The sequence below is a fragment of the Paramisgurnus dabryanus genome, chromosome 8 (genome assembly GCF_030506205.2).
Source record: "Paramisgurnus dabryanus chromosome 8, PD_genome_1.1, whole genome shotgun sequence".
In the NCBI taxonomy this organism is placed as follows: domain Eukaryota; kingdom Metazoa; phylum Chordata; class Actinopteri; order Cypriniformes; family Cobitidae; genus Paramisgurnus; species Paramisgurnus dabryanus.
The window spans coordinates 5,717,625-5,834,009 of record NC_133344.1 but is presented as its reverse complement, the minus strand read 5'-3'; the positions used below and the strand labels follow the sequence as shown (position 1 = coordinate 5,834,009).

Here is a 116,385-nt window from a genome sequence, read left to right as displayed (position 1 = left end):
AAACGGTCAAATTCTTTGATATTAACACACTTTGGGGTGGTTTCCCGAACAGGGATTACTTTAAGACAGGACTAGGGCTTAGTTTAATTAGAAAATATAACTAGTTTGATCAAAGCCACCTTGTGTACATTTTGAGGCCAAGCAATGGCCACTGATGTATTTTAAGACATGTCAGTGCAAGTTGTTTTCAGTTTGGGCAGCTCTTATATTTATTTAACTAGTCTAATTCCTGTCCGGGAAACCGCACATCGATGTATTTAATTGGTCTACTTTAATGTCAACTAATTTTAATCTTATTTTACAATGGCTTGTCTACAAAAAGTCCAAGGTTAAAAGCTAACGTTAGCTAGCTATATTATTTAGCTATAAATATTATCGGGGAAAAAAGGCTAAAAACATACATTATCTGCTCAAATTTTGTTACAATCTATCTTTACAAATATTAAATGTACTAGTATATCGATGGGCTAAGGTAGTTTGATTAAAAAACAATTCGAATGAGTATGATTCGATTAATAAAACTGAGGATACTCACGTTTCTTGTCACGCTGTCTCGAAAAACGAGGTTTTGTCGATTTTATGAAATTGAATATGTAAACCCTGCTGAAAAAAACAGCATACCAGCAAGACCAGCATATGTTGTGTTTTGGTGCTGGTTTGCTAGTGAACACCAGCTAAATCAGCATCAAACCAGCACCAGCATTAGCACCAGCTTAACCAGCAACAAACCAGCATTAGCACCAGCATCCCATGCTGGTCACACCAGCATATGTTGTGTTTTGGTGCTGTAATGCTGTGACCACCAGCTAAACCAGCATATACCAGCATAATTCCCATGCTGGTCCATGCTGGTTTGATGCTGTTTTTTTTCAGCAGGGAACTTTATTAAATACAATTTATTTAATGTGTTTTGGTAATTTTTTGTGTTAAAATTACTTAAAAAAATACTGGAATAAAAACTACTTATTGATTTTGTGAAGGATTTATCTATTCTTATTGTGTACCTGCGATTGAAGCGAATACTGAATAAATCCAACGTAATACAAATGAGCTGTTGAACCATTTTAGGTTGATATACAGGTCGTGAGCGCTGATCAGATGGATTTAGGAAATATTACTGTTATTGTGCCACCACAATTCAAAGTTTTGAAAGCATTTCAGTCAAGAATGTATGTTTTTACATTCCTGAAGTATTTGGAGATGGAAGCTCCAGATAATCAGCAGGCGCTCAGGTGCCTCACCTCATCCAGTCTTGCTGAAAATCACTGCTGGCTGTGACGTCAATGTAGTGTTTAAACTGTGGATAAAATTGATTTCGGGTATTTTGACTGGAAAAAAGTCTGACTTCTGCCCAATCGCTATCTCCTAACAAAGTTACAGAATGTGGACCTGTGGCATTTTAGAAAATGGCTCTCACCATGTCATTTCTTTCCCAAAATTCTGATGATAAATCGAAACTACACCCTTAGAGCTTTCAAATGATATATAGTTTGTCAGGATTGGATAAGAATTCACATGGAAAACACTGAAGTAAACGTAGGCGCCCCGCTGGCGAAACAGTGACATTTAGCAGGATAAAAATGTTTTGAGGCGCACTCTCTTCATAAATGAATCAATTACTCTCCCTACATAATTTATTTTATAAAACACTGTTAAAATGTCTATTCTAGAGGCTTAGACCTTTCCAACAATATATAGTTTGTAGTGATAGATTAACATTTACCTGAACAATATTGACGTAAAGTTAGGTGTCCCGTATACGGGACGGTGACGCTTAACAGATTAAAGGACAAGTTCGGTATTTTAGACTTAAAGCCCTGTTTTCATATTGTTTATGGTGAAATAGAATGGTTTTGACTGAAATTTCGACATTTGCGGCTGCCCTGAGAATTTTCGCGTGATTGTGTTTCATCTCACAACTTTCGTTTACAAAGACGTGAAACTCACAGAGTGGTCAGGGGTGTTCACTGATATGCTCACACAAAAATCGCTGCAAAAGATGCTTTCCAACAGCTGTTTTAGCATTCGTTGTTAACTTGTGGACCTATTTTTCCAAACGGCTCGCATCCGTACATTCTTCCGCTTAGAGCTTGAATAATAGACACTCCAGCCCAGGTGGTGGCGCTAATCCGCCTTTGCCAATTGCAAGAATAGAAACAAAGTTCCCGGCGCGGAGTAATACCGTACCTCACAGGACATGTAATACAAGAGTTGGTAAAACATCTAATACAATATGGAGTTGGTAAAAACTACGATAAAACCTGTTGGAATGCATCTTTTGCAGTGATTTTTGTGTGAGCATACCAGTGAACACCCCTGACCACTCGGTGAGTTTCACGTCTTTGTAAACGAAAGTTTAATGCATTTTAGGAAGGATTGTTCCAGTGCACCATTTAACCCATTGTAGAGGTCTGAGCTGAAACACAAACACGCGAAAATTCTCAGGGCAGTTGCAAATGTCAAAATTTCAGTCAAAACCATTCTATTTCACCATAAACAATCTGAAAACAGGGCTTTAAGTCTAAAATACCGAACTTGTCCTTTAAACATTTTATTACAACATTATGAAAATGTGTTGGAAACCTTTTTATCGAAGACCAGAAGACTTGGATTTCCTCGAGCTGAGCCACGAGTCCCATTACAGTGTGTGCAGAATATTTTGATCACTTTTTTTGGAACACCTTTTACCAAACCACAGTATTTTTAATAACCAACATTAACTTTGTATATCTTTTCCTTTCATCCTATTTTATGCCCTGATGCCCGAATCAGGATTTCTTGTATAATGGTTGTAATATATGATGCGTGATAACAATAAATCACAGAGACTTAGATCAAACTGACACTAGCGTTTACTTCAAGTTCTTACTCGGTTAGTTACAGCTCAGGTGCGACTCAACTACAGCACCTCCAACAGGTAAGGAGTATTTACACACATTACTATACATCACATCTCCCCCTTTAAATGCATAACTTACCAAGCAGGATAACAAACATATTACTATGGTTTAACTGTAGATATCACAAATTGCACTTTGCTGACTTTCCACACAAAAGTACTCTCAAAATAAGACTATAACTTAAATCTGTATTGAAGGTATAATCAAACAAACAATAAAGACACTCTTTATACATCTATCCACAATGTGTTATGGCGAAAAGAATTTAGGTGGTTTTATCAGTCTGCCACATTGTGATCTCTTAAATTGTCCTTCATTAAGTCCAGTTGGTGTTAGAGGACTTTTCCTAGGTGACCGTACAGGTGATTGCAATGGAATTTCACTTTCTGCAGATTCACTGTCTACTGTAGGAAAGTCATCCAGATCTAGAGAGAGTGGAGTCATTTCTCCAGTTTTTAGCAAACACCGTCTGTTTCTCCTGAAGATGTTTCCATCAGGCGTTTGAATCACATATGATCTAGGTTTTTCATGACTCCTCAGCACAACTGCTGGTTGCCAGGTATTTTTACTTTTACTCTCACATTCTCTCCATCTGCTAGAAATGGTAACTGTTTTGCTCCACTATCAAAATAATGTTTTGCTTTAGGTGCCTGCTTTTGATGCTCTTATGCACATTGCCATGAAGTTGTGGTTTCAACAGGTGTGCTGATGTAGGCAGTTTTGTTTTCAATCTTCGACCCATAAGCAATTGTGCCGGAGACAATTTCACACCATCTAAAGGTGTATTTCTGTATTCTAATAAAGCAATATAAGGATCTCTCTGACTTTCCTGTGCTTTTTTTAACAGGTTCTTTACTGTCTGAATTGTTCGCTCACTTTGTCCATTCGACTGCGGAAATCCAGGACTAGATGTGGAATGTACAAACTCCCAATTTTCTGCAAACGCTCTAAATTCTCCACTTGAGAATTGAGGACCATTGTCCGACACCACTTCATCTGGAATTCCATGTCTCGCAAAGACGGATTTGAGAGCAGTCACAACATACTTGCTTGTTGATTGTGTGAGTTTAACAATCTCTGGAAATTTTGAAAAGTAATCCACACACAGTAAATATTCACCTTGGTTAAAGTGAAACAAATCTACTCCCACTTTCGCCCATGCTCTGTCTGGAATGTCATGGCAGATGAGTGGCTCTTTGGCGTTACTACGTCTAAAAGTATTACAGATAGGACACTTCAACACTAAATCTTCAATTTGGCTTGCCATGCTTGGCCAGAACATGACATCTCTTGCCCTTTCCTTCCATTTAACCACACCTAGAAGAGATTTATGAACTCTTGCCAGCATATCAGCTCTCAAACTTTGTGGGACTACAAGTCGCCAGTTCTTAAAGAGTAAGCCATCGGAACAGGTAAGTTCTTCTCTGAACGTATAGTATTTTTTTATTTTTGCTGAAACTTTTCTTATGTCAGCAGGCCATCCTGACTGAACTAATTCCATAACAATCTTTAACTCTTCATCTGCTGCTGTTGCAGTTTTGAAAGTATGCAGCTTCTCTTTTGAGATTGGCAAAAATACTGCTAAAGAAAGTACTTGCAACTCATCTTCTAGGAGTGACTCAGTTTGTTCTTTCAAATATGCTCGGCTCATTGTGTCTGCTATATATAACTCTTTACCAGGCTTAAAGCTGACACGCAAATCATAAAGCTGCAATCTCATCAGCATTCGCTGAAGTCTAGGAGGAGTTTTGTGGAGAGTCTTTTTAAACACTGTTTCCAAGGGTTTATGATCAGTCTCCACTCGAACTGCCTTACCATAGATGTACTGATGAAATTTTTCACAGCCGTACACAATTGCCAAGAGCTCTTTCTCTATTTGTGCATATCGTTTTTGACACTCAGTAAGTGACCTTGAACCGTATGCCACTGGATGTCCTTCTTGCAGTAACACTGCTCCCAGGCCTAATTTCAACCTATCAAAGCTCTTCTGTTGCTCTGATTCCCAATGCCAATTTACATCATTTTCAAGAAGTTTCCTTAGAGGAGCACTGATGTCTGATAGATGTGGATCAAACTTAGCCAGATACTGTAGCAGGCCTAAGAACCTCATCAGTGCAGCCTTGTCCACTGGCTCTGGCATGTTCTGTATTGCTCGGACTTTCTCTGGATCTGGCTTTAACCCATCTGCAGTCAGAATATGTCCAACATAGCTGACTTCAGTCATCCTGATCTTGCATTTATCTTTGTTCAGCTTTAAATTAATGCTTCTTATTCTGTCTAGCAGTTGTCTTAGTCTCCTGTCATGCTGTTCCACGTCCTCACCCCACACCAGAATGTCATCCACTATGTTCACAACTCCTTCCAAGTCTTCTAGTCTTTGTGCAATGCATTTTTGGAACACTTCTGGAGCTGATACGATGCCAAATGGAAGTCTTAAAAAACGATATCTCCCAAAAGGAGTATTAAAAGTACATACAGTAGTTTGGAGCTCTCTTTATCCAGTTGAACTTGCCAAAATCCATGATTAGCATCAAGCACTGAAAATACTTTGGCATTTGGCATTTCAGATACTATTTCTTCAATTGTGCGTAATGGGTAGTGTTCTCTCTTTATAGCTTTATTAAGATCTTGTGGATCAATGCAAATCCTCAGCTTCTTAGGCTTAACCACAGTCACCATACTGTTTACCCAATCAGTGGGCTCGGTTTGCTTAACGATAACTCCAAGATCCTCCATCCTTTTGAGTTCCACTTTTACCCTTTCCTTTAGTGCTACAGGTATTTTCCGTGGTGCATGTATAACTGGAGCAACATCTGGATTCAGCTGTTTATGGTGCAGTCCTGATACACATCCTAATCCAGAAAACACATCTTTGTATTCACTCAGTATGTCACTGTGATCCGTATTCTCTACTTTATAAACTCTTTTAATCAGTCCTAATTTTGAGCATGCTTCTCTGCCTAGGACAGCTGGTGAGTTTTCATTTACTATTTGGAATTCTAGCCCAAACTCATTCTCTTTGTACCCACATTTAAGCATGGCCTTACCCTTTGGCTCCATCGTGTGGCCAGAATAAGTAACTAACATGCAGTTTGACTTCATCAACGGCGTGTCCTTATTAGTGATTTTTTCAAAGTCTTTATACGACAACACGTTACACTCAGCTCCTGTGTCTAGCTTAGAGGTAAGTACAGAGTTATTTATTTTGAATTCTTGAGTCCATTTCTCATTTCCAGCTGTATAGACAGTATTCATTTGTACCTTCTGTTTCATAGCGGTTTGTTCTTGTTGTCTAACCTCAATTGTACCCATAAACATTTCTCCTTGTCCTATGTCGTGAACATTCTTCTCAAACTTTCTAGACTTGCCTTTGTGTTTTGGCGTTTTGCTCATGCGGCTAAAATGGTTCTTCCGTGAGCACTCAATACATATTTTACCATATGCTGGGCACTTCCTTGGCTCATGTGTATATCCACATCTTGTGCATTCGTCTTCATCTTTTCCTTTCTGCTTAACTTTAGCTTGTCTGACAGTTGATTTTGTTCTCGTAATTTTATTCACACCTACTTCTGCTTCTTCTTGCAACACTTTCATGTGGCTTTGTGTTACTTCGTTAGGACGACAGATATTCACAGCCTTTTCTAGGTCCAAATCAGTTTCCCTGAGAAGCCTAGCTCTCACAGTGTCATTATTAACGCCACAGACAATTCGATCTTTAATCAGCTCCTCAGTTAATTGTCCAAACGCACAGTCCTTTGCTTTATTTTTCAAATCTGTCACGTATGCATCAATTGTCTCGTTCAAACCCTGTGATCTCGTGAAAAACATATGCCTTAGATATGTAGCATTCTTCCTCGGCTCACAGTACTCTTTAAACGTGTCTTTGAGCACTTTTAAATCATCCTCAGCATCATCATCAAATTCCATGGTATTAAATACCTTTATGGCGTCATCACCAGCCACGTGAAGGATGGTAGCATGATTAGCATGAAGCTAGCATGATTAGCATGAAGCTAGCATGATGCTAGCATGATTAGCATAAAGCTAGCATGATTAGCATGAAGCTAGCATGATGTTAGCATGATTAGCATGAAGCTAGCATGATGCTAGCATGATTAGCATGAAGCTAGCATGATGCTAGCATGATTAGCATGAAGCTAACATGATTAGCATGAAGCTAGCATGATGCTAGCATGATTAGCATGAAGCTAGCATGATGCTAGCATGATTAGCATGAAGCTAGCATGATGCTAGCATGATTAGCATGAAGCTAGCATGAAGCTAGAATGATTAGCATGAAGCTAACATGATTAGCATGAAGCTAGCATGATGCTAGCATGATTAGCATGAAGCTAGCATGAAGCTAGAATGATTAGCATGAAGCTAACATGATTAACATGAAGCTAGCATGATTAGCATGATGCTAACATGAAGCTAGCATGATTAACATGAAGCTAACATGATTAGCATGAAGCTAGCATGATGCTAACATGAATTAGCATGAAGCTAGCATGATGCTAACATGAATTAGCATGAAGCTAGCATGAATTAGCATAAAGCTACCATTTTGCTAACATGAATTAGCATGAAGCTAACATGAATTAGCATGAAGTTAGCATGATGCTAAAATGAAGAAGCATGAAGCTAGCATTATGTTAACATGAATTAGCATGAAGCTAGCACAATGCTAAAATGAAGAAGCATGAAGCTAGCATTATGTTAACATGCTAGCATCATGCTAGCTTCATGCTAATCATGCTAGCATCATGCTAGCTTCATGCTAGCATCATGCTAGCTTCATGCTGATCATGTTAACATCATGCTAGCTTCATGCTGATCATGCTAACATCATGCTAGCTTCATGCTAATCATGCTAACATCATGCTAGCTTCATGCTAATCATGCTAGCATCATGCTAGCTTCATGCTAATCATGCTAGCATCATGCTAGCTTCATGCTAATCATGCTAACATCATGCTAGCTTCATGCTAATCATGCTAACATCATGCTAGCTTCATGCTAATCATGCTAGCATCATGCTAGCTTCATGCTAATCATGCTAGCATCATGCTAGCTTCATGCTAATCATGTTAACATCATGCTAGCTTCATGCTGATCATGCTAACATCATGCTAGCTTCATGCTAATCATGCTAACATCATGCTAGCTTCATGCTAATCATGCTAGCATCATGCTAGCTTCATGCTAATCATGCTAGCATCATGCTAGCTTCATGCTAATCATGTTAGCATCATGCTAGCTTCATGCTGATCATGCTAGCATCATGCTAGCTTCATGCTAATCATGCTAGCATCATGCTAGCTTCATGCTAGCATCATGCTAATCATGGTAGCATCATGCTAGCTTCATGCTAATCATGCTAACATCATGCTAGCTTCATGCTAATCATGCTAGCATCATGCTAGCTTCATGCTAATCATGCTAACATCATGCTAGCTTCATGCTAACTTCATGCTAATCATGCTAACATCATGCTAGCTTCATGCTAATCATGCTAGCATCATGCTAGCTTCATGCTAATCATGCTAGCATCATGCTAGCTTCATGCTAATCATGCTAACATCATGCTAGCTTCATGCTAATCATGCTAGCATTATGCTAGCTTCATGCTAACATCATGCTAGCTTCATGCTAATCATGCTAGCATCATGCTAGCTTCATGCTAATCATGCTAACATCATGCTAATCATGCTAGCATCATGCTAGCTTCATGCTAATCATGCTAACATCATGCTAGCTTCATGCTAATCATGTTAGCATCATGCTAGCTTCATGCTAATCATGCTAGCATCATGCTAGCTTCATGCTAGCATCATGCTAATCATGCTAGCATCATGCTAGCTTCATGCTAATCATGCTAACATCATGCTAGCTTCATGCTAATCATGCTAGCATCATGCTAGCTTCATGCTAGCTTCATGCTAATCATGCTAGCATCATGTTAGCTTCATGTTAATCATGCTAACATCAGGCTAACTTCATGCTAATCATGCTACCTTCATACTTAAACATTCTAACAGCCAGATAGCCTACTAAACTAAACTTCTGTCAAACCGTTTTAAACGTTCAAGCTACGCTTTTTCAAGCCAACATAAAGTTTGTCTTCAAACTTTAATATCTAGTTATTATTATATTCCGCTTTCTTCTGAGACTAAATTTTCGACACTAACTCGTCCTAGAGCTTTCAAGCTACATGCACCAAATTTTCCACGGACCTTCAGACTGGTCTGACTTAGTGTGCTATATCTTTTCTAACTGATGGGACCTTCCGAATTCCTAAACGGGGGGCTCGAACACCCCAAAATTTCCATTGACTTAACATTGAGACAAACTTTGATGGGTCATAGCTGCGAGTGAGAAACTTGTAGAAACTTGTGGCTTACCACATTTAAGGAGGCTGACAGACTGTGTAAGAACATAATTAGCATGAAGCTAGCATGATGTTAGCATGATTAGCATGAAGCTAGCATGATGTTAGCATGATTAGCATGAAGCTAGCATGATGCTAGCATGATTAGCATGAAGCTAGCATGATGCTAGCATGATTAGCATTAAGCTAGCATGATGCTAGCATGATTAGCATGAAGCTAGCATGGTGCTAGCATGATTAGCATGAAGCTACTATGATGCTAGCATGATTCGCATGAAGCTAACATGATGTTAGCATGATAAGCATGAAGCTAGCATGATGCTAACATGATTAGCACGAAGCTAGCATGATTAGCATGAAGCTAGCATGATTAGCATGAAGCTAGCATGAAGTTAGCATGATTAGCATGAAGCTAGCATGATGCTAGCATGATTAGCATGAAGCTAGCATAATGTTAGCATGATTAGCTAACATTAATATGATTAGCACGAAGCTAGCATGATTAGCATGAAGCTAGCATGATTAGCATGAAGCTAGCATGATTAGCATGAAGCTAGCATGAAGTTAGCAGGATTAGCATGAAGCTAGCATGATTAGCATGAAGCTAGCATGATGCTAGCATGATTAGCATGAAGCTAGCATGATGCTAGCATGATTAGCACGAAGCTAGCATGATACTAGCATGATTAACACGAAGCTAGCATGATTCTAGCACGATTAGCATGAAGCTAGCATGATGTTAGCATGAAGCTAGCATGAAGCTAGCATGAGGCTAGCATAATTAGCATGAAGTAAGCATAGGTTAGCATGATTAACATGAAGCTAACATGATTTAACGTGAAGTTAACATGATTATCCTGATGCTAGCATGATTAGCATGATGCTAGCATGATTAGCATGAAGCTAGCACTATTTAGTGTGCAGCTAACAAGATTTAACATGAAGTTAGCATGATTTAGCATGAAGTTAGCAAGATTTATCATGAAATTAGCATAAAGCTAGCATGAAACTAGCATGAAGCTAGTATGACATAGCATGGAGCTAGCATGACGCTAACATGACCCAAATACCCAACCCCCATGTCTCTATGATGTTCAGATCCAGAGATATAAGGCTTTGTTTATTATGTTGCTAGGGTGTTCATATTTGGTTGCTAGGGGCGTGGCTTAATACCTCAATAAGGATGCCCTCAAAAAATGCCCTAAAAGTTGTGATTGGGCTAGCCAAATGTCAAATAATAAACAACCAATGGGCTGCTGATTAGGTGTCTTCTGGGCCGGTCTGTCCGAAAAAAAAAAACATCTTACGCTAACTTTTTTGGAAAAATGCAGTTCATTGCCACCGCGCCTCTAAAGCGCCATTAATGAATTACGTTAAAAAAAAAACAAAAAAAAACAATGAAAGAAAGCAACGAGCTGCATTGTGCGATGTAAGAGTGTTATGGGCTGGTCAGACAAAATAAAAAATAAAAATCATATTATATTCACCGGCCCCCAAGGACGTCGGCCCACCATGCCCGGTATGCCAGATTACCAGTCCAGCCATGGTACCAACGTAGCACGGCAAAAAGAAATGACTGACGCTCATATAAGTCAATCTGTGGTCTTCATTAAATGCTTGAACTTAATGGTGAAATTTGATTGGTTATGTGATGTTGGAGAGAACACTGAACCTGGGACAGCAAGCAGCACACAATCTAAATTAAGTCGCACCACATGAAAATGGGCAGTCACACAAATGCTCCCAAATATATTTTAAGGTCACAAAGATAACTTTTTGGATCAAAATTTTTTTGAGCCTTGTCAATGTGCACAGATCCAGGAACAGTCGTAACCCAGTGGCGAACCGTGGGTACTTCAGCTGGGCCTTTTAAAATATGCAATGAAGTGCAAATGCCTCTCCATCCATAATACTAGGCTATTCGTATTTCGTTAAATCATACAGTGAACGTGTAAAAATTCTGAGCACGCAAAGTTAAATTACAGAATGGGCATTGTCTGCCTTTAAATGCAGTTTTAAAGTTTAAAATTACTTTAATCTAACTGATAAACACAAATACAGACTCTGCTGCTCTGTAATGACAGGGGCTCTGTAAATTTGCATTTAACAAGCTTAAATTATGTTCTTTAAAGGTGCTCTCCATAAGTTGAGAAATTTCTAACCGTTACTGACACCAGTGGCCGTTATAGAAACTGCAGCCAGTCTCATGCTCGTTCTCGGTGGGCACACTCGTACGACTACGACCACAACAACCAGAGTTGCCGTAGCAACCACAGACAGCTCATTGAGATTCACCAGCATGTTTACAAATGTAAGAAAAGTTACAGTACTGTAAGGTTATTGTTTGACAGACCATATTTTAGCAAAATGTTGCAGTGCTACTTTATATTTTCAACAGAAGTCTACTTCTAAACGTTTTGTAACACGACACTGTAAAACACACTCCTGACACTCACAATCTTAATGCACTCGTGCTCTGAATAAAGATAATTCATATAAGAAAGTAACTTTTGAAACGGTCCTGTGCTACATGCTATCGTTAGCATTACACCACAAAATAAATGCTATCGTTAGCATTACACCACAAAAACAATAACATAATATATTACAGATGCCCTGTAACCAATCCGATGTTTACTCTTGTCTTTTCCCCGAAGTTGGTCATGCACTATTTTGGCCGCACTAGATAAGGATTTTTTTTAAACTTACAAGGAGTTTCCGTGAGTGTCTGGATTGTGCTGGAAGTTGGTCGCTTCTTTCAGTCTACAGAGTCCATTTGAAACATGCTAGCGATTGCCGCTGTTTACTAATGACTGCCGTGCGTCTATATGGAACGTCCAGGTAGACGAGCACGCGCATGACGTCACATTTTGAATTTCGCGCCAATTCGGACCCGACTTCTCCACACAGAAAAGAGCCTACAGGCTGATAGAGACAACCGTGGAGGACACTCAAGGTGTCATTCTTTCTATTACATTATGGTTGCCTCATAAATATACAAATGAAAACTCTATCGTAAAGATTTTTTTAAGTAATAACTTAAATCCAGCCCCTTTATTTTACTTTTTATTTTTTGGAAATATATATTTAGCTGTAGGATACCTTGTTAGTCTTTTTCATAAGGGGAAATATAGCACCTTGCGTTCTCAGTGCACCTCCTTGTGGTTTATAACTGTTGTTATAAGATATCCAGGGCTCGCAAAATCTCTAGCCCGAGCCTCGAGGGCTACCAAAATGTATCTCCGCCCTGCCCATCGGGTATAGCGGGGAAAAAAATATTTGAATGTTTTCGCATTCTCTCAGATTTAGTTAGGAAATTATATTGTATGTAATTCGGCGTCGTCTGTCAGTCATTACTATCCTCACGTAACAAGTGAAACTGTCAGGAAGTAAAAGTATAATTAAACCCATTATTTTTCTCGTGTTCGCGATTCTCCCGGCTGTGCTCTTCACGAGTACGCGCTTAAGTTATTTCGTTTTTACTTCAGCCCTATCAAGCTAACCACAACGTCAATCACGTTTTCCGCCATTTACCTCAACCACTCTCACCGCAGAGATTCGGGGCATTAGACTGTATTAATATTAACGGTCTATGATCTTCGTCTTTGGTGTTCAACGGCTGCTCGCATCCAGTTTGTTGCATGCTTAGGACTTCATGAAGGCTTACAATGTTTTGTTTTTTACCCGCCCCCTTGAAATCAAAACGTGATTGGTTGATTTGCCCGTCACTCTCCACACCAAAACACATTGCTTGGCCTTCCCTGGGATTCATGAAGTCCTAACCAATGAAAGAGCCAGATAACCGGGCCTTAATAAATTCTGATTGGATTAGATGTTTTCATGACATGAACCTGACAGTAAGCTTAACGTTAGAACATAGATGAGAGAAAATATATTATATGTATTGTATTAAATTGAATTAAATAAAAATTTTAAAATGTAAAAACATATTTTTATTGAATACTATATTATTTATTTGTATTATTATTATAAAAAATCTTTTTATAAATTTTTTAGGCCTTCTCTGAAGGCGTAGAAGGCCCTGAAGGTTCCCCACTGTCGTAACCCAATGCCTTTCATAGGTTCAATGAAGTAAGGGCTGAAAAAAGGGCTAGAGGACCAGTTCGATCACGTCCTTTACCAGCAGGACAGCGATCTCTGCACATAAGACGTGAGCATTTGCACAGATGCCTGGCTCAGGACTTTCTTTAGATGCACAAGGTGCAGGATATAAGAAGGGGAACAATTAGGAGAAAAGAGGGAACAGGTGCGATTGTAATGAATGGGAAAACGAGAGGGAGTGGTGAGAACACGTAGACACTGAGCATGCGGCGAGCTGTCAAAACAAAGCCACGTACACAACAGAACAGAACGAAGAGCACAAAAGACAACAGAAGTCAGAGCGATCAGACCGGAGACATAACAGATACTTTGTTTGCACAGTCCTACCATAATTTTGTCACTCCTAGACGTACGTCTGGCATCAGGGGAGAAACGTTTACCTCGATGAAGGAAAGTCATTGTCTCACCAGGCTATGTTTATTTGGCTATCCAGTGCTGAGCTTCGGTGAGCTACGCGGCGCACCTATAATGCGGGGGGAGAGAAAACTGTCCTTCTGTGGCCCCAAGCAACCCCTCCACATCTGTGAAAACTACACCTTGCTCAACTTGCTCTTCATCCTCTTCCTCCTCTTCAGGCTCAGGGGGAGCATACATTTTAAAAGCTTTAACAAAATTTGACCCGTTGTCTGTAACGGTGGCGGTGATCTTATGTGAAAGGCCAAACGCTGAGTGAATCTGTTCCATTTCAAAGCCTATAACATCATATGAATGCCTGCCCTTTATTCTTTTGCATGTGATGGAAGCTTTCTTACATTCAAGTTGCGTGGATTGATCCAGTGCACAGTAATTCCCGGAAAGCTTCGGTTATGGCTACTCCATATTTCCGCAGTGATTTAATTTCTTTAATTTAATCTCCATTTTTAGATAACATTTGTCCAGTTAAAGTTTATGATCTGAACATGGGCGCCTGTCTCCTGTTATTGGTATTTTGCTAAGTATCTTTCTGAACGCGGGAGACTCGACCGAATTGATGGGCAACATTTCAAGGATAATGAACGAAGCGACAAGTTTGTTCAACTCTTGTTTAGTTACCTCCTGGTGGTGAACAGGAAGTTTTAGCTGCTTATTTGGGGTTGAACTCAACATATCATCATTTCCCCAACAGGGATCTTAAGCTACAAGCTTCATGTTAGCATGTTTTCCTTTCAAATGCTTGGTGAGGTTGGCATTCGAGTTAAGGGCAGTGGACAAAAGTTTCTCACCAAGACACAGTGTACACCTTACACTTACATTCCTCCCCTTAGTTTCAACGAGTTTGAAGTAGTGGAAATACCTCTATCGCACAAAAGTTAGCGTCGGCTGCTTCTCGCTTGCCACGATTTCTTTGCAGACTGCCACCAGCCTCTGTCACATGTGTGGACCTTGTGAATATTGCGCAAGCGCGCAGATGGCAGTGTCGCTGTTAAATCTAACCAAAAGTAACGTTGTGCCGAATTGCAAAATGAACCAAATTTAACATGTTATAAACACAACACTGGAGAAGGGTGTCCATGCCAAAATTCTCAGGTAGTTGGTTTAGCTCTGTTCTGGTCTCCAGCAGTCTTCTCAGCATATCAAAAGTGCTGTATCCAGGACCAGAGTTTTTGCCACATCTTTTAATTAAAGTCTTCAATAGCTGCTGATGATTTCCTTGCACTGTGTACTAGTTTTCCTGCTTTTGTTATGACTGATTGAACACTTGTGTGCTTCATGGCATCTTTAAGTGTGAGCTGAAGTGTGTGGGCTAGGCATGGCATTCTCTGGAATTTGTTCTCCCCATCTTCTGACAGCTTAAGTTCTTAGCTCTCAAGTTCCCCATGCATCTAATGTCTGATCAATGAAGCGAGTAATGGACTCCACTGTGTGAGGGTGCTCAAAGTGGTGCAGGTTAAGCAGGGCATGGTGAACCTGGCCTCCGGGGTTGACACATCCATAAAAGATGATGTTAATCCTCTCTTGCTCCAACCATCTACACATAGGGTCAACTTTCTCGCATCCTTAACTCTTTTAATTTCTGCTTTGCCGCATTCATCTTAGCCCAAAGGCTGTTGTCTCCAATGGTTTTGAACTTTGGTTCGAGTACAATGGCAAACTTTTTGAAGGCAATCGACTTACACAGTCGTGTATACAGCCCAGTATCAATAAACCGATTAACCAATGCTGTTATGATTGCTATTTTTAGTTATTTATGCCAGATTTATGTGAAGCATAAATGGATTTTTGTAACATGTAATGTTTATTTTTTTTAGATTTAGGCTCTGTTTGTGTTTTTTGTATGGTTGCAATATAACTTAGTGTTATTGGAATCTAGATCACTGACTTTGGCTTGTATTAATTATGTCAGATAGTATATACTGTAAGAAATGTGACACTTACAAGGTGTGTACTTAAATGGCTTTTTAAATTTTTTATTTACAAATTATTAAACTGAATTTATATTATTTATTAAGTGCAAAAAGTCTGTCACTTTTATTAGGCAATACACAATGTAGGTCCAGAATATAGCTGTGATGAAAATGGTCAGTGAGAGTCCATTGTGCCTGCAGAGCCTGCCACAGTGTGAGGAGAGCAGAACTAATGGGTCAGAAAGCTTGCTGGTTCTCACAGGACAGCATCAAGCTACTGTCATGCTAACACATTGACCCCAGGGAAGTCAACGAAAATCGAGCAGGAACAAAACATTTAACAGTTGATCGCTGTCAAAAAAGTTTAGCAATGACGTCCCTAGGATATCAGCATCAATGACAGTGTTCTTAATATGACAAAGTGTTTCAATTAATGCCATTAATGTTTATTTTTAATCAGTGTATACAACTAGTCAACTAAATGAATATAATATGGCAAAGATGAATGTACATTTATACATTGACTCAATAGATTTATAGCATTTTGAAAAAAACCTTGGATTTATTGCATTTTGCGGAAAAAATAATCAGTTTTTATAATAAATCTTTGAAAATCAAATTATAGATTTGAATTATGTATGTTTGTATGTTATTATAACCTAAAGATGCTATGTGAAAGTTTGTAAAAGAAAATAGTGGTTTTCATTTTTGCACTTTCTTGGTATAGAAAACACGTTTTTACCGAAATTGGTCAAAATGTATTTATTGTGTTCTAAAACCAAACTCTTCATACTTAGTTAATTACTACATCACATTGTTGTCCAATTAGATTTTCATCCTTGAGTTTCTTAGAATAACTATTTCGCAATCATATGTTTTTTTGTATTTTCCTCTGGTTTTAACAAAATTATGTAGCATTTTGGTGCAAATATGCAAAATAGTAAAGCAAAACTTGAAGCTAAAATAGCAAATATCTCCAAGGCTAGAGTAAATTTTCCAGGTGTACTGACATAAGCTAGAAAAAATTCAACCCATACAGCACAGAATATGAACATACTAAATGTGATGAATTTAGCTTCATTGAAGTTATCAGGGAGCTTCCGAGCCAGAAAAGCTAAAATAAAACACACGCCTGAAAGCAAGCCTATATAAGCAAGAACAGCCCAGAAACCAACAGCTGAACCTAAACTACATTCTAGAATGATCTTATCGTTGTAATAACGCATGTTCTTATATGGGAAAGGAGGTGATATTGTTAACCAAAGCACACAAATTAGGACCTGTATTAATGTAAGGATAACAACACTTAGTCTTTGTTGAGGAGGCCCAAACCATTTCATAACAATACTTCCTGGAAGTGTGGCCTTGAATGCCATTAACACCACTATTGTTTTCCCCAGAACACAGGAGATACACAGGACAAAAGTGATCCCAAACGCCGTGTGACGTAACATACAGGACCACTCAGTGGGGCGACCAATGAAAGTAAGGGAACAGAGAAAACACAGAGTCAGTGAGAAGAGCAACAGGAAGCTCAGCTCTGAATTGTTGGCTCTTACAATAGGTGTTTGTTTATGAAGATAAAACACAAAAGATACAATTGATGTAACTAATGCTCCAATGAGAGAACAAACAGAAAGCACAATCCCCATGATTTCTGTATAGGAAAGGAATTCAATAACTTTTAAAACACATTTGTCGTTACTTTCATTCGACCAATACTCCAAATCACAAGAAAAGCAGTCACTAGAATCTGTGAAGAAATTAAACAAATATGAATACAAAGCACATTTCAAGGTCTCTGGCCATTGTACAGTATTATAGCATGAGCTACTGTAGTACCTGTGCTGTTACTGATCTCTCCTGGTGGACATTGTATGCAGTCATAACAGCAGATAGGTTTTCCTTTCTGTACAGCCTTCCTAGTGCCTGGAGGACAACTTGCACTGCACACAGACACCGGCAGCTGTAAAAAAAGAAGTCCCATGTTAGGCCCAAATAATGATTTCAATTGTGTTAGCATTGTAATGATAAGTGGCGGCTGGTGACTGCTCTTCCGAGGGGCGCAGATTCAAAATATGTGTGTGTTGTGTCATGTGCATCACGTGTTTTGTCAAAATAAGTGCCTGCTGCACACGCGTCAAAACCGTTTATGATAAAAGAGACGTTCACATTCACAAAATACACGCAAGATACTGCCTTAACAGTAAACTCTGATTACGCATTAGATTATGTGAGTATCTGGCAAACGCGAGCATCTTTTTTTATCATAAACCCTTTAGCAATGTCACTGATTTGCCAGGTCCTTCCACTAACACCCCTCAGTATCACCGATCACCTGAATTCTAATTTGCTACACCTGTCACCGTTCATCAAGACTCCACTATATATACCAACCACAAAGACACCGTCTGGTCTCGTCGAGCGCTAACTACTGTTACGTTTCCGATATATACCTGACTCCCATACTTTCTGTATTTTTCAGAGTTCCCTGGTCTTCATCATCGTCTTCATCTGGATTATTCTCCCTCAGTGTGTCTGTTTGTCTGTGGCTCACCCTTGGATTCCCTCACGATCACCATTTACCATTCATTCAATTGTCAATAAACTCTGTTCAGTTTTATTTACATCTGTCTCCGCTGTCTTCTGTCCACTGACAGACCGGACCAATAACTTAACATGTCTCAACAGGATGCTTTCCAGAATCTTGTGGACATATTATGATCGGAATTGCTACAGACACCTCAGACCACTGCAACTCATCAGGCTACCATACCCACAGTTCCCATGGCCAATCCAAATCCATTCTCTGGTGAGGCGCATGAGTGCAAAGGTTTCATTTTACAATGTGAACTAATCTTTGAGATGCAACCCAATCGCTTTCCCACAGACAGCAGTAAAATAACCTTTATATTATCTGTACTCACCGGCAAAGCGCTTCGTTGGGCAGCTTCCATTCGAGAACAGAATGGTTCAGTCCTTCAATCCTATCGTGCTTTCATCAACGGTTTTCAAGAAGTGTTTGGTTTTCCAGAAGGCGATAACTCAGTCTGTGATGAACTTTACGACATTAAGCAGGGTAAAGAGTCAGCTGCTGAATTCTTACTACGGTTTCGTACCCTAGCAGCCACTAGTGGCTGGGATGAACGAGCCCCTACAACTTACCGTAATGGTCTCAACACAGATCTTCATCTACAATTAGCAGCTTTTGATGATAACATCCGACTCGAACGCGTTATCCAAAGAGCGATTCACACAGAAAACCGTATGCTTGCATGTAACACTCCTCAACTTGCACTCTATCGCCCACCAGACCGTCCTCTCCAGGACCAGAACCCATGCAGTTGGAATCCACTCGCATCCCACTGTCAGAGTGACAATGACGCATCAATCAAGGGTTATGTTTATACTGTGCAGCAGGGGGCATCTCATTGCAGAGTGCCCCATCCGTCCACCCCGGGCTTTGGTGAGTATGGTTCAGCCAGAAAAATATATTTACACTCCTCTAACAACTAAAGTCAAGTTATCCTATCATAAATTCTCCATTATAGTGTCTGCCCTCATCGATTCCAGGTCGGCAGGGAACTTAATCTCCTCCCAGCTCTGCCGGCAGTATAACATCAAGAAAGAATCCATTGAACAGAAATTGAAGGTACAATCAGTCACTGGAAAACCCCTCAATCGCTCATCATTGAAACATCGATCCAGGGAAATCACTCTGACAGTGGGCATCCCACACCAGGAGAAGATCAAATTTCTGGTCCTGGAGAATTCCACCGCGGACGTGATTCTTGGACGACCGTGGCTTATTGAACATCATCCCGAGCTCTCTTGGGACACGGGAGAATTCAAACGTTGGAGTAATCACTGTTTCCCACATTGTTTTCCTGAGATACCTAAACCTCATCATCTTGAAAAACTCAAGGTATGCAGCACAACTATTGAAAGCCCTCAAGATAATGTATGCATGTCTATTCCTCCAGAATACTCAGAGTACGAGGATGTCTTCTGTTCCAAGAGAGCTTCGAGGCTACCACCTCACCGGCCATGGGTCTGTGCGATTGATCTCCTCCCGGGTGAACCAGTACCAAAAGGCAAAATCTATTCCCTCTCTATACCAGAATGGGAAACCATCTGACCTTCATCCGTGTGCTTATTATTCCTACAAGTTCAGCCCGGCAGAGAAAAACTATGACATCGGAGATCGTGAGTTACTGGCCATCAAATTGGCTCTTGAAGAATGGCAACATTGGCTCAAAGGCTCCCGTCATCCATTCACGGTGTTAACTGACCACAAGAATCTTCAATATTTCCACAAGGCAAAAAGGCTGAATCCAAGACAAGCCAGGTGGGCTCTCTTCTTTTCCCGTTTTCACTTTGTCATCTCCTATCGTCCAGGCACAAAGAACTGCAAAGCCGATGCGTTGTCCAGAATGTTCGCCTCAGATGAAGATCTTTCTCCTCCTGAAAACATCTTGCCAGAAAACATATTTGTGTTTCCCATTGATTGGAGTCAAGAGGACATCGTCCCTGATACCAATAACGCTCCGCCTGGCTGCCCCGCAGGTTTGAAGTATGTACTCTTGCAACATCGTACACCACTCATCACCAAAGCTACTTCCCCTGTTGGTACTGGTCATCCGGTTGCTCAACAAACCCTCTCGCTGCTTAAACATCGCTTCTGGTGGTCCAACATGGCATAAGACATCAGAGGGTTCGTGAGGGGATGTAAGGATTGCGTGATGGCAAAAAACGCTAAACATCTGCCCCATGGAAAACTTCGTCCTCTTCCTGTTCCTCATCGCCCTTGGTCACACCTTGGAGTGGATTTTTCATCAAATCTTCCCCCATCGCAAGGTAATTCCTGCATTTTTTAGTGGTGGATCACTTTTCGAAAATGTTACGATTAATACCCCTTAAAGGTTTGCCGACAGATATGGAATCTGCAGAACTCTTGTTCCAACATTTTTTCAGATACTTCGGTCTCCCAGAAGACATTGTTTCAGATAGAGATCCCCAGTTCATCTCAACAGTGTGGAAAGCATTCTTTAAACTCCTTGATGTGACCGTAAGTCTCTCATCTGGATATAATCCTCAAACCAATGGACAGATGGAATGGAAAATCCTGGAAGTTAGTTTCTTCCTCCGAACCTTCTGCCATAACCACCAGAACTCTTGGAGCCAGTTTGTACCCTGGGCCGAGTACACACAGAACTTGTTACAACAACAAGCTACTGGTCTCACTCCATTCCAGTGTTTCCCTGGTCAGAAGAACCCTGCAAAGTACCATCTGTGCAGCACTGGTTCCAAAAGAGCGATAGGGTCTGGGACTCAGCACATCACCATCTACAATCAGCCCTCCATCGTCATCAACAGCAAGCAGATGCCAGACGAGCCCCTACGCCAAACTTCCAGGTGGGAAATAAAGTCTGGTTATCTACACAGAACATTTGTCTCCAGTTACCTTGCAAGAAGCTGAGTCCCAAGTACATTGGGCCTTTTACTATCATTAAGGAGGTCAATCCAGTAGCCTTTCAACTCCGACTCTCAGCACACTACCGGATCCATCCAGTCTTTCATTTGTCTCAGTTAAAACCCTTCCACTTACCTGTCACCTCTTCTGTTTCCTCCACAGGACCTGGTGAAGAAGCCCCCCTCTTGATGAGGATGGAACCATCTACACCATCAGGGAACTATTGGACTCCAGAGGTCAAGGTGGGCGGCTTGAATATCTCGTGGATTTGGAAGGGTTTGGGCCAGAAGAACGATCTTGGGTTCCCTGTGATGACATCCTTGACCCAGAGCTCCTACAAGAATTTCATCAGGCCAATCCTGACAAACCATCCCCCAGACCCAGAGGCCGCCCTCCCTGCGGGGGAGGGGGGGTGTAGGTTGTTCTGTCATTGATTTGCCAGGTCCTTCCACTCACACCCCTCAGTATCACCGATCACCTGAATTCTAATTTGCTACACCTGTCACAGTTCATCAAGACTCCACTATATATACCAGCCACAAACAAACAGACACCGTCCGGTCTCGTCGAACGCTACCTACTGTTACGTTTCCGATATATACCTGACTCACATACTTTCTGTATCTTTCAGAGTTCCCTGGTCTTCATCATCGTCTTCATCTGGATTATTCTTCCTCAGTGTGTCTGTGTGTCTGTGGCTCATCCCTGGATTCCCTCACGATCACTATCATCATTTACCATTCATTCAATTGTCAATAAACTCTGTTCAGTTTTATTTACATCTATCTCCGTTGTCTTCTGTCCACTGACAAGCAGGCACTTATTTTGACAAGACACGTGATGCACATAGGTTAACTTGACGCGCCGAACACATATTTTAAAATGATGAACCACACACATGACGGGCTACATACATGTTGTGATGAACCTAGCATCATGCGCCCTTGAAAAAAGAAGTCACCCGCCACCACTGGTAATGAATCCCAGGGAAAATGCATACCAACTAAAACATGTGTAGCCTAAGGGGCGATACACATTTCACGTCTTTTGCTTGCTTAAGTCCGTTTTTTCAAATGTAGACGTGCAGTCTGCACACTTACAATGGAAGCAGGGTTCCCACGGGTCCTTGAAATATTTGAAAGTTTGTGAATCTGGGGGAAAAATGTAAGGCCCTACATACAAAGATACAGGTCATTGAAAGTGCTTTAATCTATTTTATGCAAGATTATTCAAATTATTAATATATTATTCCATATCATTCCCTGTGTAGTGTAAGATAATATCATAAAAAATTCTAGACTTTTTAAGCACACGTGCTAAACTGTTCACTTTAAATGCTTATATCTTGTGTATGCGAATGTTGATTCATACCAAAATGCTTTTTTGCATAGTTGTGTTTGACACATGAAAACGTCTCGGGTTAAGTATGTAACTGTTACTCCCTGAGAAGGGAACGAGACGCTGCGTCTCCCTTGCCATAATTCCTGTGTCCCTGTAATGCCGTCTTTGGCAAAATTTCAGATAGCAATATACTTCCTGGCTCCCGCGTCACCCTGTCTTTGTCGTTAAGCCTCACCATTGGTTGAATTTGATATACACATTCAGACGCACTTACCCCTGGAGACGTCCCCAAAGTGTCACCGCAGTGACGCAGTGCAAGTTCCCTCGAAAATGGTACTGTAACAATGTATATTTAAAAGTTAACACCATGTAACCTTGCGCTCAGTTGAAATGTTTCCCCACATTTAGTCCTTGAATTTGAGGGTATTGGACCTGAAAAATCCTTGAAAGGTCCTTGAATTCGAAGTTAACCAAGGTGTGGGAACCCTGTGGTAGCGAAGTGGTCGCGACATACAAGTGGTGCGACATGCTCGTTTTTACCAGGCCTTTCCACACCACATCGAGTTAAAAACATCTCAACTTTTCAGAATGCCGCAAGCGCACAGCAGATCATGTGACATAAACCAACCGAAGGTCGTGTTTTTCTGTGCGGTTTTATAGGCGAAATGTGAACCGCCCCTATGCACTTTACTTAACTTTGGACAAAGCATCTTTCAAATACAAAAAATATTAATTTTGTTATTATCGATTGCATTATTTATTTGCATTATTTCCACTATTGGAACAGGCATTTCATAATTTCTTATTGACGTACCTGCCTGCTGTTCTCAGCCCATACCATAAGTTCCTGATTAACTTTAAGACGTTGCTCTGGAGGCAGTGAGTGGTCATACGAACCAACCACTTTATACTGCATACCTCCATCTTCAGTTGGCTGCCAGTTAAGAAGATCATATTTCGCCACAGGATCACCATCCGAAAAAAATATTTTCTCACCTGTTTTGGCAGTGAAACTGACATCTCTCATATACTCCAGCACCTGATAATAAACACAAACATAATTGGTTTCAGTTCGATTTTTATTTTTTAATTCTCTGTCTTCTTAATCACCTTTCTTGGTGTGGGCACTTCTACTTTGCTGCTGTTGGTGGAGGATTTGACATCGTTTATCAAACTATGCAGTGCATGTGCAATAGCATAAGTTGCCGTGTACACTTTATTTGCCATGCGCATCTCTGATGCATCGGTATATTCATTGTGCACTTCTGTTAAGCGTTCTGAGCCAGTACAGCTACTTGTGCTACCTCCTGTGTTTCTGAAAGAGCACTGAAAGGTTGCTTCCCAAAAATCTTTCAAAAGTTCATTTTTTGGTTCTTGATTAGGGTGCACAGTCAAAAGAAACTCTTGCAGGCCTTCGAGCTTCATGTTCTGTAAGGCAAAGCCCATGACTCCCGTGAGGAAACTGTTTTCCTTTGTATCCTGAATAGTTTGAGAATTGATCCAGGATTCAGTACCGATCCACTGGATCCCAGTTATGTTATGTTGCACAATCAATTTTTTGTACGGGAGAAAATCTCCGATTGATATAAAAAGCACCACCACCTTGGCTGTTCCTTTTTTAACCACTTCCAGTGTTTTTAGTAGCTGCTCTTGTGTATCAGTTCTCAATACGGTCTCTGAGTATTCAACACAAATCCCCAATTCGTGTGCTGTCTTTAAAAATACTCCCATTCCATAGGTACCATAATCATTGCGACTGTTGACCGTTCCAACCCAAGTCCAGCCAAAGTGCTTGACAAGGTGAGCCATCGCAATGCTTTGATAATTATCACTGGCTATCGTTCTGAAGAAGGATGAAAACCTTTTTCTGTCACTCAAGCAGGCACATGAGGCAAAATGACTGATCTACAAAAAACAGAAAAAAACAAAGTATTAAGAAAATTATTGCTTTTTTCTCATAATTGACCCTAAACCCTGACACCATTCCAAGTTCAACAGCATTGTTATATTTACACCAATTTTTTTCATAGAGTTTCATTATTTTTAAAGTGCATCTTGTAGTGGTTCATTATGCATTGATTTATCATGACAACATGTGGCAAATAAATTAGAGAGTTCTTACCACAGGGAAACTGAAAGGGCTTAGTAAAGAGGCGATGGCAATGGTGGGAGAGGAGCTTGACTCTCCAACAATGGCTTGAACAAATGGTGGTCTAGAACAGGACTCATCTTGCAAAGTCTCTTTAAAGCCATTTAACAAAGCCAGGCATGACAGAATAGCCTGATTTATTGACCCACATGAATCATATATTTTATAGCCCAATGTGACACCAGGCAACAGCTGTGTGCTGTTATTTATCTCTTCTATGGCAAAAATCAGCGTCTGAGCTAATTTAAACTCACGAAAGTTAAAGCTGTGACAATAAACATCAGTCAAGTGTTACAGTACATTCTGCAAATAATCATTAAATAAGTATAATAATAGTACCTCTTTAAAAGAGATAGTTTACCCAAAAATGAAAAATCTGTCATCATTTACTGACCCTCAAGTTGTTTCTAACCTCTATAAATTTCTTTGTTTTTCTTTGATCTATCAATAATTTATCCCACCTTTTATAAATATAGTTATTTAAATTTTAGAATTACCTGTTTATTTATACAGTTCTAAAACATAAAACATTTACACTTTACAATAAGGTTCAAAAGAGAACATCAGTTAACTTTATTAGTTAACGTGAACTAATAATGAACTGCCCTTATACAGAATTAATCTTTGTTAATGTTAATTTCAAAAATTATTAATACTTTATGAAAATCTTGTTAACAATAGTCAATGCACTGTGAGCAAACAATTAAAAGCGTTATTTCTGTTAACTAACATTAACAAAGATTTTAAAAAAAATACTGTAACAAATGTATTGTGCATGGTTTGTTTATATTAGTTTATACATTAACTAATGTTAGCTAATGAACCTTATTGTAAAATGTTACCCATAAAACAGAAAGAAAAAACAAATAGATTTTAAACAATCTTAAAACGAATGTGTTAAAACAACACATGTTGTATCTAGTTAAGGACAACACATTTAATGACACATAACTTTGTGTTATTATTGGAACAACAGACTTTTTGTTGTTTTAACACTTCTTGTCTTGTCCCTTTCATAACACATATGTTTTAAATAGGATAACACAAAAATTTTTGAACAATGTTTTAAAAATTAACACATCCTTTCTTAGAGTGAACCAAAGGAATAACAGCTAAACAAAGACCAACTACAGTATAATACAAATGGAATGATAATACTGTAGGTCAGATCAAACAAGTGTGTTTTTAAAGGAGAAATAAAAGTGGCAGGTTGTTCCATAACCGAGGGCCTACCCCGTTCTTTTCCCACTGCAAAGAAGCATCATACAGTCCAAAAGTAACAATTTCACAGTGTTGTTTGCTTCTGGGTTGCACAAATCACAAATTAAGATATTATTAACAGTATTATTTTTTCCTACTATAGAAGTCAATGGTGCTCCAGGTCTGCTTGGTTACAAACATTTTGCAGAACAAAGAAATTCATGCAGGTATTGAACAACTTGATGATAAGTAAATAATGACAGAATTTTCCTTTTTGAGTGAACCATGCCAGTAGTAGTATTTCTAATACTACAGTATTCATAATGCATGGTGTCAAAAAGTTAATCTCACACAGACCTGAAACATGTAACTGGTTCTGGTTTGGAAGTGAAAGGATGAATCTTTGCCACAACATTTCTATGAATTGAGAAAATCCCCCCAATGTTGATTTCTCTTTCTGCAGAAAGTAGTGGGGGGAATGGCTGGCTAAGCATTTTGCAGACTTCTGCTGTGGTTGGGATGCAAGCACCATATAGCAGCAGTAGCAGGAGTGACACTGTCTTCTTTGCCATGCCCATGTGAAGGTAGGCAGGAGCCTTTGTGGCAGAACAGGAAATGATTTGCCTTTTATCGTGTTTTGAAAATCCACTTGGGATCAGCATTATTACACGAGTTTGCTTTTTGCACTCATGGTGCAGTATGCAAGAAACAGCAGGTCATTGAGCAATTATAGTATTTTTTATTGTTTTAAAGAAAATATTGAACTACCTAAAGACCAATTGAAGTTGAACAACAAAATAATGATTTTCCTGCACAATCTTCCTGCAGCAATCCTGCTATTCATTTTTTCATTGAGTTTAGTTACAATTATAATCAAGGTTGGTTGTGTGTTATTGTACCTCATTGCTGTACCATCTCTCATGTCTTATTTTCTTTTGTGAAGTAGTTTATCAACAAATCATTTTTCTGAGTCAGATCTTTTTAATGATTCTCCAGCCTTGAGTGCAGTAATGACCCCCTGTGCAACATTATGAAAAATACCATTGTAGTGTTCAAATCTGAAGGAAACTTTCATCACTTTCAAGTTATCTTCTTCATTTTTGTCACATGACCTGTGGTGCCCTTGTGGCATTCTGAAAAGTTGAGATGTTTTAACTCGATGCAGTGAGGATGCGCCTGAAAATAATTTACGCATCGCGTAAAATTTACGCACGAGCTAATATCGTGCAATCTACATTTGAAGTAATGAACTTGAGCGCTCAAAAGACGTGATATGTGACCGCCCCCTTAGGTGTCACCCAGCCAGCAGCTCTACAAATATCTGTTAACGAGAAACCACAAGCTAATGCTCAGGATAATGCCACAGTTCTCGTAGAATGGGCTCTCAAATTAAGAGGGGGCTTTCGCAGGGAGCGTGAGTTTTGAGAACTAATTACTGGTGGTCCAATATAGTGAATCAGTAAAATATGCTCCTTGTCCTCCCTGACTTTGCACAGTGTCTGTGCGACGAGGCTCACTGGGGGAAATGCGTATTTGTGCAGACCCTGTGGCTGTGTGCCAGGGCATCCACACCGAGTGTTCCTTCGGTGAATGAATAAAACAGGCGACAATGGGTTGTCTCTAGAGAAGCAAACAGATCTACCTGCGCTCTGCGGAAACGTTTCCAAATCAGCTGAACCGACTGGGGATGGAGTCACCACTCGCTGGGGTGTGCTGCTCATGAGAGTGCGTATGCCGCTGTGTTAAGCGACCCTGGGATGTAAAGAGATCTCATATTCTTCCGATTCCAGATAAGGAGATGCCTGGGGATGTGCATCAGGTGATGAGAGTGCAGACCGCATTGCCGATTGATATACGCAAGGACGAGCACAAGATATACAATCCACAACTCGAGGCAATTTATATGCCAGTGCAGCTAGGGTGATGTTTAAACCCCCGAAGCTGTAAGCCCAACTTACATGGTCCCCATTCTGTGGGAGAGGTCTCTGTGCATATTATTGCATGCCTGGAGCCCTGTCAGCAGAACACCTGCCTTGAAAAATGATGGGTCTGACCACGGAGTTATGGCGTGCCAGTGTGATCATAACCCGGTGAAAACCGCTGTGTCATGCTCTCCTTGGGACTCAATCTTGAAGCCAACACTGAAGTGCTCTCATATGGAGCAGCCTGAGTGGTGCCATGGCCGCAACTGCAGCCATATGCCCCAGAACCCTCTGGATTGTTTCAGTGTGACCCTGCTCTATTGACTGTACATGCGCTTCTGTTAGACATGCTGTTAAATCAACCAAGTCCAATTCTATACTGAGAAAAGAGAAAAGTTTGCTCTTTTCCCAGTTGACCTGAAGACCTAAACGAGTGATCGATCTCTGTGCTCGCAAAGCATCTGACAAGACTGCATTATTATGAGTCAATCATTGAGCTACGCCAGAATGCGCACACCCCGCTCTCTCTCAGGGGTTTTTAAGCACCCCACCACTAACTTGGAAAGACATGGAGAGAGAGATAAAGCTCCAGTGTAAGACTTTGTACTGAGATGCCCACCCCTCGAACGCAAAGTGGAGAAACGGTCTGTACCAGGGGAGATTCAAGACATGAAAGTATGGCTGCAAACCATTTTTAATGGCTTCTTGTGAAGTGCTCAGTTTAGCGAATGCAGGTCCATGGTTGGCCCCAACCCGCTGCTTTTCTTGGGTATGTAAGTAGGAAGTAAGGGCAGTAAAACCCTGACCTCATCTCGGCTGGAGGGATGGCTTGATCGTGTTCTTTGTCAGTAGAACAGCAATCTCTGCACAAAGTATGTGCGAATCGGTGGTTTTGCCCGCGAATTGAATCGTGTAGCCAAGAAAGATTGTACGTAAGTGCCAATGTGATGGGCTGGGGAGCTCTTTTCAAGCCCCCAGATATCGAACGAAAGGGAATAATGAGACAATTGGAGCACCCGCAGCGAGCCGAGCAGAGGTGGTCACCGATGTGCTCTCTCTGGACACACAGACAGAAGTGTTGTGTAATGTAACACTCGCCGGGCTCTGCAGATGGGTGGCTGAGCTGGAGAGACTCCATTGTGAAGTTCCCGGCCACTTCAACACACCTGTTGGCGATAGAGAAGGGGGAGGATGTAGGGTTGTGAGCCCGACCATAGCTCCTGTGTTCCTCTGAAGACCTGGAGGTTTAATTCTCTCATTTTGTGGTTTAAAGAGCACCAATTATGCTAATAAATTAGCACGTTAGCACGTTATTGTAATATCCCATAGTACATACATGTTATTAAAACTTGAACTAATGCACTGTGAGTCTTATAAATTGCTTACATACCTCACCGATTTCTGCCTGTCTGGAAAACGCTCGGATTTAGTTCCTGTCTCCGCCTCCCAAAATGTCTAGTGTATTCGGGTTGGTCAGATGACTACTCAACTGTTATTTGTCAACTGGGTTCGGCGTGTGTTTGAAAGGTTACGCCCCTGACTACGCATGGGTTTTCCGGTTCTGACTGAGAGTCACAGGCAACGTAAACAAGCGCTATATTTCTCTATAAACGATGGTGTCTGTACTGCCTTACCACTTCGAGCTCGATCCAGAGAGTTCAGACGGCCGTTACGATATAAACGATCTCCGTCAATGAACGCGATTGGATTTAACTTTTTTAGGTGTCCTTAGCTCTGCCAGAATGCTAAACGAAGACGAAAATGTGTTGCAAAGACATCCAAAAGGTAATTATAACGTACTACATTACTTTGCAAACTATATGGAAACACCAAATTTATCACATAGAAAGTATTTTTTGAAATGATTATAAAACTATTTCACTTGTTAACATTATTTTACTATAGTAAACTTTATTATAAAAGACTGCTTACATACTATATTACTGTGCAAACTATATGGAAACACCAAATGTAGCACATAGAAAGTATTTGTTGAAATGATTATAAAACTATTTCATTTGTTAACATTATTTTACTATAGTAAACTTTATTATAAAAGACTGCTTACATACTATATCACTGTGCAAACTATATGGAAACACCAAATGTAGCACAAAGAAAGTATTAATTGAAATGAATGTTCTACATTATTTCACTATGGTAAACTTTATTATGAAAGACTGCTTACTTATAAGTGCTATGTTTTTACTTATTAGGTTTTAAGGAGAATGCAACAGGTTCCAGGGCCTCTTACCTGCGTGATTCATCATCCAGGTTTTGCACAAATTGTCTAAATCCCTACACACAGAACATTTATTGTACCGACTATAAGCCTTTGAGGTGCAGGACTAGAGTAAGTTTTATTACATTTTTAAACCAATAACACTTAAGTATCATTATAGTAACAAAGTACCCAAAAGAACAAAAGATGTAACTTTAAAGAAAATATAATAGTCAGTCAAAAGTGTTTTTTATTTATTACAAATATATATTTAAATGTTAAACAATATACAAATAAACATACTTTAGTAACCATATTGTGCTCTTGTTTCAAAAATTGTTCAATTCATTTCTTACAGCTATCTATTCAGATAAATGGCATATCAAAGCTTTGTCAGCTGGTGCTATTTAAGACGACACTATAAGGTTATCATCCTGTCGTGTGTTGTTCTCCAGATATGCTTGGAGCTTCCTGATCAGATCGGTCACAATTTTGGCTTTCGACGACCCATGCACTGATGATGGCATGCAATCACGTCCTCCTTTGAAGGTCTCTCAAACTGTGATGCCAGGTCCATTGGAATTGGGGTTTCCTTCAGCTTATCTTCAAATACCTCATCAAACACAAGCCTGATCACATCATCCACATAACTGTAGAAATATTGCAGTCAATAAATCTTTTGTTTTGATCATTTATTTCCCTGCTTCATACATTAAGTTTTTAATTATGAATGTATTTGAAATAAAAGATTACTGCTTACGGTATGTCACTCGTGTGTTTTGGGAACATAGCCTTGTACTTTCCCTCTCCTGCTTTTGTTACGGCTTGGTGACATTGTAATGGATGGCTGCAAGGTACAACCTGTAAAAATATAAACAAGCAATTAATTTATTGTAAGAGTAAATACTACTTTATTTAACACAGTTACTAAAATACTTAAATACCTGCACAGCATTCCAATAAATGAGAAAATCAATTTTTTTTTGCTGCAAATCTGAAATCTCAGGCTACGGACAGCAGAGGCATCCACTGATGATGGTGATGGAAACATTGTGAAACGATGCTACTGCCTGGGTTCCTATTAATATGCAGAGAAAAAAAACTTTGTCATCATCAGTTATACATCTAAGACTGGTAGTGGTTTCACTAGCTAAATACATCATATGTGTTACACACCTTTGCTCCTCATATGCCAGTCTGACTCCTTGTACTGTGTGTTATGATGTTGCATGTTTGCATACAGTGTAGAAGGATGTGTCCAGCTGCGAATCTAAGATATAGACAAATAAAACAAACATGTATTCAGTCAAAAAGACATATTATAACAATAGAGTACAACGACTATAAATCGTTAGACTATTCATTAAAACGTAAATGTATTACATATTACATGGCCCAACATTAGCAACACACATTACGTGTTTACTTCGTTTCAAAATCTAAGAAAGCTTCAAGTAAATACAACAGTAAAATACATATAACTTTAAACAAATCATCTGTACTTAGAGTTTCTTGAGTTTGATCATGAGAACAAATTTTATCGGTAACAGTTTAGCTGGTATTTGTATTTGTATTTAGCTTAGCAAGTTTGTAAACATGTCTAAACCAACATCGATAAAAAACGATAGTCTGCATAATTCAACATACACGTGTGTAAATATGGTACGTTGTTTATGAAATAACGTTACAGTATTACAACACAAAGCAATTAGCTTGCAAGCTTAGCTCTACACGCACATTATGTTAATCTCCGGTTACCAGTTACGTAACGTACAGTAAAAGGCTAATAATAAACATGAATACTTACAGCCTGTGATCCAGAAGTGCACAGTAATCCAACTTTTAGGAGGAGACGTCGCGCAAATCCAGCTTCGGTTCATGAGAAGCAGTTATTGTGAAAACTCCGTGAACAACTTCTGACTGGATTTTTCCGGAACCATATTAAACATGATGTCCTCTGTGGAAGTCCATAAAGTGCTATTTTGCCCTCGCATCTAAAGAGACAGCGTCTACTCGAGAGATTTAATCGCTTAAACGATGAAACAAGAGTTTGCAAACAGAGTCAAAGCAGGGACTCCAAACCTCCGCCGTTTTAGCTCTCTTCTGACTCGGCGCTCCCAACCCCCGTCTTTGAGGGCGTAACCAAGCAAAGCAGAGAGGGCTGAACTATGATAATGTTGGTCTTATCTACGTCACTAATCCCAGGAAGTAAACTGTTGCCTACAATCCGAGTGTTTTTTGTAGTCCTCGAAAGTTAGAGATGATAACTCACGTCATCGTTTTCTTTGAGGTATGTACTTTTTGAATATCGTTAGCATGTACTAATACAAACTTACACACAAAAGGATGTTTAAAAACGTGTATCTCATAATAGGTGCTCTTTAAACGTAATTAACGAAAACCAAGGATTTCCAACCCTGCCCTCCATCTCCAGGTCGCCCATCTCAGGGCCGCTTGATCTTGCGTTTTCCACCTCGGGTAGCAGGCTGAGCAGGCGGAGCGGACTGCTGCCAACAGATCTGTGTGATTGCCTCAGTCTGTTTTTTGACGGTCAAGAACTGCTGGGTAAAGGTCTCGTGGAACAGGCCGACGTGGGACACCGGAGCTTCTAGGAGTTGTATCTTGCCTGCTCCCGCATGTCAGCTAGGCACAGCCAGAGATGGCATTCCCGGACCACCAGGGTGGACATCGCAAATCCAACGGCTTGTGCGATGACCTTTGGCCTGGTGAACTTGTAGCAATGCCATTGCGTGCACGGCAGAGGCCACCTCCCCACAAGCACGGTAGCTACACTCCATCAGACTGGAGGAATACTGACATGCTCATGAGGGAAGGGTCGGCCGGTCCCTCCAAGTGGAAGGCACCGGACACTTCACTGTCAGAAAACTGCCGCAGCCCCACTGTCAAGAGAAGTGAGGGGTGACAGCTGATCCAGCCATTTCCGTGAGGAAAACAGGGTTTTTCCACTACTGTGTCAACTTGTCATGCAGCTTATGAAAGAATGGTACAGGTGGTTTGGACTGCACTGTTCTGGCACTCCCGAAGTACCAGTTGTTGAGGCGGAATATTTGGGTGGTGGAGGTTGTGTCCATTCCAAGCTGAGTGCTGCCGCCGCCCAAGCGAGCATGGCTGCCTATTTTGGGGTCGAGCTTGGGCTCCACAACCCTACCCAAAGGAGGAAGCGGATCCGAGTCGGCATCCAAAAATGACGCCCCTACTCCGCTGTTATGACAGATACCAAATCCTTGAGAAAACCAACAGATTCAGAAGCCATTATACACAACACAAGGCATACACTGAGATCATTCAAAGTGCTTTACCTAGAAATGAGAAAACAATATATAAGAGAAAAAAAAGATCACGCACCACCATCTCCATCGGAACCACAGTGTCACGATTTCGGTCTGATTGACCGCTCCGTCTTTTTCCTTCTCTGTGTTTGTTTTGTGTTTTGACAGTTTCACACGTGCGCGTCTGTCTCCCTTCTGCTCCGGTTTCCTGATTATCCTCTTCTGCCCTGCCGCTGTCCAGCAACTCCACTTCCTGGTTGTGACTGCTGCACTGTGAGGTTTCGTGACCACTGCCCCGCTGTTTTTGTTGGCCTTCATTGCCGATTGCTGTCCAGAGTGCTGGTTATGCCCGCTGTCCATCAGCACTGTGACGGATTGTGATCGCTGCCCAGCTATCTGTCGGCCTTAATTGCCGATTGGTCATCTCATCTCTCCCTGACACTGGTCTGTGGATTTCTACGTGCAGCAAGGCGGCATTGATCTCCAGTGTTTGCTATTGACTTTATCTCTCCCTGACTGGCACGGCGGTTGTTGATCTCCATTGTTATCTAATGTTTTGTGCTCCCTGGCTCAGCCCAGTGGTTTTCTCTGTCCTTTATTTAAGCCTTTATTAAAGTTTGTTTCATCTGCATCTGGATCCTCGCCTCAGTGTATTTCTATATACAAATCCTGACAAACAGGCTGTGGACCAGGGTGCTGAAAGCTGATGGTTGAGCCAGCAGACTAATTCAGCACTGTTATACAACAGTTGAGGCAACGCACATACTCAACTCAAAATGAGTAAATGAAAGAGGTGAATTTCAGTCGACTCTCTGCTGTGGTACTGTCCATCCAACCAGCTTCAGACACCCAAAGATTCTAGAGCAGATAGAGAGCTTCTTGTGAGCAGATGATCTGCTGGCTTTTGAAGCAAATAAAGCTGATTTGGTATTGCACCTGCCTCTTGTTAAATACTTGTGCGGAGGGGTGGTGCTGGTGGATGCAAGTACCTGTATGCCAATTTCATTGTTGTTTTATTAGTTTCTCGAAGTAGATTGGTCCCGTGAAGCGACAGAAAGGGAACCATAATTTTGTTCAAGTTCAAGTTCCTTTATTTTATACCCTTAGGTAAATTAGGTTTCAGTGGCAAGTTCACAGTTCCTCACACAAAAAAAAAAAAAAAAAAACAAAAAAAAAAAAAAATCAATAAAACAACACTAAAAGGACATCATAAGAACAGTAACATAAAATAACAATGTAAAATACATCAATAGATAGCAATTAAAAAATAAATAAATAAAACAATAAACCCTTTTTACGCCTTTAATTTATTCATGTGGTTAATCACAGCAGGGACAAAGCTGTTCTTAAATCGTTTTGTTGTGCAATGTGGTACTCTATACCGTCGATTTGATGGGAGTAATTGAAATTCATTATACAGGGGGTGATGCCTATCTCCTGTAACTGAAACACCCATTCGCTGTACCTGCCTGGTATACAGTAAAGCAGGGGTAAGTAAAGGCTCCCCAATCAACTTACTAGCCCATTTCACAATTTGGTTCATCGAGTTGCGATTTTTCACTGATAGATTTCCATACCAGGACACCAACGTAAACGACAATACTGACTCAATGTAGGCACGATAAAACAAAATCAACAATGTTTTATCAATATGGAATTTACACAATTTCCTCAAAAAGAACATTCGTTGATGCCCTTTTTTACACACAGCTTCACAGTTTCCTTCAAAACTTAACTTGGAATCAATAATTGTCCCCAGGTATTTATATGATTGCACACACTCCACAGCTTGACCCTTAATGGTTGTGACTTCATGCGTATTAACATTCCTTCTAAAATCAATAACCATATCCTTAGTCTTTAACACATTCAAATGAAGCTGAGACTCCTCACACCACTCTACGAAGTCTGTAATAACTGGTCCATGACCCGTCTCACCATTCTTAAGCAGACTGACAATAACCGTGTCATCTGCATATTTTAAAATAACACGATTCTCCCAATTGCTTTGACACATATTTGTATAAAGAATAAACAGTAAGGGGGAGAGTACACAACCTTGTGGTGAACCGGTAGAGGATGTAACTTGTACAGAGAGACTATTTTTTATCCTTACTCTTTGTGTCCTGTTAGTTAAGAAATCTAAAATCCACCCCCCTAAGTTATTACTTAATTTAAATTGTTCTGCCAGCCTATTGACTAAAACATGTGGTTGTATTGTATTAAAGGCAGAAGAGAAATCAACAAATAACACTCTTGCATGAGTCCCTTTCCCCTCCAAATGTTTCATAAGTAAATGTATTAAAGTGACTGTTGCATCCTCCACACCTCTTTTAGATCTGTAAGCAAACTGCATTGGATCTAATAAGCACTCTGATGTCCTTAATATTTCACATTTTACAAATCTTTCCAGTATTTTCATTAAAACCGATGTGAGAGCCACTGGTCTAAAATCATTTAAAATCTTGGGACAGCTCACTTTTGGTACAGGAACAATCATTGCATCCTTCCACACACTAGGAACATGCTGTACCCTCAAAGACATATTAAAAATATGATGAAAAACAGGACTCAATTCTTTGGCACAGAACTTAAGAACCCGCCCACATATATTATCAGGCCCACAACTCTTGTTTACCTTAACAGAGAGAAAGGCCCTTTCCACATCTCTTTGATTGATGCAAAAATGTTGGCTGTCTTCAAGATTGTGCCGTAGGTCCTGTATTTCCCCACTAAAAGCAAATGTATCAAAACGATTATAAAAACCATTTAGGGCATTTGCAAGTTCTAAATCAGAATTATACCCACCCAAGGTAATCAGATTATCATGATTTGAACTATTCTGCCCAATTATACTTTTCATACTAGACCAGGCCGAACCCAACTTATTAGCAGCCATTTGACTCTCAAGTCTCACCTTATAATTCTTCCTTGCCTGTAAAATTTCTATCTTTAACTCCCTTGTGGCTGCTTGTTTACTTAAATCAGTGGAATCACTTTGCTGGTACACTCGTCTCTTATTTTCTATTTTTGATCTAACAGATTTGTCCACCCATGGTTTGTTATTTGGGTAGATTTTAACCCTCTTACAGGGAATTATCATGTCTCTGCAAAACGCAACATAAGAACAGGTCACATCAGTCAGTTCATCCAAATCATCACCACAGTTTTCTCTAAATACATTCCAGTCTGTGCATTCATAACACTCTTGTAAGCAGAGTATGGATTCTTCAGTCCAGACTTTTACGTCCTTCACTTGTACTTTCTCTCTTCTTAAAATAGTCTTATATATGGGCAATAGAAACACACAACTGTGATCAGCCGAGCCCAATGGAGGTAGTAAAAGCGATTTATAGGCATCCTTCACTGACCCATAACACATGTCTAGTGTTTTATTCCGTCTGGTAGGACAGGTGACGTACTGTTGATAATGTGAAAGCACTTTCTTCAGCGACACATGATTAAAATCGCCCAATATAAAACTCGGTGCTTCTGGTGAAATGGACTGCAGTTTTTGCTCCACTTTAGTCGGGATTTACTAAAGACGTGCAGTGGATAATAAATGCTGGAAAGGTGTTGCCTAGTTTTTTTGTGACTGACCTTATTGCATATGCATTTCTACACTGTAAAATTTTTTGTTGCCTTAATTTTTATCAACTTAGATTTCAAAGATTTCAACTTACTATTATTTATCTTGACTAGAGATTTTATTATTATAACTTATTAATATTGTTAAAATATGTAAACTTTATTTTAACAGCTTATCTCTTGTCAAGATAAGGAATAGTTAGTTGAAATGACATGTAAATTTAAGCTGATTAAACAAAAAATTAAGGCAGCAAAGATTTTTTTTTAAATATGAAAAGTGTTTTATTCATTATAGTGACCACCCCTAAAAGTAGAAATAATTTGCTGTGATGAATACATCTCTACATGTAGATGTGCTGACCAATTTTACCAGAAACGACTGAGCCATATTAAGTTAAATACGAAAACAGTGTCATCATCATAGCCTGTCACCCCTGAAGGGGTATAGGCCGCCAACAACAGTTCTCCAGAGTTCTCTTTCCTGGGCCATCCTCTCTATCTGTTTCCAGGTGTAGCCCATCTTTCTGATGTCAGCCTCAAGGTCATGCTGCCAAGTGTTTCTTGGGTGGCCTCTTCTCCGTTTTCCCTGTGGGATTCACCTCAGTGCCTGCCTGGTGACATGGGTTGGGGGTTTACGCAAAGTATGCCCTATCCAGCCCCATCTCCTCTACCTGATTTGATCTTCAGCAGGAAGTTGGCAGGTTTTGTCCCAAAGGTTGACATTGCTGATGGTGTTAGGCCAGCGGATCTGAAGAATCCTTCTGAGACAGCTGTTGATGAAAGACTGGACATTCCTGATGGGAGTTTTGGTCGTCCTCCAGGTCTCTGCTCCATACATTATAACTGACATCATGTTAGGTTGAAAAGTCTTACCTTGGTGGTCAAGGACAGCTATCTAGAGGTCCAGATTTTCTTTAGCTGTACAAAGGTGGCTCTTGCTTTGCCAATTCTTGCCTTGACATCCGCTTCTGTACCACCCTGTTGGTCAATGATGGTACCCAGGTAAGTGAAGGTCTAAACTTCTTCCAGGGGGTGTCTGTTAAGAGTGACTGGTTCTGTACTGCTGAAGTTTATCTTCAGGATCTTGGTCTTGTCCTTATGAATGTTAAGGCCTATTTGTGATGATGTGGCTGCCACAAAATTAACGGCGAAAGCAAGCATCCTTGTCGGACTCCTGTCCTCACCTGGAAACTGTTTGTGAGCTGCCCTCCATGGATAACCCTGCAGGACATGCAATCATAGGAGTTCTAGATAATCATAGGAGTTCTTCCAGTTGCTGAGGTCACCTTTTTTGGGGAGCTTGATCAGGTAACCCTCCTTCCAGTCTGCTGGTGCATCTTCTTCCTCCCAGATGTTTTCAAAGAGAGGGGACAGCATCTCCACTGACACATCCAGGTTCACTTTTAGTGCCTCTGCTGGGATGTCATCTGGTCCAGCCGCCCTTCCATTCTTCGTCAGGATGATGGCCTTCCTGATCTTGTCTCTGGTCGGCTTTACACAGTTGATCGGAAAATCCATGTTGGCTGGATTGATATCTGGGGGATTCGGGGGTGCTGACCTGTTTAGGAGTCCTTCAAAGTGTTCGACCCATCTGTTCATCTGTTGGTCTAAGCTGTTGATGGTGTCGCCCTTCTTATCCATGATGGGTCTTTCTGACTTGCTGAACTTCCCAGAGAGTTGCTTGGTGATGTCATACAGCTTTTTCATATTCCCACTGTACGCTGCCTCTTCTGCTTTATCCACTAGTCTGTCCATGTAGACTTTCTTGTCCTTCCTAATACTTCTCTTCACTATTCTGTGAGCTTCTGCATAGTTTTCTTGAGCCTTGGCCTTTGCGGTTCTAGTTCTACTGTTGTTGACTGTTGCCTTCTTTTTCTTCTTGTCTTTTGGTCAAGGACTTTGCTGTGATCTAGGGCTGTCAAAATTGCTCAAAAATGACGTTCGAATATTCTCCCTAAAAAACCCACGAATATTCGAACTATTCGAATATCTGGTTGCCCATTTTTTCAACGACGTTAACGACGTTTAACGATGCATTACGTCAATAACAGGACAAATTAATATAAAGAGACATAACTACTTCTATAGGTAGTCTATTTAAGTTTAAACATAATTGACAACGTATATTACATACACAAAACAAGTAAATCAAGAGACATCAAAATGATATGGTACCTCGGTTACATTGCTTGACAAAACTCCCTGATGCCTGCTCCATCCACGACACTGATCGGTCTCATGTCCTTACAAATGAACGAAATTAATTTCTCTGTTATGACCTCTTGTTGTGTTGCAGACAAATAGCTTGTGGCGGGCGATGCAAAGTAAGTGTTAAGACGTGACTGTTTAGCTGGAGTTCCACAATTGTGGTCTCGTACACACTGCAAACTTTCAGGAGTGACAACCGCATTTAAATGTGAAAATATGATGATTGACACGGAGATAACCATAGCAACGGTCTGCCGTCTCACATGCTTATCACTCACAGCTTTGATGAAAATAATTTAACAGCATTATGTTTTGCAATAAACCTCTGTCTTGTCGTTGTGTATTGTACGCATTTGTGAGGCTACACGCGCTCTTGCAGTGTTGCCAGGTCCTCGTCTTTTTTGTACTCACATACCATTTTAGCGCTTAACCGTTTATGGCTTTTGGCTCATGAAGCGATCAAGTTTTTGGTGTTGTTAAAATGTGAAGGTGCCTGTCCCAATATTTTGATCTTTGAGGTAAAGCGTTTGGATTTATTTTGGTTTATTATTGGATGTTTCTTGTTCGCTGTTTTTTTAGTGCAAGATCTGGCAACACTAGTCAGCAAACGCTTGTGCCTCTGTCATTCTTTGTAACGCGCATACAGAAGACTTTTCCCCCTTGTAATAATTTATTTCTTCAGAAGAGAGACCTGTCATGTCCATGATGCACATTTAAACACTTTATTAACTAGTTGTTCATTTCGGTTATGTAGGCTACACACTATGCAAAGTTTCTGTAAACGCGGTTGTTACTGCAGTTTGCGGGAGTTAATGCGGTTGTAGAATGCGATTGTCAGTCCCGTAAGTTACTGAAGTGTGTGTGTACAGAACAGGATTAAGCATTAAAAGTTGAAATGACAAACAAATTAATATGCAGTGTGTACAAGATGCCATGCTCATTTGGGTGCACATTTTCGAGATGTGACAACATCTTGCTAGTGGTCGAATGGTATGCTAACAACTTTATCTCGCGGCTCAACAATTTAACCTCCTACCGACTAAAATCCAAAGTACTTCCAGACATAGCTTTTTAGATTTTTGGGGGTTAAAATCGCTTTCTCTGCTGCGGTCGACTTTCTGCCATCTTCCATGCAAGACGCGTCAACTTTTAACAGTGACAGACAGTGTGACTACTAGTGACCTGTCCTTGAACCAGGCGCATTAGTGCGCCCACTTACAAAGCAGACAGCCACGCCTCTACTACCACGGGCTTTAAAAAAAAAATCAAAATTCGTTTTTTTTTAACTATTCGAATATATATTCGAATTTAGAATATTTGTTGACAGCCCTACTGTGATCCACTCTTTCTATTGATGTTTTCTTGTCCCCAGTACTTCTTAACATTTTGATCTTAGTGTCTCTTTCACTGTCAGCCATCTGTTGAGCAAAAGGTCTTCTTCCTTTTCCAGAAGCTCCTGAAGTACTTTAAACTTGTTCTTTAGCACCAGGCCAAACTGTTCACTTATCTTGGGGTCTTTCAGAAAGCTGACATTGTACTTTACTCTTTTATCTGACTTGTCTGACTGGTTTCTCTTCAGCTTCAGTTTCAGTTTAGCCACCATCAGGTGGTGGTCAGGCGCCACACCCGCACCTCTTCTCACTCTTACGTCATGTAGGGATCTGCTAAATTTCTTGCTAATGCAGACATGGTCAATCTGGTTCTCTGTCACACTGTCTGGCGATACCCATGTATTCTTGTGGATTCGCTTATGGGGGAAGATGCTGCCTCCGATGACCAGGTTATTTAATGCACACAGGTCTGCAAATCTTTCACCATTCTCATTCATGACTCCCAGGGCTTGGTTGCCCATGACCTGTTCGTATCCAGTGTTGGTGGGCCCAATCTTGGCATTGAAATCACCCATGAGGATGGTGATGTCTTTGTCTTGGTAGGTCTTGAGGATCTTCTGCAGTCTGCTGTAGAACTGATCTTTATCCTCATCCTCACTGTTAATTGTAGGAGCATAGAACTGCAAGACGTTTACCATGATCCTCATTTTCTTGGTACGGAATGATGCTGTAATGATCCTGGGGCCCTGTGCCTCCCGTCCGATCAGAGCTCTGTGCCTGTTTGGACAGCAGGAAGCCTACTCCCTGTGTGTGTGGTGCATCCCTCTCTTCATGCCCAGAGTACAGCAGCAGGTCTCCTGTCTTTAGTTGTTTCTGTCCAGCTTGGGTCCACCGTGTCTCGCTGATGCCTATTATGGTCAGGTTGCTGTTCCTCATCTCGGCTGCTACCTGGGCTGTCTTTTCTGACTCATACATGGTTCTGACATTCCATGTGCCGATGTTCGTTTTCCTGAATGACAGAAGGGTATTCAGCCTTGTGGATTCCTTTTGGCTTTCACCACATAGCTTCATGTGTCTTCGTGAAGAAGATCCTTTTTCTCCCATGCTAAAATTTTCTAGTATTTTTGTTGTTGTTGACGTTTCTTTAGCAATTTGTCTTTTACAGGGTGGGGCGCTAGCCCCACGCCCAACCTTCCTCCTTTATCCTGACTTAGGACAGGCAGATTGGTCCCTAAGGACCTCCCTGGTGGAGTTACGAAAACGGTGTAGGCAGTCTTTTATTCGCTTCGTCCCAGATGTTTCACTGAAAATGGCTTAGAAATAAATATAGAAACAAATGAGACAATTGTTAAAATGATTTAGCTGTTCAATAAATGTAGATTGTATATGCAATAAAATGGGTAAATTTTATGAGAATTTCATGTTGAAATAATCAAAAATATTGTCTTCTGAATCTCTAAAGTAGACTTCACGAGTTCACACTTACAAATAATTCAGAACAGGGTTATTAATATGCGTATTTGGCGTGCTATCAGAGGAGAGGGCTCCGAGCTCGTTAATGGCCTGAGCACGGAGCGCTTCCTGGCAGGGAGAGGGTTCCGGGCTCGGCCTTAGGCCCAAACCCAGAACAATCCCCCAAAAGATCACTGCTGCGACAGTTGGAAATTGTGCAAAGCAGGGCTCCTGCGGGAGCAGGGAAAGTGACACTAGTGTGGCAGTGGAGATTGTGAAAAGGCAGGGCTCCTGCAGGAGCAGAGGGAATAGTACTGCTGTGGCGGTTGAGAAAACAGGGCTCCTACCGGAGCAGAGATTATGAAAAGCGGGGCTCCTGTGGGAGCAGGGAAAGTGACACTGCTGTGGCAGTGGAGATTGGGGAAAGGCAGGGCTCCTGTGGGAGCAGAGAATCATCACTGCTGCAGCAGTGGATAGAGTCTTATCATTGTGTTGTTTCGGAGCAGGCTGGTGGGATCAGCTGATGAGGGTTCGCTGGGCTTCTTTGATGTGGGAGCGGTTTGATCGAATGTAGGTCTTGAAAGCCTACGATGACCAGCTTCCAAGTGCTTGGATCTGTTGTTGGTATAGGCCTTTTTGGGTGGCTGTGGTTGCCGCCCCTGTGCAGAAGGACTGGCTGGAAAAGAGGTCTGCTGGGATGCCAGATTGAAGTAAGATAAAAACCAAAAACATGTAACCGGGCGTTTGGAGTCATCTGTGAAGAGTGGGTCTGATGTAGATCTAGCCTGGGAGTTTTTGAAATGCAAATAGGCTAGGAGAGTCTGGTATGGTTGAATTGGTGATGGGAGATTGAATATGTAAATGAAATGACCTTTTCTCATTTGATCTGCTTTGCTTTGTTTGATGAAATAGGAGAACTCCGGTGAGGGCTACCTTTGGTGGCATGGCGGTAAGGAAGTTACAGTGATGGAGAGTTTTGGGCATCTGAGGAATCCGAAAAAGGCCAGAATGAACATTGCTTCGAGTGTGTGGGCGGTGTGGTAACCTCGACGGAGTGGTGGAGATGCATATGGTGAGTATTTCTAAGGTTATTGGCTGTCTTGCATCAGGTGGGGTGGGTTTTTTGAATTCCTTAACGAGCATGAATGTCTGGGTTCTAGCTTTCACTGGGGAGGGTGAGCCGAAAAATAAGTTTGTAGAAAAATTTGGATTCCACTTAGGTATCCTTTAATGGAGCCGGCTTGAAGGTTCTTGTGGTGAATGAAGTAGGATATGATGAGATGATGGTGAGTATGGAAAAATCAGGAAAAACAGGTTGACAAGAAGAGTAGAAAGTCTTGAAGCTCTTTCAAGCGGTTAGGTAGGTTTTTAGGGTTCTGAGGGATACGGCCTGGAGAATGGTATCAAGAGAGGCATTGAGGAGGGATTTCAAGTGAAGATGCACCGATTCCAATTTCCTTGGCCAATTCAAAATTTCGGTTTTCCTGTAATTGTGACATGCCGATACAGATTTTGGCCGATTCTGGTTTTATTTCTAAGAACTATAATTGACGGAAATAGGCTACAAACAAAATCTGCTTTCTTTAATAAAAACATTATTTATCAATAAATAAATTATTTAACATTCATGCTGAATTAAATTACATGATCTTTAATTTGAAGAGATCTTAAATAAAGTGCTTTCAAATTTAGTCAGCTCAGTAACATTATTTATAAGCCGCATTAAATGTCCAAATATCAGTTAGATGGCTGTGGTTACAAGCATAGTTCCTAGTTAGTATAACTTGTAGACTTGGGGGGAACATGCTTTTAAACAAAATAAGAAAACAACATGCACTCCCTTCTATATCCGTAATCTAAATATATGGAAAGTCTATTTCATGTCTTTTAGGTTGTAAACCGAATTGAAGCGCTGTTTTTAGTAAAACTGCGCGGAGCTAGGAGCTTTAAGACCCTGGGGAATCCCTGAAATGAATGACGTAGAAGGAAACTTGCGAATGAATGATGAATCTTGAATTTAAACAAAAGAGGACTGAAAAACATGAAAATAAAGCAGTATTTAGATGCAATGTATGTTATTTACGGCAATAAGATTAAATTAAATAGATCTGAACGGATTAAATTTGTTTTGACATTATCGACTTTTATTGTTGAACCAACATAGTTCAAGCGACGGATGTGCAACAAAGTTACTATGTTTTCGGGAAACAGTCATGACACGCCAGCTGGCCTCTTCAACTATGCACGGTATAATGGTGGTTCATCAGCGAGTTATGCCGTTGCTCTGGAAAAGCACCCCTGAGCCGGGTCCAGCACACAGGCCGGCGGAACAACATCAACGTGTTACCTGCGGATGCGGGGCAGAAATCAATGTAGGCTCTGGTCACGTTCCTTATGTAAAATGGATCACGTTTTCCAGTATGGAATTAAAATAATGTAGCTGTTGGATAATGGGAGCTACTTCCACTGCCAGTGTGCATGTGGCTTTGATGCTATTTCTTGCGCAACTGGCAACATGTACTAATGTACAAATGAATTTGTGGTGTGTATGTGTGTATCTCATACCAGTTTGATTTATAATTTTACGAAGAACACGGGGAAAAAGGTTGGGGCATCTGGGCATGCACTGCTAGCGGAGGCAGCCTCGTGCCCAATGGTGGAGCTGCAGGCCACAGACAGGGGAAAGGGTTAGAAGTCAGAAGGAAAGACTTGTGGAGGCAGGGCTATAACGCTGCTGGCGGAAACATGCTTGGGCTGGATGGGAGACCTGGAACGCTGGGATATGTTGCATCGTGCGGTGCATGACAGGCTGCTTTGCGGCGATCTTCGGAGTGAAAAGATAATTGAGGCTTGGCGGTGGAATCTGGATCACAACCTGAACAGACTGAAGCCCTGCTGGTTTGGCCTGACGAAACTGCTCTTGCGAGGATCGAAGACCTTTTGGTGAGTAGAGATGTAGCTTTATGATCTTTCCTTGTTTTGTTTGTGGCTTTGTGGCGGGGTGTGTATTTTTGAGATGGAAGAGTTGGTTGGAGAGAGATGTGAAGATTGTGGAACTTCTTAAAGAAGATGTCGGCGTTGGTTGATGTTTGTCTTAAGTTTAAGCATTGTCCAATTCATGCTGAAACTATCGAGGAATAAGGGTGAGTTGATTTCCAGTCTATATAGGTTTCTGTTGATGCCGATCAGGTGGTCACCTGATTGCTGACTGTCGACAGCTGGTCGTAGTTACGAGGTGATTAGGTTGATTTTTTGAACGTGTTCCTCCCAAACTTTATTAATAAAACATCATATTGTGAGGATGTATTGGGCCTTTATCTCAGCAGAATTATCTGAGACTCAGGTTTATGTATTTTTTTGAATATGCCGTATAGCATATTACACTGCAAGACTGTCAATTTCCCATATTCTAAATTCTAAATATATATTAATAAATCTTTCATTTTATTGTCCCCTCTGTGCATTTCATAATTAAGATGAAACCTATGCGTGATTCCATAAACTAAAAGCAATTTAATAAATACACCTGATTTAACAACTGTAATCAGTTGCATCATGTGTTTATTCATTGCTTTTGTTTTTCCACCTCTTTACATATTTATAACAGTAATATGGTGTAGTTTTCAGCTGTACTAATTAAAAGATGATTTGTGTTGTTCATGTTTGTACAGACACGTGTGAAATTTGCCTGAGGGCAGATACAAGCCACTAGAGCCTTAGCATCAGCCTGTTTTTCAGATGACAACAAAGTTGTTTGTGTTTCTTTGTGTTTTTGCTTTTTCACCTCTGCTCACAAAGCATTCTCAAGAAACAAAAAAAGAGTGGAAAAATTGAAACCAGGAAAGTCTGCTCTTTATTTCTGGCCTTTAGCAGAGCCATGATGTGATGAAAAAGTGCAACTGTAGTTGAGTATACAATAAAACATATTCCAATGATTTTCTCAAATCTTTCAGTCATACTTTAGTCTTAATTTCATGTAATTGTCTATTTTGCTGAATCAGTTCCTGACCATTCATCATATCTATCTGAATCTAGTGTTTGAACAGTTACCAATAATGTAAAATGTTCCGCATTATTTCCATAAATTAAAAGATCATGATCTTAGGGAAGCTTTTTCAAGATCATGGCATTTAACAATATCACAGTGGCTGAGAAAACTAAAAAGTAGATCTAAGGTCTCTATGTTTGAAAGTACTGTCAGCATTAATCTGTGGAGCATCTACAAAAGCAAAAAAAGACGATGGATCTGCTCAATCTTATCTTACATTATGTATAAAAGCTTTTAACAATACCATTGTTTTTAATTCTTGATATATACATAGTAAAACATTTTATTTGATATTTTTTCTTTTTGAATTAACAATATAAACAATTAAAAAGTAACAAGAGACATATTTATTTATTTGTGATTTATGTGTAAATTTGCAAAATACTAATCCAAAACTTGATGCTAAAAAAATAAATATCTCCACAGCTTCAGTAAATTTTACATAAGCTGGGATAAATGTGATCCATACAGCACAGAATATGAGCATACTGAATGTGAAGAATTTAGCTCCATTGAAGTTATCAGGCAGCATCCTAGCCAAAAAAGCCAAAATAAAGCACAAGATAGACAGAAGACCTATATAGATGGTTTCATTGGACAAATGTGCAGTGACGCGATACGTGTCTAGTCCGAACTTTACTTCCGGTTTCAGTTTTTTGAATGGTCTGACTAGTTGCTAAACTGAACTCTTGAACAAATACCTCTTCAAAAATAACAAATGTTTTGGTTTCCCAGGTAATCTATGTGTTGTTTATTTTGCTTGTTATATAAATAAACTACGTTTAAAGTACTTTATTGTTATTTATTCTTAGCGGAGTTTACCGGAAGTTACGTGTGGACCACGAAAGCCGATTGTTTATGTTGTTACTGCTGAAACCGTCTATAATCCAGCACAGCCCAAAAACCCAAAGTAGAACCCAGACTGCATTCAAGAATGATCTTCTCCTTTATATTATATAAAAGGAGGAGATATTGTTATCCAAAGCAGACAGATAAGAACTTGTATAAGTGTAAAGGCAAAAACACTGAGTCTCTGTTGTGCAGGCCCAAACCATTTCGTTTACATTTACATTTAGTCATTTAGCAGATGCTTTTGTCCAAAGCGACTTACAAATGAGGTAAACAATAAAAGCAATTATAGCAACACAAGAACAGCAAATACATAAGTGCACTAGAAATAGTCTCATCAAGTCCAACACAGTATACATAGCCAAGAGTTGGTTAGTACATTTTTGGTTAGTAGTTTTTTTTAGGAATGTACAGATAAAGGAAAAATAGAGAAAGATAGTAAGTCCTATATCAGGAAGTGAGATAATGGCGGAAGAGATGGGTATTTAGCCGATTGTAAAAGACAGCTACAGAGTCAACCGTTCGTGTTGTGACCGGCAGATCAATTCACAGTTTTGGAATAGCTCCTGAGAAGGTACGCGCTAATGTTTTTTTCCTTTTTGAGATGGCACCACAAGCAGTCACTCTGTGACAGAATCCAGGAATCGAGAGGGTATGTAAGGCTGTATAAGCAAGCAAATGTAAGGGGGTGCTGACCCAGTGGTGGTTTTAAAGGCCAGGGGCAGAGCCTCAAATTTGATGCAAGCTCCTATAGGAAGCCAGTGTAACTTGACAAAGAGAGGAGTGACGTGCGGCCTCTTTGGCTCATTAAAGACCACTCTTGCTGCTGTGTTCTGAATCATCTGTAGAGGTGTGGTTGTGCAAGCTGGAAGTCAAACCAGTAGCGCATTGCAGTAGTCCAGCCTGGACAGGACAAGAGCTTGGACTAGGACCTGTGCAGCGTGCTCATTTAGGAAAGCTATAATTTTCCTAATATTGTAGAGGATGAATCTACAAGAGCGAGCAGTGCTGGCAACATGCTCCGTGAAGCTAAGCTGATCATCAATGCCACCCCCAGATTTTTGGCCGTCCTGGAAGGCGTGATGGTCGGGGAACCAAGCTGAATGGAAAGGTAGAGCTGAATCTTTGGTTGAGATGATATGACAAGCAGTTTTGTCTTCGCAAGGTTAAGCTTGAGATGTTAATTCTTCATCCAGAGTGAGATGTCCCTCAGGCATGCTGAGATGTGGGCAGAAACCGTTGGATCATCAGGGTGGAAGTGGAGTTGGGTGTCATCTGTATAGCAGTGGTAGGACAAGCCATGTTTTCTAATGCCAGATCCCAGGGATGTCATGTATATTGAAAAGAGCAGCGGTCCAAGCACAGAGCCTTGAAGCACCCTGGTATCGAGACGTTGGGGTTCAGAAACGTCACCTCTCCAGGATACCCGAAATGACCTACCTGAGAGGTACGACTTGAATTGCTGAAGCGATGTGTCAGAAACACCCATAGCCATGAAGGTCGATAGGAGGATGTGGTGATTGACCATGTCAAAAGTGGCAGATAGATCCAGTAAGATCAGCACAAAAGATTTGGAGGCTGCAGTGTCAGTGGAGTGACCGCTTTTGAAACCAGACTGATTGCTATACAGGAGGTTATTTTGTGTGAAGAAAGAGGAGGGCTGGTCAAACACCATACGTTCCAAGAGTCTTGGCAATGAAGGAAAGAAGAGAAACGGGTCTGTAGTTCTCTAGCATAGCAGGATTGAGTGTGGGTTTCTTCAGCAGCGGGGTTATCCGGGCCTCTTTAAATGCTGCGGGTAAGGTACCAGTGGAAAGAGATGAATTGATAATGTGGGTAAGAGCAGGGATAACCAACGAAGAGATCACCTGAAGGAGATGGGTGGGTATGGGATCTAGCGGGCAGGTAGTCGGATGGTTAGAAGCAAAGACCTTGGAAAAAAAATTCATAACATTATTTCCTGGAAGTGTGGCCTTGAATGCCATTAACACCACTATTGTTTTCCCCAGAACAGGAGATACAGAGGACAAAAGTGATCCCAAACGCTGTGTGACGCAACATACAGGACCACTCAGTGGGGCTACCAATGAAAGTAAGTGAACAGAGAAAACACAAAGTCAATGAGAAGAGCATCAGGAAGCTGTTTTTCTATGGGAGTGTCCATCTTACTGTTAAACAGGATGGCCACCAGTACAGTTATTTCTACTCTAAACATATAGAAAAAGACTAACACTACTATACCTATATCTTCTGTGATTGACAAAAACTCTACAGCCTTTAACACACATTCATTCTCAGTATTAGACCAGTATTCCAGTGGACACTGCAGGTTATTACAATCTGGAAAGGAAGTTCACTATAGTTAGAGATAAAGGATAACGTGTTTCGTTTATAAACTCTTTTGAAAAGAAGCTACAGACAGTAGGAGAAGAACACCAAAAGAGCAACTAGCCAGTTTTCTTTGGATTTTTGGGATGGGCTGAAGTTTACCTGTCTTATTACTGATTTCTCCATCTGCACATGTAATGCAGTCATAACAGCAGACAGGTCATCTTTTCGGAGCAGCCTTCCTAGTGCCCGGCCGGTATCAACAGTGGAACAGCAAATTGTGGCGACGGGACGTGACATATGTAACTGAGACGTTCCCTTTCAGTCGGTCACTACGATGTCACATCATGACCGATGAACTGGGAATACTTACCAAAGCACCACTGAAGCTGATCCTTCAAGTGCCTGCGTAACCCTCCAACTCTCCTTTTTTAGGGAGATGGAAATGGGGTTAGAGCAGAGGCCTGGAACCACTTGTTCCTTAACCCACGATAGTGAACTAGGCAAACTGGGAAGCAAACTTCTCAAGCGGAATCAAGATAACTGCGGAATGAGTACCCTCTAGTGAGAGGCTGACAGCCTGTGCTTCCCAACATCGGCCACCAAGCGGTGGAGGAGTACAAAAAATGATATGGGTTTTGCACTAATGGCCTTCCATAGTCCTTCCATTGTGCAGCACCAAATTGAAGGCTGCAAGACGACACACGAGCCGTTCCTGGGTGTTCTCACCGATTTGAGGAGAGAACCAGAGAGAATACTGGCTCGATACGAACACTGTAAAATCTATTAAACGTTTTAGGTGTGTCGCCAAGCCAGCAGCTCTTCAAATGTCTGTTAGCAAGGAACAACGAGCCAATGCCCAAGATGATGCCACGCTTCTGGTAGAATGGGCTCTCAACCCAAAGGGGCAAGGAATGCTGTTATTCGTAAGCAATGAGGATTGTATCTACAATCCAATGGAACATCCTCTGCTTGGTGACAGCTATCCCAGTCTTCTCAGCATATAAAAAGTGCTTTTCCAACGTGTGCTAAAATCCCGGAACAGAGTTTTGCTACATCTTTTGATCAGTTCTTCAATAGCCGCTTACGATTTCCTCGCACCGTGCACTAGTTTTCTTGCGTTTGTTATGACTGATTGAAGTGTGAGCTAAAGTGTGTGGGCTAGGCATGCCATTCTCTGGAACTTGTTCTCCCCATCTTCTGGCAGGTTAAGTTCTTAGTTTTCAAGTCCCCCATGCATCTAATGTCTGTTCAATGTAGCGAGCAATTCACTCCAATGTGTGAGAGTGCTTCAAGTGGTGCAGGTTAAGCAGGGCATTGTGAACCTGGCCTCCGACTGATGGTAAAAAAGCTGACACACCCATAAAAGATTATGTTAATCCTCTCTTGCTCCAACTATCTATACATAGGTTCAGATTCCTCGCATCCATAATGATCTCTTTTAATTTCTGCTAAGATCTCCTGGAAAGAGCTATTGGAGATGGAGGCATTCAGGGCAAGCTTTACTGTCAAGGGCTGCCTACGATGTCCTGCCTTCTCCCACAAACCTCCAGTGTTGGAAAGTCTACGGACAAGTGTGTAAGCCCTTCCTCCCCCATCATCCCAGTGGCAGCCAACACCATATGTTCGGGAAGGGGAGGGTCAAGCCACCCTCACCACCATAAGATCAGACTCCGGTCAACTAGGCAGAGCACAGGACTGGAAGCTGTTGGCAGACTTGAACAAGAGACTCTGTTTCACAGCTGAAATTGCAGCCACCATCCTGCGACCAGACGTTATCCTGTGGTCAGCCTCGCTCAAGCTTGTCTACACCATCGAGCTCACCGTGCCCTGGGAGAGTGCATTGGAGGAGGCCTATGAACGGAACAAGCTGAGGTACGCTGAACTTGCAACCGATGCGCAACAACAAGGTTGGTATGTGAAGGTACGCCCAGTGGAAGTAGGTTGCAGAGGTTTCGTAGCCACCTCAACATCCAGGCTACTCCGGGAGATGGGAGTGCGAGGAAAGGCCCACCGGCAGGCAGTCAAAGACCTTTCCGTGGCTGCAGAAAAGGGAAGCCAATGGCTGTGGGTGAAGAGAAAAGACTCCACCTGGGTCTTCAAGTGAGTTAATTGCACCTAGGGAGTGAACCTGGGATGCTGGGATTCCTCTGAAGAACCCTCTGGAGGTGTCGTGGGCCTATCAGCAAAACACCCAGGAAGGAGGGCGCCATCACTCAGTTGACCATCCCACGGAGTCGCAACGATGCCTCAGGTAAGTATTAAGGGATATCAACATCAAGGCCTATACAATAGACCAGTGTTGTTGGGTAATTGCGTTAGTTTGCCACTGTTTGCCACTGAACTGGCATTAACAACGAAAGTGTGGCCTCTGGCCTTAGTCAACCGGGTTGGCACGTATGGTTCGGTTGCAGTGAGATTTAGGCACTTTCTTGTGGTCTTGTGTGTTGCGGCAAATAGTATGCCATACAGAACTATTTGCCACTGAACCTGCATTAACGACAACAGTGGGGCTTCTGGCCTTAGTCAAACGGTTTGGCGTGTATGGTCAGGTTGTGGTGAGATTGTGGCATTAGAGACTGAGGTTAGGTCATGTCAAGGGTTTATGCACTGAGTTACGAGAAAGGAGCAACCTCAGGAGATGGAAGGCTGAGTAGTGTGGCAGAGGGTCACTCAATTAACCATCCCACAGTCTCATCGGTGCCTCAAGTATGCATTAAGGGATATCAACATCAAGTCCTATACAACAAATCTTTGCCGTATTTATCTAAGCCCCAATAAGGTCCCTCTTGGAGCTCCAGGTGTTTGGTTCAAGTACATTGGCAAACTTTTTGAAGGAAATCGACTCACACAGTCATGTAGACAGCCCAGTATCAATAAACCAATTAACCAACGCTGTTATGATTGCTATTTTTAGTTAATTTTTCCAGATTTATGTAAAGCATAAATGGGTTTTTGTAACATCTTTATTTTATTTTTTTTAGATCTAGGCTCTGTTTGTTTTTTGTATGGTTGCAATATAACTTAGTGTTATTGAAATCTATTATGTAGATAGTATATACGTAAGAAACTTAACAATAACAAGGTGTGTACTTAAATTTAAATAATAATCCAAATGAATGGCTTTTTTAATTTTTTATTTACAAATTATTACATTGAATTTACATTATTTATTAAGTGCGAAAAGTCTGTCACTTTTATGAGGCAGTACACAATGTAGGTTCAGAATATGTAGGTTCAGCTGTGATGAAAATGGTCAGTGAGAGTCCATTGTCCCTAGTGCTGACTCGGCCTGCACTGCAGAGCCTGCCCACAGTGTGATGAGAGCAGAACTTATGGGTCAGAGAGCCTTAAAAGATAGCCATCATTAATTAGATGATATGACCTGTTAATTAATTTAGCAGTGTAGAGACAGTGTATACCATGTGATTTTAATGTTTTTCCAGGGAGTAATGTTGAACCTCTTCCAGTTATTTTGTCACTCTAACAAGCCAAAAGCATATATAAAGAGTTTGGTTCCAAAACGCAATAAACACCTTTTTTTTTAATGCAATAAATCCGCTCAACAAATCACAGCGCACCATTTCACAGTTTTCCTCATCTACTTTTCACTTTCAACAAACAAAAACATAATAATACTTTGATGGATTTATAAACCTGTGGTGGTTTTCTGTTGTGGGGAATAAATGTAAGTCATTAAAATCATATAGCGAGAGACACTTGAGAGTCTGAAAAATGCCAGCTGTTGCTTGTTCTCACCAGTGTTCGAATTATGTCAAAGCTTATGGGTGGTCCCCTAGCTAAGCCCCACCCCCCGGCCAAGCTCCACCCCCCTCATTATAGGGTCGCTGTGATTTCACAACGTAAGATGTGATCGTCCTTGATCAACAATCATCTGATCCTGGTTTTAATCAAAGAAACCCCAAATTATCCTTAACTCAAACTCTAAAAAAGTTTACCCCTCAAATTAGTGTGAAACACTGGCAAGGGCAGAACTTTTAAACAGAATAGGGGTGAAATAGGGTGGACTCATTCTTAAATTACATAATTTTACTATATAGTAGTGGTTAAATGGATGATTACATTGCGTTTTTTGAGTCATAGATTGAATAATTTTCGGATCAGCAAAACTGGAAATTATGAACATATAAAAATAGAAAAGAACAAAGTTACAAATAAAGCAAGATCTAATAACAGTAGTATTTAGGTACATAAATATAATCAAATGAATAATAACACTGTCTTCTTCACTGTATAAATTACATATAATTAATCTTTTTAAAGATACATAATTTTAAAGATAGTTATCATGCCACCAGGTTGAAGGTTGCTGTCCCCAGCACTCACAGCAGCCCCATTCGCGTAATTTGCGGGTGGTATACGTCCCCACCGCTTTATGACCAAGTTGATTGTGCCCCAACTTCCAACCACGAAGTAATTCTTGCGTTCATAATCATAATTAGGGTCCATATTCATTTAAAACGCATGGACAACGCATGACGCGCCGCCGCCTTCTGCTTTTCAAAGCGGTCGCCTGTGAACACAAGTTTTGTTTTAGAAGCGTCTGAGTGCACTTGCTGCACCGTTAGATTTAAAATAAACTTGAGCGCAACTTGATATCTTGATAAAAGGTAAAGGTAAAAAAAAGATAAAAATCTACCGGTAAGTTATATATGTAACAATGATTAATCTATTAATAGTTATTCTTCATCTAGTTCATGCAAACGGGAAAAAATATAGGGGAAAACATTTGTTTCTTTTCAGCAGTTGATAACTTGATAGAAGGTAAATGTCGTATTTTTTATATCTACCGGTAAGTTATATATGTAACAATGATTAATCTATTAATAGTTATTCTTCATCTATTTCATGCAAAACGCTAGGGGAAAAAATATAGGGGAAAACATTTGATCCTTTTCAGCAGTTTTTGAATAAGTTTAATTGAATAATATTAAAATACCTTATGGTAGGGCTGCATGATTATGGCAAAATCATAACTGTTTTTAGACTATTTGCATTGAATTGGAAACGATATTTTTGGAAAATATATTTATTGCAAGGCTGCAAAGAATAGTGCACTGAGGATTTAATTATATTATTTTAATATAGTCAGTGGTGAACTAAAGTGGGCCGGTCTAAGACATGAAACTCCAGGGCTGAAAATGAGTCCCACTTCGGCCCTGCATGTTACATTTTTCCAAGGTTTAAAAAAACACATGCAAAAAATACTTTCTACAAAAAATTATTTATTTCTGAAAGATGCGTAGTTGAGCGATAGGCTAAGTATTAAAGAGACTATCATTTATTATCATTTAAGCATGATTTCTTCTGCTTTCCTAATAAAATATTTTGTGTGACTGGGTTGACCAGCCGTCAGTCTGAGTGGATAGCTTTGCCACTGTTATGAAATAATTGTTTGAGAAGATAAAAAAAAAACCTTAAACCTAAAGATTGCTAAAGATTCTTACCGCAACTGAGGTAAAAAATACTCCACACGCAGATAGAGACATTAACTCGTCTGTCAATTCCTCCCGAAAACAGCATGAGGCGCACTTGCGAGTTTCTTTATGTCGGACAGAAGTCATTTGAATTATTTTATTGCGAAATTGGTACAAATAATGGACAGTATCGCTTTGTGACACGCAAAATAAAGCAATAAACCCCGAGAAGCAGTGGGTTACCAGTGCATTTTATAACAGCTAAGGGGCGTTGTTAGGCACGACGCGAAGCGGAGTGCCTAAAACCCCCTTAGCTGTTATAAAATGCACTGGTAACCCAACGCTTCAAGGGGTTTATTGCGTTTATAAAACGGTTACTTCATATGCATAACGTTAGCGGGATTTTATAAAATTAAACACAAATAAGTTGTAATTATATTAGTACAAATATTACTCTTCCGCCAAACAAAGTAGTTCCTCAGAATCAAGTGTGACTGAAACAGAGCGCAGTTCCCAACCAACAGAGATGCAGCAAAGACACAATAAAAATATGATTTAAGACTGTGGTGTTTATTTTATAAATCACCATTCATCTAATTTATACATTAACATTTATATTGTGCAACTGTTGAAGTGATCAAATATGCTTGGAAGCATGCTGAACTCTTTCCCCGTCAGCGTTTTATTTAAGTTGCCACCCAGTTTTAGTTTAATGCCTTGCAGAAAAATTATCTTCTTTAAATAAACATAAAATATCAAATGAACAGACCATCCGCTTTCAAACAAAAACAAACAAAAAAAAAAACGTTTCATTCATCCTACCTTCATTTGTTCTCTTATCACCTCTCAAATTTTTAGCTAAAAGCGGAGATAATTCCATATTTGTGAAGAATTTATGTAAGAGATCAGATTGAGCCATCAAAACTTACACGCTGTGTTTTCAGTGTTGAGTGAATGCGTCAGTGTTTAAGTTGGGTAAGATCGCCACCCAGTGGATAATAGCGGACGTATGAACTTGAGTTATAAACTCTTCAGACAACGTTTTCTCTTTATCGACGAGATGACTCAACAATATTTATTGACATTCATCTAGATATCGCCATTAATTGTGCAATTGTAGACAAATAAAAAATATGATTAAAGACTGTGGTGTTTATTTTCATAAATCAGTACGCAGCAACAGTGGCGCAGTGATACTTATGTAATGTGGTCTGAACCGTGAGGTTACCAGTGTATTTTATCACGGCTTAGAACGCGTTTCAACCAATCAGAATGAAGAACCAGAACTGCCCGTTTTATAATAAATCTTTGAAAATCAAATTATTTTTTTTCAGTTCAGCAGATTTATTTCAAGCATACAATGCAAAATGTACAATATGTACAACACAACAACAATTAAAAACAAAAACCAAAAAACTACTGATAAACCAACAATCAAGATTCATTGCATGCTTGAAAAGGAGTGGGCTGAAGTTTAACACTTATTAATTCCCACCCCTCCTTCAAACTCCTAATACATTACATTTCCTTACACAACTTATAAATTACATTTCTTACACAACACAAACCCATAATCTTCATGCATTTATACAATATGTTAGCAACAGGCATTCTGGCTTAACCAACTCATATTCCTATTGCATATTTTTATAACATTCAAAAATCATTTCTTTAAATCTTTTCCTAAATTGTTTTATATTTAGACATTTCTTAAGCTTCTCATTTAGGTTATTCCACAGTTTTACCCCTTGTATGAAAATCAAATTATGGATTTGATTTTTCAATGTTATTATAACCTAAAGATGGTATGTTGTGAAAGTTTGTAACAGAAAATAGTGGTTTTCATCTCGTAACTTTCTTGGTATAGAAAACATGTTTTTACCGAAATTAGTCAAAATTGATTTTTTGGGGTTTTGGAACCAAACTCTTCCTATATTTGTGCTTGCCTGCTTTTCATTCCATGCCAATGTTTTTTTAGTTTCGTTGTCAATTGTTGTTTACTTTACTACATCACATTGTTGTCCAATTAAATTTTTATCCTTGAGTTCCTTAGAATTACTATTTCCCAATCATATGTTTTTTTGTATTTTCCTCTGGTTTCAACAAAATTATGTAGCATTTTGGGGCAAATATGCAAAATAGTAAAGCAAAACTTGAAGCTAAAATAGCAAATATCTCCAAGGCTAGAGTAAATTTACCTGGTGTACTGATGTAAGCTAGAAAAAATTCAACCCATACAGCACAGAATATGAACATACTAAATGTGATGAATTTAGCTTCATTGAAGTTATCAGGGAGCTTACGAGCCAGAAAAGCTAAAATAAAACACACGACTGAAAGCAAGCCTATATAAGCAAGAACAGCCCAGAAACCAACAGCTGAACCTAAACTACATTCTAGAATGATCTTATCTTTGTAATAACGCATGTTCTTATATGGGAAAGGAGGTGATGTTGTTAACCAAAGCACACAAATTAGGACCTGTATTAATGTAAGGATAACAACACTTAGTCTTTGTTGAGGAGGCCCAAACCATTTCATAACATTATTTCCTGGAAGTGTGGCCTTGAATGCCATTAACACCACTATTGTTTTCCCCAGAACACAGGAGATACAGAGGACAAAAGTGATCCCAAACGCCGTGTGACGCAACATACAGGACCACTCAGTGGGGCGACCAATGAAAGTAAGTGAACAGAGAAAACACAGAGTCAATGAGAAGAGCAACAGGAAGCTCAGCTCTGAATTGTTGGCTCTTACAATAGGTGTTTGTTTATGAAGATAAAACACCAAAGATACAATTGATGTAACTAATGCTCCAATGAGAGAACAAAGAGATAGCACAATCCCCATGATTTCTGTATAGGAAAGGAATTCAATAACTTTTAAAACACATTCGTCGTTGCTTTCATTTGACCAATACTCCGAATCACAAGGAAAGCAGTCGCTAGAATCTGTGAAGGAATTAAACAAATATGAATACAAAGCACATTTCATGGTCTCTGGCCATTGTACAGTATTATAGCATGAGCTACTGTAGCACCTGTGCTGTTACTGATCTCTCCTGGTGGACATTGTATGCAGTCATAACAGCAGATAGGTTTTCCTTTCTGTACAGCCTTCCTAGTGCCTGGAGGACAGCTCATACTGCACAAAGACACTGGAAGCTTTAAAAAGAGAGTGTACCATGTCAGTTGGTGACTGCTCTTCCAAGGGGCGCAGCTTTAAAATATGAGTTCGGAGTGTCGTGTGGTGCTCGTGTTTTCAAAATATGTGACCCGTCATGGAAACCAGTGACACAAGTTGGCAGCACAACTTTCGAGATAATGAGAAAGAACTTTTAATTTTTTCCAAAATTTGTGATTTTTGTTTTTTGCAGAATTTGTTAGTTGAGATCACCAAGAATCCTCTGCATGTTTGACATAGCAGTTTTTATATATTTAAAAGCATACATTTTGGGGTTGAAATCGGCTTGTTTTACCAGAGATTCTAGTGTGCAGCAGGGGGCGTCATTGGCTGTGTGTATTAACATACTGGATAAGCGGCTTTTGTTTGTTTTGTTATTACCCTCGCCCCCCAGGGAACAGCGTGGCTACTTAATTGAATTCCTTATCTAATTGGCTACATGTTTTGGCTATCAATATTTTCCATAAAGTCATTGGCTGATGGAGGAATGAGGAGCGATTGGTTACATCCCTAAAGGACATCACGTTTTTTGATGGCGTTGTTTGGATTATCTATTATACTCCCTTCCTACTTTTAAATATAAACTTTGAAGGTGGGTTCATGTGTTTACCGGAACCTAAAGTGTAATCTCATATACATTTACATTTACATTTAGTCATTTAGCAGACGCTTTTGTCCAAAGCGACTTACAAGTGAGGTAAACAATAGAAGCAATTATGGCAACAAAAGAACAGCAATACATAAGTGCACTGGAAATAGTCTCATCAAGTCCAACACAATATACATAGCCAAGGTTATGTTAGTATTTTTTTTTTTTTTTTTTTTTTTAGATAAAGAGGAAGGTAAATAGAGAAAGAGATAAAGAGAAGGTAACTAAATAAAGATAGTAAATCTGTAATTAGGAAGTTAGGTAATGATGGAAGAGATGGGTTTTTAGCCGAGTCTTAAAGACAGCTACAGTGTCAGCTGATCGTGTCACGACCGGCAGATCATTCCACAGTTGTGGGACAGTTCCTGAGAAGGTACGCGTTAGTGTTTTCTTCCCTTTTTGAGATGGTACCACAAGTCTTCGCTCGGTGGCAGAGCGCAGTGATCGAGAGGGTACATAAGGCTTTATAAGCAAGCGAAGGTAAGGGGGTGCTGACCCAGTGATGGTTTTAAAGGCCAGGAGCAGAGCCTTAAATTTGATGCGGGCTGCTATAGGAAGCCAATGTAACTTGACAAAGAGAGGAGTGACGTGCGCCCTCTTTGGCTCATTGAAGACCACTCTTGCCGCTGCGTTCTGAATCATCTGTAGGGGTTTGGTCGTGCAGGCTGGAAGTCCTGCCAGTAGCGCATTGCAGTAGTCCAGCCTGGACAGGACAAGAGCTTGGACCAGGACCTGCGTAGCATGCTCATCTAGGAAAGGTCTAATTTTCCTAATATTGTAGAGGATGAATCTACAAGAGCGAGCGGTGCTGGTAACATGCTCCGTGAAGCTAAGCCGATCATCACTGACCACTCCCAGGTTTTTGGCCGTCTTGGAAGGCGTGATGGTCGAGGAACCTAGCTGAATGGAAAAGTTGTGCTGAGTCTTTGGTTCAGATGATATGACAAGCAGTTCTGTCTTCGCAAGGTTAAGCTGGAGATGGTGATCCTTCATCCAGAGTGAGATGTCCCTCAGGCATGCCGAGATGCGGGCAGAAACCGTAGGATCATCAGTAGGGGTGCAACGGGTCACAAAACTCACGGTTCGGATCATATTACGGATTTTGAGGCACGGATCGGATCATTTTTCGGATCAGCAAAAAAAAAGTATGGGAAAATTCTAATAACAAATCAAGAAATTACAAACATTTATAAAAAGAACAAGGTTGCACATTAAGTAAGGTCTAAAATCATTAGTTACAGAAATCAAATGAATAATAACACTGCATTTATTGTATTAATTAAATGTAATTATTATTTTTTTAAAGCTTCAGAAGTGATTTTCTCTTTGTCTTGGGTTGTTTGATTAACATTAATGACACAGACTTAAGTAGGTCAATTGAGCTTACTGTCTCTTTAAGACCAAATGTGCACAGACTGCATCTCTCTGTTTGTGCACTACCGAGTCCCCTTAAACGAGCGCACAGACACAGACAAAGGGTGAATTACAGACGGCGCAGCATTACAGTCGTCCCACATAAAAACGTTACGTTGTTTTTCATTGCTCTATTAGCCAAATGTATTTTAATACACTACAGTATGAGAGAGAGTAGCGCAACTCTCTGAAATTTAAACATCAAGAGTTCTGATCTTTGAAGGATGATTACGTCTTACTGTGCATTCAGACCGCCACCGGCGAGAGCGTCAAAGTGTCCGGAAGTCATTCATTTTCAATGAGAGCCGGCAGCGAGCTCCGGCGAGCAGCGGCGCGGCGCGTCATGTACAGCGTGAGCGTCGAGGAGAGTTTAAATCAGATCAACTTTATGGTAATGAGATATGACGCGGTTCGGCGGCGAACCAATCGGAAGGCGGAAATGTTCACCGGCAACCAATCGGAAGGCGGAAACCTCCGCATGAGAGGAGTTCAGAGAATCCATTCGAGCGTCAGAGCGTCCACTACAACTTTTCTAAGCGTCGTTGTATGGGCAGCCAGAGCTTTTACTCGAGCTGGACCGGACGCATTCAACCGCACGCGTGCGTTTGTGCGCAAAGTAAACTGATCACTTTAGCGCCGTTTTGCAGTTAAACTGTTTAAAATCACTTGAATGTTAACATTTGCAAACCTTTATAACACTTACAAATTATAAACTTTCCCTATTTAAATTTGCGTATTAATCCGCGAATCACATGCGAGCTGAACCGTGGGTCGATCCGTTGCACCACTAATCATCAGGGTGGAACGACAAGTGGAGTTGAGTGTCGTCTGCATAGCAGTGGTAGGAAAAGCCATGTTTCCGAATGACAGAGCCCAGGGATGTCATGTATATCGAAAAGAGCAGCGGTCCAAGCACAGAGCCTTGAGGGACCCCGGTATCAAGACGTTGGGGTTCGGAGACGTCACCTCTCCAGGATACCCGAAATGACCTATCAGAGAGGTACGACTTGAACCATAGAAGCGCTGTGTCAGTGACACCCATAGACATGAGAGTCGACAGGAGGATGCGGTGATTGACCGTGTCAAAAGCTGCAGATAGATCCAGTAAGATCAGCACAGATGATTTGGAGGCTGCCCTTGCCTGCCTTAGGGCCTCAATGACTGAGAGCAGCGCAGTCTCAGTGGAGTGACCATTTTTGAATCCAGACTGATTGCTATCCAGGAGGTTATTTTGTGTGAAGAAAGTGGAGAGCTGGTTGAACACAATGCGTTCAAGAGTCTTGGAAATGAAGGGAAGAAGAGAAACGGGTCTGTAGTTCTCTAGCATAGCAGGATTGAGAGTGGGTTTCTTCAGCAACGGGGTTATCCGGGCCTCTTTAAATGCTACAGGGAAGGTGCCAGTGGAAAGGGATGAATTGATAATGTGAGTGAGAGCAGGGATAACAGACGGAGAGATGGCCTGGAGGAGATGGGTGGGTATGGGATCTAGCAGGCAGGTAGTCGGATGATTAGAAGCCAAGACCTTGGAAACATCTGCTTCGGATAGGAGAGAGAAGGAGGGAAGGGAGCATGTCTCAGGGATTTGAGAATGCGCAAGAAGCGGCGGCTCGGAGAACTGACTGCTAATAGTTTTCGTTTTCTTCACAAAGAAGCAAAATCATCAGCAGTTAGGTCGGATGAAGGTGGAGGGGCAGGGGGACAAAGAAGGGTAGAGAAGGTCTTGAAGAGAGTGTGAGAGTCAGGTGAGTTGTTAATCTTTGAATGGTAGTATAAGGTCTTTGCAGAGGAGACATCATTGGAGAAGGAGGCAAGAAGAGACTGATAGAGGCAGAGATCAGAAGGATCATTCGATCTGCGCCACTTCCTCTCTGTAGCCCTGAGTGTGGAGCGATGCTCACGGAGAACCTCAGTTAGCCAAGGAGCAGGAAGTGTGACCCGGGCCGGTCCAGATGTCAGAGGGCATAATGTGTCTAAGCAGGATGTAAGAGTGGAACAAAGTGTGTCAGTGGCATTGTCAGTATCTAACAGAGAGAGTTGGCTGGGAGCGGGCAGCGTGGAAACAATCGCAGAGGATAAGTGGGAGGGAGAGAGCGTGCGCAGGTTGCGCCTGAACGTGACCAATGGGGGATCGTATGTAGCGACAGGGGGAGTCAGGTCGAGGTCGAGAGTAATTAGGAAGTGATCAGATGTGTGAAGTGGGGTGACCTGGGTGTGGTAGGTGGAACAACAGCGTGTGTAGATAAGATCTAAAAGATTGCCAGACCTGTGTGTTGGTGAAGTAGGGACTTGCTTGAGGTCAAACGACGCAGTCAGGGTGTTGAAGTCAGCTGCCTGTGGTTTCTCCAGGTGGATATTGAAGTCACCAAGTACTACTAAAGGAGTACCATCCTCAGGGAATGAAGACAGAAGTATGCTAACTCCTCCAAGAAGTGTCCAAGTTGACCTGGGGGGCGATAGATAACTAAAAAATGCATTTTAGTAGGGTGGATGATAGTAACAATATACGATTCGAAAGAGTTGCTGTCACATGAGGGGGTTTGCTGTTGGAATTTCCAGTCCTTTGGGATGAGCAGACCAGTTCCTCCACCCCTTCCTGTTGTGCGAGGACTGTGTGAGAAAGTGTAGTTGTTGGAGAGGGAAGCCGGAGTGGCCGTGTCCTCTGGTTTAATCCATGTCTCAGTAAGTGCTAAAACAGAAAGGCCAGAATGTTAGGCAATGGCAGTTATGAAATCTGCTTTGTTGACAGCAGATTGGCAGTTCCATAAGCCAATGGGAAGAGAGAGTGAGGCAATAATGGAAGGTGGGAGAGTGCGGAGGTTATTAATATTTCTCCCACGGCGACGTGATACAACAGATTTACGAGTTGTAATGACAGTAGAGATATGAAAGCACATAGTAAAATTATAAGAATAGGAAATGTACAAGAGAGGAAAAGGAGTGCTATATAGATAAATAGAAAAAGTTAGTACAAAAAGTGTAATACTTAAGTGCCCAGTCGGTGTCCCTGCTCGGTGGAGTCGCGCAGGTAGAGTCGATGGTCTTTACACTCTTCGGTCTTCACACGACGAGGGCTGCACGCGACCGCTGCCGCGGTGGACTGACTGCTTTTATAAGTGCTTCAAATGTGGGCTGAAACTAAGCAGGCCACGCCCGAAAACAATCAACAACAAGTTAATGGCCGAAACTACTACTGTTTTTACTGTAATACACTAAAGCACGCGAGGACACGTGAGACAAAGGTAAACAAGACAGCGTTTCTTAGCAACGACACTGCGCTAAAACTTCACAAGTCTAAAATCAAATACACTTACACGTTTCTGTGGACTCCTGTTGATAACTGCTTCACCTGAAGACTGAACTGTTTACTGCTGTTTAAATACTCTCCTGGCGTTGGCCACGCCCAAAAACAATCAACAACAAGTTAATGGCTGAAACTACTACTGTTTTTACTGTAATACACTAAAGCACGCGAGGACACGCGAGAACAAACGCGGATTGCAGCACGTGAGACAAAGGTAAACAAGACAGCGTTTCTTAGCAACGACACTGCGCTAAAACTCCACAAGTCTCAAATTTACACTTTTAAAACACTTACACGTTTCTGTGGACTCCTGTTGATAACTGCTTCACCTATACATATACAGTGTTACGACGTAAATAGTCCTCAGATTGTATATTATATTGTATTACCAGACGTTCATGCGAAATCCGATGTAAACAATAAACTATATATCTATATTTCATGGATTATACACATTTGTGGACAAAAATGGTCATTGGATGATTCACACATCTGAAACAGACTGGATTCAACATGTGATCAACACAAAGGTAAAAAGGCCTGTTTTTTTGCATGTTGTCATCTGGACTTCTGTCACAAAATACTACATATGATGCTAGAGCATCTGTATCTCAAAATGGCTTTCAGGGGGTATGGCTTAGCTAAATCAGATGTAAATGAGCCCTACAGTCACTTCCAGCAGGAGAAAGGTGAAACTTAAGCGGATAATTTATATAATTTGAGTTCCTACATTTAAATGGCCACCACTTCTCCAAATCTTATCAGCTTCCATGTGTTACACATCGTTGGAAGGTTTAGAGACTACACTTTCAGAATCTATAAATAACTCAAAATGCCCCAGATCCGATTTGTGTCCCTCCTTTCCGTGATCGGTCACATATGTGTTTGTTGCGTCATGTGAACCATGTGCATCACGTGTTTTGTTAAAATAATTTCCTGCAGCATACGCGTCAAAACTGTTTATGATAAACGCGGGCGTCGCGCCGAACAAATTTTTTTCCAGGCGCATTCGCACCGCATTGAGTTAAAACCATCTCAACTTTTCATAATCCCGCAAGCGCACCGCAGGTCATGTGACAAGAACCAACCGACGGTCGTGTTTTCCGCGTTGTTTTATACGCGAAATTTAAACCACCCCTAATGCACTTTACATAACCCTTGAGACGCGTCTGCAGCAGACACTTATTTTGACAAAACATGTGATGCACATAGGTTAACTTGACGTGCCGAACACATATTTTTGTTATTATCAATGGCATTAATTTTCCAATGAGCTTTAATATATTTTATCATATTGCCTTAATGATTATTACATTTATTGTCATTTCCACTATTGTAACAGGCATTTCATAATTTATTTTTGACGTACCTGCCTGCTGTTCTCAGGCCATACCATAAGTTCCTGATTAACTTTAAGACGTTGCTCTGGAGGCAGTGAGTGGTCATACGAACCAACCACTTTATACTGCATACCTCCATCTTCAGTTGGCTGCCAGTTGAGCAGATCATATTTCGCCACAGGATCACCATTTGAAAAAAATATTTTCTCACCTGTTTTGGCAGTGAAACTGACATCTCTCATATACTCCAGCACCTGAGAATAAACGCAAACATAATTGGTTTCAATTTGACTTTTATCTTTTAATTCTCTGTCTTCTTAATTACCTTTCTTGGTGTGGGCACTTCTACTTTGCTGCTGTTGGTGGAGGATTTAAGATAATTTATCAAACTATGCAGTGCATAGGCAATAGCATAAGTTGCCGTGTACACTTTATTTGCCATGCGCATCTCTGATGCATCAGTATATTCATTGTGCACTTCTGTTAAGCGTTCTGAGCCAGTACAGCTACTTGTGCTACCTCCGGTGTTTCTGAAAGAGCACTGAAAGGTTTCTTCCCAGAAATCTTTTAAAAGTTCATTTTTTGGTTCTTGATTAGGGTGCACAGTCAAAAGAAACTCTTGCAGGCCGTCAAGCTTCATGTTCTGTAAGGCAAAGCCCATGGCTCCCATGAAGAAACTGTTTTCCTTTGTATCGTGAAAAGTTTCAGAATTGATCCAGGATTTAGTACCGATCCACTGGATCCCGGTAATGTTCTGTTGCACGATCAATTTTTTGTATGGGAGGAAATCTACGTATGATATAAAAAGCACCACCACCTTGGCTGTTCCTTTTTTAACCACTTCCAGTGTTTTTAGTAGCTGCCTTTGTGTATCGGTTTTTAATATCGTCTCTGAGTATTCAACACAAATCCCCAATTGTTGGGCTGTCTTTAAAAATTCCTCCATTCCATAGATTCCATAATCATTGCGACTGTTGACTGTTCCAACCCAAGTCCAGCCAAAGTGCTTGAGAAGCTGAGCCATCGCAATGCTTTGAAAATTATCACTGGCCATCATTTTGAATAAGGATGAAAACCTTTTTTTGTCACTCAAGCATTCACATGAGGCAAAATGACTGATCTATAAAACAAAAAGAAAAAGCAAAGTATTAAGAAAAGTATTGCTTTTTCTTATAATTGACCCTAAACCCCGACACCACTCCCAGTTCAACAGTATTGTTATATTTACACCAATTGTTTTCATAAAGTTTCATTATTTTTAAAGTGCATCTTGTAGTGGTTCATTATGCATTGATTTATGATGACAACATGTGGCAAATCAATAAGAGAGTTCTTACCACAGGGAAACTGAAAGGGCTTAGTAAAGAGGCGATGGCAACGGTGGGAGAGGAGCTTGTATCTCCAACAATGGCTTGAACAAATGGTGGTCTAGAACAGGACTCATCTTGCAAAGTCTCTTTAAAGCCATTTAACAAAGCCAGGCATGACAGGATAGCCTGATTGATTGATGCACATGAATTATATATTTTATAGCCCAATGTGACACCAGGCAACAGCTGTGTGTTGTTGTTTATCTCTTCTATGGTAAAAATCAGCGTCTGAGCTAATTTAAAATCACGAAAGTTAAAGCTGTGACAATAAACATCAGTCAAGTGTTACAGTACATTCTGCAAATAATCATTAAATAAGTATAATAATAGTACCTCTAGTAAAGGGATAGTTTACCCAAATTGAAAATTCTGTCATCATTTACTGACCCTCAAGTTATTTCTAACCTCTATACATTTCTTTGTTTTGCTTTGTTCTACCAATAATTTATTCATCTTTTATGATTATAGTTATTCATATTTTTTTACCCATAATTTTACTGATTTCACCTTCTGTACATGATATTCAGTCATAACAACATATACTGTAGGTTTTTCTTTCTGCACAGCTTTTACGTGCTAGGAGGACATCTCTCACTGTACACAGACAAAGGCAATTGCAACAAATATTGCAGCTTGCTAATTTTAGAATGACCTGTGTATTTATACAGTTCACATAAACTAATAATGAACTGCACTTATACAGCATTTATTCATCTTTGTTTATGTTAATTTCAACAATTACTAATACTTTATTTAAATATTATTAACAATAGTCAGTGCACTGTGAAAAAACAATTTCACAGTGCTTTATTTCTATTAACTAACATTAACAAAGATTAAAAAAATACTGTAACAAATGTATTGCGTATGGTTTATGTTAGTTAATACATGAACTAATGTTAACTATTGAACCTTATTGTAAAGTGTTACCGATACATTTTAAACAATCTTAAAACAAGTGTGTTAAAACAACACATACTGTATCTAGTTAAGGACAACACATTTAAAGACACATAACTTGATACTTGATTAATCTCTCTGTTATTATTGGAACAACACACTTTTTGTTGTTTTAACACATCTTGTGTTCTACCTTTTATAACACATATGTGTTAAATAGGATAACACAAAATTTTGAAACAATGTTCTAAAAATTAACACATCCTTTCTTAGAGTGAACCAAGTGAATAACAGCTAAACAAAGACCAACTACAAATATAATGATAATACTGTAGGTCAGATCAAACAAGTGTGTTTTTAAAAGAGACTTAAAAATGGATAAAGAAGGTGCTGCTTTGCTCTCAAGTGGCATGTTGTTTCATAACCGAGGCCCTACCCGGTTCTTTTCCCACTGAAAAGAAGCATCATAAAGTCCAAAAGTAACAATTTCATAGTGTGGTCTGCTTCTGGGTTGCATAAATCACAAATTAAGATATTATTAACAGTATTCTTTTTTTCATGCTCCAGGTCTGCTTGGTTACAAACATTTTGCAGAACCAAGAAATTAATGCAGGTATGGAACAACTTGATGATAAGTAAATAATGACAGAATTTTCCTTTTTGAATGAACCGTCCCAGTAGTAGTATTTCTAATACTACAGTATTCATAATGCATGGTGTCATACAGACCTGAAACATGTAACTGGTTCTGGTTTGGAAGTGAAAGGATGAATCTTTGCCACGACATTTCTATGAAATTGAAAAATCCCCCCAATGTTGATTTCTCTTTCTGCAGAAAGTAGTGGGGGTAATGGCTGGCTAAGGATTTTGCAGACTTCTGCTGTGGTTGGGATGCAAGCACCATATAGCAGCAGTAGCAGGAGTGACGCTGTCTTCTTTGCCATGCCCATGTGAATGTAGAGCAGGAGCCTTTGTGGCAGAACAGGAAATGATTTGCCTTTTATTTTGTTTTGAAAATCCATTTGGGATCAGCATCATTATACGAGTTTGCTTTTTGCACTCATGCTGCAGTATGCAAGAAACACCAGCATAGAGCAATTTTAGTATTTTTTATTGTTTTATAGAAATATTGAACCACCTAAAGACCAATTGAAGCTGAACTACAAAATAATGATTTTCCTGCACAATCTTCCTGCAATCCTGCTGTTCATTTTTTGGGAACCTGAGTTAAGTACAAATTGCTCATTGCTGTACCATCTCATATATCTTTTTGTCTTTTGTGAAGTAGTTTGTCAACAAGTCATTTTTCTGAGTAAGATCTTTTTAATGATTTTCCAGCCTTGAGTGCAGTAATGACCCCCTGAACAACATTATGAAAAATATAATTGTAGTTTTCAGATATGAAGGCAACTTTCATCATTTTGTTATATGTTTATCAAGCTGTTTGTTAATAAAAGAGCATCACAATTATAATCTGCATAACTCAATACAGGTGAGCTAAGGTAAAAATCTATCCTTAACTCTTTCACCGCCAGCGTTTTTTTTTTTTTCAAAAGTTGCCAGCCAGCGCCATCGTTTTTCATGATTTTCACCAAAGTTTAATGCCTTCCAGAAAATGTTTTTCTTTAAATATATAAACATACAATATACCAAATGAAAGAACAGACCCTCTGCTTTCAAACAAAATAACCGTTTCATCCTACCTTCAGTGGTTCTTTTGTAATCAGATTTTGAATATGGGTATGTTTTTGCAAAACACCCCATTTTGAGCAAAAAGCAGAGATAATTCCATTTTTGTGACGGACTTTTCATAGAGATCCCATTCAGAGCGATCTTTAAAACAGACACGGACATGCAGCCGCTTGCCATAGGGCAATACTTCCGGGTTTAAAAAGTTGTGCGCCACCTGGTGGATAATAGCGGTATTGCGGAAAGACGGAAAATCTCGTCATTGGCGGGGAAGCGTTTTCTCTTAATTGACGAGATATCTCGTCAATGGCGGTGAAAGAGTTAACTGTATTATCACTATAGTATCTATACATTGCCTTTTGTATCAAATTTCAAACCTACAATCTGTTTTTGTCTGTTTTCAATAATACAATATAACATTTAGAAATTAAAATGCTACAGGTCAACAGCTACATGGAATTTTCCAGGCAAACTGACAAAAGCTGGAAAAAAGCAATACGGCACAGAGTATGAGCATACTGAATGTGATGAATTTACTTCATTAATGTAGACTGCATGATATAAGCTCTCATAATGGAAGCGATGCGGTTGTGATGCGTAAATTTTTTCCAGGCGCATCCACACTGCATCGTGTTAAAACATCTCAACTTTTCAGAATGTCGTAAGGGCACCGCAGATGATGTGACAAGAACAAACAAGGAGAAAGTGGGGCGTCTAATCCACAATAATACCCAGACATTCCCAGAAACCTACGCAACTCTCTATGATTTGTAGGTACTGGAAAAGCACAGATAGCCATAATCTTCGCATCAATTGGACGAACCTGACCATTTCCCACAATCTTACCTAAATAAGTGACAGTAGCTTTTCCAAATTCGCATTTTGCCAGATTTAAAGTTAAAGAGGCCTCGGTCAAACGAAGAAAAAAATCCCTTATCTGGACTAAGTGGTCTGCCCAGGACGAGCTAAACAAGACCACATCGTTCAAATAAGCTAATCCAGACAACACCTTGTTAACCAGGGCGTTGGAATGTGGCTGGAGAATTTCGAACGCCGAACGGCATAACACAGTATTGAAGGAAGTCGTCAGGTGTTACAAATGTCGAAGGTTCCCTTGCCCTATTAGTCAATGGGACCTGCCAGTACCCCTTCAAAAGATCAAATTTGCTCACAAACTTCGCAGAACCCACTCGATCCACACAATCATCTATGCGGGGTAACGGATAACAATCAGGCTCAGTGATGGAATTCAACTTACGATAGTCGGTCAAAACCTGTAAAATCCATCAGGCTTATTTACAAGAAGACAAGGGGAACTCCAAGCACTAAAACTGGACTCAGGCAGGTTGTTCTTCAATAAGCAAGCAACCTCCTTTTTTAAAAACTCATGCTTCATGGGATTTACCCTATATGCATGCTGCTAAATTGGTGAAGTAAGACTATTTAGATGTGCAGATTAATTCAGGACTTTGTGTAGACATATTTTATAATGAGTATTATGAGGTGGTCCGCGAAAATTCTTGATTACAAATAGTGGTCCACACACCCAAAAAGTTTGAAAACCCCTGGTCTAGGCCATCAAGAGGATCATGAGGAGTGATTTTGAGAACATTTGGACAACCTTGTCTTATTTTGGAGCTACGTTCTCCAGATTCGGATATGTCGATCGGGGGCCCCCCAGAGGTCATCTGACACCGCGCGGGGTCACGAGGAGCGCGTCGGCAAACCCATTACGGAAAATAACATTGGTTTAATGGAAAAGTGTCGCGACCCCTGCGTGGTCCCCGAACGTCGCGCGGCCCCGATACACCCGTCGTAACATCCCACAGGGGGCCCGGCTGGGGACTCCGAAGGACGCGGCAGAGAGCCTATCGCGAGCCGAGTTACGAACCCTAAAACTGCGATTTTCGGATATGTCGGGCCAGAGCCGTTCGGCAGACCGCGCGCCGAATTTGGCGAGCTTACGACTTTTCCCGTTCTCGCGGGAGACCTGACAGTTTCCCACGTTTCGGCATGCGGGTTCGTGTCGGCTTCCGATCGGGCCGAAACTCTGCACGCGCGCACTCCGGGGTCCCCGACGACGGAACCCGGAAGCGCAGACTTGAGCGATGTTCGGAAGAAGAGTTGTAGTATCTTGCGCGGCGGTCGCCCTTTGCAATGGGTTTACGCGGTCGCGAAGACTCCGATTCGACCGGGACGCGCGCGGGTCTGTTAGTCCGGACGTCCTCTCCGCGAAACGCCGAGCGTCGCGGCCGAGACCCCTTCGCGACTCGACCTGCCTGCCCTAGTTTTAAGATTTTCGGCAAGGCGTAGCGCGCACGCCTTACGCCGTCGGCGCGCGGGTTCCGGATATGTCACGCTAGAGCTCTCCGGCAGCCCGCGCACCGATTTCGGCGACCTTTCGACTTTTCCCAGCTTAGCGGGAGACCTGACAGTTTCCCGCTACTGGCCGTGGGTTCGTGCCGGAGTCGGATCGGGTCAAAAATCGGCACGCTCTATGTCGGAGTTCTCCCGAGACGGACCCCCGAAGCGCGGGCTGCTGCGGCGTTCCTGAAAATATAGATTCAAAAAAAGCAACGCAAAAGCAAGGCCTGAGGCCTATGGGAATTATAATGGGGGAATTTGATGTTTTCGTATGGCGGCCAAATTTTTTCTTTCGTGCCAAGACACCCGTCTTTGGATATGTCGTAGAGGGGCACTCTGTGAGCCAGGGCCCCGAATTTGGGGCACCTAGGCCCTTCCGGGGCCCTTCGGTGAAGCTGCAAACCCTAACCCTAACCCTAACTGCAGGGGTCAATCCGCACAAATAATGGGCAAATGGACAAATAGTGGGTCCGTGGACGTTTGGGGGGGGTCCCGGGGGGCGTGTCCAACCGTAACGGGCAATCGGACAAATAGTGGGTCCGTGGACGGGGTAGAGTCTCCTCATGGTGGCCGAGCGCCGAACAACATCAGAAATCCCTAAAATCCGTGGAAAACCAAGTCGGCCATCTTTTGGGGGAGGGGCGCGAAAACTGCGCCGGCGCGACCGGCCGGCCGTACGGGGACCCCTGGCGGTGTCTGCTCGTCCGTGAAAAATTTTGGGCGCATGGCTGACAGTTTCCCCTTCCCACCTGCCTCTATTTTAATCTAAGGATGTACCCGGTCCTAACCTGGTGCCCTAGGGCGAGAGCTACCCACATCAATATTGTGTTCAATAATGGTAGTAGCTAGGCATGTCAGAAAACAGGCTAGGAAAGGACTCTACTAACTGAAGAATGTCACTTTTCTCAGAGAGATGAGGTAAATGATGGACCAATTTTGCTACATCTTAGAGTTATCCAAACGTCCTTCAATAATACCTAGAGAAGGAAGATTAATGTAGTCATCTCCAATACACTCCAAAGACAAACTGTTAAAAAAGGTAGTCCCCTTTCACTCAAATATGAGGAATCTAACACAGTAGTTACTAAACCAACAGAAGATGTAAGAGGAAAATAAGGCTGTAAAAGATTTATGTGGAAAACCTGTATTCCCTAACATCGTTCTGGGGTTTTTAACAGACAATTCTGCCCAGAGAGGCATTTTAGGTCTGGATAAGGCAACAAAGCTAATACTTGGTCTCCGATCTCAAACTTTCGAGACACTGCTTGCTTATTAAACAACCTCTCCATCTTTCTCAGTGACTTTCCCAGCTTTCTCTGGGAAACGGCACGAGCTTCATACAGCCGATATCGAAAATCACTTATGTAATCGAGAACATTTTTACAGGGTTCAGTGGGAATCCAGTTATCAGCAAGAACTGCAGTAGGACCACCCAAAAGCAGCCAAGGCAATCCCTCTTCCCAATCAGAGCCAATTTCCACACAATATGACCGCAGCAATGACTTCAAGGTCTGATGAAATCTTTCATGGGCCCCTTGACACTGAGGGTGGTATGCACTGGAAATAAAAAATCAGTTAAAGCTCTGAGAATAGACTTTGTAGTGATGGACCTAACATGATACGCAGCTAAATATAGAGTAGATAAATACATAACTGTTAGTAAATACTGATGACCAGTCTTTGATCTAGGTAAGGGACATACACAATCAACAAGCAGATACTCAAATGGTGTTGATATTGTTGGTATAGGTTGGAGAGGAGCCACAGGGATTTTCTGGATTGGCTTACCAGTGGGTTGGCACACATTGATGAGTTCAAATAAACTTGGACACATCTTGTTTTAATTTAGGCCAACAGAATCTTTGTTGCAGTCGATCATATGTTTTCCGCACCCCCATATGTCCAGCCACTCCATCGTGAGCTGACCTGATCACAGATTGGCTTAATTTGGGAGGAACTACCACTTGAACATAAGCTTTAGTAATTGGTTCAGTTTTACTGACCCACCGTCTAAGCAACAACTTCTTACTTCCTCCGCAAACTGAGGAGAGCCAGAGCCCCGGCCCCCATCATGTACACCTTCTACAGAGGCACCATCGAGAGCATCATGACGAGCTGCATCACTGTCTGGTATGGCGCCTGCAACGCGTCCTGCCGAAAGACTCTGCAACGCATAGTGAGAGCAGCTGAGAAGATCATTCCCAGATAGCAATTTTGTTCCGGCCCAGCTCCGGCCCACACAACCAGTTTTTCCTCGGCCCACATACAACAAAGAATGACGGCCCTACAGTGGCCCAGTTCTGAATTACGGACAAAGGCCACACATGGGCCACAACTGGCCCATGTCTCTGACAGATAATAGCCCATAATTGGCCCAAACCTGGGCCAGAACAGGTTATAACATCGGTACCAGTTCTCAGCCATAGGTCAACCATATTAAAACCAGCATTTAACCAGAACTTCCAAAACTGAGCCATAACTCAGCCTAATCTTGCCCAAATTATATTAATAAATAAATCACACGAAAAATTACTTTCAAATTGTTTGCCTTTTTATTAATCAATAGCACACAAGTCAATAACACTACAACATTGTATGTGTTAAAACTCTTCTAGTATAAACTGCCAGCAATAAACAAAAATACTAGTTTGTTCAAATACATTATTGGCATGAATCTACCAACAACTTAAATTACAAAGCAATTTCATCCTTAGTAAACAAACAAATGTTTAGAACAAACTGATAATAAAAAAAACCTTTGTGACAGTTACATTTGTGTGTTAAACGTAGCTTGCCCAAATTGCCAGCTATACACAAATACAGAAGTTCATTGAAATTAATATATAAGCATGAATAGAAATTTAAATGAATTACCATGGGTAAATACAAGTTTAAACCAAACTGAACTTAAAAGTTAATTAATTAGAAACTTCATGTGTATGTGAAACCAACTCTACAGCCAGCCAGCCAGCAAAAGATACAAGGTCCAGTTAAAGTATTAGCATGAATCTAACTTAGGTAATTTCAAATAAAACGAAAAATTAAAACAATACAATTCATAAAAATGAAACAAACAATCAAACACTAATAATAATCTATGTGTATGAGAAAGTGTTCCTATTCAGGATTGTCCTCAACAAGAAGTAATGCTTTCCAGCCTCTCTTTTCTTCTCAGCTCCTCTTTCCATAGATGTAAACATTACAGCAGCCCACTGTTATATAAAAGAAAACAGATGCAAATCAATAATTGTTATGAAGCAAACGCCATATAATAAAGTAATTAAAAGCATAATGATATACTTTAAAACAAACAGTTAGATAAATAATTAGAAGATGAACCTTTTAGGATGAACTGCTTCTGTTTTCTTCCTCAAGTTGCTTTGGATGAAAATGTCTGCGCTGAATGTCTAAATAAAATGAAACATAGCTTAGACCTTAAAGACGTACTTTTCATTTAGATACAAAGCAAATGAGATATGTTCTAAGCATGTATTTAAAATATATTATATGAGGAATATCCCCATTATTATTTACCAAGAAAATTAAGTCAAATCAATATAAATGAAAGAGAGAAGAACCATATACTGCACGTCTAAGGTCTTCACAATTGCTGTCATACTTTATCCACCTATGACAAATTCAGCTTTGCAGATATAATTCTAAAGATTTGTCAAGTATTGATTTTGGAAGCAATTAAATTAACATTAAATTAAATGGTGGCCCTGATGTACTGTCACTAACCTGAATGTCACCTCCTCCTGTCCTGTCAGCATCCTTGTCCCACCTCTTTACCTGAAGCAAACACAGCAGATGATTAACAGAAAATAATTTCACAGTATTCTATATATTCAAAATATTTGTATTTTTACCAATTTCCTTTGTATTCAACAATGCAATTCGTGTAACTAAAGTAATGTTAGGCTATGGTCAGTTCTTACTCACCTAATGAATGAAACCACTGTCCAGCCCTCTGTATTTATCAGCTTTCACTGAAATCACAATGTGACTATTTAGGCATATAGAGCAATCTTTTGATATATAAACACAAAGATGCAAACATGAGCCTCAATATTTAATTTACCTTAATGTGTCTATTTGAATATACACCCCATCATCCTTCTCTTGTCCCACTCCATAGTCTTCATGTCTTGATGAACACAGACACACTTTCATCAAAAAAGAAAATTAAACGTTACAGAAATACGTTTTTTAAATATGTTTTTTATATAAATGTTCTAACATCAGGAAGACCAGATAACCAAATTCGATCACTTTATTATAATATGATCACAGTTATTCTTAACCTGATAGAAAACAGCTAATTTAATATCAATATATAACGTTAATTGTCACACATTACGTTATACACGAATCACGTAAACGTTTGCATCCCTTTATACGTTTGTAAGACATTTAAACAAAAACATTTTTATGATTGAGTTTAAATATTTAAGTTCAGGTACTTACTATCTTTCATCCTGCTGCCTTTGAAATCTCTGTGTCCGTTATGATTGATTGACACGGTGTAACTGCTACTCCGACGGTAACCCCGCCTATTGGTTAATTTGATTGGCCGCCGCTCGGCTTCCGTTAACAGGAAAGCTCGTCTTCTGTTATGTGATTGGCCAGTGGCACTCGCCTTTTTTGATTTGATTGGCCATCTCAATCATTTTTGACAAGGTGTTCGACGTAATGCTGAGTTGCAGGAACTAGAAAAAGATGACGTTAAAATACCGCGAGAGTGATTTGAAATCAGAATGCTGTCCATGATCTTTCGAGTCGCTCTCGCAGTACTTTGATGTCATCCGCGTGTAGGTTCTTGTTGCACTTCATAAATAAACTGCGCATCCTTAACGTAACGCGAAGGTTAACAATACATTTTGTTTATTTCTGCAGTATCTAACATTTGATTGTACACAATGATAGTTTTACTTAGTCATTGAAGTCAGAAATCTTCAGCACAGTAACGTTTATTTCTGCAGTATCTAACATCTGATTGTACACAATGATAGTTTAGTCATTGAAGTCAGAAATCTTCAGCAGGAATAAACTCCTGCTACAATGAAAATCGCGCAAAAGCAAGTTTAAATAGAAACGATCCATGGTGCTTCTCAAAGCAACGTTATAGAAACTTTTAAATTCAGAAAGAAAAACTTTTGGAAGTTCAGGGTCATTTGAACAAAATAATCTTGACCCATCTGAAGGCAAGTTTATGTGATTGAAATGTAGACAAACATTATTGTCCAAATATATTGGTTTCTTTTAATACAAAACTAACATTTTACTTAATAAAGGTTGAATTAACATTAAGATTAAGATAGCCTGAAAATCCTTCAATTTAATTATTTATTATAAATCAGTATTTTAAATGTGGCTTACAATCACTAGACTGATCTGGGCCAGAATCACTACACTGATCTGGGCCACATACCTCCCAATCACAACTGGCCCAAATATTATCTGCCATCATGGATCCAGTGCCATCATTGCCACACCTGGCCCATACTTGGCTGACATGTTGCATGCCGTTGCCGGCGGCACGCCAGCAGTGCCATCATGAGGCCACATTCGGGCCGAGTCCGTCTGCTATCTGGGTTGGTGTTTCTCTCCCCTCCCTCCAGGACATTTATGGAACACGTCTCACCCGCAAAGCCCTCTGCATCACAGGTGATCCCACTCACCCATCACCCAGCTTCTTCAGTCTGGTACCATCAGGGAGGAGACTGCAGAGTATCCAGGCCAGGACCAGCAGACTGAAGGACTGCTTCATACACCAGGCTGTCAGGAAGCTGAACTTCCTCCCGAACTTGCCACCCCCTCCCCTCTTCTGCCCCAGGCACCACTGAACTATGAACCCCTCCCCTAAACAAATTAAATGATGGCATGCACTAGTCACTTTGTGCAGCATTGGTCTGCTCACTACCTCATTCAGCATGGAACTGAAGTCATTCCACTACCTCATCAGTCAGTTAAATAAAATAACTGCTCTGAGCCCTTTGTCACTTTAATCAGACTTGAGATACTTTTTAATAAGGGATTTGTTTTGCACTAAATATCTTGTCCACTTCACTGATTTGCACTATATCTGTCATTTGCCTTGCGCTGCTTTATTAAAATCTATTTTTAATTTATTTATATGCCTTTTTTCCTTTTTTTTTACATTCCCTTATTGTATAGTTGTTTCTACATTTTATATTTGGTCTAAGAGTATCGCAATTTCGATTCTCTGCATGTATGTACTGTATATGTGGAAATTGACAATAAAGCATACTTGAACTTGAACAAACCCTCTTTTAGAAAGTAGCAAGGAGGCAACGAAGTCTCAATATCTCCCTCAAGACAAACAATTGAAAACAAAGGTTTAAGAGTTGCATCTGCTAACTTCTCTTGAATCAAGTTCTTTCGAGAAACATTAAAAAAGAGGACAAAAAGTTTTCTGATATCCCATCCCCCTGAGGAACAAATTCCTCAGAAAAGTAATCAGATGAATCCCGAATGATGTTATCAGTTAAGGTCATACTAAGTGATTCATCTTCACGTGTCCCACTAACAACTTCCTTTGATAGCAAATCACTTTTCTCAGCATAATTCTCAAAACGAACAGGTAAATTATTCTCTATGGTTACCCCACAGTCGGGATGTAAAGAAACTTCACCTTCACACAGTTGATTAGCTTTGAGTTGTTTTCCTCTGGCTCGGGTAACAGCACAGGTAGGAAACACATGGGGAAATTTTTGACCACATTTATCAGACACAGTTGAGGAAACTACAACAGTAGACGGTACAGGTTTTAACATTCCCCAAACATTTTCCTGAGCAAGATCATTCCCCAATATAAAAGCAACACCTGGCACAGGGAGAGAAGATCGTACTCCAAAAATCACCTCACCAGTTACCAGATCAGAAGAAAGATGTACCGCATGTAAGGGAACTTTTAACAAGGTAATTTCTACGATTTCGAAATAACTTTTTAGTCTCTCTTTTTCAAACTGTGTTTGTTTTTCTCTTGACATTAAATCTCTTTCTACACATGGCGACAATACCTTACTAAATCTAGTCTCATCTCCTATAACAAAAATTCATTTGGTTATCAACTGGCTAATAGCCTTTAACAAATCTTCCTTGCGCTTCCAATCATTACTAGTCAAAACAATAGCATAACTCTCTGCAAGTTCTAGTTGTTTTTTGGTGCACCTATCCAGAAACCTTAGTAGTTATAGCGGGCCAGCATTCGTCAAACTAATGATTTATGACCCCCTTGACAGGTCGTGTTCTGACAGGTCGTGTTTGACAGCTCATGTTTGACAGGGGGCGGGACAATCAATCAAACGGTGTACAAGCTGTCTATTTTTGACAGCGAGTGTCCGGACTGTGATCGTTTTACGACATGTCATTTAGTGGGTTGTTTTTCCTCTCTGTGTTTTATGTCAAGCCTATGCTGTCATGTTTATTGACAGGTTGTGTTTTGACAGCTCGTGTTTGACAGTTGCCGCCAGCGTCTCTCTCCCCCTCCATCCCTCCCTCCTTTCTAGCCCGCACGCGTCTGACCACTGAGTGTCTCACAGCGGGTGCGTGTTGTAAACGAGTAAAGATTTCTAAAACTCAATGTTGGTAAAATAATTCACCATTACGCTGACAAAAAGTAAATGCTTATTTTAGATTTAGACAAATCATGAACAAGGCTCTGATTAAAACTTTTGGTTGTAACATCACAAGTTATTTAATTAAATATTCCGTATATGTGTATAGTTTAAGCAATGACCTAAGCCATAACCTTCGGCGCCGTCAATACTACAGTCTTTAGACGAAAGTCTAAACTAAATAAAATTTTAAATGGTTCATGAGGTCCGTGAGCAGGGGCGTCGGAGTGGGGGTAAAACCAGTACTGATTACCAGGGCCCCAAAGGAAGAGCGGGCCCTTGAAAAGTCTAGAATATATTATGGGGATGGGGCATGGGGGCCCATCAGGACTGCCTATGCATAGGGCCCGAGATCTTGTGCAACGCCCCTGTCCGTGAGTCTTTTCATGACCTGCTCTAGAGTTTCACGCATATTAAAGATCACTCTCCAGCGGTGCCTGACAAAGCGCCGGGTGAGCGTTCATATCTGCCATTTTAAAATAAACTTAATAAATGTAATTCTGTCCATTATGGCATAATAGGAGTTTATTTTAGATTTAGGGGATTCTTTAACCAAGTCTCTGATTAAAACATGTGTATACGTGCACCGATGGTGACAGAGAACGTATATCTGACGTTAATAAACTTTTAAATGTTTTTAAGACGTATTCACCCCATTTTAGGGGTTTATTTTTAATTAAAGGCTTCTTAAAACATGTGTGAATATGTGTATATTATACAAAGAGTCTTATATTGTCTGCTCTGACAAAAATAAAGTATTATTTTAGATTTTAGGTGAATTGAATGCGTGTATCTTATAAATACAACTTGATAATACGTTTGTTTTGTCAAGACACTTCTTTAAAGTCACACAAGAATAAAATATTTTAGTTGTAACTGGTTAAACTTAAATCTGCTATTATCTATTTAACTATAAGCTATATTTTTCTGATCAGCCTCAAACAGAAGCTGCTCTGTGAGCGGCTGGGTGTTTGAGATAATTCACATTAGGGGGCTGCTTGTAAACTAGTGTCTTTTAAAACCGCTGTGATAATGTGTAAAATGGTCACTCTGTCAAAATAAAGCATTTGCTTGTAACAAATTATTTAATGAAATATTCAGCATGGGTATAGCAATGAACTGTGCCAAAACCACCGGGGGCCGCCAATAACACATTCTTTAGACTAAAGGCTTTTTATTTTAAACTAAATAAAAGTTGAATCTTTTCAGGCATAGTATTCTGATCACACCATTAGATTGCGCTCCGGCATTTACAATAGAGAACATACGAGGATGGGTGTTCATATCTACCGTTAAGAAACTTTTAAACGATTAAAAACATTTTCATATCATCTTCTGGGTTTGTTTTAAATAAATGACATCTTAAAACCAACTGTGAATATGTGTTTATTACACAATAAATGTAATTCTGTCCGCTCCGACAAAATAAGGGTTATTTTTAGATTTAGGGAATTCTTTAATCAAGTCTCTGATTAAAACACATGAATGCGCGAACCACCGTTGCCAGAGAACGTACGCTGATGCGCTCTTATGGCGTTAAGAACCTTTTAAACGTTTTAAGACATTTCAGCCCCTCTACTGGTTTGAATTCATTAATGTCATCTAATATCCAAGTGTGTACATGTGTATTTACGATAAATGTAACACGGTACGCATTGTCAAAATAAAAGGTTTCTTGAACATGGTATTCCAGTGTATGTTTCTAGTCTTGCGAGTGCTCGTCATATTTATTGATGTGAAAAAAAAGTTTGTTGTTTTGTGCGGTCGGGTTCTGGACGGACAGTTTTTATGAGTCTCTCCTCACCATACGTTATCACCCAGCGGCCCTAGTGTGTCTGAACAGCGGTGGTGTTCAGTGGACCGTATTGTTTCTAAAACTCTGTGTTGGTAAAATAAGTGTAATTCAGCCCCATTGACAATAACTAAAAGGTTTATTTTAGATTTTAGTTAGAGCACCAGACCCTATTTTAGGGGAGACACTGCAGGATCTAAAAGTTTGTAACAGTACAAAATTATTTAATGAAATATTCAGTACGGTTATATTTAAGCAATGAATTGTACCAAAACCACCGTAGGTCGACAATTCTTTAGACTAAAGCCTATTTATTTTAAACTAAATAAAAGCTGATTCGCTTCACGAGATCTGTGAAGCTTTTCAAGCAGAGGGTTCTGTTCAAGCCATTAAAGATAGGGGCTCATGCGTTTACAATAGAACATACGCGGATGCGTATGTTCATATCGGCCATTAAGAAACTTTTAAAACGATTAAAGACATTTTCATCTCATATTCTGGGTCTGTTTTAATCTAATGACACCTTAAAACCAACTGTGAATATGTGTTTATTACACAATAAATGTAATTCTGAGCGCTCTGGTTATATAAAAGTTATTTTAGGCATATCATTATCCCATACTCATAAGATAATGATTAAAACATGTTATTGCATAGAGCAATAAACACATGCACTCACATATCTATGGTTTTAAAAACAAAACTTTTTAATGTTTAAGACATTTTGACCCCATTTTCTGGTTTTGTGTCCGCTGTGGATCCCAACCTCTAAGTGTTTATTATACAACAAATGCAATTCTGTCAGCATTTCTAGTTTTAGAACGCCTCTGATTTAAACATGTGGGTTTTTAAAATGAAACGGTCATGTGACTTTTATGACAAAAGCTATTCGATCTTAATTTTTTTTGTTTTTAACATCCAAACGTTCTTATACACAATCCATAATTAAACATCTAGGTGTGTATGAGTAAGTTTATATCTAATGTCACATGAGCAGCAACGAGTCGCGCATGTGTCTGTGTGTGTGTGTGTGTGTGTGTGTGTGTGTGTGTGTGTGTGTGTGTGTGTGCGCGTGCGTGCGTGCGTGCGTGCGTGCGTGTGTGTAAAAATCAGCAAATTATAATAATTATAATAATTACTTAAAAGTTCATTATAAAAAATAATTTTGTGATATGCCATCAGTTGTGGTCTTGGCCGGTCTTGAAATAAAATTCTGAGTCCTCTTCGTCTGAGATCAGTCGATTCCAAGACAAGACCAAGACCTTTAAAAAGTGGTCTCAAGACTGGTCTCGGGACCAAGACCCATCTCGAGTACTACAACACTAGTAACAGCCTTTCTTCAAATGAGTCCAGCTGCGCGAGAAGTGTACCCCCACCCAGGATTTCCTTCCAAAAACTCCAAACAAAAATAGAAAGAAATCAACAAACAGTGTTCCGACAGAAGGACCGCTCACATGCAGCCCAGCTGAAACACTCTAACTAACCGGAATGCAAGCCAATCCTCAGGAAATCCTGACGAGACAATAAAAATACTCCATCAAACAAATGCTCAAAATCCGGAACAAGCCCCCATTTCTATGTTACGGCTGCCTCATATACCGCAACATAAAAGAGACAAACAAAAAATGATTAAAACAATAAGCCAATTTATTTACAAAACAAAGAAACAACTATTAAACAATATATGTCTAGGGAAAAAACACGCGAGTGTGGTAACTAAATATGCATAAACTCTGACACAAACAATTACAAAAAAAGAACTATTAAAAAGGGGAAAACGATATATTACGAAAAAAATAGAGAGAGACTCTCAGACGCCACAGATATTTTATATCCACGCCATATAAGAGGACTGATTACGAATAGAATGCACTGTTCCCTAAATAACACCTGCACTGTTTAGCAGAACCAGCAGGGGGAAAACAGGCAGGCGTAACAAACACTCCCCGGGCTCCACGGATGGGTGGCTGAGCTGGAGAGACTCCGTTGTGAGGGTCCCGGCCACTTCAACACACCTGCTGGCGATAGAGAAGGGGGAGGATGGAGGGTTGTGAGCCCGACCGTAGCTCCTGTGTTCCTCTGAAGACCTGGAGGTGTATTTCTCTCATTTTGTGGTTTAAACATAATGAATGAAAACCAAGGATTCCCAACCCTGCCCTCCATCTCCAGGTCGCCCGCCTCAGGGCCGCTTGATATTGCGGTTTTCCACCTCGGGTAGCGAGCTGAGCAGGCAGAGTGGAGCGGACTGCTGCAGACAGATCTGTGTGATCACCTCAGTCTGTTTTTTGACAGTCGGGAACTTCTGGGTAAAGTTCTCGACTGTCTCGTGGAACAGTCCGGCCTGGGACACCGGAGCTTCTAGGAGTTGTATCTTGTCCTGCTCCCGCATGTCAGCCAAGCACAGCCAGCGATGGCATTCCTAGACATAGCATGTCCAACGGCTTTTGCTGTAAATTTTGCCTGGTGAACTTGTATCAACCCCATAGCGTGGACTGCAGAGGCCACCTCCCTCCAAGCACGGTAGCTACACTCAGACGTCAGACTGGGGGAATACCTACATGCTCACGAGGGAAGGGTTGGCCAGTCCCTCCAGGTGGAAGGCACCGGGTGCTACACTGTCAGAATACTGGCATAACTCTTAGCGGTGAGGGGTGACAGCCATTTCCGTGAGGAAAACAGGGTTTTTCACTACCTTGTCATCTCGTCATGCACCTCAAGAAAGAATAGTGTTTGGGACTGCACTGTTCTGAAACTCCCGAAGTATCAGATGTCGAGGAGGGATAATTTGGGTGGTGGAGGTTGTGTCCATTCCAAGCGACCGCTGCTGCCGCATGAGCGAGCATGGCTGCCATCTCGGGGTCATACCCAAAGGAGTAAGCGGATCCGAAAATGACTCCCCCCTACTCCGCTCTTATGACAGATACCGAATCCTCTGGAGAACCAACAGATTCAGAGGGCTTTATAGGCAAGGCAAGGCAAGTTTATTTGTATAGCACATTTCATACACCGAGGTCATTCAAAGTGCTTTTCATAAAAATGAGAAAAGAACATATACGAGAAAAAAAAATCATGCACCCTCCATCGGAACTGCAAGATGTTCAGACTTGTTCAGCACTGTTATATGCAGGTTGTCCCTCCGGAGCTTCACAGCTGCTTTCTTAGTGCCGGTAGGCAAAGGATGGGGTACAAGAGACAATGATTGTGACAGTCATGGGGATTTAGGTAATTCACTCTTTTGGATATTGTGCTGAGGTGATAAAGCACACAAGACAGAGGCAACGCACACACTCAACTCAAAAGGGGTAAATGAAAGAGGTGGATTTCAGGTGACTCTCTGCTGTGGTATTGCCTGTCCAACCAGCTTCAAACACCCAAAGATTCCTGAGCAGATAGAGAGCCTCTTGTGAGCAGATGATCTGCTGGCTTTCAAAGCAAATAAAGCTGATTTGGTATTGCACCTGCCTCTCGTTAAATACTTGGAGGAGTTTCTCTTTCAGAGGCAAAATTTACAAACACTGCACAAAGTCAGGCAGGATGAGAAGCACATCCTACTTGGTTTCCCCAACTCATGCTCCTTGCGACAGCCCTCCCTGGCAGATTCCCCTGAGGAAGGATCTTCTTTCTAAAGATGGGGCACAATATGGCATCTGCGTTTGGACCTGTGGAAAATCCAGTTGGTCCTTGGATGGGACGCAATTTAAGTATATCGTTGCAATTGCTGTCCTCCATGAACCTTTGGGCAGGTAGGTCAGCACGACCTGGTCATCAGGTGTCTTAAGTGGGCAAGGGACTTTAATCCACCTCAGCCCTCCTCTATACCGTCTTAGGACTTTTCGGTGGTACTAAAACCACTCTAGGACTCACCCTACAAGCAGTGCAGTCAGTCTAGCTCAAGTTTCAGCCCATGAAAACGTTGAACCTTGTTGCATTGGCCTAAATAAAGAGTGCAGGGGACCTGTACACACTTTCGGTCAACAACTCATGCCTAGAGTAACGTTAAGACCCTGGCCCGGCTATGTGCCCAAGATTACCACCACTCCCTTCAATGGTCAGCTGGTGAACCTGCAAGCTCTGCCCTTGGAGGAACAAGAACCAGCCTTAGCTTAGTTTGGTCCCGTACGTGCTTTGCAACTGTATGTGGACCAAACTTAAAAAGCTTCAGGACCTCAAACCAACTCTTCATCTTTATGGAGGACAGCAGAAGGGAAAAGATGTCCCCAAGCAGAGGATGTCACACTGGATAGTGGACTATTGCTTAGGATAGAAGCAGGGCATGCCGTGTCCGCTCAAGCTAAGGGAGCACTCTACTTGCAGTATAACATTCTTTTGGGCATTGGCTTGTGGTGCCTCACTGGCAGACATTTGTAGAGCTGTATGCTGGGAGGCACCTAACATGTTTGCAAGGTTCTTTTGTTCCTGTCGAGCCAGTTTCCTCATGTGTTCTCACCTCAAACGGGTACAAGCACTGAGAGTCCCGGCTTGTGTATATCACATTATGGCGCTACATTATTGCCTTTATGCTATTGTAGAATATTGTACTTCCTCCAACTCCCTTTGCAGTCAGACCTAGTGGAGGGTCTGCTGCCAGCCTTTCATCAGCTGAATTTTTAAGTATATTAATGCCTGGCATTCACATGAGTGACCCCTAGGGGATCCCATATGTTTAATGTACAATGTATAATGGAGTAAAAACTAAGCCCACATTTTCCCTCAGCAGAGTTGCGTCTGCAGTCTCTTTACCAGTGTAGTCTCATTGGAAAGCCACCTCGGAGACCTCAATATGTAGTAAAATATGTAGATTACCACCTAAGAAACTTTTAAGGGAGGCACTGGAAGGGACAGCATCCATGGCACTTTCTAAGGATTCCCAATACATCGGTCATCCACATTATGTCGACGTGAACGACTGAAAGGGAACATCTTGGTAATGTATGTTACCCTTGTTCCCTGAAGGAAGGGAATGGAGACGTCATGTCCCGTCATGCCACCTTTAATAGTGAGTGGTGATGATGTGCGCCAGGTGATGATGATGATGCAGGTGATTGTGAAGTGAGTGAGGCTGTGGCTGTAATGTGGCTGTCACTCCAAAACTTTGCTGTGAACACAGCCCAAAAGTGTTCAAAAGACGATTATAAAGTACATACATTTTTTCAGAGCTTTAATTTAGAAACCAAACTGAGAAAGCAAGGGAAGATCACAGAAGGTTAAAGTGCCAATGCTGTGTGAATGAAACACCTGCAGACCCATATTTTTATTACAGTAAAAGTTTGAATCACTATGCTGTGTCATTGTTTTATTGACTGGTCTATATATCCAAGGGTAACTGTACGTTCTTTATATTTTTTTGCAAATAGCTATATGTAATTTATGAGCACTATGTGCTTCTGTATACCTTAGTGATAGAGCACTGCGTAGCAGCGCAAAGGTCATGATTCAAATACACAAAAATATGAGGAAATACACAAAAATATGTATACATTGTAATGCGCTGTAAGTCTTTTAGAAAAAAGCGTCTACCAAATGCGTAAATCTAACAAATATAATTTAAAAAGTTATAACTTTTCATATTAAATGGTTCTAAATGGATTTTTTATTCTAAATGGAATTTATTTTATTAAACATTATAAACTTGTCTTATTCTGTCCTGTGTATTTTTTTCAAGTCTGGTTAGTGTAAAAGAAAGGCTACTGTATGTAAAAACAAATCCACATACAGTAAAACATTTAACAAAAGCTAAATCTTTTGCAATCATTTTATGGTATCATTTAATTTTTGCTGAACATATATGAAGTATCATCAATAAATGGAAACCAGTATTATTATTAAGAATGACAGCGGTAAGTATACATTTGAAATAGAAAAAATATAGCCGAAAAGAAATAATTTGCTGTGATGAATATATCTCTACATGTAGATGTGCTGAACCATTTTACCAGAAACGACTGAGCCATATTAAGTAAAATACAAAAGAGACCATTGTTAAAATTATTTAAGAGTATGGAGCTGTTAAATGAATGTAGATTGTATGTGCAATTAAAATGGGTAAATTTGATGAGAAGTTAATGTTGCAATAATCAATATTTTTGTCTTCTGAATCTCTAAAGTAGACTTTGTAAAGATGCATGGGCCTTTATCTCAGCAGAATTATCTGAGACTCAAGTTTATTTATTTTTTTAAGATGTCATATAGCATATTACACTTGAAGACAGTGCTGCCATGGCTAAAATATCATGTCAATTTCCCATATTCTTAATTTTAAATATATATTAATATATGTTTCAGATTTTTGTCCCCTCTGTGCTACCATAATTGGACTGTGTGCCATTAAATACAAACTTTATATTGTTTACTCTCTTTTTTTAAATCTGCTGAAGTGTGTTTATATTTATGTGTATTTGTTGGATATTTACACATTTGAGACTTTAGATGAAACCTATGTGTGATTTCATAATCTAAAAGCAATTTAATAAATACACCTGATTTAACAACTGTAATCAGTTGTATCATTTGTTTATTCATTGCTTATATTTTTCACCCCTTTACATGTTTATAACAGTAATATGGTGTAGTGTTCAGCTGTGCTAATTAAAAGATGATTTGTGTTGTTCATGTTGTACAGACACCTGTGAAATTTGCCTGAGGGCAGATACAAGCCACTAGAGCCTTTGCATCAGCCTGTTTTTCAGATTACAACAAAGTTGTTTGTGTTGCTTTGTGTTTTTGCTTTTTCACCTCTGCTTACAAAGCATTCTGAAGAAACAAGAAAAGAGTGGAAAAATTGAAACCAGGAAAGTCTGCTCTTTATTTCTTGCCTTTAGAAGAGCCACGATGTGATGAAAAACTGCAACAAAAATATGTTTTATTGTATATAGTCGAGTATACAATAAAACATATTCCAATGATTTTCTTAAATCTTGCAATCATACTTTAGTCTTAATTTCATGTAATTGTCTATTTTGCTGAATCAGTTCCTGACCATTCATCATATCTATGTGAATCTATAGTGTTTGAACAGTTACCAATAATGTAAAATGTTCTGCATTATTTCCCTAAAATTAAAAGATCATGATCTTAGTGAAGCTTTTCAAGATAGTGGCATTTAACAATATTACAGTGTCTGAGAGACTATTAACTAAAAAGTAAATAGATCTGATAAGATCTCTTGTTTAAAAGTACTGGCAGCATTCATCTGTGAAACATCTACAAAAGCAAAAAAACTATGGATCTGCTCAATCTTATCTTACAGTATTTATAAAAGCTTTTAACAATATCATTGTTTTTCATTCTTGATATATACATAGTATAACATTTTATGAATTAACAAAATAAACAATTACAAAGTAACAAGAGCCATGCTACTTTATTTCTCATTAGGAGTTCAATTGTGTTTTCCTCATCATATGTTGTTTTGCATTTTGTTCAAGCTTAAACAGAATTATGTAACATTTATGTGTACATTTGCAAAATACTAATCCAAAACTTGATGCTAAAATAATAAATATCTCCACAGCTACAGTAAATTTTCCAGGTGAACTCACATAAGCTGGGATAAATGTGATCCATACAGCACAAAATATGAGCATACTGAATGTGATGAATTTAGCTTCATTGAAGTTATCAGGCCGCGTCCTAGCCAAAAAAGCCAAAGTAAAGCACAAGAGAGCCAGTAGACCAGGGGTCTTCAATTAAAATAGCTTGAGGTCCAGAAATGAACCCTCCTCCAAGCCAAGGTCCGGACAATTATGTACTGCACGTAAAAACATAAATTGATGGCTTTCACCAGACTAAAGAAATTAGTGTAAATATTTGCTTTTATTGAACAAAATGTAAGTTATCATGTATTCTGAATAATCTCTCTTAATTCATATGGATTTTCTCTCTTAATTTGTACTGTTCCTTTAAGTCTATAAAAATGTAAATAAGCTCAAATGAAATAAATCAGGTTAAACTGAGTTTAACTTAAAGATGGAAGCATAATCTTCCTAGTTTAAAAAAAATCATACATTTATGTTAACTTGCATACATTAATCTGCCTGAGAACTTTAGTGGGAGAAATTGCTTTGTCCTTTCCAGCTAACATTTTAAATATTATTTTCCTCACTTCATGTCTTTCTTTTCCATCTAAAAATGTTTCACGCAGCATCCATGCACTATTTCCCCATCTGTAACGGGCTTGTTATGCTTTCCTAAAATCCACTGTATTTTCAGTGAACACTCATAGGCTCGTTTTTGGGTGGAAGTGAGTGAGGACCCGTGTGGGTCGTGTAAGACGCCACCCAATTGGCCCAACGTCGAAGTCCAATGCGTGGTGAAGGAATCACATGTTCTTTCCGTCCGTAGCGCTTCTAGAAGAATAATTCCATTTATTTAATTTGTTTCTTTGACCTCTGTGGTTAAATAATAATCTGACTCCAATTTATTAGTTATCAATGTTATTCTGATGCTGATCACAATTTATATAATTATTATTATATTTTTATTCTCTTAATTATTTAGAATGAATTACATTCACATAGAGAATATAATGTATCTCTGGAGGTGCTTAAGGCAGTTCCATACAGCTGGGTGTAGAGGCATTTCTCCTTCTAACTTAAAGTCAGAGGTTTATCCAAACACACTATAAAATATGAGGATCCATCTATATTGAGATTGAGTCATTATAACCTCCAACCTACAAAAGTGGGAATTAACTCCAGTCATATTTTCAGTCAAGGTAATTCCTAATCTACCCCCCTCCGGTATATTTATAAAATATAATAAAAGACTTGACAAGGTTTAAAATGAATAGATGTTAACAATTTATTGTGCCAGGCAGGTTACACTTAAATCAATAATTTGGTTATTCAAATCCATCAAAAATATATCAAAACATTCACTAAAAGATCAGCATAGAAAAATGAACTTTCACAAAATACAAAGCATACCTGGCAATTAAAGACACACAAAGTGGTCTAGGAAGATTCTGGTTAAAGATTTCTTCCTATACGGATTTCCATAAGGTTTGAATACACACAGAGTGTGGGAGCTTCTGGGTACAGAATGGCTCCCCGAACATTTAGCCAGGCCACCTTTTATACACAGCGTGAGACAAAGACATCGTAAAACTACAAAATCCAGTTTGACCTGTGGCAAGTGATACTTGAGAACACCTGGTCAAACTAGCCAGAAGTACTCTGGAAAAACCCCACCTCTACAAGAAATGCATCTTCTATCCTAAGTTCTAAAACCTTGATCCATCTTATCTTAAACTTATAGAAATGAGACCTTTTTACTCATCGCACCATGACCTTTAAAATAATATTACACATGAATATGTATGTAAAACACAATCTTAGAACCACATAATATGTATACATTACATTATACATTTCAGCAGATACTCAGTGATGTGAGGCTAAAGGCTAACAGTTCAAAACCTTTGTGATGAATAGATTAACACATCAAAGAGTTGTATATCTGAAGACCTCTTTCATCTACGGGTCAAATTTGGGTTAACAACACCCCCTGAGGTTTAATTGTTTTATAGTGTCTCTTCATAAATAAACTTAAGGTTGATTATTTAACATCCAGTATTACAGTCGCTCAGACTGGGCTTTTAGTTCATTTATTTTTCGCACCCTTCCCTCGTACTGCTGAGGGTAAGTTTCTTCAAAGTGTCTATGTTTAGTTTCGTATTAGCGTTTAATGTTACCACTTTTGACAACCGCAACAGACTCCGAGCAAATGAGAAAGAATAAATGCGCATTTTTCCACCCACCTCAAAAAAGTTTTCAGCACCAACTTTCCTAATTATGAGAATGCCATTGTTTTTCACTCTCTGCTCTCTTCGCTGCACATCTGTCTGTGATTGTTCGTGTCGGCGCGCAGCACTCAAACCTGGGTCGGTGTAGGACCCAAATAGCGCTACTGAGCTGCCTTTAAGTGCCTGATATAAAAAGGATTTTATAATAACGTTAAAAAGTATTTGCTTTTTATTTATTTCATTGCGTCAAAAGGATTTGCGGTCCGGAACGACGCATCTTGCGGTCCGGATTCGGACCGGGGTCCGCCATTTGGTGAACCCTGCAGTAGACCAATAAAACCCAGAACAGCCCAAAAACCCACAGTAGAACCCAGACTGCATTCAAGATTGATCTTATTCTTTATAATATTTCATAATTTTATGTAGAAGCCCCAAGCCATTTCATTTACATTTAGATTTAGTCATTTAACAGACGCTTTTGTCCAAAACAACTTATAAATGAGGTTAACAATAGAAGCAATTATAGCAACACAAGAACAGCAACACATAAGTGCACTGGAAAAAGTCTCATCAAGTCCAACACAGTATACATAGCCAACAGAGGTGTAAAGAGTAGCTGAAAGCCATACTTGAGTAAAAGTACAAATTCCTTACTGTAAAAATTACTCCACTACAAGTTACAAGTCACCAATTTAAATATGACTTGAGTAAAAGTATTAAAGTAACCCAATTTAAAAGTACTCAAGTATTTTTACTCGTACTGAATGTTGGCTCAAAGATGCACTAGTCCTCAACACAAAGAGACATTGTAGGTCTGGGCAGTGAAAACTAAGAAAGTTTATTTATGAGGTTTTATTTCCTTATATAGAAAAGAAATCAAACACCTCAAAATTTTGACCTGGCAGAACAAACACAGATTAAACATAGTCATAGTCTTTTGACTAAAATTTAATTTAGTTTTAGTCATATTTTTGTCATCTGAATTGATTTAGTTTTAGTCTAATTTTATTCAACTAAATGCCATGAGATTTTAGTCTAGAAATCTACATTAAATTAAATTTAAAACCCATTTAATTTTAGTCTAGTGTCATTGTGTACTTGAGTGTGCCATGCTGAAAAATATATAGTTAATGCACTCTGAACTAACATGAACAAACAATTAAAGCTTAAATTTGTATTAACTAACATTAACAAAGATTAATAAATAATGTAACAAATGTATTTCTCATGGTTTGTTCAAGTTGGTTAATACATTAACTACTGTTAACTAATGAACCTTATTGTAAAGTGTTACCAAATATACCAAATATATATATATACTTATATATCCATTATTTAAAAAATTCAAGTAAACTAAAGTTACACTAACAGAAATATGATAATGCATATTAAAAACGTGAAGTTGTTCATTTGAAAGATTAATTGTAAACACATGTAGTACGTAACACCACTATCTCACATTACACTACATTTCTTCCGTCATGCATCCCTCTTTACAGTAAATACATTACAGCATACTTGATTAAATGTGAGGACAGTGAAATTGTACACTTATTATCAATCTTATAATGTACTTAAGTTACTCGGGCAATCAGTACAGGACCTCGCTGGTTTATTTTGGCTTATATAGTAAGTTATATCAAGTTATGTACCACCAGCTCAGGTTAGCTGATAAAGTAGCATCAGAGTATATAAACATTTGTGCTTGCCTTTGAGTTGCGGGATGACCCTCCTGCAATCGCACATCACTTTTGTTTTGATTGTAGCATCACATGTTTAACAAAGGGTCCCTTGACTGAAGCAAATGTGATATGCATCCATATGTTTGCTCTTTATCTCTTCTCTCAGACCAGACGTGAACTTTTCTCTACAGTTTATGACCAGCACGCAGATGTCCCGCTACGGTGGCTCAACGCAAGCCATTCAGCGTTTGACATCAAAGTACCGCGAGACCAGACTTCTCCATATGCATTTGATTCACTCTCGCAGTACTTTGATTTCATACGATTGCTCTGCGCAGCGCCAAATGAAGTCCCTCAGTTGTGTGTGTGCGTGTAACCTCGCGACCACAGATTCTATCCATCATCACCCTCTGACACTTTCGTCTCGTTTTTATTTGACGAATAAACAATGTAGCGAGTAACGTTAAGTGTCATTTCAAATGTAGTGGAGTAAAGAGTACAAATACCCAATCAAAAATGTAATTGAGTAGAGAGTAAAAGTTGCCTATATTTTTGATACTCAGTACAAGTACAAAGTAGCCCAAAAAATACTTAAGTACAGTAACGAAGTACATTTACTCAAGTACTTTACACCTCTGATAGCCAAGAGTTGGTTAGTACATTTTTGGTTAGTAGTTTTTTTATTAGGAATGTACAGATAAAGGAAAAATAGAGAAAGATAGTAAGTCCTATATTAGGAAGTGAGGTAATGGCAGAAGAGATGGATTTTTAGACGATTCTTAAAGACAGCTACAGAGTCACCGTTGGATCATCAGGGTGGAACGACAGGTGGAGTTGAGTGTCATCCGCATAGCAGTGGTGGGAAAAGCTGTGTTTTTGAATGACAGAACCAAGGGATGTCATGCATATGGAAAAGAGCAGTGGTCCAAGCACAAAGCCTTGAGGCACCCCGTTATCGAGACGTCACCTCTCCAGGATACCCGAAATTACCTACCTGAGAGACACGACTTGAATTCCTGAAGCGATGTGTCAGAAACACCCATAGACATGAGGGTCGACAGGAGAATCTGGTGATTGACCGTGTCAAAAGCGGCATATAGATCCAGTAAGATCAGCACAGAAGATTTGGAGGCTGCTCTTGCCTGCCTTAGGGCTTCGATGACTGAGAGCAGCGCAGTCTCAGTGGAGTGACCACTTTTGAAACCAGACTGATTGCTATTCAGGAGGTAATTTTGTGTGAAGAAAGAGGAGAGCTGGTCAAACACCACATGTTCCAAGAGTCTTGGCAATGAAGGGAAGAAGAGAAATAGGTCTGTAGTTCTCTAGCATAGCAGGATTGAGTGTCGGTTTCTTCAGCAGCGAGGTTATCCTGGCCTCCTTAAATGCTGCAGGGAAGGTACCAGTAGAAAGAGATGAATTGATAATGTGGGTATAACCGACAGAGTGACGGCCTGTAGGAGATGGGTGGGTATGAGATCTAGCGGGCAGGTAGTCGGATGGTTAGCAGCAAAGACCTTGGAAAAAATATACAGGACCACTCAGTGGGGCGACCAATGAAAGTAAGTAAACAGAGAAAACATGTGTTCATGTTTCACATGTAAAAAAACATAACTTTTTACACAATTTACTTATCTCTATAGCGCTCTTTTCACTGTCCTAAAAACAGGCTGGTGTCTTCCTTGTTCTATGATGTCCCTCCATCAGAAATATGTAATGAGTTCTAATTGTGTAGCTTGTTAAGTGTGTTGTGATTCAACAGCAGCTTATCTTAGCCTGACCCGTTTGAGCTGACTGACGTATTTCTGTGGGCAGAGTTTAGTCAAACACTCTTACTTTGACATCATTCAACCGGAAAGTAGAGGGTAGAGGGAGAGTACCGGAAAGTAGGTTACCTGAAGGAAGGGAACGGAGACGTCACTGACTCACGTCATGACGTGAACTCTCTTAGTAATATCTCATACTAGAGAGGCACGAAGCAGACTCCGCTAAGGGAAACATGGTAAAAAGAAAACTTTCCACAGAAATACTCACATAGGAACCCTCAAGGGGATGCAATGCGGGCCCTAGCCTCACCCAGGTTCTCAAGAATACATCTAGTAAGAAGCTGACAGCCGATGCTCCACAACATCGGCCACCAAGCGGTGAAGGAGTACAAAAAAATATTTGTGTTTTGCACTAATGGCCTTCAATAGTGGTGCGGTTGTGCAGCACCAAAATAAAGGATGCAAGCCGACACACGAGCCGTTCCTGGGTGTTCTCACCGATTTGGGGGGGAACCCAAAAGGAATACTGTCTCGATACGAACACTGTAAAATCTAGTGAATGTGTTAGGTGTGTCGCCCAGCCAGCAGCTCTACAAATGTCTGTTGGCAAGGATCAACGAGCAAATTCCCAAGATGATGCCACAATTCTGGTTGAATGGGCTCTTAACCCAAAGGGGCAAGGAATTCCATTATTCCTAAGCAAGGGTGATTTTATCTACAATCCAATGAGACATCCTCTGCTTGGTGACAGCTATCCCTTTCTGCTGACCACCGTAACAGACAAAGAGCTGTTCTGAGGTCCTAAAGCTTTGAGTTCAATCCACATACACACATGGTGCACGTACAGGACATAACAAAGCCATAGCTGGCTCATACAAAGGCAGCGCTTGCAGGTTCACCTATGAAGGTATATTTGGTGCAAAACAACTGCACACCTGTGACAGTGGAATTTGTATTTGTAGAGATTACCCACACATGTGTATCAGTAAATTTGAAGTCACAGAGGAAGAGTTGCAAACTTGTAGATTTTTTTTCTTTCCCTCAAATACAACACGACAGTTACACATTCACAAATCCTTCAGTGCAGCTGCACAAATCCCATTTTACAAATCACAGATTAAGATACTCACAAGCTCACATTTTTTGCTACAATTGCTGCAGTAAATATTGTGCATAACCTACTTGAACACCTGCATCAAATAATGTGAAGTCACACACAAATTTTGTACATTTGCAAAATCAGTTTGTGCATCTGTGCGATGAGACTTGCATGTGTGTACAATTTTTTTTCACAAATATTTTTTAATTTTTTTATATTTTCTAGCCCAAACACAAGTACATAAATACAACTGCTTGAATCTGCTGCTACGAGTTTCAAACACTCTTTTTTGTGTGCTCTCTCTTTTGCACCAAATATCTCTGAGATAAATGGTGCGAAAGTGATTTGTATACCTGTAGGCTATGGCGAGCACTGTTCAGCACTGCCCACCAGGTGGCGCCCGACACTCACTGAAGAAGAGTTTATTAATTACCAACAATGTTTCAGCAAAGTAAACCGCCTTTATCAAGGTATTATTTTCACCCAGTGACGAACAATATAAATGGGAGTGCTAATTATACACACATGAAGGTAATTACGTACAATACTCCAATGATTCATTAGTAAACAAAATATAAGTTCCATAAATTTCAAACCATCAATATAAGTAGAGTAAAAAATACAAGCAGCAAATACACACATAGCCCTACATTTAAATAAGATACCAAATGATGTTAGTCTCATTCATTTTTAATATCATAACATCATAATACCTACCTAATACCTAATATATAAGGGACCAAATGATTTTATTAAGAATCTTAATGATATTGAAATATCTTTGGGATCACCCCCAAACAAATACAAGCTTATTTATTTGATAACATGTCATTGTGGTAAATAATATGTAGGAAAAACAAATAGAGAGTATAAAACACACATCACAAAACACCAGAGTGCAATAATATGCAGAAATATGAACCTGCCATTAGCACTGCATTTTGTTGAACTTAATCATCCTATTACTTCATTATTGTATATAGGAATTGAGAGGGGATTTCAATTTCCAAGTTGAGGTGAGTTTGACCAATTTTTACTTAGACTGGAGGCCTTTAAGGTATATAAAATGCGAACATTGGCACACATGGTTTAAAAGTAGATTTTGATTTTGGTTGTTTTTATAGGTATTATGATATTAAAAATGAATGAGACTTACATTATTTGGTATCTTATTTAAATGTAGGCCTATGTGTGTATTTGCTGCTTGTATTTTTTAATCTACTTATATTGATGGTTTGAAATTTATGGAACTTATATTTTGTTTACTAATGAATCATTGGAGTATTGTAAGTAATTACCTTCAGTGCTGAACAGTGCTCGCCATAGCCTACAGGTATACAAATCACTTTCGCACCATTTATCTCAGAGATATTTGGTGCAAAAGAAAGAGCACACGAAAAAGAGTGTTTGAAACTCGTAGCAGCAGATTCAAGCAGTTGTATTTATGTACTTGTGTTTGTGCTAGAAAATATTAAAAAAATAAAAAAATATTTGTGAAAAAAATTTGTACACACATGCAAGTCTCATCGCACAGATGCACAAATTGATTTTGCGAATGTACAAAATTTGTGTGTGACTTCACATTATTTGATGCAGGCATTCAAGTAGGTTATCCACCATATTTACTGCAGCAATTGTAGCAAAAAATGTGAGCTTGTGAGTTTCTTAATCTGTGATTTGTAAAATGGGATTTGTGCAGCTGCACTGAAAGATTTGTAAATGTGTAACTGTTGTGTTGTATTTGAGGGAAAGAAAAAAAATCTACAAGTTTGCAACTCTTCCTCTGTGACTTCAAATTTACTGATACACATGTGTGGATAATCTCTACAAATACAAATTCCACTGTCACAGGTGTGCAGTTGTTTTGCACCAAATATACCTTCATAGTTCACCACCTGATGTCTGCAAGGAGTGGTGGAATCAAGGCTAAGAATGCCAGCAAAACATTCTCACAAGGACTTCAGCAGTACTTGAGCTAATTGCTTTCCAACAGCAGTCATCAGCAAGTGTGCCTCAAGGTTGAGCAGGCATAGCACTACTTGTGAGAGTGACTGACTGTGACTCTGAAGCTGGTCTGTGTAGACAGCAAAGGGCTCAAGCAGCTTGACAAGGTTCTCTAGCTTAGTCCAATCGCTTGAGAGAAGAGTGTCCATTAGTGTTGTAGTCAAGACCACCTAAACCGAGACCAAGTCATGACCAAGACCAAGACAGGCTGAGACCGAGACAAGACCAAGACTTTAAAGGGTCGAGACCGAGTCAAGACCAAGACCAGTGCAAGTCACTGCATTAAAACACTAATGATAAAATGTGGAATATGCATATGATTAGGCACTTCTTGCCTGTGTGTGTGTGTGCGTGTGCGTGCATGTGCGTGTGCGTGTGTGCGTGTGCGTGTGTGTGTGTGTGTGTGTGTGTTTGTGTGTGTGTGTGTGTGTGTGTGTGTGTGTGTACCTGGTAATTATCACGTTGTGGGGACCAATTGTCCCCACAAAGATAGGAATACCAGTGTTTTTGTGACCTTGTGGGGACATTTTGATGTCCCCATGAGGAAACAAGCTTATAAATCAAACAGAATGATGTTTCTTGAAAATGTGAAGTAGCAGAAGGGTTTTTGTGATGGTTGGGGTTAGGGAATGGGGTAGGTAAGGGGAATAGAATATACAGTTTGTGTGGTATAAAATGCATTACGTCTATGGAATGTCCCCACAAAACATGGAAACCAGAATGTGTGTGTGTGTGTGTGTGTGCCATCAGAGAAGTTTATAAAATAATCAAAGGCATTGCAGATATGTGGGAATTTATCTTTGTCTATAAGCAAATAAAAGTGAACAAACACTAAAGAGCTGAAATCAACCATTAATCTGAACTGTCTTTCCATGGCTTGCCATCCACTAAAATTAGAAAAACTGTCATTGGGAGAAACTTAAACAATGCCAACATCATATGCCAAACCTGAATAAACTGCATAAAATTAATGATAAAAAAAATAAATTTGTGATGTGCACTGCAAAAAATGATTTTCAAGAATAAATGTTCTTAGTATTTTTGTCTTGTTTTCAGTAAAAATATTTAAAAATTCTTAAATGAAGATGCTTTTTCTTGATGAGCAAAACTACCCAAGAAAATAAATCTAGTTTTTAGAGCAAAAATATGAAATTTAAGTGATTTTGTGAATAAAACAAGCAAAAAAATTTACCAATGAGGTACGAAAAAAAATCTTGAACACTAAAATTTCTTAAACACTAAATTCAGGAAAAATTCAAGAAAAAATTGCTTACCCCATTGGTAGATTTTTTTTGCTTGTTTTATGCACAAAATCACTTAAATTTGATGTTTTGGCTCTAAAAACTAGACTTATTTTCTTGGGTCGTTTTGTTCATCAAGAAAAAGCATCTTAATTTAAGAATTTTTAGATATTTTTACTGAAAACAAGACAAAAATACTAATAATTTTTTTTTCTTGAAAATAATTTTTTGCAGTGTGCATCAGCTGTGGTCTTGACTGGTCTTGAAATAAAATTCTAAATCCTCTTTGCCTGAGACCGAGACGAGACGTAAAAATGCGGTCCATTCCAAGACGAGACCAAGACCTTTAAAAAGTGGTCTTGAGACCGAGACCGGTCTCAAGAACTACAACACTAGTGTCCATGCCAAAATTCTCAAGTAGTTGGTTAAGTTCTGTTCTGGTCTTCTCAGCATATAAAACGTGCTGTTTCAACGTGTGCTAAAATCCCGGACCAGAGCTTTGCTACATCTTTTGATCAGTTCTTCAATAGCCGCTGATGATTTCCTCACACCGTGCACTAGTTTTATTGCTTTTTATATGACTGATTGAAGTGTGAGCTGAAGTGTTTGGGCTAGCCATGGCATTCTCTGGAACTTGTTCTCCCCATCTTCTGGCAGGTTAAGTTTTTAGTTCTCAAGTCTCCCATGCATCTAATGTCTATTTATATATACATAATAATTACACACAGCACACACTCATATATTAGGCAAAAAAAAATCACTTTTATTTTGTATGCGATTAATCGCGATTAAGCTTTTTCCAGCACTAATTTTAAGTTTTTGTGTTATTATAACCTTAAGATGCTATGTGAAAGTTTGTAACCGAAAAAGTGGTTTTCATCTTGTCACTTTCTTGGTATAGAAAACACGTTTTACCAAAATTTGTCAAACTCTTCATATATTTGTGCTTGCCTGCTTTTTATTCCATGGCAATGTTTTTTTTAGTTTGGTTGTCAATTGTTGTTTACTTTACTACATCACATTGTTGTCCAATAATTTTTATCCTTGAGTTTCTTAGAATTACTATTTCCCAATCATATGTTTTTTTGTATTTTCCTCTGGTTTTAACAAAATTATGTAGCATTTTGGGGCAAATATGCAAAATAGTAAAGCAAAACTTGAAGCTAAAATAGCAAATATCTCCAAGGCTAGAGTAAATTTTCCAGGTGTACTGACGTAAGCTAGAAAAAATTCAACCCATACAGCACAGAATATGAACATACTAAATGTGATGAATTTAGCTTCATTGAAGTTATCAGGGAGCTTACGAGCCAGAAAAGCTAAAATAAAACACACAACTGAAAGCAAGCCTATATAAGCAAGAACAGCCCAGAAACCAACAGCTGAACCTAAACTACATTCTAGAATGATCTTATCTTTGTAATAACGCATGTTCTTATATGGGAAAGGAGGTGATGTTGTTAACCAAAGCACACAAATTAGGACCTGTATTAATGTAAGGATAACAACACTTAGTCTTTGTTGAGGAGGCCCAAACCATTTCATAACATTATTTCCTGGAAGTGTGGCCTTGAATGCCATTAACACCACTATTGTTTTCCCCAGAACACAGGAGATACAGAGGACAAAAGTGATCCCAAACGCCGTGTGACGCAACATACAGGACCACTCAGTGGGGCGACCAATGAAAGTAAGTGAACAGAGAAAACACAGAGTCAATGAGAAGAGCAACAGGAAGCTCAGCTCTGAATTGTTGGCTCTTACAATAGGTGTTTGTTTATGAAGATAAAACACCAAAGATACAATTGATGTAACTAATGCTCCAATGAGAGAACAAAGAGAAAGCACAATCCCCATGATTTCTGTATAGGAAAGGAATTCAATAACTTTTAAAACACATTCGTCGTTGCTTTCATTCGACCAATACTCCAAATCACAAGGAAAGCAGTCGCTAGAATCTGTGAAGGAATTAAACAAATATGAATACAAAGCACATTTCATGGTCTCTGGCCATTGTACAGTATTATAGCATGAGCTACTGTAGTACCTGTGCTGTTACTGATCTCTCCTGGTGGACATTGTATGCAGTCATAACAGCAGATAGGTTTTCCTTTCTGTACAGCCTTCCTAGTGCCTGGAGGACAACACGCACTGCACACAGACACCGGCAGCTGTGAAAAGAGAAGTTGCATGTTAGGCCCAAATAATGATTTCAATTATGTTAGCAGTGTAATGATCAGTGGCGGCTGGTGAATGCTCTTCCGAGGGGCGCAAATTCAAAATATGTGTTTGGAGTGTCATGTGTTGCTCGTATTTTCGAAATATGTGTTTGTTGCGTCATGTGAACCATGTACATCATGTGTTTTGACAAAATAAGTGCCTGCTGCACACGCGTCAAAACAGTTTATGATAAAAGAGACGCTCACATTCCTTAAATACACACAAGACACTCCCTTAACAGTAAACTCTGATTACGCATGAGATTATGCGAGTATCTGGCAAAGCTAGCACCTTTTTTATCATAAACCCTTAAGACGCGTCTGCAGCAGGCACTTATTTTGACAAGACACGTGATGCACATAGGATCACTCAACGCACCGAACACATATTTTGAAATGACAAACCACACACGACGGGCTACATACATGTTGTGACGAACTTCGCATCGTGTGCCCTCAAAACAAAGTCACCGGCCGCCACTGGTAATGATCACAGGTTTGAATCCCAGGGAACACACATGCCAACTAAAAAATGTGTAGCCTAATGCACTTTATGTAACTTTGGACAAAGCATCTTCCAAATTCAAAAAATTATTAATTTTGTTTTTATTGATTGCATTTTTTTTCCAGTGAGCTTTTATATATTTTTGTCATATTGTCTTAAAGGTGCTCTAAGCAAATTCATGCGTTTTCGGCCATAAAACATTTTTTGTTTCATAGAGTAAACATCTCCTCACTATCTGCTAGCTGCCTGTCCCCTGAAGACACTGTAAAAAAACGCGGTCTCTGTAGACAGCCCAGGCTCCACAAACTGCAACAAAAACAAAGTGGTCAAACCTACCACCATGAAACATAACAAAGTGTTTCAGCCAATAAACGACAAGAAGGATTTGGGAGTGGGGGTTGGGCACGTTCATGACTCGTTCAGAAAGCACAGAAGGGGGGAGTTAGCTACGCTACGTTTTGTTTGACAACACTTCGAATGTCAACAAGAAGTGACGTCACACAGATTCGCTTAGAGCGCCTTTAATGATTCATTTCCATTATTGGAACAGACATTTCATAATGTATTTTTGACATACCTGCCTGCTGTTCTCAGCCCATACCATAAGTTCCTGATTAACTTTAAGTGTGCACTTCATTGTGCACTTCTGTTAAGCGTTCTGAGCCAGTACAGCTATTTGTGCTACCCCCGGTGTTTCTGAAAGAGCACTGAAAGGTTTCTTCCCAGAAATCTTTCAAAAGTTCATTTTTTGGTTCTTGATTAGGGTGCACAGTCAAAAGAAAGTCTCGCAGGCCATCGAGCTTCATGTTCTGTACGGCAAAGCCCACGGCTCCCGTGAAGAAACTGTTTTCCTTTGTATCCTGAATAGTTTGAGAACTGATCCAGGATTCAGTACCGATCCACTGGATCCCAGTAATGTTCTGTTGCACAATCAATTTTTTGAATGGGAGGAAATCTACGTTTGATATAAAAAGCACCACCACCTTGGCTGTTCCTTTTTTAACCACTTCCAGTGTTTTTAGTAGCTGTTCTTGTGTATCGGTTTTTAATATTGTCTCCGAGTATTCAACACAAATCCCCAATTCGTGTGCTGTCTTTAAAAATACGTCCATTCCATAGGTACCATAATCATTGCGACTGTTGACCGTTCCAACCCAAGTCCAGCCAAAGTGCTTGACAAGCTGAGCCATTGCAATGCTTTGATAATTATCACTGGCCATCGTTCTGAAAAAGGATGAAAACCTTTTTCTGTCACTCAAGCAGGCACATGAGGCAAAATGACTGATCTACAAAAACAAAAGAAAAAAACAAAGTATTAAGAAAATGATTGCTTTTTTCTTATAATTGACCCTAAACCCTGACACCACTCCAAGTTCAACAGTATTGTTTTATTTACATCAATTGTTTTCATAGAGTTTCATTATTTTTAAAGTGGTTCATTATGCATTGATTTATCATGACAAAATAAATGGCAAATAAATAAGAGAGTTCTTACCACAGGGAAACTTAAAGGGCTTAGTAAAGAGGCGATGGCAATGGTGGGAGAGGAGCTTGTCTCTCCAACAATGGCTTGAACAAATGGTGGTCTAGAACAGGACTCATTTTGCAAAATCTCTTTAAAGCCATTTAACAAAGCCAGGCATGACAGGATAGCCTGATTTATTGACGCACATGAATCATATATTTTATAGCCCAATTTGACACCAGGCAACAGCTGTGTGCTTTTGTTTATCTCTTCTATGGTAAAAATCAGTGTCTGAGCTAATTTAAACTCACGAAAGTTAAAGCTGTGACAATAAACATCAGTCAAGTGTTACAGTACATTCTGCAAATAATCATTAAATAAGTATAATAATAGTACCTTTATTAAAGGGATAGTTTACCCAAAAAATGAGAATTCTGTCATAATTTACTGAACCTCAAGTTGTTTCTATCCTTTATAAATATCTTTGTTTTGCTTTGTTCTACCAATAATTTATCCACCTTTATAAATATAGTTATTCAAATGTATTTTACCAGTAATTTTACTGATTTCACTTTCTGTACATGATATACAGTCATAACAACATATAGGCTTTTATTTCTGCACAACCTTTCTAGTGCCACATCTCTCACTGTACACGGACAACGCCAATTGCAACAAATATTGCAGCTTGCTAATTTTAGAATGACCTGTTTATTTATATAATTCAAGTTATAAAACATAAAATGGTAACACTTTACAATAAGGTTCAAAAGTTAACATTAGTTAACTACATTAGTTAACATGAACTAATAATGAACTGCACTTATACAGCATTTATTCATCTTTTTTAATGTTAATTTCAAAAATGACTAATTCTTTATTAAAAAATTGTTAACAATAGTCAATGCACTGTGAAAAAACAATTAAAAGCTTTATTTCTATTAACTAACATTAACAAAGCTTAAAAAATACTGTAACAAATGTATTGCTCATGGTTTATGTTGTTAGTTAATACATTGACTAATGTTAGCTAATGAACATTATTGTAAAGTGTTACCGATAAAACAGAAAGAAAAAACAAATACATTTTAAAACAAAAAAAATTTAAACAAAGTTTTAAAAATTAACACATTCTTTCTTAGCGAGAACCAAAGGAATAACAGCTAAACAAAGACCAACTACAGTATAATACAAATGGAATGATAATACTGTAGGTCCGATTAAACAAGTGTGATTTTAAAGGAGACAGTCCAAAAGTAACAATTTCATAGTGTGGTTTGCTTCTGGGTTGCACAAATCACAAATTAAGATATTATTATTAACAGTATTATTTTTTTCGTGCTCCAGGTCTGCTTGGTTAGAAACATTTTGCAGAACAAAGAAAGTCGTGCAGGTATGGAACAACTTCATGATAAGTAAATAATGACAGAATTTTCCTTTTTAAGTGAACCATCCCAGTAGTAGTATTTCTAATACTACAGTATTCATAATGCATGGTGTCATACAGACCTGAAACATGTAACTGGTTCTGGTTTGGAAGTAAAAGGATAAATCTTTGCCACGACATTTTTATGAATTGAGAAAATCCCCCCAATGTTGATTTCTCTTTCTGCAGAAAGAATTGGGGGTAATGGCTGGCTAAGCATTTTGCAGACTTCTGCTGTGATTGGAATGCAAGCACCATATAGCAGCAGTAGCAGGAGTGATGTTGTCTTCTTTGCCATGCCCATGTGAAGGTAGAGCAGGAGCCTTTGTGGCAGAACAGGAAATGATTTGCCTTTTATCGTGTTTTGAAAATCCATTTGGGATCAGCCTCGTTATACGAGTTTGCTTTTTACACTCATGCTACTTTATGCAAGAAACACCAATGGGAACCACCTAAAGACCAATTGAAGCTGAACTACAAAATAATGATTTTCCTGCACAATCTTCCTGCAGCAATTTTCCTGCAGTAAAACCCTGACCTCATCTCGGCTGAAGGGATGGCTTGATCTCGTTCTTTGCCAGTAAAACAGCAATCTCTGCACAAAGTATGTGTGCATCTGTGGTTTTGCCCGCAAATTTGGGGGGACGCCAAGCAAATTGAATGGCATGGCCAAGATGAATTGTGCGTAGGAGCCAATGTGATGGGTTGGGGAGCTCTTTCCAACCCCCACATATTGAACGAGAGGAATTAATAGCACGATTGGAGCACCCACAGTGAGCTGAGTGGAAGTGATCACTGATGTGCTCTCTCTGGGCACACAGACAGAAGTGTTGTGTGATGTAACACTCACTGGGCTCCGCAGATGGGTGGCTGAGCTGGAGAGACTCCATTGTGAGGGTCCCGGCCACTTCAACACACCTGCTGGCGATAGAGAAAGGGGGAGGATGTAGGGTTGTGAGCCCGACCATAGCTCCTGTGTTCCTCTGAAGACCTGTAGGTTTAATTCTTAAATTTTGTGTTTTAAACGTAATTAATGAAAACCAAGGATTCCCAACCCTGCCCTCCATTTCCAGGTCGCCCGTCTCAGAGCTGTTTGATCTTGTGTTTTCCACCTCGGGTAGCAAGCTAAGCAGGTGGAGTGGACTGCTGCCGACAGATCTGTGTGATCGCCTCAGTCTGTTTTTTTATGGTCGAGAACTGCTGTGTGAAGTTCTCGAATGTCTCGTGGAACAGGCTGGGACACCGGAGCTTCTAGGAGTTGTATCTTGTCCTGCTCCCGCATGTCGGCCAGGCACAGCCAACGATGGCATTCCTGGACCACCAGGATGGACATCGCATGTCCAATGGCTTTTGCGGTGACCTTTGGCCTGGTGAACTTGAAGCAACCCCATAGCGTGCACAGCAGAGGCCAACTCCCCACAAGCAGGGTAACTACACTCAGACATCAGGTTGGGGGAATACCGACATGCCCATGAGGGAAGGGTTGGCCAGTCCCTCCAGGTGGAAAGCACTGGTCGCTCCACTGTCAGAATACTGGCGTAACTCTTAGCGGCCCTGGTGTCAAGAGATGTGAGGGGTGACATCTGATAGAGCCATTTCGGTCAGGAAAACAGAGTTTTCCACTACCGTGTCAACTTGTCATGCACCTCGGGAAAGAATGGTACAGGTGGTTGGGACTTCACTGTTCTGGCACACTCGAAGTACCAGTTGGCGAGGAGGGATAATTTGGGGGGTGGAGGTTGTGTCCATTCCAATACGACCTCTGCTGCCGCCTGAGCAAGCATGACTCCCATCTCAGGGTCGAGCACGGGCTCCGTAACCCTACCCAAAGGAGGAAGTGGATCCAAGTTGGTGTACGAAAATGACTCCCCCTACTCCGCTGTTATGACAGATACCGTATCCTCGGGAGAGCCAACAGATTCAGAGGGGGCTATAGACAAGGCAAGGCAAGTTTATTTGTATAGCACATTTCATACACTAAGGTCATTCAAAGTGCTTTACATAGAAATGAGAAAACAATATATAAGAGGAAAAAAGATCACGTACCCCCATCTCCATCGGAACTGCAGGCTGTGGACCAGAGTGCTAAAAGCTGCTGGTTGAGCCAGCAGACTTGTTTAGCACTGTTATACGCAGGTTGTCCCTCCGGAGCTTCACAGCTGCTTTCTTAGTGCCGGTAGGCAACGGATGGGGGCGACACTCCTGGAGAAATGCCACCCGACCAAGCAAATCCAGACATGTTCTCGCATATGGAACGTGAACCCTCACAAAACGCCGCCTCAGCGTGCTCTAGTTTGAGGTACAAGAGACAATGATTGTGGCCATCCTGGGGATTTAGCTAAATCACTCTTTTGGGTGTTGTGCTGAGGTGATAAAGCACACAGTTGAGAGGCAACGCAAACACTCAACTCAAAATGACTAAATGAATCCTTTGGGTGTTAAATAATGACTGTCGGGATTTACTAAAGACGTGCAGTGGATAATTAATGCTGGAAAGGTGTGGCCTAATTATTTTTGGGACTGACCTTTTTGCATATGCATTACTACACTGTAAAAAATTCTTTGCTGACTTAATCTTTATCAACTCAGATTTACAAGATTTAATCGTCCTATTGTTTATCTTGACTAGGGATTTTGTTGTTACAACTTATAAAATATAGTATGTAATATGTAAATATGTAACTTCATTTTAACAACTTATCTCTTGTCAAGATAAGGAAAAGTTAGTTGAAATTACTTGTAAATTTAAGTTGATTAAACAAAAAATTAAGGCAGCTAAATATTTTTAAAGTAAAGGAGTTTCTCTTTCAGAGGCAAAATTTACAGACACTGCACAAAGTCAGGGAAGATGAGAAGCACATTCTACTTGGATCCCTAACTCATGTTCCGTCCATTCCCCTGAGGAAGGACCTTCTTTCTTAAGATGGGGCACAATATGGCATCTGCATTTGGACCTGTGGAAACTCCAGTTGGTCCTTGGCTGTCACATCATGACCGACAAATTGGGAATCCCTACCAAAGAGCCACTAAAGCTGACCCTTCCAGTGGCTGCATAAACCTTCCGACTCTCCTTTTTTAGGGAGACGGAAATGGGGTTAGAGCAGAGGCCAGTCAATACTTGTTCCTTATCCCACGATAGTGAACTAGGTGAACTGGGAAGTGATCTTGTCAGGCGGAACTAAGGTCGCTGTGGAAAGAGTACCCTCTAGGGCAGTGTTTCCCAACCCTGGTCCTCGGGCACCCCCTCCCAGAAAGTTTTAGATGTCTCCTTATTTAAAACACCTCATTCAACTCATCAACCTCCTTCCAAAATGGTAAAGACGTGTCCCTAACAAGCTGATGAGTTAAATCAGGTGTGCTTAATAAGGAGACATCTAAAACTTTCTGGGAGGGGGTGCCCGAGGACCAGGGTTGGGAAACACTGCTCTAGGGGGTCTACCACTAGGGTGATAGCTTAAAGACTCAAGGTCATGGCGTGAACTCTCTTAGTAATATCTCATACTAGAGAGGCGCGAAGCAGACTCCACTAAGGGAAATGTGGTAAAAAGAAAACTTTCCACAGTAATACTCACATAGGAACCGTCAAGGGGGTGCAATGCAAGCGCTAGCCTCACCCAGGTTCTCAAGAATACATCTACTGAGAGGCTGACACCCGATGCTCCATAACATCGGCCACCAAGCAGTGGAGGAGTACAAAAAACTATTTGTGTTTTGCACTAATGGTCTTCCATAGTGGTGCGGTTGTGCAGCACCAAAATGAAGGCTGTAAGCCGACACATGAGCCGTTCCTGGATTTTCTCATCGATTTAAGGAGAGAACCCGAGAGGATACTGGCTCGATACGAACACTGTAAAATCTAGTGAAGGTGTTAGGTGTGTCGCCCAGCCAGCAGCTCTACAAATTTCTGTTAGCAAGGAACCACAAGCCAATGCCCAGGATGATGCCATGCTTCTGGTAGAATGGGTTTTTAACCCAAAGGTGCAAGGAATGGCCCGTTATTCGTAAGCATGAGTGATTGTATCTTTTTTAGAAAAAAAACTTTTATTTGTATTTTGCAGAAAAAAAAACAGTTTTTATAATAAATCTTTGAAAATGAAATTATGGATTAGAATTTTTAATGTTATTATAACCTAAAGATGCTATGTGAAAGTTTGTAACAGAAAATAGTGGTTTTCATCTTGTCACTTTCTTGGTATAAAAAACACGTTTTTACAGAAATTAGTCAAAATGGATTTATTGTGTTTTGGAACCAAACATATATTTTTGCTTGTATGTTTTTTTTATTCCAATGGATTTTTTTTATCAATTGTTCTTAGTTACTTACTACATCACATTGTTGTCCGATTAAATTTTTTATCCTTGAGTTTCTTAGAATTACTATTTCCCAATCATATGTTTTTTTGTATTTTCCTCTGGTTTTAACAAAATTATGTAGCATTTTGGGGCAAATATGCAAAATAGTAAAGCAAAACTTGAAGCTAAAATAGCAAATATCTCCAAGGCTAAAGTAAATTTTCCAGGTGTACTGACGTAAGCTAGAAAAAATTCAACCCATACAGCACAGAATATGAACATACTAAATGTGATGAATTTAGCTTCATTGAAGTTATCAGGGAGCTTACGAGCCAGAAAAGCTAAAATAAAACACACGGCTGAAAGCAAGCCTATATAAGCAAGAACAGCCCAGAAACCAACAGCTGAACCTAAATTACATTCTAGAATGATCTTATCTTTGTAATAACGCATGTTCTTATATGGGAAAGGAGGTGATATTGTTAACCAAAGCACACAAATTAGGACCTGTATTAATGTAAGGATAACAACACTTAGTCTTTGTTGAGGAGGCCCAAACCATTTCATAACATTATTTCCTGGAAGTGTGGCCTTGAATGCCATTAACACCACTATTGTTTTCCCCAAAACACAGGAGATACAGAGGACAAAAGTGATCCCAAACGCCGTGTGACGCAACATACAGGACCACTCAGTGGGCCGACCAATGAAAGTAAGTGAACAGAGAAAACACAGAGTCAATGAGAAGAGCAACAGGAAGCTCAGCTCTGAATTGTTGGCTCTTACAATAGGTGTTTGTTTATGAAGATAAAACACCAAAGATACAATTGAAGTTACTAACGCTCCAATGAGAGAACAAAGAGAAAGCACAATCCCCATGTTTTCTGTATAGGAAAGGAATTCAATAGCTTTTAAAACACATTTGTCGTTGCTTTCATTCGACCAATACTCCAAATCACAAGGAAAGCAGTCGCTAGAATCTGTGAAAGAATTAAACAAATATGAATACAAAGCACATTTCAAGGTCTCTGGCCATTGTACACTATTATAGCGTGAGCTACTGTAGTACATATTACCTGTGCTGTTACTGATCTCTCCTGGTGGACATTGTATGCAGTCAAAACAGCAGATAGGTCTTCCTTTCTGTACAGCCTTCCTAGTGCCTGGAGGACAACTCGCACTGCACACAGACACCGGCAGCTTTGTAAAGAGAAGTGCCTATTAGGCCCAAATAATGATTTCAATTGTGTTAGCAGTATAATGATCAGTGGCGGCTGGTGACTGCTTCTCTGAGGGGCGCAAATTCAAAATATGTGTTTGGAGTGTCGTGTGTTGCTGGTGTTTTCAAAATATGTGTTTGTTGCGTCATGTGAATGTAGGGTTGATGTTAAAAGTTTATCCTCTAGAGGGAGCTCTATTTTGTGTGTTGTATATCTGGGTTGAGAGCCCTTCCTTTGTGGGGGTGGAGCTATGACCTAGTCACATTTTCTCTTTCCTGTTGGTTAGATGTGCTCTGTTTCACTCTTTTCCAATCCTTATAAATAATTATTTTACAATGCCCATCCATGTTATTTGGGATCATTTTTTTAACTTTCTATCTGTTAGCTAAAATAATCATGGAGTTATTGAAGGCAGATGAACATTTAAAGGCAGTATTTTGTGCACTTCTATGTTGCACAATGATGTCTGGCCTATCCAAATATTTCAATATGTTTTGCATCTTTTTTATTTAATTGTATTTGACTCCTGTTTTGATGCTTTATTTTAGTTAACTTGCTCTAGCATGCAGTTTTCTTCATAATTTGTGATTGTAACACATTTTCTCTTTCCTGTTGGAAAGCTGGGTGGGGATAAAGAGTCTGCATCAGAAAAAAGTAAAGAGAGCTGCCCTGTTCAACCATCAATCAAGCTTTGTGTCCTCTCCTTTCCCATAAAATTTAAACACAACGCTGAGACTTCTCGCTACAGGCAAATAGGCGAGGGGACAAAGCACAAATGAGGGTTACATCTTTGGTGCGGTGACCTGGATGGCTGATTTTTACTTAGACTGGTGTAAGCTCTCTGATTATGAGGTAGTGCTAGAAAAAAATATGCTGTTGATGATCTAAAAGTGAACACACAATATTAATGTAAATTGTGGACTGAACTGTTTTACATGCTAGCTAGCTCCATTCAACCAACTACATTGACCACTAACTCCCAGGTGAACATGCACAGCAATGCTGTTACTATCCAGACCCCACTAGCTCTTGCCAATGGACTGCCAATTGACATGCCCCACTCTTTAAACCACTTAAATACAGCTCCAGTATCAGTGGCATCACCCAAAACACATCTGTCTTGCTACAATGGGGCAAACCAAGTTCGATTAAATCCCTCTTATCCATTGTCAGCTCCCAAATGTGCATCTCCTTCTCGCCAGCACTACTCTGCTGAAGCTGCAGTTTTACCTCAGACCAACTTGCATAACACTCTGATTGCCATGCAGGCTCCTCCCTCCTCCTCCTATTGTGTTCCGCTAGCCATCTCCAACATCTTACCTGACTCTCATCTGCCACCAGTAACTACCATCTTAGCTGGAAATAACAAGCCTCAGAGAACAGACTTCATACCAGCACATGAAACTTCAAGTGATAGGCTGCATCCTATGGACATAAGCAAGGACATGAATCTGGGCATAAGCAAACATGAATCTGGTGGAGTTAAAGGCAAAGTGGGTCGTATGCAAAATGCTGGCCACAAAATACAAATCCCAGCTGGTAAGGAGGTGGATGTCACTGACAAAATTGTAGGTGGACCACAGAAAAAGCTTCATACAGTTTGTGTGGAGAATCAGTCCCCTTTAAGGTTCCCAGAGGGTCTAGAAATCACCAGGCTGCTTGTTAATGTGAAACGGGGGTGTGTTTCTGTTCGTGTTCTGAATATGTCTGAGAAAGATCTTGTCATCAAACCCAGAACCTTCCTTGCAGATGCTTTTATAGTTCAAAGTGTTGTTGAACCAGAAGGGGAATGCCAAATGTTTAGTTGTGACCAATGCATGCTTGAGACACATTCTGTGAAGAGCCCAGGGGTGAAATCATGCCAAAGTCAGCAACAGGTAACCAGTGTTGGGACAGAGAATGAAATTATGTTTGGAATTGATCTTAATGATGCAGCAGTGGAAAGTGAAGAGCAGCTTTCACTACTCAAAGAGTTGTTGGAGAAAAATCAGGATGTCTTTTCCGCACATTTCATGGAATATGGACATACCACCACTGTGCAACATGAAATACCACTAGTGGATTCAAAACCTTTTCGGCTGCCTTATCGGAAGATACCCCCTCTCACAGGAGGTTCGGCAGGCCATATCACAGATGGAAGAGGCAGGAGTTATACATCCAAGCAAAAGCCCATATGCATCTCCAATTGTTTTGTGACAAAATAGGATTGTTTATTGAGAATCTGTGTGGATTACAGAAAACTTAATTCTTAATAATAGAGATTCTATTAAAGAATAGAGGATGCATTGGAAGCCTTGGGACAGGAAAAGTACTTCTCCACTCTAGATCTTACATCTGGCTATTGGAAGGTTGAGGTGGCAAAACATGACAAGTATAAAACTGCTTTCAGCACCCCCATGGGGTTATATGAGGCAAAGAGCATGCCATTTGGTCTGAAAAATGCCCTTCAACCTTCCAAAGTTTGATGACCTTCTGTTTTAGTGATCTGAACTTTGACAGCCTCCTGATCTACCTTGACGACATAATCATTTTCTCTAGAACTTTTGAAGAGCGCCTTTGAGCAGCTGAAATTGGTGTTTGACCGGCTCCACAAACATGGCTTAAATCTAAAACCACAAAAATGCAGTCTACTAAGAAAGCAAGTTCAGTACCTGGGCCATGTAGTGTCATCAGAGGGCATACAATCCAGATCCAAAGAGTTTTCAGAGCAGAGTGAAAGACAAGCAGATCCATTTAATGGAACTGAAACTGATGCACTGCCTGCGATGTCAAAGCTGGAGCTCAGGAGATTTCAGCAAGAGGACTCTGTTATTGGGCCAATCTTAAACTGAAAGATACTGAACAGTAAGCCTAGAAGATGTGAAAGGTTGGATAAAGGAAAGCATGCACTGCTTCTCTTAAAAGAGTGGAGAAGGTTGGTGGACAGAGATGGAATTTTGTATAGGCAAGTGAAAAATGTTCAGGGACAGCCCATTGACCAGTTAGTCTTGGCAGAAAAAATGTGACTCTTAACCAAAACAAGTCTTCATGATGACTCATTTTGGTTTTGATTGCACTATGAATCTTGTTAGGGAACGTTTTTTCTGTCCACGAACGCATCAAGAAATCAAGGCTTGGTGTGAGCAATGTGAAAGATGTTGTCTCAGGAAAACTGCAGCCAATAGGTCCCCACTTGTGAGCATCCACACTAGTACTCCAATTTATCTTATCCACATGGATTTTTTTCTTCTAGAGAAGTCTAAAGAAGAAATTAAGAATGTCCTGATGATAACCAACCATTTCTCACGATTTGCCCAGACTTACCCCACAAAAGACCAGACAGCAGTCACAGCCCTCAAAAAGAAGTCACCGGCCACCACTGATAATGATCACAGGTTTGAATCCCAGGGAACACACATGCCAACTAAAAAATGTGTAGTACTCTACGTAACTTTGGACAAAGCATCTTCCAAATACAAAAAAAATTAGTTTTGTTATTTTTGATTGCATTATTTTTCCAGTGAGCTTTTATATATTTTTGCATATTGCCTTAAAGGTCCTCTAAGCAAATTCACATGATTTAGGCCATAACACTTTTTTGTTTCATACAGTAAACATATCCTCACTATCTGCTAGCTGCCTGTCACCTGAAGACACTGTAAAAAATGTGGTCTCTGTAGAAAGCCTAGCCTTCACAAACTGCAACAAAAACCAAGTGGCCAAACCTACCACCACGAAACATAACAAAGTGTTCCAGCCAATAAACGACAAGAAGGATTTGTAATTCAAGAAGTGACGTCACACAGATTCGCTTAGAGCGCCTTCAATGGTTATTACATTTATTGTCATTTCCACAATTGGAACAGGCATTTCAAAATTTATTTTTGACATACCTGCCTGCTGTTCTCAGCCCATACCATAAGTTCCTGATTAACTTTAAGACGTTGCTCTGGAGGCAGTGAGTGGTCATACAAACCAACCAGTTTATACTGCATACCTCCATCTTCAGTTGGCTGCCAGTTGAGGAGATCATATTTCGCCACAGGATCACCATTTGAAAAAAATATTTTCTCACCTGTTTTGGCAGTGAAACTGACATCTCTCATATACTCCAGCACCTGAGAATAAACACAAACATAATTGGGTTTAGTTTAACTTTTATCTTTTAATTTTAAGTCTTTTAAACTTTTAAGTCTTCTTAATCACCTTTCTTGGTGTGGGCACCTCTACTTTGCTGCTGTTGGTGGAGGATTTAAGATCATTTATCAAACTATGCAGTGCATGTGCAATAGCATAAGTTGCCGTGTACACTTTATTTGCCATGCGCATCTCTAATGCATCAGTATATTCATTGTGCACTTCTGTTAAGCGTTCTGAGCCAGTACAGCTACTTGTGCTACCCCCGGTGTTTCTGAAAGAGCACTGAAAGGTTTCTTCCCAGAAATCTTTCAAAAGTTCATTTTTTGGTTCTTGATTAGGGTGCACAGTCAAAAGAAACTCTTGCAGGCCGTCGAGCTTCATGTTCTGTAGAGCAAAGCCCATGGCTCCCATGAAGAAACTGTTTTCCTTTGTATCCTGAATAGTTTGAGAATTGATCCAGGATTCAGTACCGATCCACTGGATCCCGGTAATGTTCTGTTGCACAATCAATTTTTTGTATGGGAGGAAATCTACGTATGATATAAAAAACACCACCACCTTGGCTGTTCCTTTTTTAACCACTTCCAGTGTTTTTAGTAGCTGCTTTTGTGAATCGGTTTTTAATATTGTCTCCGAGTATTCAACACAAATCCCCAATTCGTGTGCTGTCTTTAAAAACACGTCCATTCCATAGGTACCGTAATCATTGCGACTGTTGACTGTTCCAACCCAAGTCCAGCCAAAGTGCTTGACAAGCTGAGCCATTGCAATGCTTTGATAATTATCACTGGCCATCGTTCTGAAAAAGGATGAAAACCTTTTTCTGTCACTCAAGCAGGCACATGAGGCAAAATGACTGATCTACAAAAACAAAAGAAAAAGCAAAGTATTAAGAAAATTATTGTTTTTTTCTTATAATTGACCCTAAACCCTGACACCGTTCCAAGTTCAACAGTATTGTTTTATTTACATCAATTGTTTTCATAGAGTTTCATTATTTTTAAAGTGGTTCATTATGCATTGATTTATCATGACAACATAAATGGCAAATAAATAGTTCTTACCACAGGGAAACTTAAAGGGCTTAGTAAAGAGGCGATAGCAACGGTGGGAGAGGAGCTTGTCTCTCCAACAATGGCTTGAACAAATGATGGTCTAGAACAGGACTCATCTTGCAAAATCTCTTTAAAGCCATTTAACAAAGCCAGGCATGACAGGATAGCCTGATTTATTGACGCACATGAATCATATATTTTATAGCCCAATTTGACACCAGGCAACAGCTGTGTGCTGTTGTTTATCTCTTCTATGGTAAAAATCAGTGTCTGAGCTAATTTAAAATCACGAAAGTTAAAGCTGTGACAATAAACATCAGTCAAGTGTTACAGTACATTCTGCAAATAATCATTAAATAAGTATAATAATAGTACCTCTATTAAAAGGATAGTTCACCCAAAAATGAAAATTCTGTCATTTACTGACCCTCAAGTTTCTATCCTTTATAAATATCTTTGTTTTGCTTTGTTCTACCAATAATTTATCCACCTTTATAAATATAGTTATTCAAATTTATTTAACCAGTAATTTTACTGATTTCACCTTCTGTACATGATATACAGTAAAAACAACATATAGGTTTTTCTTTCTGCACAGCCTTTCTAGTGCCACATCTCTCACTGTACACAGACAACGCCAATAATTTGCTAATTTTAGAATGACCTGTTTATTTATACAATTCAAGTTATAAAACATAAAACGGTAACACTTTACAATAAGGTTCAAAAGTTAACATTAGTTAACTACATTAGTTAACATTAACTGATAATGAACTGCACTTATACAGCATTTATTCATCTTTGTTAATGTTGATTTCAACAATTACTAATACTTTATTAAAATATTGTTAACCATAAATATTGTTGTCAATGCACTGTGAAAAAACAATTAAAAGCTTTATTTCTATTAACTAACATTAACATTAAGATTAAAAAATACTGTAACAAATGTATTGCACATGGTTCGTTTATGTTAGTTAATACATTGACTAATGTTAACTAATGAACCTTATTGTAAAGTGTTACCGATTAAACAGAAAGAAAAAACAAATACATTTTAAACAATCTTAAAACGAATGTGTTAAAAAAAACACGTTGTATCTAGTTAAGGACAACACATTTAATGACACATAACTTAATACATCCCTGTGTTATTATAACACTTATTGTGTTGTCCCGTTTATAACACATAATGTGTTAAATAGGATAACACAATATTTTGAAACAGTGTTTTAAAAATTAACACATCCTTTCTTAGAGTGAACCAAACAAATAACAGCTAAACAAAGACTCACTAGTATAATACAAATGGAATGATAATACTGAAGGTCAGATCAAACAAGTGTGTTTTTAAAGGAGACTTAAAAATGGTAAAAAAGGTGCCACTCTGATCTCAAGTGGTAGGTTGTTCCATAAACGAGGCCCTACCCGGTTCTTTTCCCACTGAAAAGAAGCATCATACAGCCCAAAAGTAACAATTTCATAGTGTGGTTTGCTTCTGGGTTAAGGTATTATTATTAACAGTATTATTTTTCCTGCTCAAGGTTGGCTTGGTTACAAACATTTTGCAGAACAAGGAAATTCGTGCAGGTATGGAACACCTTCATGATAAGTAAATAAGGAGGACAGAATTTTCATTTTTGAGTGAACTGTCCCAGTAGTAGTATTTCTAATACTACAGTATTCATAATGCATGGTGCCAAAAAGTTATTCTCACACAGACCTGAAACATGTAACTGGTTCTGGTTTGGAAGTGAAAGGATGAATCTTTGCCACAACATTTCTATGAATTGAGAAAATCCCCCCAATGTTGATTTCTCTTTCTGCAGAAAGTAGTGGGGGTAATGGCTGGCTAAGGATTTCGCAGACTTCTGCTGTGGTTGGGATGCAAGCACCATATAGCAGCAGTAGCAGGAGTGATGCTGTCTTCTTTGCCATGCCCATTTGAAGGTAGAGCAGGAGCCTTTGTGGCAGAACAGGAAATGATTTGCCTTTTATTGTGTTTTGAAAATTCATTTGGGACCAGATCATTACACAAGTTTGCTTTTTGCACTCATGCTGCAGTATGCAAGAAACAGCAGTTCACTGAGCAATTATAGTATTTTTTATTGTTTTATAGAAAATATTGAATGTGATGAATTTAGCTTCATTAAGTTATCAGGTAGGTAGTTTCAATGTGAAACCAAGAACAGATAGGGCCAGCGCAAACGTTTTGGTTACGTATGTAACCCTCGTTCCCTAAAGGAAGGAACCGATGAGAACCCCGATGAGAAATGTCACAGGTCGGAGCAGACCACCTGTAACGTGAGTCACGCCCCTCCCTCAGTTTCCAC

The 116,385-nt window shown here is 39.9% G+C and overlaps 5 protein-coding genes, 2 long non-coding RNA genes and 2 pseudogenes across 10 annotated transcripts; all 9 read right to left on the bottom strand.

Moving 5' to 3' along the window:
• Positions 1–16,594: 16,594 nt before the first annotated feature.
• On the bottom strand, positions 16,595–26,472 carry LOC135771669 (extracellular calcium-sensing receptor-like). The gene is made up of 6 exons (XM_065282004.1): positions 26,258–26,472; positions 24,674–24,965; positions 23,662–24,456; positions 23,366–23,590; positions 17,580–17,703; positions 16,595–17,490 (listed from the first exon to the last, which is right to left on the bottom strand). Exons 1-6 carry the CDS (start codon positions 26,470–26,472, stop codon positions 16,595–16,597), a joined length of 2,547 nt encoding a protein of 848 aa, XP_065138076.1.
• A 4,099-nt stretch (positions 26,473–30,571) lies between these two features.
• LOC135771787 (uncharacterized) lies at positions 30,572–31,592 on the bottom strand. The gene is made up of 4 exons (XR_010543055.2): positions 31,220–31,592; positions 30,988–31,121; positions 30,804–30,904; positions 30,572–30,693 (listed from the first exon to the last, which is right to left on the bottom strand). It is a non-coding gene; the product is annotated as an uncharacterized lncRNA (long non-coding RNA).
• A 5,747-nt stretch (positions 31,593–37,339) lies between these two features.
• Positions 37,340–38,180, bottom strand: LOC141282488 (uncharacterized; annotated as a pseudogene).
• Position 38,181: 1 nt separating this feature from the next.
• LOC141282487 (uncharacterized) lies at positions 38,182–41,681 on the bottom strand (annotated as a pseudogene).
• A 14,626-nt stretch (positions 41,682–56,307) lies between these two features.
• Positions 56,308–72,857, bottom strand: LOC135771667 (extracellular calcium-sensing receptor-like). Its single transcript, XM_065282002.2, has 9 exons — positions 72,817–72,857; positions 72,020–72,344; positions 69,570–69,697; positions 67,464–67,703; positions 65,802–66,093; positions 64,790–65,584; positions 64,494–64,718; positions 57,619–57,742; positions 56,308–57,529 (listed from the first exon to the last, which is right to left on the bottom strand). The coding sequence occupies exons 1-9, from the start codon at positions 72,855–72,857 to the stop codon at positions 56,634–56,636; spliced, it is 3,066 nt and encodes a 1,021-aa protein (XP_065138074.2). The 3' UTR covers positions 56,308–56,633.
• Positions 72,858–73,023: 166 nt separating this feature from the next.
• On the bottom strand, positions 73,024–75,994 carry LOC135771762 (uncharacterized). 4 transcript variants are annotated; one of them, XR_010543019.2, is made up of 6 exons: positions 75,255–75,994; positions 74,869–74,953; positions 74,730–74,793; positions 74,529–74,579; positions 74,127–74,194; positions 73,024–73,999 (listed from the first exon to the last, which is right to left on the bottom strand). It is a non-coding gene; the product is annotated as an uncharacterized lncRNA (long non-coding RNA). The 4 variants fall into 4 exon arrangements; XR_010543021.2 differs by having other exon boundaries at positions 74,869–74,934; XR_010543022.2 differs by having other exon boundaries at positions 74,730–74,776; positions 74,869–74,934.
• A 22,567-nt stretch (positions 75,995–98,561) lies between these two features.
• On the bottom strand, positions 98,562–100,228 carry LOC135771745 (extracellular calcium-sensing receptor-like). The gene is made up of 2 exons (XM_065282131.1): positions 99,798–100,228; positions 98,562–99,708 (listed from the first exon to the last, which is right to left on the bottom strand). The coding sequence occupies exons 1-2, from the start codon at positions 99,940–99,942 to the stop codon at positions 98,813–98,815; spliced, it is 1,041 nt and encodes a 346-aa protein (XP_065138203.1). The 5' UTR covers positions 99,943–100,228; the 3' UTR covers positions 98,562–98,812.
• Positions 100,229–101,094: 866 nt separating this feature from the next.
• Positions 101,095–102,575, bottom strand: LOC135771615 (vomeronasal type-2 receptor 1-like). Its single transcript, XM_073815485.1, has one exon. It carries the CDS (start codon positions 101,692–101,694, stop codon positions 101,095–101,097), a length of 600 nt encoding a protein of 199 aa, XP_073671586.1. The 5' UTR covers positions 101,695–102,575.
• A 4,866-nt stretch (positions 102,576–107,441) lies between these two features.
• On the bottom strand, positions 107,442–113,848 carry LOC135771681 (extracellular calcium-sensing receptor-like). The gene is made up of 4 exons (XM_065282028.2): positions 113,064–113,848; positions 112,751–112,975; positions 108,735–108,858; positions 107,442–108,638 (listed from the first exon to the last, which is right to left on the bottom strand). The coding sequence occupies exons 1-4, from the start codon at positions 113,790–113,792 to the stop codon at positions 107,743–107,745; spliced, it is 1,974 nt and encodes a 657-aa protein (XP_065138100.1). The 5' UTR covers positions 113,793–113,848; the 3' UTR covers positions 107,442–107,742.
• Between the last annotated feature and the right edge of the window lie 2,537 nt (positions 113,849–116,385).

Excerpts from the sequence above, each read along its gene's own strand:
- LOC135771681 (XM_065282028.2), bottom strand. The coding sequence starts at position 113,792 with ATGGCCAGTGATAATTATCAAAGCATTGCAATGGCTCAGCTTGTCAAG. Across the intron at positions 112,976-113,063 it reads AGGTGCCCACACCAAGAAAG|GTGCTGGAGTATATGAGAGA; the intron begins GTGATTAAGAAG and ends GTTTATTCTCAG. Across the intron at positions 108,859-112,750 it reads GGGCTGAGAACAGCAGGCAG|CTGCCGGTGTCTGTGTGCAG; the intron begins GTATGTCAAAAA and ends CTCTTTACAAAG.
- LOC135771669 (XM_065282004.1), bottom strand. The coding sequence starts at position 26,472 with ATGGCAAAGAAGACAGTGTCACTCCTGCTACTGCTGCTATATGGTGCT. Across the intron at positions 24,457-24,673 it reads GCCCTTTCAGTTTCCCTGTG|ATCAGTCATTTTGCCTCATG; the intron begins GTAAGAACTCTC and ends TGTTTTTTGTAG. Across the intron at positions 23,591-23,661 it reads AAGTGCCCACACCAAGAAAG|GTGCTGGAGTATATGAGAGA; the intron begins GTGATTAAGAAG and ends GTTTATTATCAG.
- LOC135771667 (XM_065282002.2), bottom strand. The coding sequence starts at position 72,857 with ATGGGGGCCGGGGCTCTGGCTCTCCTCAGTTTGCGGAGGAA. Across the intron at positions 72,345-72,816 it reads CTCCTCAGTTTGCGGAGGAA|TGCATACCACCCTCAGTGTC; the intron begins GTAAGAAGTTGT and ends TTTTATTTCCAG. Across the intron at positions 57,530-57,618 it reads AGAGATCAGTAACAGCACAG|ATTCTAGCGACTGCTTTCCT; the intron begins GTGCTACAGTAG and ends ATTCCTTCACAG.
- LOC135771615 (XM_073815485.1), bottom strand. The coding sequence starts at position 101,694 with ATGGCCAGTGATAATTATCAAAGCATTGCAATGGCTCAGCTTGTCAAG.
- LOC135771745 (XM_065282131.1), bottom strand. The coding sequence starts at position 99,942 with ATGCAACTTCTCTTTTCACAGCTGCCGGTGTCTGTGTGCAGTGCGTGT. Across the intron at positions 99,709-99,797 it reads AGAGATCAGTAACAGCACAG|ATTCTAGCGACTGCTTTCCT; the intron begins GTACTACAGTAG and ends ATTCCTTCACAG.